This window comes from Calypte anna, chromosome 2, assembly GCF_003957555.1.
Source record: "Calypte anna isolate BGI_N300 chromosome 2, bCalAnn1_v1.p, whole genome shotgun sequence".
In the NCBI taxonomy this organism is placed as follows: Eukaryota; Metazoa; Chordata; class Aves; order Apodiformes; family Trochilidae; genus Calypte; species Calypte anna.
Window position 1 is genome coordinate 139,307,882 of NC_044245.1, and position 122,889 is coordinate 139,430,770.

The following is a 122,889-nucleotide window of genomic DNA, read 5'->3' on the forward strand; positions in this document are numbered from 1 at the left end:
TCCAAGCCTTTTTATTCAGGAATATGAACACATATCTTTCCTCTTTGAAAGGTGATTCTTCCTTTTACACTGCTTGTTTTTCTTTAAGACTCGATCATAAACAGAGCTGGCCTGCTGTTCTTAACATGTAACATGCTGGTCCCTTTCTAAACCTCCTGAAACAGCTGAGTGTTTCCTTGGATATGAACATTTCCCAACTTTGGGAATGCTCCACTGTCTAAAAATGAGTGTACTTCTGGGGTCTTTGATATCTGAAATCAGTGTCTGATTGTATTTCAAGAAGAAAAGTATTCCAGAACCTCTGTAGAAGTTTGTGTATAATTTCCAGCAGACTGCTCATGGTCTCTGCAGGATAAAATTAACTCAAGTCTGTGATAATTAAGATTTTAATTCTTCTCTGAATTTGTATAGGTTTCAACTTCATATGCTGGTACTTTTTTTTTTTTTTTTTCTTAGAAATGGGTGGGGAATTCAATCAGAGAATATATAATTTTGTTTGGCTTCTGCTTGCTGTATCAGTCTTTAATGCCTTTTCTCTCTGGTATGGTTCCCACAATCAGTCATGTTCCTGTTAATGCATAGTGGCATGAAAAGAGATTTTAGTTAATTGCCATGTGCTAGCAATCAACTTTTATTGGTTTGGGATTGTCTTCAATTAGATAATGACATCTGGGGAGCTAGGAAGAAAGGCCAGTCATCTTTTGTCTGCCAAAGTGCCTTAAAAAGGCATTGTTTTGCCTATGTTCAGACCTGGGAGAAAGGCCCTGCTTGTGCTCATGCTCCCATGCAGAATGCAACAGGAAAACAGCCTGGGCTGCCTTTTTTGGGACCCTTCACAACCTCTGACACCAAAGACACGGCAGAGTCAGCAGTGGAGATGTTGTCCTGGGGTTGAGTTTGTGATAGGAAGGACTTGAGCTCACAGGGCAGTCAGGAGAAGTCATCATGGAGGCAAAGCACTCCAAAAGCAAGACTGCAGAAACAATTTTCAGCCTTTCTTAACTTAGCTTCAGGCATGTGTCCTTGGAATGGGTCTGCTGGTTTCAGGGGGTGAAGAGTGTCAGCATGAACCCCAAAGGCCTGACCTACCTTAAGCTACAATAGGTATTGGGCTGGAAGTTCCTCTTTCAACTGAACTAATTCCACTGTCTCTTCTTTGCTACAGGTGGTGGATGTGGACTTTAGAATAGAGTGTGGCTCAGCATCTCATCCTCAACTGTCTCTTTTTAATCTGATTGCACTACAAAAGCAAAGCTGCTAATGGGATAAATGTTGAGACATTACAAGAACTGATTTATAGCACGGTGTTTGCAGTGCAGCAGATGTGGCCGGTGCAGTGGTGACTCCAGCACCAGTGCTTCAGCCTGGGGTGGCACAGGTTATAACAGCTGTTACAGCTCCACAGAACTCAAACCTGATTCCATAAGTCCTAATACCTGTCAACAGCATTCCAGCCTATAATACTGCTTTGGATAACAATCCTCTTCTGCTCAACACCTACAACAAATTCCCATATCCAACCATGTCAGAAATCACTGTTCTTTCCACTCAAGCTAAGTACACAGAGGAACAGATTAAAATCTGGTTTTCAGCCCAGCGTCTGAAACACAGTGAACAAGCCTCTCCTTAGACTTTAAGTTTTTGGATGTAGAAGCAAGAGTCTTAGAAAGATGTCAGTATGTTTTTTGGGGCCTGGATATTCCTAAATGTTTTCAGTTCAATGGACAAGTCAACTTGATTACTTTATAAGCAGGAAGGAATTTTCTCTTGACAGTCAACTGTAATTTTTTCCATGTAAGTCCAGTTGTCTCTCCAACTGACTCCCCTTCTTTCCAAGTGCTCAAGTGTCAATTTTTGCAGTTGATCGTACTTGCAACTAGAAATTTGCAGTTCTTGTTCCTGAGCTAAAATAAGAATCTGTCCACTTCTTAAACTGCTGAATTACTTCTCTGTTATGAAAAAGAACATAAATCTGTTAAGAGATACAATTGTTAGCTCCATATACTCGTCACTGAAGCTCAGTCAAGGTATATTGAAATAAGACTTCAACTTCTGTGCTTTCAGTAACTTTAAAATATACTAACAGTGAAAAGAAAAATCTTTCCATGTTTTGCTTCTTTCTACCATTGAATTGATTTTTGAAACAGCAGTGTATTGGCTTTCCTAGTTGATGACTGTATTTGGAAATGCAGAATACTCTTCCCAGCTTTAGAATTCTTCTTCCTTTTCCATTAGCAGTTGGTGGGAGACCAAATTAGAGTTTGGGAGACCAAAGCCAGTAATTTAAAAGCTTTTTAAGGGAGGATGAGATGCTTTGCTGTCAAATCTTGCTTTTTGTGAAAACAGAAATGACTGTGCAGTGAATCACTGAAGTCAGACCTGTTGATTCCTGTTAGCCCAGTCTCAGATTCTGCACTGAAGTTTGCTCTTGTCTGGCTCCTCAGTGCTGTGCTGTGTTCTAGGAATGGCAATAGGTACTTTTCCGTGATGTTTTTCTTATGTTCACCTTTTTTGGCTCTTTAATTGCAGAGGCTGTCTCTTCTATGGCCCACCAGGGACTGGCAAAACACTTGTTGCTTGTGCACTTGCTAATGAATGCAGCCAAGGCAATTGGAGAATTTATTTTTTTTTCTGATCTGGTAAGGTTAAAATGCACTGTGTTCTGTCCAAGTTGTAACTGTTATATTCTGTGTCAGTATTTCTTAGAACTCACTTTTTTGTTTTTTGTCAGACCCCTCCAATGAAATGGCATGTTGTGTTTCATATCATCTACCATAGGATGGTTTGGGTCATCTGCTTTGAAAACCCCTGCATGGGCAGGGACACCTTCTACTAGATCAGGTTGCTCCAGGCCACATCCAACCTGTTCTTAAACACTTCCAGGGAAGGGGCAGCCAGCACTTCCTTGGGCAACCTGTTCCAGTATCTCACCATCCCCCCAGGAAAGATTTTTTTCCTGATGTCCAGCATGAATCTCCCCTTTTCAAGTTTGAAACCATTTCCCCTTGTCCTCTGACTGCACACCTGTGTAAAAAGCCCTACCCCAGCTTTCTTGTAGGCCCCTTTCAGCTCTAAGGTCACTTCAGAGCCTCCTCTTCTCTAGGCTGAACAAGCCCAACTTCTTTAGCCTGTCTTCATAGGGGAGGTGCCCTCTGATCATTTTATATTTCCAGTGTAGTAAAAAATTACACAAAAATGTTTACAATTTTCAGTATAATTTTCTTCTTCCTGTGCTTGCCTTTGTTGCAGAACCAATACACCAGGAGTGGAGGAAGCTGGGCACACGGAGTTTTTATTTTACATCTTCAGATTCATGCTGGTAAGTATTAGGCTGTTCATAATTAAAATTAATCTGTGATTGAAACAGAGCAGTCAAAAAACCCCCAAAGGTGACTCATTTTTTATTAATACCCATCCCAACAGTACAGATAGAAGAAAAAAATCTTCATAGTACACAAATGGTTGGACAAACACACTAGAAAGGAAGCAAAAAAACCCAACTGAAAACATAGATAAGAAATCAAACACACACAGGGGATTGCACAGTTAAGCATTCAGAATCACAGGTGCTGTGTATGTGAGGTGACATAACACAACAGCAAGGTATTGTGCCATATTAGTTTATCACAACTGATATAAAATTTTATTCCCATCAAATTAAACTTTGCCTAACTTATTACCAATTTTTTTTAATAACACTCTCAAATTAACTGAGAGACATTTGCTCTGCTGGCTTGAAGAGGCGTAAGTCTTCAAAACGGGGTATTGCTTTGCTTTTATACTTAAATATATTTTTCACTGACAATATACTCAGTTTCATGTAGTAAACAGCTATAATTCTCTCCAGATAAATAGAAAACTATTTACAATTTAACTCAAACTACAAGCCATCTGATTTGCAACTAAAAATTTATATTAAAATGCAATTCTCCAGTACCCAGAAGACTGTCATTTTTTACAAGGAAGAATAAACTTTACCCTAGGAAATTACAGTAGTAAATCTGGCTTTGTTTCAAGTTAGGTTTTTCTGACAGGCAAGAAAGTGCCACAGCAAAAGTTCTTATGTTTGTGGAAAGGGTGTTTCTCCCATATACTTTATTGAGTTTGCTAATTCCATATGAAAGACACCTGAGGTGCTATCATGTAATTAAAAAAAATTACCTCTGAACTGCATTATAAGAGGTTCCTACAGGACTTACTTTTCATACAGCAAAATGAGGTTTCATTTAAAACCTTTATGATATATTATTCAGTGGACTGCAGAGCACCACAGACTACTTCAGAAAAATGTATTCTCACAAGCTGAAAAACAATGATAAAGGTTTATCAAGTTTTCAATTGTTTTCCTTTAGAGAGATGTACTGAAATTATCTGAGAGATGTTCCAATATGCAGCATTCCAAAGGTAATCACAGCAGTATGTATCATAAAACAATATAAAGGATGAAAATAGCAGTTTAAGAACTTTATTTGAGCTTTTAGAATAAATTTTAAGATATATCTGTTCTATATAAATATATATGGAGTTATGCATATAACAGCATGCAATGAAAAAAAAAACATTAGAGACTAGAGCCAAATGTGGTGAAATCAAGTATCACTGAACAGAACTGAAGGCTGCAATTTCTTTCTTCATTTCCTAACAAGAAAAAAGAACAGCACATTAGCATGAAGAAAAGCTTAAGAATGCTGTTAATTTCTTCATCGTAAGAACAAAGAATCTGTATGTAAATGCAAGTATTATTTGGCAACTACACGTGCTAGCACCATCATGACAGTTCTCTAGACCCACTGGCTTCAAACACATCCTTGTTCATCCAAAACAGAGAGTATGCTAGAGAAACAGTATGGACCTGTATCAAGAGTGCCTTCAGCAGTTAGAAAGAGAAGACAGTTCCTGAAAAGCTACAGCTAAAAGCTGGAAATACTCTCTCACCCTGAATGATTACTTGTTTACAGTCTCACCATATAGTAGAGCTTGCTCCTGGCCAACTTGAAATTACTCTGAAGTGGAGACACTATTTTGTTACAGGTAGAAGAAAGAAACAAATCGATTCTCCTTTAATATAAGCTTTAAAAGTCACATCACAGAAGCTCAGAGAATAGCAATAAATCCCTTCTCATGTAAAAAACATGTTGTTATACTGGATGAGAGAAGGGTGCCTTTTTCAGGAATGGCCTCTCTGAATCCAAATAATCCTCTCTGTTGCTCAGTCAGAACAGTCTGTTCTAACTTCTTATCAGATATGTTAGAAGTGATTGAGACGACCTGGGCCAAAGAGAAGATGCTTCCTTTTTATTAAGGCAGACCAAGAGGAATTCCAAGGAGGAATTGTATCTATTCTCAGGCACAGCATCTCAAAGACAACTGGACACAAGGATCTTAAATCCAAAGACTGAATTTCCAGCCTACCTAAATCAATTTGATACTGGGAATGCCTGACTGGGAACATGGGTACCTCTGTAAGAGTTCTGCTGAGTTCTGGAAACTCAGAAATCCTCTCTTGCAGGCACAGAAAATACAACTTGACTCATTAGCATTAAAGTAGCATGGGTAGAAATCTCCTCTTATATCAAATCAAAGATGCTCGAGCCATGCTTGCTACAAGAGAGATGATGGTTGAGACAAGAGGAAAGTCTCACACTTTTGCTACGTGTCATACTTGATTTCTTTTCAAGAATGGAATGTCTGCTCTACAATGTCTTATTCTTACAACATCTGACTGCCTGGAAGGTGAGAAAGAGGAAGCAACAGGGCAAAGCACCCTCCTTCCTTAGCCCCCATCCCTAATGACATTCTGCAGGAGGACAGTTGTGCACAGATGAGGGGAACTGCTTTGAGAGGGCAGAATTGGGGAATTTTCTTCAAATTGAAGCCTTTCCCTGCTGAAACTGCCAGCAATATACAACAACGGTTTTGGAAATGGTTAAATGTCTCTCTTGCAGACTAAAATAAAAAAGTCCCAGAACACAGGCAACTAAGCAGTAAAGAGTAACACTAAATAGTTGTGATGCTCAGGGTGCACACATACATGTGCATAGCACAGCCATGCCTAACAGTGACAGAAAGTGCTGGAAGACAAAAAAAATTACCTTCACTAATTCAGTTTTGTCGCTATCTTCCCGATGATGGTAAATGCATTGACTGAGAAGAGCATACAGTTTTTCCAGGTGAAATATACTCAAGTTCTCTGTTATCACAGTGACAAAATGCAGCAGTTGCTGAAAAAAACAACCAAACAAAAAGGAAATTATCAGTTTAGAATAGCACAAGATCCTTTGCATAGGCCTCTTATGTTTTCAGAAGCTAAACAATAAAAATAGAAGTGACAGCCTGCTTTCTGATCCTGCTAAATAAAATATGAGTGACACTTCAGAGAATACATTAAGTATCTCACATAATTTAACTGGAGAAAAGGATTTAATTTTTCAGTTCAGAGAAAAGGAAAACTTACATTTCAGACAATATTTTATTTACTAATCAGTCTATCTCATCAGCAACCATAATTACAAATCAACAGCTTCCAGAGCAGCAGGGAATGTCACAATGCACTTTGTCACATAGTAGCTGCCACAGCAAAGGCACTGTTGGATTTCATTAGAAAAACCAGCTGAGATGCAGGGCATTCTAAAATGGGTCCTTGGAAGCCAGGCTACACTGGCAACAGAAGCAACCTCAGGTGCTCACCTTTACTCATGAGCTGAACCATTTAGTTCACCAAAAGCTAGAAGAGCAGCCTACACCAGGTGTGGCAATACAAGAGTTATAGTCCATTCCTGGTTGAGTTCTTTCACAAGTTCCCCTTCCCATAAATTGTTTTAATTGCCTTCGGTTAACTTAATTTGCAACTGCACATGTAGCACAAAAATGTCCTACTTGGGTATTAACAAAATTGAAATCACTTACTTTGAGCTCATAGTAATCCACAGTCACTGGCTGCAGGGGAGTTTCTGTTGCCTTCCCAACCATCCGATGCTCTTCCAGCCGAGAGCGTTTTCCACGAGTCATACGTTGTACCCACAAATCTGGAATGACATAAATTCCTTAAGTCAAGACTTCTGTATCTGGTATCAGTGAATTATTCTGGGTAGGGGTAAAACCAGGGTTGGGGACAGACAAAACCAGGTTGTCAATGGTGAACAATGGGATGATGTGACAAAACCTGTGGAAATGAGGACTAATGGGATCCCTTGTTCTGCTTTTCAACGTGATGGCCACACTGTACCACACCTGAAGGATCAAGGGAAGCCAGTGGATATACTTCTGTACTTCAGGAAAGCTTTTGATACTGTCTCTCATGGTATCCTCATCGATAAAATGTCCAGTGTACAGCTGGGCAACTGTGCTATACAATGGGTGAGCAACTGGCTCACAGGTTGAGCACAGAGTGACAGTGAATGGGGTAACATCAGGCTGGCAACTGGTCAGTAGTGGGGTCCCACAGGGCTCCATCCCTGGCCCCGTCCTCTTCAGCATCTTTATCAATGACTTGGACCAAGACTGGAAAGAATTTTAAGCAGGTTTGCGGATGATACAAAATTGGGAGGAGTGTCTGACTCCCTCAAGGGCAGGCAGGCCCTGCAGAGAGACCTTGACAGGTTAGAGAGATGGACAATCACCAACCACATGAAGTTTAACAAGGGCAAGGGCTGAGTTCTGCACCTAGGATGGGTGGCACATACAGACTGGGGAATGAGTGGCTGGATCAGAGCAAGGCAGAGAGGGACCTGGGGGTCCTAGCTGATGGCAAACTGAACATGATCCAGCAGTGTGCCCTGGCAGCCAGGAGGACCAACTGTGTCCTGGAGTGCATTAAGAACAGTGTCAGCAGGCAGATAAGGGAGATGATTGTGCCACTTTACTCTGCACTGGTACAGCCTCACCTTGAGTACTGTGTGCAGTTTTGGGCACTGCAGTATAAAAAAAGATGACAAGCTACTGGAGAGTGTCCAAAGGATGAGCAACAAGGATGAGCAACAAGGATGAGTGAAGGGTCTGGAAAGAATGACTTATGAGGAGTGGCTGAGGTCACTTGGATTGTTCAGTCTGGAGAAAAGGAGGCTGAGGGGAGACCTCATTGCAGTATAAGTCTTCCTCTAGAGGGGAAGAGATGGGACTGTCACCAATTTCTTCACTCCTGTGACTAAAGACAGGACTCGGGGAAATGGTACAAGTTGAATCAGGGGAGGTTTAGGTTAGCTATTAGAAAAAGTTTTTTTACCCAGAGGGTGGTTGAGCAGTGGAATGGGCTCCCCAGGGCAGTGGTGACAGCACTAAGCCTCTGCCTGAGTTCAAGAAGCGTTTCTATGATGCTCTCAGGCACAGGGTGTCATCCTAGGGGTGCCTGACACAGGGACAGGAGTTGGACCTGATGATCCTGATGGGTCCCTTCCAACCCAGCAGATTCTATGACTCTATGATCCTGTCCCTGGAATACAGTCTCTCACTGCAGTGACACAGACTGAACTGTTACCATTTCTTCACTGAGAAATGTTTGACACTTATTTCCTTTCTAGCAAAAATAACTGCTCCATGACAATTAAGAATTCAGATATACAAAAAAGGCACTGGAGAAAAGCACAGGATAAAACCATGAAAAAACCACAGTCCTGTTGCCATTACAGCCTTGCACAGTAAAACTCCAAAATAATTTAGGCTTGGAAACATATCTTCCATTGCAAACACTAGGAATAATTCTTCTCTTCTACAGGTGACTCTGCATCCCCATTGTCTGATGGTACAGTCTTTTAAGTATGCAGCTCATAACTGGAAAGATACTCATACAATAAAAGAAAGCCCATTATTGTTTTTCAATTGGAACGAAAAAACCTGCAGCTGCAGAACTGGTGTTTGGCTGTCATAACTAAAGAGACAGTATCATTATGCAGGAAAACACTGTGTGCTGACTTTAAGGGATAAAACAGAAATAACAGAATGGAATTAAAGCAGGCTAAAACCTCATAAATAATGTAATCCTCATTGGAAGAAAAAGGAGTGATATGACCTGCATGACCTTTCACTTACCGTTTGAATCTCTGTCTTGAGAACTTTCTGCTTCTGGTATTTCCCTCTCCTTTCCGAGGTCTGAATGTTCAGGAAGCATGACACTTCTCCTTTCAGAAGCAGACCTAGCCACAGGGAGAACTCTCTCATTTTCTGTCCCAGATTTATTTTCATTCCCATTTTTCTGTCGTTCTTGAAGTATGTTTTCATTTTCTTCCATAGAGGAGTCCTGCGTGGACTCAGCTTCAGTGTGATCTGCGTTACAAACTTGTTTTTCTGTCAACTCTTCATCACTCTCTTCTTCATTTTGGTCTTCTGGAACTTTATTCTCTTTATTAAACTGAAACTTCATCTTCTTTTTTGTGAGACTTGAAGACCCTTTCTTCTTCCTACGTTTTCTTTTTGACATATCTGTAAAGAGAGATAAGAAAAAGGACCCCATTACCTAACAGTTCTCCGTTCAAAATTCAGCATCCTCATCTTACTTGAGTTACAAGGAGGATGATCAAAGGAGCTTAAGTACCATTGTCTGACTCCCCACACATGTCTAGAAAAAGGGTTGCAAGGTAACGAGGTAAATTTGCTACTAGATTTTTAAAAGCCAGCTACAGGATTTCATTCACAAACTCATCACCCTCAGGATTTTATGAGAAAATTCTTACTTTACATCAGAAGTATTACTGCAAAGCAAGGTCACTGGGTGAAGTCACTTGATGTCTTATGTTGACTAATACAGATGAACAACAGAAAAGCTCATTTGGAGATAAGCCTGCCTTCAAATCTTTCCTAAAGCTGTAAACTTCAGAAGTTAAGCACAGAGTGGGCAAAGCTGAAGAGACAATTTTAGGGGAATATGTGCTGGAGAAAAAAACTGTCCATAAATCCTGACACTTAATAGGCTACCTGATTCAGTTAACCTTGTAAAACAAACTTTGGATTTTTGCCTTTCAGAAAAACCCACCATGCTTTGTATTAATGGAGTACAGAACAAAGCACATGGGTGAAGTCAGTGGCAAAATTCCCAGCCATGCCAGTGAGACCAGGAAACTTGACACCACATCAAGCATTTGAACTGAGAGAGACCAAAGTTCCTTTGTCCTTTTATGTCCTTTTCACAGGAAAAGTGAGGAAATACTCATCTCTTCTTTAGATACCGATTATTACTGTTTTTTCCTTGGTTTTCCCTCTTTCTCCCTTTCAACTGGAAATCACAGGAAGAGGTGGCACAGATTTTAGCATATGAAGGCAGGGAAGGGAAAAATACTGTTTCATGTAACTAAAACCCAGTTGGATAATCAGAAGCTGCCATGCACAACATTTTTGACTTCGAGAGGTAGCAACTTAGGAGCTGTTAAATGTCAGATGTGCCACCAAAGTTGGTATCTTGCAATGTAAGCCAGCCACACTGCTTGAACTTCATAACCATAATGAACAAATGACCTACAGATTTATCTCGCATTTTGAAGAAAATTACAAGATGTAATTCCTCTACCATGGAGAACCAGGCATCACAGAAACCTGTTCTGTCACAGGAATGGAGAAAGTACCAATCACTTCAGCACCTTCTCCAAGAAAGTCCAAATAAAATGCGACTTGCCATGAGAGCGAGGTGTGCTGGAATCAACTGGTGCTGCTGGCATCTTTGTGACTTCTGTACACTTTGGGTCTGTTCTCTTACACTCAGGAGCAGAGTTCTCCTTTGGCATTACATGGTAGTAAGATGGAGCATACTTTGAAGAGGTACAACCTTGCAATAAAGAACAGAGAGCAAAGAATTGTGTCTTGTGTTACTGGTAACAACTACCAAGTCTTAAAATCCTTAGTGTCAAAACCCATACCTCTTTTCTTACGAGATTCCTGAATTTCTTCACAGCGTTGTTCAAAATCCTCATCCAGTTCTTCCCTCACTATGGCATATGCATTATCTCTCAGAGTACAAGCTCTGTGCCTAATGAGGCGATCTGAAATTTGACAGTCAGAACTGAGTATTTTCTACTGCCCAGTGAAATCCTCTTTTGATCACTTAGAAAGATGTTGCCCTTTTTATAGGCAGGTTCTGAAAGGTTATTTCAGTGAATATCTTCAGCATAACAACATAAAAGTTAATTACTAAAGCAATAGCACTGGTCCCTGATCAGCACTTTTACTACAACTTCCTGCCCAAGCAGTTTAATGCTACAACATGGAGAAACATGGGAAGAAAACCCCAACTCTCTGCGAGTGTCTAAAATGCTCTAATCCCACATCTACTGTCCACAGATGACATTTATCCATATATACATTTAAATTTTTTACAAATTAAGGATGAAAACACATCCTCACCTCCAGGATCTTTATCTGGGTTGTACTCTAAAGCATTGCTACAGATAAGATCAATGTCTTTTAGAAAATCTCTTGCAGTTAGGTACTGATGCAAGTCAATCTTAGAGAGAATTGTCGAAAGGTCCATGGGCTGTTTGATAACTGTGTCATAATCAGGCACCTACAAATGAAACACACAAACTTAGAGATTTAACAAAGTCTCTGCTAAAATTATTATTTTAATAAAGTCAAGAAAAGGACTTACTCAACCCCATGAATATTTATGACACAGCAAAAGTTGGAGAAATTAACCAGTTAGTATCTTGAAAACAGAAGGATTATTTCAACTGGCTTTGAAGATACAGACCCAAAGAGGGAAAAAGAGCAGTGAAATCAGAAGCATGTGTGGGGCAGAGAAGGGAGCAGATACCACAAAGCAATTCATTTTCTTTCACTTCAGAAAATCACAGCAAAGAAATCTTTCTCAGTAAAGTCACCCAAGATTCTCTTTGTTGTTAGCAGCATGAAAAAGGCTGCAGGAACTGCAGCTCTCAAGTGTCTGTCCTAAGCATCTACTTTGCAAGGAGATAACTGCACCCAGAGTGAGGATATCTTTACTAAGAGCATAGGAGTCTAATGACTAGTTTAGATGAGGACATCTCTGTCTGTGTAATTAGTCACCTCTCAGTAACTAGAAAGCAAGAGAAAGGCAAGTTAGTGGACGCTTAGGAGAACAGGAGTTTGCTGAAATGCAAAGCTGTATTAAAACTACAACTGACTTTGAAGTATTTGCCCCAGGCTTTGACTTATTCAATAAATGAAATGATAAAGAGAGACATAAAGAGTATGGGAGGAAGAAAAAACCACACAGCTCTCACGATTGATCATTACTGAGAAGCCCAAGATGAAACAGAGAATAGAATCTTAACTGCTGCTTCCACTCTACTTCTCACAGAAACTAGTGACAGTAAATTAAAAAGCTTTAAACCTTTTAAAAATTGTCATATATCTACTGTTTATAAAGAAAGAGATCTCTGTGCTTTCCAGTGCTCCGACAGGCCTATGGATCCAAGGCTTTTTATGGGAAAACTCTGTCTGCCTGGCAGTTGGTTAGATGACTGTTGTAGGTCCCTTCCAACTGAAATATTCTCAAGACCTTTTAGGATGTAAGCTGGGCTTTCATTGGATATTCAGACATTTGAGAGCCTCAAGGAGTCAGCAGTAAAAGCAAAACTGACTTTCTGCTTCATGAAAAGTCAGAATAATACAATCCTAACAACAAAGATAAATCTTCTTACGAAGAGCACAAAAACACCAAGAAATAAATACAGAGAGAAAATATGAACACACGCAGATAAAATCGCATTACAGTTCAACACCACTTTACCTCCTCTGGGTCAACAGGCTTTGTAAATACCCTGAAACGTCTGTCAACAGCAAGTCTGTGAGTCACATCCCTTAAGAAAATCCTCAGTTCACGCAATGTATCCTCCTCCTGCTCCTCCAGCTGTCTTTCTTCTTCCTCCGTCAGCTGTCGAGGCTTAGGTGGTGGTGCTACAGGCAGCACTTCCAGTGGCTGCCAAGCTTCAATTAATCAGAAACTTTTAGTCAATTCACACAAGCATATGAAAAATTACTGATTGAAAATAACCCCCCAAGCAGACACTGCACTGCACAGTTAATTTTTATATGCAGTATATCCTCTCACCTGTGTTGCTTTTTGATGCAGGAGGCTTAGCTGACTGATTTATGACTAAATCCTCAAAAAATTGTCTTCTTTCATCCTTAGTAGGCAACTGTACTCTGAAAACTTCGCCATAATCATTGTTGAACAATTTTTTAATCTGAAACATGAGGAGAAGATATTTCAGATATAAGACCACACAAATTCATATTCTATCCCCAAAAGATTTCTAAATTAAATTGAACAATCATCTGGGTAACATAAACTGTGATGTTCTTGGCCTCAGAAGGCTCTATTTACATATGTTAACTCAGCATATCAAACTTTCTTCTCTAAGGAACACCTCTAGGGTTAAAACTCAAAGGGACCAGGTGACACACTGATAAAATCATGACATTCACCACCTCTAAGACTGCTTGTTTTGTATTGACCTGCTATTGCCTATCAGTTCAAAACTTTATGGCAGCTACAGAGGTAACAGGCACCATTTAGGAGAAAAGTGCAGGCTTTTGATATAAGGTGTTTTGGTTTGGTTTTAAAGTAATTGAAATTATGAGTTTGAAATTGCATACTTCCAAGTTTTAGTCAACTTTTCAATCTCTATTACCAGAAAGTATAGAAGGAATTTCAATATTTAGTTTACAAAGAATTTATTAACTTAGTTTATTAAGCATAAACATTTCTGTTGAAAATTCAGCCCTTTCAAAGCTTTTGATGATGAACACATCTAAGTAACACCTCCTCAGCACACACTCCCTTCCCAGAGGCTGAGACAAAATGGTCAAGAGCAGCATATCCAGATTTTGATCACCTTTAACAGACTCTCAGAAAGCTAAGTCTGTACACTTACTGATTTTGCTTAGGGAACACAACTGAAAATTGATTGTGAATTACTTAAATAGAAGTTGGAACTTAGCTTTCTTATCTGTAAAGCTTTCACCTACATGAATAAAGACATTGAAATTTAAATGGAATTTAAACTTGAAATGACATTCCATCACTGACAGTGTGACCACTGTACTTTTTCAGTAGAAATGTCTTCTGCAAAAAGACCTTTTTCCCATTTACATTTCAAGGACTGTATATTTCTTACTAAATGCATACCTAACCATCTTGAAATCAGTGGAATTATTGTCAAAGTAAATTTATACATCTGTGTAATAGGCATGAATGTGTGAGAAACAGAAAAAAGTTGGATTGGAGACAATCTCTTGAGTCAGAAGACACTTCAGACATGTTTTCAGCATTGTTTTATCTCAACAAATTATAAGAGGCCTGGTTAGGTAGGGTGCCTGAACAATAACAATATGAATTTCCTGAAGAATACACAGTACTCCAGTGCTTAAAAGATTAAGGAATTCATAAGAAACAAAAAAAAAATCCTCAAACAAACAAACAAACCAAATAACATGAATACCTCTTCTGGGAGACCTGTGTAAGACACATCAGATGTTGCAAGGAGCAAAACTGGAGCAAATGTTGGCATGTTCTGTAGCAGCATTGTAAAAGTAGCTTTCAGGGGAATTCCAACAGTTTCCCACCACATATGGATGTGTGGAATATAAATTATACTCGGTGCTGTTCTTTGAGCTTCTCTCATCAACTGGAAAAATGACAGCTTAGATGAGAAAACTAAACCATAGAGAGTAACACTAATCAGTAAATATGCAGGTATCAGTCAAGCTATCTTATGACACAGGACTACCTGAAAAGAAAACATTCAAGCAAACCAACAAAAGAACAAGGCAAAATTTTCACTTTGACTCAATTATAGACATTGACAAGCAGACAAAAATTAACCTGAATCTCTGCCTGATTTGAAAACTACTTAGGTGTAAGACAGCTCCTGAAGACCCTCACAACTCAGCCAGTGTGGTGATGCACCTGAAAAAACAACACTAATGCAAGACATGTTAGTCTGGGTAAATCCCTACATGACTGCAACTCTACCACTTTCAGTTCAGAGGTGCCACATACCCAAGCTGGCCTGGAACACATTCTGAACAAAGAAAAGATGTGGGCTGACAATGTAAAAGAATCCTGTTTACAATTCATAACTTCAAGTACATTTTAGAAGAGGTGACCAGTCTTCTGCCTGTATGAATAGCCACATCACTCAGTCTCTTGTTACCAACAGATCTGTCAGACTAGATTATGTCAAGATCACAGAGCCTCCTGAAGGCTCTGCTAAGACATACAGATAACAAAGGGGTGACTGGTGACAGAAAACATGGCTTCACTAAGGGCAAGTCCTGTCTGACTCATTTGGTGGCCTTTTATGATGGGGTCACAGCCTCAGTGGACAGAGACAGAGCAACAGAGATCATCTACCTGGCCCTGTGCATAGCATTTGACACTGTCCCACATGACATTCTGACCTCTAAACTGGAGCAATATGGATTTGATGGATGGACCCCTCGTTGGATAAGGAACTGGCTGGCTGGTCACACACAAAGAGTTGTGATCAGTGACTCAGTGTCCAAATGGAGATGTGTGAGGAGTGGTGTTCCTCAGGAGTCAGTGCTCAGACCAGTGCTGTTTGACAGCTTTGTCTGCGACACGGACAGTGTGAAGTGAATGCAATCCCAGCAAGTTTGCTGATGACAACAAACTGTGTGGTGAAGTCAACATGCTAGAGGGAAGGGATCCCATCCAGAGGGACCTTGACAAGCTTGAGAAGTGGACTCATGCAAACTGCATGAAGCTCAACAAGGCCAAGTGCAAGGTTCTGCACCTGGTTTGAGGCAATCCCATGCACCAGTAGGAGAAAAGATTATGGACAGCCTGGAGGAGAAGGACTTGGGAGTGGGGGTGGACCAGAAGCTCCACATGAGCTGTCAATGTGTGCTTGCAGCTCAGAAAGACAAATGTGTCCTGGACTGCATCAAAAGAAGCACAGACAGCTTTGAAGGTGGTGATTCTCCCCCTCTACTCTGCTCTTGTGAGACCCCACCTGGAGTACTGTGTCCAGTTCTGGAGTCCCCAGCATAAGGAGGACACAGAGCTGCTGGGACATGTCCAGAGGAGAGCCACTAAAATGATCAGAGGTCTGGAGTACCTCCCCTATGAACACAGGCTGAGGAAGTTGGGGTTGTTCAGCCTGGAGGAGGCTCTGAGGTGACCTTATAGAAACGTTCCAATATTTGAAGGGTACCTACAAGAAAGCTGGGGTAGGGCTTTTTACATGGGTGTGTAGTGAGAGGACAAGGGGAAATGGTTTCAAACTTGAAGAAGGGAGATTTAGGCTAGACATTTGGGAAAAAATTCTCTCCTCTTAAGGTGGTGAGATGCTGGCACAGGTTGCCTAAGGAAGTTGTGGCTTCCCCCTCCCTGGAAGTGTTCAAGACCAGGTTGGATGGGGCCTTGAGCAACCTGGCCTAATGGAAGATGCCCCTGCCCATGCAGGGGGTTTGGAACACGATGATCTTTAAGGTCCCTTCCAACCCAAACCATTCTGTGATTCTATGTGCTTTGGAGGATGACAAACCATTGCCTACAGATGTACCTCAGCTGAAGAAGAGGCCATGCACCCTTTTCAGATTATCAGGATTCAGGGAGTTCAAGATGGGAAGTTTAAGTGATATCTCTGGGAAGTGACTAGATATCTCTGGGAAGTGACTAGACATGGTAGTTGTATGATTGCAGCTGCTACAATCACACAACAAAAAGGGATCTGCTCCTCATATGTGACAAAGGAATATCAGTCATGCCATATGTATGTCCTTACTTGTACAGCTCTCACATGTTGCTTCTAGAGGTCAAAGGATTTTACAAAGCCATTACAAACAACTAAACCCATTATCTGCCTAAAGATAAAAAGGAAAACTGCACTAAATCTGCTTTATTTAATTTTCTAGTTAAGAAAAACACACCAGTGTACAAACATGTTACATGAATTTTAGTGCTTTCACTACATATTTACTGCAGCATAAGCATTTGTAAAATTAAACACTTCTCTCTAAAACTTTAATTGTCTTACAAACAGAAAAAAAGAAGGCTACAAAGAGTGCATGAGACACAGCCAAGATAATGCAGAGCCATCTACTGGGAGCAATGAAAACAAGTTTCTTGACCATACTGAGACCAGCAGGACTTCTTGCCATACGAGTTTACTGGCAGCACCTCCCGTCTTCCTGAGCTGCTAGCACTATCCTCACTTTTTAATTTGGAATGGAAAATAAGGCCAGGTATAACACCCTTAGTCAATATCATGCCATCTAGAAGAAAAGTGAATTTTCAGACATAAGCCAACATAACAGCACATTCAAACCAGTCCCCCTCTATTAACAATGAATATTGCTTACTTTACTAATTGATACACAGTTCATGAATCCTGTGAGATGAAAGAGAAAAAAAAAGATACCTGTGCACATGTTTCCTCTGGTGATGTGATGCTAACAAACAAAACAGATAGGTCTAGACTATAGACTGGAAACTTTTCCAGGGCATGTATCACTGCTGGTCCCAAATGAGAAGTCTGACCACATCCTGGCTCTCCAACGAGTAAGAATCGTGGCCTGCAAGATGTTGGCTGGCAATAAGCATTTCTAGAACAAGAAGAAAAAAACAAGTTTAAAAATGAAGTAATGAGTAGGCACACAGACAAAAGTTTTTTCCTATACACTTCTTTTTTGGTAAATACTCTCCCCATGCCAGCAAACAAACCTGGTCTGCGATCAGGAAGTCTCAAAGCCCACTGTCTTCCAAACCTGTGCCATAGCTCCCTAAGAAATCCTGCCAGTCCCCAGGATATATACTGTGTGTTTGGCCAGAATAAGTGACAGCTCTGAAACCACCCAGGGGTTCTGTCCAGCTAAATACACACATGGCAACTGGTCAGTGACCTGATGCCAGGGAGAATAACAAGTCTCTGCACACACTAATTTGGATCTCTTCACTGCCTCTACAAACTGATCTTCAGTATGTCTTGAGTTTAACTTTGAGACCTCTAAACAAATGAGTCAAGTTTGCCTGAAATTTGGTCACTTAGTAGAGAGGGTAGGAAGGAATGAGCAGAACAACATTTTATGAAAAAAATTATTGTGGGCACGGAAACACATGGGTGCTGTATCTGAAGAGCACAATTGGATGGGTTAAAGTACTGCACTACTCTAAAAATGTATAGTTTCACTACTGGTGAAACAGTCTTGGAAGGCAGAAGGACAAAATATGGCTACAGGCACCCACAGAGGTTTTTTCATTTAAAGGACAGTACATTTCTTTGGTCTTGAGTCTTTTCAAGGAATACCATGGATTACATCCACATATGGATGGTCTGTGGACCACTTTGACTTTGGAAGAGGGTTGGCATGTTTAGTTGGATGGGCATTTTTAGAACATTAGTACTCAGATGGATCTTCATGCTTGTTTCTTGCAAATATTGATCAGCCCCCACATATACTTTACTCCTTCATCTACCACACCTCACACCAAAACTGTTTACAGACCCAGCCACCTTTAAAATGAGAATATAAAGGGGACAAACACCTGCCAAAGTTGAGGAACTTCTCCTTCTGTCTACCAGGCTTATCATCAAAGATTGATGGTGATTCATCATCACTGTAAACTGCACAGTCTCTTAAAATCCCATTTACACTGTCTGAAAGACAAGAGAGGTTTGTTAACTTTCCTGAATAGTCCATATCTTGCTCTTGCATTAATACAGCCTCGAAACCCCTTATCTTGTATTTCCATTTCCAGACTTCTATTTGTCTGGGACTAGAGAGTCAGAGTATACAGACTAACACGTCTTGTAAACAAGGCTCCTCAACATTCACTGAAGGAGGATGATAATGAAAGGCAGACACAAGAGAGGAGATGAAATTACCAAACCTCTATCCTTTCTGGTTTATTGTGCTGGGGGGCAAAATTTCTACCTCTCTTTTACCAATGCAAACCATCTACCAGCTCTCCTGGGAATGAATAATATTGATACAATGTTCTCCAGGGATTAACATCATAAGAAAGGTACTAATGGGTGTCCATTAATCAGAAGGAGAGTGACTTTATCCATTTATTTGCTCTCACAACAGACAGACTAAACCTGAGGCAGTCAGGAGTGGGAGCTCACGTATGCTATGCCAGCCAAGCCCCAGACTATACACCACTTAAGCATTCTGATCTCACCTGCAAGTGTATGGTGGGATCCACTAACATTTCAATTAAAGAGACTATGGTTAAAAATAATAATAGCTAAACTAGTCTACAGCTTAAACCCCTTATCCTTGTATTGTGCTCCTGACATTCTGCAGTCAGGAACTAAAAACATTCATGGAAAATGCCCCTCTCCCCTCACCAAAATCTTTATTTGCAAAGAGGTGCCTCATACATGAAGCCTTCAATCCACCTCCTCAGGTGATAAATGGGATACTAACTACTGCCAGAAAGAGTAGAGAATGCAGAGTTCTCTACTGTGTGTTGTAAGTCATCCATAGCTCCCATCCTGCACCTCCCTTTAGAATCCAGAATAAAAGATTATGCACAATATTCCTGAAATCAAGATGTGCACACCCACATTATAAAATTCTACAGTCACTACAGCTGAGAGGTTTGTCTGTGTTGGTTGCACAAACCAAATTCTGCTTTTGGCAGAATTTTAAAGAAGTTGATGCTGTTGTTATACCTTGCTGCTGGTCTGCCTTTAGTGCAAGCTCTGCGTGGGGAAATACTCTTTCCAAGGCCTGTAAAATTCTTTCTAGCATATTTTCAAACAGTGGTTTTGAAATAGCTGAGAGTGCACGCCCTGGTGAAGTCACAGCCCTCTGTGAAGCTGGAACAATCTTCTGTATGGCCACGACAAAATCCTCTGCTGTTATTTTAATAGAAGCAACATCTAATTGCAGTTTCTCACTGCTTTGGTATATCTGGGGATAGCGGCGGCGCAAGGCACAGAGGGCGGCTTCAGCGCACAGGGATTTAATATCAGCACCACAGTATCCTAAAAAACAAAACAAAAATCAAATGTCAGTCTCAGGCAACGCAGAAATCAAGGGTTTCTAAAGTGCAACACTGAACCACTTCATAGGCAGCCAAAAATTAAGAGGTGAAGAGATAATCTAAAGAGTTACTGCATTGCAGAAAAGGTTTGTTGGGTAGCTCGCAGCCTGACATTAAGAGTTTGTGATGCAGCCTCATTATCAAAATTCTGCTCTGGAACCAGATGCCAAACCCTGTTCAACGTTCTCAAAGAGAAAAAGAAAAGTAAAGAAGCATAAACCTTCGTCTGCTCACAAGGTGTGCCAGCTGCCTCACTGCCTTGCTCTGCAGCAAGGCACAAGAGCTCAAGTACTGCCTGCTACAAGCTCAGATCACTCAGAATTCAGCCTCTTATTGCTCAGAATTCAGCCTCTTGCAGGAACTCTGTTTTCAAACTTACCAACACATTTTTCAGCTAGCTCTTCAAGAAATGCATCCGATGGCTTAGGGGTCCAGTCTTGTGTGTGTATCTTGAAAATTTCTTTTCTGGCCTGGAAACAAAATGGTTGCAGTTTAAGTTTTCTCTTCTTAGGAAAAGTCCCCCAAAACCAAACTCCTTAGTACTAATACTTTTCTTATCTGCTAAATTTAAATAATTCCAATAACATTCTGGGGGCCTGCAGGGAAATCAAAGGCATTTCTAGCTTCTAAATAAAAAATTTTCCACCAGGTTGACACCTAGTGATTCTGAGGAAAAAACTGTAGTAAAAACATTTATATGCAAACAAGGTTTTTCAACAAAGAAAATTCTCTCAAATGTAGCAAAAATTCATGGTGACACAGGCATTAGCTAACCAAATTTGCTCTTCTACCAGTTAGTTCAAGGAAGAAAAAAGTCCTAGCGCTACATTTCCAATTGCTACAATTACAACAAAGAAGAAACATAATTAAGACTCAAATGATTGCCATTATTCCAGAAACTGTTAAAGATTGCCTGTCCCCATCTCTGATCTTAGCAAGACTTTAAGTATTTCCTGGTACACAAACTGATTATGGCAGTTTTCTAGAATCTTTCCACAGCAGAGATTCATACATTAGATTTGTTTCATGGAAACATCCTCTCCTATTCCTGGAAGCAGATAAAAACTGGAGACAATGTTTGTGTTAAATAGGTTGTTTAGTGACTTCCACTCACCTTCAAACCAATAAGCAAGCAATTAATCCTTTTTCCAAAAAGTGCTAATAAGCGAAAAAGAAGCATCTGAGACAGGCAGAGAAAAAAAACATAGAAAGGGGCTTCCAGTTCTACACAAGATCTTAACCCCTGCAGTATTTTTGGTTTGCTACAGACCTGTTTTTGCATAGCTTGGCAAATGCCATTGTAGCAGAAGCATCCCAAGCATCCCAATATGTTGCACCTGTGCAACATATTGCGCATCTTTGTCCAGGTCCATATTAATACCAGTAAGAACATGAGATTCCAAAATACTTTAGAGGTATCACCCAGGATATCCAGCCTAGGAACAATCCAACACAGAAATGCAAACTATCCAGTCATAAACCAAGAGCTGAGAGAAAGAGCATGTCAGGATGAAAGGGACTGAGCGGATTACACAAGTAAGCAAACATGAACCACTTTGGGAGTGGAAAAAAAAAAGGTTTTTTTGTGAGCAAAAAGAATTCTTGATATTTATGGCATTTTCAAGATGGCAGTAGGAATTTCGCACGTATTCATAGAACATGGAACATAGAACACAGAATCATAGAATGGCTAAGGCCGGAAGGAACCCTAAAGATCATCTTGTTCCAACCCCCCTGTATGGGCAGGGACACCTTCCACTAGACCAGGTTGCTCAAAGACTCATCCAACCTGGTCTTGAACACTTCCAGGGAGGGGGAAGCCACAACTTTCTTGGGCAACCTGTGCCAGCATCTCACCACCCTAAGAGGAGAGAATTTTTTTCCAAATGTCTAGCCTAAATCTCCCCTCTTCAAGTTTGAAACCATTTCCCCATGTCCTCTCACAAGACACACGTGCAAAAAGCCCTTCCCCAGCTTTCTTGTAGGCATCCTTCAGATATTGGAAAGTTGCTATGAGATCACCTCAAAGCCTCCTTTCTCCAGCCTGACCCCAACTTCCTCCACCTGTCTTCACAGGGGATGTGCCCAGCCCTATGATCAGTTTGATGGCCTTCCTCTGGACATGTTCCAGGAGCTCTATGTCCATAACATAAGGAGGACATAGAGGATTCATATATTCATTCTTCCTTAAACATTTCAGGGATTGGCATCATCCCCTTTTCTTGGCTGGGCACAGTGAAACCAAAACTAATTGTAGAACTACTTGAAATCATCTTAACCACCTCAATTCAGTACCAGATCTGCCCTCGTCTGTACAGCACAGTCTCTCCAGAGATCCCTCTTCTGCCCAAGTTGTACAACACTGATTTTAGCTTTAACTACTCTGTGATACTGCATTGTTATGTGGTTTTGCTATGAAGATGGACTGCCATGCTATCGTTAAGGCTGAATTTAAACTGACCTCTTTATTTGGCAAGCTGAAGAGGAACTCTCTATCAAAGCGTCCAGGTCGCCGTAAAGCCGGATCTATGGAATCCAGTCTGTTAGTTGCTCCAATTACCACAATCTCTCCTCTGCTGTCCAGGCCATCCATGAGTGCCAGAAGAGTTGATACAATAGAGCTAACAGGAAAAAAACCAAGTCATCCACTGCTTTAGCTGGCTTACGTGCTACACCACCGTCTCCAATGAACATTCCAAACGGTCAAGCTGTGCTGATGAGATCACAGAACCATGGAATGTCAGGTTGGAAGGAACCTCAAGAACCATAGAATCCCAGAACCATAGAATGTTAGGGGTTGGAAGGGACCTGAAGAACCATAGAATCACAGAACCACAGAATGTCAGGTTGGAAGGAACCTCAAGAACCATAGAACCACAGAACCATAGAATGTCAGGTTGGAAGGAACCTCAAGAACCACAGAATCACAGAACCATAGAATGTTAGGGGTTGGAAGGGACCTGCAGAGACGATTTCACCCACCCCACCCTCACCCCCCCCTGCCAAAGCAGGATAACCCAGGGCAGGCCATACAGGAACACATCCAGACAGGTTTTGAAAGTCTCCAGAGGAGACTCCACAACCTCTCTGGGAAGCCTTGTTCCGGTGCTGCCTCACCCTCACAGTAAACAAGTTTCTCCTAATGTTCTAGTTTAAACCCATTATTCCTTGTCCTATCACTGGGCACCGCTGAAAAGAGATTCTTTGCAGCCCCCCTTTAAGTATTAGAACACTGTAATATTGTTTCCCCTAAGCCTTCTCTACTCAAGGCTGCACAAACCCAGTTTTCTCAGCCTCTCCTCATACACCAGGTGCTCCAGTCCTCTGTTTAATTTCATGGCTCTTCTCTGGACCCTCTCCAGTCTGTGTGCAGGGATCAAAACTGGATGCAATACTCCAGGTGAGGTCTGACAAGCACTGAATAGAGCTGGATGATGACTTCTTTGTGTCTGCTGGTGATGCCCTTGTTGATGCAGCCCAGCGTCCTGTTGGCTTTCTTTGCAGCTGCTGCACACTGTTCACTCCTGCTGAGTCTATTGTCCTGACCCCCAGCTCCCTTTCCATTAGGCTTCCCTCTACCCAAGTGGATCTCAGTTTGAGCTGCACTCATGAGTTATGTGCTCCCAGGTGCAAGACTCTGCACTTCTCCACACTGAATTTCATAAAGTTCCTGCTAGCTCACTTCTCCAGTCTAACTCACCCCAGAGAGTGACTCTCCCCCTTCAGTGGTGTCAACCTCTCCAATGCTGACTAATGACTCATTTTAAACCAAAAAGAAATAGGAAAGGCAACACAGGCCTTGTGCTGTTATCAAGCTTAGTGATTTTTTTCAATTGTTAAAAAAAATCATAAGTTTAGCAGCACTGTATTACTAGTTTCCAGGAGAAATGAACATGTCATATAAAATTAAATAGGTTGTGGTCTTCTTTTCACAAAGATCAAACAGATAAAATAGATACAAAAAGAAGTACTACCTATGAGTTTGGTCTTGTTTACTGGACCGCACAGGAGCCAGCCCATCTATCTCATCAAAGAAAATTATTGAAGGTCGCATCTGGTAGGCCTAGAATGAAAACACAGGAATACTGACAGAATTAAACCAGCACAATTTTAAAGAGAAAAAGCATGAGAAAGGTTAGGGTTGAAAAGTCACTGAAAATATATCTTTCAGGCTAGTACTGCTAGTGGAGTCAGTGTCACAACTAGGATAGGATAGCAGCCTGTGTCAACAAACTGAGACAGGTAACAGGGAGCAAATCATACCAGTTCTTTGTACAGCTCTTTGGCAACCAACAAGAGCAGAGCTGGGACTTAATTTGATCACAGGTTTTGGAAGCAACAATTCTGTTATGAACTTCAATTACCATACTTTCAGTCTGCATCTGTTTCCCTCTGATCTAAAACCAACACCTCTTGACTCTTGCAACCACCCACCCTTTGTGCCTTTGTTGCGCCTGTTTTTTTCAGTTCTTTTGGTGGGCTGGTTAGTTTTGTTTTGTTTTGTTTGTTTTGTTTTTTGAGGTGGGGGAAGTTGCTTTGCAATGTCTTCTTGCTTGTTTTATTAATTTTCCCCAATATGCCCCAAGATTTCAAGCTCCTAGAAAGCCCACTGAGAAAGGAAAACACAGACAATTGCATGCTAGTGGAAAGAACTGACAAAACACAAGAGTGAGTTCTCCTTAAAAATAGTGATCAGAAAAAATGACAGTTACAATTCAGACAGAACACCCAGCACAGTTCAACCTTACCTGATCAAATAATAAACGAAGCTGTCGTTCAGATTCTCCCACCCATTTACTCAGGCAGTCAGCACCTTTTCTCATAAAAAAAGCTATTCTCCTATCACCTTGGCTGCATTCATTGGCAAGTGCACGAGCCACAAGTGTTTTGCCAGTCCCTGGTGGACCATAGAAGAGACAGCCTCTGAAATTAAAGAGACAAAAAAGGTGCACATAAGAAAAACACATCATGGAAAAGTACCTATTGCCATTCCTAGAACACAGCACAGCACTGAGGAGCCAGACAAGAGCAAACTTCAGTGCAGAATCTGAGACTGGGCTAACAGGAATCGCCAGGTCTGACTTTAGAGATACACTGCACAGTCATTTCTGTTTTCACAAAAAGCAAGATTTGACAGCACAGCATCTCATCCTCCCTTAGAAAGCTTTTAAATTACTGGCTTTGGTTTCCCAAACCACCAACTGCTAATGGAAAAGGAAGAATTCTAAAGCTGGGAAGCGTATTCTGCATTTCCAAGTAAACATAGCTATCAACTATGAAAGCTACTCTTTCAAAAATCATTTCAATGATAAAAAGAAGCAAAACATGAAAGATTTTCTTTTCACTATTAGTATACTTCTAAAGTTACTGAAAGCACAGAATTTGAAGTCCTATTTCAATATACCTTGACAGAGCTTTGGTGACCAGTATGTAGAGCTAACAATTATATCTCTAAGAGCATGAAAACCTATGGATACCTTGGTTGAATATTCTCCTGAAAAGGACTGAATTAGAATTTATCATTTTATACGATGTCTGTTACCTTGGAGGTTGAATTTTGAGTCTCTCAAAGACTTCTGGGTAAAGCAGTGGAAAAACAACCATCTCTTTTAAAGCTGAAATGTGGTCAGAAAGACCACCCACACCATCAAAACGTACCTAAAACCAAATAGAAAAGAACACATTTAAAGTTAAAGGAAAGCTGTAACCTGGATAAGGGTGCATCCAAAATTCCACATCAGCACAAAGGAAATGTTCTGAGCAATTTTCATACTGCTGGAGAGAAAAATGGAAACCAAGGGAGGTGGATTTCATATTACTGAAAGCTTTCATAAACACTGGAAATATTTCACTGACACAAAATACTTACTGAGCTATCTATTTGTAGGGGATCAACATCAGCCAGACTTGCTCCGATTTTCAAACGATCCTTGTGAATTCCCTTCAACTCATCTTTCCGAAAGTTTAGTGGAAGACACCTGAATTAAAGACAAAAAGAAAGGGGCTTTCTAACTTAAGATGCAGCTACAAGAGTTTTGCATTTATAGTGATGGCAAGTAAATTCACAAGATGTTAGAAACTTCCTGAATTGTTAAATATTCCTTCTGATGGTTTTACATTTCATGTCCACAAAAAATGGAAGGAAAATGGTCGAGACATTTGACTAATTATATTAGCAACTTATAATTATAAGAGCACTTAGGAATATTCATGCCTCAAAAACCATACTGACATCTTTCAAAGACTTTTTTGCTTCTACATCCAAAAACTTACAGTCCAAGGAGATGCTTATTTCAGTAGCATGATAAAGGCTGCCCACCACCACCAGTCATTCCCAAGGACCTTGGGATGCATGTACCAGAAGACACACATTTGAACAACATTGGGCTGAAAACTTTTTCATGAGATTGCTATTAAAATAAAGCATCTGTTTAGTAACAGAACCTCCTTAATTTCCTCTGTTGATAATATTTTCTGTTATGGTTTTGTTTCTGAAGAAACAGCTGTAGAGCACAGAAGCAGTAGGATTCTACACTAAAAAATTGCACTGACATGACTTATTAAAAAAATAAATGCTAAAAATACAGTTTTAGAGGGTCCAGTTAAAGTTGCTAGTACAGCAGACAGGACTAACTATTGTCAGAATTCAGAAGCTGTACAAGATTAGGAGGACAACACTTCAGTCAGGCAGATGCCAACTCCTCCCAGGTGGATTCCCCCCCTCCCCTATTCTCCATTACATTAACCTTAACTCTCTGTTATGGCTGTGCTTCCTATGCCTCTCAAAATGTTCTTCATCATCATCAGATGAGGATGATGAGGATGAGGATGAGGATGAGGATGTGGAATCACTGTTGTGGACTGCGTGTCTCCGTCTGCAAACATTTAAACAAACAAGTAAAAATTAAAAGTACAGAATAAGAAAGATAAAAATATCAAAATTTAAGAGGATTCTACCTCAGAATTTACTTGAAGATATATGAAGTTTCCAGATCACTGTACTCCTTATGAACCTGATTTCAAAATACATTACATGATTTTCCTGGTGTCAGTAGCATTTCATTTTTCTTAGGAAAGTAAAATGATTAAACTGCTTTGCAAAGGGATTACATAAACAAATTACTCATTGTTTCCACCACACACACAAATCCCATTTCACTTCACATTATGTATCCACTCTGTGAAACAAACTTACAAGCAAATTTGACTTGAAAATTCCTACTGCTTTCAAGGATGCTAAACAGAATGCTTATACCTAGGAACAGATGGAACTCTCCGGGCTCTTAACTACTTACAGGAGCCAAAAACCCCTATGTCATTACTACTGCAATTTATGATCAATAATTTCATTTAGCATTTGTCTTATTTAAGGATAGTTTCATACAGAAACATTAACTGGTTCCAAAGACAAAATCAAATCCATATTTGAGTGTTAAAAAAAAATTAAAATTTCACTACAGCTTCCATAGATGCTTTCCCTCTACCTCAGTTAACTACAGTTTTAAGAAAATCATCAGTATCCTACAAAGATTAAAGAATCTTAAGATTTTTCAGAGGGAGATTCTGCTTCCGTTCCAGAAGAAAAGAATTTCAGCTATACAGTCTCAGCCACAAGCTCCATGATCACCAATCAGTGACCACAAATACAGCATTTAAAAAGCCTCATGGCTAATAAAAGGCTCAGAGTACCACGGCAAGAATCATACTATTAATCTGTAACTACCACCAAAACACACAAAAAAACCCCAACCAACCTTGAAAGCATTGTTCAGTGATGTGAGTGACAGACCTAGTAATAAATAAGAACTATCACTAACCACACACCAACCTGTTAGTTCTTTTGCAGCAAGAGTCTTGTGGCTGAGCACTTCTGAACGGGTATCTCTGTCTGACAGGTGAAGACTGACTCGAAAAAAACATCTTACGTTGTCTTGGTTCTGTTGAAAGCAAAGAGATTCAAACAATGTCACACACAAATGTGTAAAAGAGAAAGCAAGAGAGTGGAAGAGGCAGAAAGTGGGCTGCATGTTACCCATCTCTAATTTCAGGGGAAGTTTCATGTGACTGGGGAGGTGGCAGGGAGGATTTTTTTTTTTAACAGCACACAGCAGCAGTGGAAAACACACACCTACATTTTAGGGAGAGCTGGAAATCACAAGAGCAAGATTATCGTATCTGTTTAATTACTATTCTTGCAAGGATACAGTTTTTTCTTTTTTTACTGAAAAACAACAAGTACGTCAAATGCCAAGGAAATAGCATGTGCAATGAATACATGCATTTAATAACATTTATTTGCAGAATGAAGGTAAGAAATTTAAATAGAAGTTGGGTGGGTATATCTGTTTTCATTCAAATAATAAGCTTACTGACAAGGAAGAAGTTAGCTCTTGAGAGAAACTGCGCATGAAACCTACTTTGCAGTGGAGCCTGATAACGCTGAACAGTTTTCCTCTGTCGGAAGTCATAGCGCTTCCGAGTGTCTTCACCATCATCGTCTTTCTCTTCACTTTCTTCTGATGAAACTACAGTACAGTGACATAACATTAAACTCTAAACATTAAATACTGTTGCAAAGTACATTAAATTCCAAATGCACTGCACAGATGCCTATAGGTTTTACAATTAGCTTCACATCAGTGACACGAGATCTGGAAACATGCAAAACCTTAAGACCAGTTTATGCAAGACACATCCCAGAAATTACCAAACACTGAGAAGCAGACATGATGATGCTGTTGTGTCCTTCCTGAAATCACTGCATGACTTCTCATCAGTCTGAGTAACAATTCTGTCATCTTGCTTACCTAAGATGCTGCTCCCTCTAGAAAATCACTATTTAGAAAGTAATTTGTCACTTTGAGAAGGTGTTTCAAGTTCCATGCTTTCTGAATGCAAGGTAAATTCCATGGATTATACAGACAGAACATGGAAAACTGAAATATGATTTTGGCATCATTACCACCCCCAGTCCATCTTGGTACTCCAGCACTCCTTGGCACAGATTTCTCTGCTTTTTTTCTCTTCTAGTCCTCCCTCTTGTCCCATTTGTCTTCAGTAGACCCACCCTGACACACTTTCTCCACTCTTTCCTGGCACACTTTTCAATATAAAAGTATATTTTAGTATTTTCCTAATTTAAAATCCCCGTTTTCCCTTTGATCACAAATTAATTGCCCCATATTCAAATTTCCCATACAACATACTAGTCACAATTACTTTCCATGCTTCTCTTCTGCCCAACACTCCGAGAGCCACATACTTGAAAAAAGCCAGAGTTCCTCCCACTTGACTGCCCATGCCTTGTATTAAAGCTGCTCTTATGAAAGCCTTGAGTTGATAATCTCCTGACTAGATCTTTAAACTACAAGTCAGGTGTGCCCCTCCTTTACCAGTCAAAGGCCCTTGACACAACTGATCATGTTTCATTTCTTAATGCCTTGCCCTGCCTTGTTTTCTTTAGGTTGGTCTCTTCCTGGCCTCCTCCTGTGGTTCCAAGTGCTTTCTCACTGGTCTACAGGGAGGTCTGATCATCAAGGTGTGCATCTGGGAGCCACAAGGTAGGTCTGAATCAATAATAGTCCTGACAACAGGCCACAGACTGTTCTCTGGCCTGGTCATGATTAGGAACAAGGTCACACCAGTGCTCATTAACACCTAAATATCTTGAACTTTTAGCTTTATAGCTAATAGCTTGAACTTTTCCTTTATGTAGGTCTCCATTGTCAGTGGACAAGTCTTACAGTCTGTGTAGCATGTACAAAATATTGCCCTCATTGGGCATTGCATAAATCATCTCCTGCTCAAGGTCAGGTGGTCAGACTGGGGATCAGATGCAGGGCATAGTCAAACATACTGACCAAAAAACCATTTACATTTACCATTTGACTGGGCCTGTAAACCCCTTGCCTCTCTCTATTCTCACTCTTGTTCCTCCCAAAATCACCTAAACCCTTTCCTTGTCCTGTGGGAACTGCTTTTCCCCTACACCCCACAGTACATCCCACCCCTAGGCAGTACACTCCTTGGTCAGGAAGGTGATTGATCTGGAGAGCTGCCTGGACACAGGTTGGTGGCTCTGCTGAGATAGTCCTGAGAGGGGACAGTCAAGGTGGTTGTTCCTCTGCTTAGGATGCCCACCTACCATTGGTCACACCTGTGCTTCTCTGGACTTACACAGATAGGACTTGGACGGACTGATGGGTCTGGGAGCAGCCCAACTGGGCATTATTTAGGCTTCCCTCCTGCCACTGCCTTTCTGACCTCTGTTATGGGAGGGCAGAGAAGGCCTCTCAACAAAAGTTCAGTTCAGATCAGTTCAACTACAGCCACGTCCTTGTCTGTCCTTAGGTACTGTCTCATCATGTTCTGCTTCCATCCAGAAAGCTCCTACAGGGATGCTTGGACTGACTGCCTTAGTCATGACTATCATTTTCCTAAAAAACCTTCAAGATCACTCTCATTCAGGATAATACCACACCCACCTGTTGCCTCTTCTCTTGTAAATGTTTTTATTTTCCTTGAATACCTGTTCTAAGCTCACTACAGTACAGCCCCAGCACCCATGATGATGGCTTGACATGTCAATACCAATACAGATTTTTTTTTAACAGATGAAAAAATCCCAGTAGTTCAGCTCGTTTCAGCTGTTTAAAATGAAGCTTTTGGTTTGAGTACAGTGAAGAAAATTTAAACCAGAACTAATCTACAATTCTACCTTGATTATCAGCTATTTCTTCATCAGCTCTTTGGATTTCTTTCTGTCCTCGGGAATACATATTGAGGTTTTCCTAATTAAAAGAAGAAAGATAAGTCAAAAACATGCAGAAAACCTGACATGGACATATTTGATGCCTTTCTAGTAACATTATAAGGGCACACCATATAAACAAAAGATTGAATTCAGGTACAGGAGGAGAGAAGAGAACCATCCTTCCAGCACTGGGAATTAAAGGGTTTGAGTTGGAAAAGACCTTTAAAGGTCATCTAGTCCAATCCCCCTGCAATGAGCAGGGACACCTTCAACTAGATGAGGTTGGTTAGAGCCCCAAACAAGAATTTCTGCTGTAAAATACGGTTTAGTACAGGCGAGAGCTAAATCCTTATACAAAACCAAATAATCCAAGAATGTGTCAGAACCCAGGAAAAAGAAATTTCTAGCAGACAAAAAAATTCATAAGGGTATTTGAGCGATGTCATGCAAAGCACTATGGACAATTCTGCCTTCATTCAGCTCTAAACAAAAAGTTATGGGATAAAGCTATGATCATGCTTAAAAAATGAAATGTCTGTCATTCAAAAGGACAGCAGAAGAATCATAGAAACAATGGTTTTAAGCTGCAAGAAGGTAGATTTAGATTAGGTATTTGGAAGAAATTCTTCACTGTGAGGGTGAAGAGATGCTGCAACAGGTTTCCCAGAGAAGTTATGGATGCCCCTTTCCTGGAAATGTAGTTCCTGTAGTTGTGAAGGGCCAAAGAAAATCATAGAATGTTAAGGGTTGAAAGAGACCTCTACAGATCTCCCAGTCCAACCCCCCTGCCAAAGCAGGATAACCTAGGGGCAAGACTGGCACAAGAACAAACATAAAAAAGGAGACACCAATTAATTCAGTATTTAGTAAGATGTGAAAACCCAGGCCCTGAAACAGGTCTTTGCAATCAGTCTCCATTCAAAAACCATCAGGCAACTCAGTAAGTGTGATTTCAGCATATCACTATTTCATGTCTCCTGAAGAAGGTACACTACTACCCTACTCTTTGGAAGAAGTTGCTTTAGCTAAATTAACATTATAATTATATAATTTCCCTCATGGGAAATACACTACTTGTTAAAAAAAGGTAAATTAGTCTGTACTTCTGCATCGTGGAACACCCCAAGATCTTCCATCATTCGCCGTCTACGCATCTTCTCCATGTCATCCATTTTCTGCAAGACTGCTTCTGCAGTACTGTGATAAAAAAGTTGACGTGTAAGAGCAAAGATAGCCAAGTATAAAAAAAAACACATTTAAATCAATATGTATCAGGGTGTAAAAAGTAAGAGTCATTGAAACTTAGCCATGTTTTTAAACACTACATAAAATTCGGTCAAATGTTACTTTTTTGAGAGAAATTTAGGAGCAAGTGTTTGAGGATCTGCACACATACACTGTTTTCAGGCATATAGTTTCCTCTCAACACAGTGAAAAAACCAATACCTCTTTCAGTAGGAAAAAATAATTCTGAAGATCCTTGTAAAAATACAGAAATAAACTATGGCAGCTTTTATGCCACTGAAGTTGCTCTCTATGATAGCATTAAAACATTTTTAGTTCAGAACCATCCTTAGACAACACATTGCTTATTCTTAATTGTAATCTCAGTTTGTGTTGGTTTCTGTGACTATATATGCTGGAAGAAAACATCCTTCTGCTGTTAAAGCACACCAGAAAACAATGTCAATTTATTTGGCTTCACAAAGAGAATTAAGCCATGGACAGATGCAGAAACAGTAGGACTAATTCACTTTGGCTGTACACAACTTCCCTCAGTATCTTAACCAAGTGTTAGAAGAAAACTTCATAAGCATGGAGGAAAAGTTCATTAAAAATGAAGACACTTCTAATGCTGAGAAAACTGATTCATTGGGCAATTTCAATCTACCAAATTCACAAGGTAAAGCAATTACTTTGGTTCACAAAACAACAAATAAACCCACCCAGTCCATATGTAAAAAATGCAGCCCAGCAGCTACAAGGACATATTGAATACAGAGGGGCATGTAGAGAACTCTCAGCCTGAACACTGAATCTTATCTAGTGCTTGCTGCCAGAAGTAACAATACCTTTTTCTGTTGTCAAAAGGAGGAGGAAGTCTGTAGCAAATATTATGGCACAGCACAAAGGCTTGCTAACAAGGCTCATTTTAGTAGCTTTGCAAGACGATGAAACACACTTACTTTGTTATAAGTTTGTCAAACAAAACAGATTGGTTTGTAGTTGTGTAACGACTCTGTCGAAGCCTGCAGCTTCGACGGACCTCCAAATCCCCATTTTCTTCATGGACTTGTTCTGTAGCTTTTGTGTCAGCTCTGGTCTTCAGTGTTCTGGTGACTAAAATGCATTAATGGATAAAATATTATGAGACAGAAAATGTTACTCCTCTTATTTCACCATTGTGCAAGTAAAATGTAAAAAAAAATTGCAGTAGATTTTTTTTTTAAATTTAAACAGAAGTCATTGGGATGACAACAGCATTAGACTTAAATTATTTCCGTTTAAACTACATACTTAAAAGCATGACTTGTACAGCAAGTTTGAAACAGACTGAAGACTCAACCTGATGAAGAACAAACACACTTTTTTTCCATGCAGGGGCAAGTTTAGCCTAGTTATTTGTTTTTGGGAAAGTGAAAACAAAAAAATACCTCTCTAAGGTGCTTTTACTCCATGCATGTAAAACTAGACCATCACCCAAAAGCTTTAGACGGTAAGAAGTGTCCCTAGATATATCCCAAATACCAAAGAACTCAAACACTTGCCTGCTTTGAAAATGGATTTACCCATTATTTACCACACAGCATCCTTTGCCACATTATTGGAACAGTTCAGAGGTCAGTGAGGAAGCAGTGCACAATCAGAACTTGAAGCACTACACACAAAGTGGGCTTCAGGCCCCTTCCCATGCTCAGCCCCTGCCTGAAAGGACGCTGCCTGGAAATAATGGATTTTCCTAGCCTCACTAGAGCAGGCCTGCCTTGTGTCTTCAGCACAGCAATCCAGTTCCAGGGTACATCTGAACTCTGACACCTTTCCCACGTCAGTGGGTTTCACGATTCAGTTGCCTTTTAATTCACAGATATTGTTAGATTGCAATATTCCCTCCTACTTGCAAGAACGATTTTCAATTAACTTGTGTCCCACAGGCTCCAGAAAATCCATGTCACAAAGAAACCATAGCTAAGGAACAGATTCTCTAGTGCCTAAGGGCAGGCTGTAATTCACGCAGTGTTCCCCCCAAGCCTGAAAACAGTTAATAGCATGTCCTCTGTTTGCACCTACTACTTTTCATAAAACTCCCAGGAAATTCACTAGTTTTGAGATACCTATTTTCTCGACTTCAGAGGATTTTGGTAGATGAATTCAGAAGGTTTTGAGGCCAAGTAAAGTAGACAGTAGCCAAATGCAATCCTTTTTAGAAACCAGGCTCAAAAGGAATCCTATGGAGTTACCACTACTTACCTTTATATTCTTGCTTTTTTTGGTCTGATTTTGGCTTTGCCAACTGCCTACATTAAGAAAGAAGACAGGGGAGAGAAGGGAGAAAAAGTTTTTGTATTAGAATTATTGTGCAGAAGTATTGTATCATATTGTTTCCCATCAAGACTAGAAAACCTGACCAAATTTATAACCCAGTACTACACATGATACAAAGAAAAGGCTCTGGACCACATGGAGGATTCAGATCCCAAGCCTGCCTGTGTACCATCTGCAGCCAATTCTACAAGGACACTGATTTCCTAACCTGCTAATCTTGAAGGCTCAGTTGTGCAAAAAACATTTCAGTCATTAAAGTGGAAGAGAGATCTCAAAGGAGTTTGGAAAAGACACACAGTTCTTATACATGAAAATGACTTTCACCAAAAAGAATGATTCTCGTTTCAAGATTCTGACATTTCCCTGCAGATTTTTACCTGTAGATTTATCATGACATGACTTATAGCGCATGATTCCATTTTTACCTTTTAATTATGTCAACTGAACAGAGATTGGACATCTAGAAATACAGTACCTTGTAAAATGCCTCCGATTGACATTTTCACTTAGTATTTCCATGCTTTTATCAAAGCTGGAGTCCGAACAGGGAGGCATGTTTTTTCTCATTGATCTTAAACAGTGTCCATTGAAGCATTCAATTTTGCCAGAGGAAAATTCCTAGGGAAAGAAGGAAGTAAGAACATATTTATCTGAGCAATTGATAATTGCATGTTGAATTAAGATGGAAATTCTCCCTCTTTTAGAGAAAGTTTCTTCTGTAAGTCCCCTGACTTGATAGTAGTGTAACTAATCACAGGTAAGCCTTGAACCACTTCTGCACCAAGAAGCAGCTCTCCAAAAAAAAACCTCACAGCTTTCAAAGCTAAAGTTTCTCTCCACCATGCCTTTCTTGTGGAAAACTTCAGCTTAATATCCTTTGAAAAAATTATTACATCAAAGGCTTTCATATAAAATGCGTATTAATGAAAAAAGCACTTTTATTTCAAAACTGATTCAGAGGAGTGCAGTCAAGCTTGACCTTGCACGCCCTGGAATTAAAATCATTAGGAGAGTTTTTCTCCTATCTCTGTTTTATTTATTGGAACAGTCACATTGAGGGACATGAAAAGATTTCCTTTAGAAGGACAGCATTTATCCATTGTAAGCCGAAGGGAACTCAAGATACACTTTTTACATGGATGATATTTTTTACATAGACATTTGTATAAGGCAGGTGAAATAAGACTTTTTCTACATGAAGAAAGCTGTGATAACCACAGAAGGTGGCCCGTTCAGTCTGCAAACCAAAGATGCATTAAGAGTACACCAAACTAAACCCCTCACCAAAAAAGGGCAGAAAACAGACCAGATTCTTCTATTTTGTGACTCTAACTTGACCAAAAAAGTACTTCTGTTAGTAGTTCATAGAGATGATAACAGAATTGTGAAGAAGGTCATTAGAAGAAGAGAAGGATGCTCATGGAAGACCCTTGCAGGGCCACGCAGTAAGAGCTGTGGCCACCCGTGAGATGTCTGCCCTGAGCCACAAAGCTGGGCAATCCCTGTTAACTTTCTGATGGTCTTCTTGCCAGTCAACTTTGACCAAGTCATCCCCTCCTGTTCTCCTGACAGCTTTCCATATCAACACAGACCTTTTGCACAAAGAGGAGTTCAATCCTCTTTCCTTCATCTTTTGTTTTAAAGGGCACCTCCATTCCTCAAGACCTCCACACTGGAGCAAGGTCTAACAAGATGCCTCCTGTAACAGGCTTTGGAATTCAGGCATATGAGATCATAGAATGGCAATGTCAGGTTGGAAGGTCCAACCCTTCTATTATTACTGTTTATGGGAGATTTCTCAGCACCCTGTCAAGCTGAGACTTAAAACTTTTCAAAGCTGGGGAATCTACCTCTTCCCCTGGGAGACCATTCCAATGTCTGACTGTGAAAAATTTGCCTCTTGTGTTCAACAGGAATCTCCCCAGGAGCAACTTGTGCCCATTGCCATGTGTCTTGTCCATGTGACTCCTTGTAAATTGGGAGTCTCCATCTTCTTTGTAGACCCCCTCCAAGTACTGGAACATTCAATAAGGTCTTTTCTAAGCCTTCTCTACTCAAGGCTAAACAAACTTCTCAGCCTCTCCTCATATGGCAGGTGTTCCAGTCCTCTGATCATCTTCATGGCTCCTCTCTAGACCCTCTTCAGACTGTCCACATCCTTTTTGTAGAGATGAAACCCTAAAGCTCTTGCATCCAGCACAGATGGATGTAACAAGACTTAAATCTTAATGAGGCAGTCTGATCTGTCAGTCACCCTTAAGACTTTTGCTCTCAAATGTTTAAGAGGAAATAATAACAGAAATCCAATCAATTAGTTTTAATTTTACAGAGCCCTGGGTTTATCTGAAGGCAGATTTTTTTTTCATGTTCATGCAGAAGAGTGTATAAAGACATAAACCAATATTTTCAGCATTCATCACCAAGATAAGTAGGAAAAAAACCCCAAAACCTAGACCAAGAAATAATCATGTCCTCTCTCCTGAAAAAATGTCCTCAAGAGCATTCCTACAGCTCATATGACCCCAGCTGATGCATCATCCCATAAACCTATGGGCATGCCTGGGAACTAGCTACAACATTAAGTTACCTGATTCTAGGCTCATCTGCAGGAGCAAAAAGCAGCAGAGAAGCACTGCAGGCAGAGGCACCTCAGTAATGCAGCTCTGGGGAAGCAGCCTGGCCCCATTCCTGTGGCTCCAGGATGAGGGATCCCTCATGGGTGTGGGCAGGGGGGGGCTTGGGGCTCACCTAACAGGTTGAGTGAGGGGCCCCTACCTAGAAGGGGACTCACTCTGGGACACCAAGCAACACAGACTGTCCTGGCTTTTTTTTTCAGAAGTGTTTCTATCTGTGTGCCCAAGGCACAGAGGTCTGAGTGCCAGAGACAGGAGAAGGGGCCACACCTCCTAACAGCCTGCACCACTGCTACCAGACGCCAAGCCAGAATAGGTGGGGAGCAGAGTTAATTTTGGGAGCCAAGTCTTAGAAAGCCTGCAAGTCTGAGCCTGATACAGAAGAGACCAGGGGGTCTGAGCCAAGTGCTGGGGGGCAGCTACTGGAGAAGCCCTAGGTCTGGGCAAGGGACATGTCTGTGCATGAGGCAACTGGGAGACCAGGCCACCCAGGGCCAGGTACTGTCTAAGGACAGGGACAGGGAGCACAGCACATGCCTGTGCATGGGCACACTTATGGGATCTAAATACCAGCAACTGGAACAGGGCTGTGTACTTCTGGGACTTGAACACCCAGCTCTCAGCCCCTGGGCAGACCCAGGCATCTGGAGGCAGCTACTGACCGTGTGCCCAAGACCAAATAATGCAGAGATGCATATTACATATATGCACCTCTGTGTGTATTTTCCTACTAATGAGTTTTCATCCTGACCAGCCAGAGATGGAAGAAGGATAAGGCCATCTGCACTGTTCATAGGGCTACCAGATTCATCTACTCCAAACATACAGCACTTTCAAACAAGGATAGATTTTAAGTTAGAGGTTTTATACACAATCACTTGAGAAATTAGGACTTCAAAGTTGGGAGCAACTCCAGTAGAGTTAAACTCCAAGATACACCTGTTATAACTGCTGCTTTGAATACTTTTACTTAATTGATCTAGAAAGTAAATATTCCTTGGGATAAATCTTAAAGAGGTTTGCCATATCACAGTTGACAAAGATGACTGCAACAATATGCTTCACAAATCTCTGGGCCAAATTCCAGTCTGAAAGAAGAAAATTTAGAGAATGTCAGCACTGGAAAAAAACAGTACAGTGACCTGGGAAATCCTTCTATGTTTCTTTTTTATGGTATTTCTCATGCAATGTTGACAATAAAATACTTTTGAAATATCTTACTTTCTGAAATGTCTTCTAAGCTAAATCTTGGCTCAAATTAGGACACAGGCAAAGCAGTAACTGTATATTGTTGATTCTGACTGTCCTCCATTCAGAGGAAGGCATCCCAGTTCAGTGAGATGACAGACACCAAGAACCATTAGATCAACTCCAGCAAGCTGACAGCAGAACAAGAATAACTAACTCTCGTCACCCCTGTCACACTGAGAAGGCACACTCAAAAAGTGAAGTTCAGTAGAAGCAAATGACTAAACTGGAAAAAACAAGGTAATGGGATGAAATAATTTTGTAAAGTATTTCAAATTTTGAAAGATATTTTATTACTTTTCTCATGTAACTGTTTCTAAAAAGTCTTTTTAGAAAAACTGTGCTCAGCTATCTGGTATCTCTGAGGAAGTAACTCTATGTTGCAGAACTATCAGAACAGATAAATGTGCTTAGGCCAGGAGGCTGTGAGCTCTGATGCTGAGGTCCCTGCACACACGAGTCACGAAGACTCAGCCTGGAAAAGTGCCCATATCCACTTTGCCCAGAGAAAGAGGGAACTCAGGAGCACACTGACAATCACAGGACACAGGTCACAGAACAATCTTGGGAATCTACATCAGTGTTACAGACCTGCAGATACACGGCTTCCAATGGGACAGCAGCACCTCTGGATCTGTGTCCAGTTCTGAAGCCTCTAACACAGGAAAGACATGGAGCTCTTGGTGAGCCCAGAGGAGAGCCAAAAAGATGATCAGAAGGCTGGATCCCCTCCCCTACAGACAGGCTGAGAGAGTTGGGGTTGTTCAGCGTGGAAAAAAGAAGGCTTTGGGGAGACCTTCAAGCAGCCTTCCAGTACCTGAAAGGGCTCCAGGAAAGTTGGGAAGGGACTTTCTAAAGGGCATGTAGTAAAGCTGGAAGAGGGTAGATTTAGGTTAGACAGCAGGAAGAAAAGCCTTAATGTGAGGGTGGTGAGACACTGGCAAAGGATGCCCCCTCCCTGTAAGTGTTCAAGGTGATGCTGGATCGGGCTTTCAGCAACCTGGTCTGCTGGGAGGCATCCCTGTCCATGTAGGGGGGTTAGAAACTGATGATCTTTGGAGGTCACTTCCTACTAAAACCACTCTATGATTCTATGATCTGCCATAGAACTCCTTGGGGCTGAAAACTTGGAAGAGGATAACCTCATAAGATGCTGGCTTACCCTAGACGTTCTGTTCTATGTTTCTTGTTTTCCGTGGATCAATTGAACTGTTTGCTGATACCAGAAAAATTGTAAAAGCTGCCACCAAGTCCCTGCACATCAACAAGTTAGGAAAGTGGCACTGGGGCTTGGACAAGAAATTATTACCAGGTTGATGCAGTTAACACACTCCAGCAAAGCCCAGTTATCCTACAAATAAGGTAGCAATGACTCCATGCCTCAAAACATGGAAAGTGTCTGCAAAAGGGAAAAATAAAAAGAAATGAAGAAACCAAAGCAAACAACCCTACAATCGGTTTCATAACAGTGATTCTGCTTTAGTTTTAGCTTCCTCATTCCTGTTCTCCACACTGAGAACACTTGCCAGGTGCTTTATCTGCCTGACTTTGCACAGCCTTCTCCCCAGCACAACAACAGGCAGCTGAACTCCCAGCAGCCACTGACAATCATTCCTACTGTGGACTGCAAAAGCAAAGCAGTGGATTTCATGAGTGTTTGCAAAGAAAAAAAACCCAAAACAACACAAATAAAAGACCCCAAGGATTTCTTCTCAGTTCAGCAGACTTGAAAATACTGAAAAATAAAAATAATTCATACAACTGAAAATCTCGAGAGTTCTGTTGGAAGGAAACAGAGTCCACTACAAACATTACTCCAAGGCAAGACTCCCCTGAAGAGCAGAACACTTCTGAGTGGGATGTCTGCCTTTATTTGCTATGGAACTACAGGACACCCTACAGAAAAAATATCCTGACTTGAAAAGAGCAGAGAAGCTTACGCTTTTGAAAGCTACAGTAAAAAAATGAACTTCACAAAGTGAAATGTTTTGGTTATTGAAGTAGCAACACTAACATGCAGATTGCACGGACTACTGAACGTTCTTTATAATCATGGAAGCTGCCTCTTTTCTACCGGGCTAGAGTAAAACTATAAAAAGCTTAGGTAAAATTTTCACTGGTTTGGGTTACACAGAGGATTAAGTACAAATCAGTCATGACTTCTAAACAGAGCTTTCTTTTTAAAGCATACAAAGAATATACACTTGACTAAGCAGTACTTCACAGGCACCTCAGGAGTTCTACGTCTATATTTTGGGTCGAGTGATCCATTTTGCCAACAAAACACCGAGCGCTCTCTCTACTGGCGTCACCACCACTGACGTGAGTCGGTCTCCGAGACCTTTTTAAGATCACTTTTTAAGCTAACAAAATTAGTCAAAAGTAACGGGGAAGGGGAAGGCAGAGGTGACACCCCAAGCTGCGGGGTGACTCACAGGTTTGCATTCCCAGGGCTGCCTCTGAGCCCGCCGCCCCCGGTCCCCGCTCCTGCGGGGTGACAGCAGCGGGTGGCGGGGCCGAAGGGCGACCCGGGCTGACTCCTCACCGGCAGCACCGTAACTGTCGGCAGCTGCAGGCTCTCACTCCGATTTCTTTCCCTATTTTTTCCTCCACGTGACACGGATCTCCGCTGCCTCTCACCGGGGACTCGGCTTTCACGGCTCCCCCCCGGCTCCGGGCCGTCCGCATCCACAGGCCCGCGCCTGCCCGCCGGGCCGTCCCCCCCCGCGGAACCGGAACAAAGCTGGAAGGACCCGGCGCTTCCCCGGTACTCACGGCCTCCTCAGTCCTCCTGGTCCCTCTGGATCCCGCGGCCCTGGTGGCGGCCGATGCGGCTCCGGAGCGCGTCCATATGCGGTGGCTGCTGAGTGAGGGCGACTCCAGAGAGATGAACTCGGAGCTGGAGTCCATGAGGTCGAAGGGGGGGCGGCGGCGGCGGCTGTCGCGGGAGGCCGGGCGGGGCGGGCAGGCTGCGCTGCTCCTCAGGACCACCATGGCGGGGCGGTGGAGGAGCCACAGATACAGATACGGATACGGACCCGGCTCCGGCACCGCCGCCCGCGCGCCGCTGGGTCCCGCCCCTCCCCCCCGCGGCGGATTCCTCCGCCCTCCCTCTCCCGAATCCCTCGGATCCCTCCGCCTTCCGCCTGCCCCGCAGCGGCTGCCCCGGCAGCGCGCGCCCCGCTGACGTTTCCCCTTCCCCCCCGCAGATAGTCCCGGCCTGGGGCGGGGCGGCGGAGGGATACACGAACCGCTCTACGACCTTTCGATTTTTGGCGCGTAAAAGTTGCGGCCGATGGCTCTGCCGGCACCGGATTGGCTCCGCGGCACGCGCTGCGCCCGCCCCTCCCCCCTCCAGCACTCCGCAGGAAGGGGGCGGAGCCTCCGCTTAAAGGAGCCGCTCCCCGGCACCGCTCTCCCGCGCTCCTCGCCCCTCCGCCCCCTTCCTGAGCGACTCCGGGCGAGAGGGACCGCGGCTCCCGCGCTCCTGGCTGCTGCTCCGGCCCTGCCCGGGGAAGGCCTGAGGCGAGTCGGGATGGCGGCGCTGCCGCGCGGCCGCGTTTCCCCGGGGCAGGCGTAGCCGGTGCCTCCCGCCGTGCCCCAGCACTTCCTGCGCCGCCCTCGCCCCCCCCACCCCGGCCGAGGCGGCCATGGCGCTGCCGGCGGCCGCCTACGATCCCGCCGTGCCGCCCCGCCCCGCCTGCGCCTACACCGGCTGCTACTGGTAAGGGAGGCCGGGGGCGGTGCGGGACAGGCGGGGGCTGCACATCCCCCGCTTCCCCCCCCGCCCGCACCGCCTTCCCGCTCCATCTCAGCCGTCGGGTCTCTCACCATGGAGCCGGAGGGGAAAGCTGATGGGTTCTTGTGTTTTACAGTGAAGAAAACGTTTGGAAACTTTGTGACTACATCAGGAGCCAGGGTCAGTACCCTTTGGAGGAGTTCTACGCCGTGTTCATATCCAATGACAGGAGGATGGTGAGTCGGGGGGATCGGGAGGCAGCAATGGGGAGGTTCGGGCTGAGCCCAGTGTGGGTGAGACGCGGTCCGGGGCCTTCAGAGCTCGGCCTGAGGTAGGTGAGATGGGCTCAGGCGTTTTAGTCACAATCCAGGGTAGGGGAGATCTGAGCCCCGGCCTTGAGGCTGCAGCCCAACTTGTGAGACCTGGTCCAGAACCTTCCTGAAGCGTTGGGGAGAGGCAAACCACACGGTGTGAGAGCTTTACCTGGTGCATTCAGCACCATGGGATGAGGCACAACATCCCTATGAGCTAATTATTCCCTGCAATTTGTCCATTTAGGATAGTGATTATATTGTGTAGTCCAGAACAGTGCTTCTAACTTCGTGCTCCTGAAAGACAATTTTCTGACTGCAGCACAGACATGAGTTGGATTAAATGGATAAGTTAGAAAAGAACTACCCAACTAACCTGTAATTAATCTGTGTTAATCTTGAATGTTTTAATCACTTCAGATTTATTGACTTAACTTTCAGATTCCACTCTGGAAGCAGAAATCAGGACATGGAGATCAGCCTGTTGTCTGGGTAAGGCATTCTCTTCTTTCAGAAATTTCAAAGGCATCTTTCTGTAGTTGATAGCTGTAGGATCAGACACTGGCAGTGTCAGACATCATCACTGTAATGACTTGCTGTGCTTATATATCATCCAAACAAAGAAAAACCTTTTTACTGTAAGGGAGAGCAGGTTGCTCAGAGGTGTTGTGGAATCTCCATTCTCAGAGATATTCAAAAGCTGCTGGGACACAGTCCCATTCACCTGGCTCTTGGTGTCCCTGCTTGAGCAGGATGGGTCAGATGACCTCCAGGGGTCCCTTGCAACCTTAACCATTCTACAGTTTGGTATTAAAATTAATTATTCTTCTATAACGGATTTAAAGGAGCCTAAATTTGGTGCTCCTTTTTACTGTTCATGGTAAATTAACAGTGTGCCAGTCAGTAAAATCTACAGGTGACAAATCTTAGAACACTGGTAAAGACTACATAGCAGATCTGTGAAAATTACTACCTGGATATTGTTGAGGCTGCCAGCTTTGTAGAATTTTAAGCACATGTCTGTTCTTACAAGAAGTAGGTGGATGAAAATATTCATTTAGGCCTGACAGGAAAAAAAAATCTAACCAATTCATGTATGCAGGTGTCAGCAATTAAACTGACCCATAAATTATGGCTTTGGAGTGTCATTTGATCAATTAATGTAATCCAGTTATTTCCACTACAGAATTCCTTTCAAACATCTATCATTATAGAATTTTTCTAGTTATTTGGCATGGGAAAACCTCTATTTATTGTGACAATTTCAGTTTCTGAAATTCTGCAAAATATTTAACAAAATTCTGAAGTTCTGTGGTTTCTGAATCATTCTTTCCAAAAATATTGTTATATTTGTAGTACAAAAAAGGTATTTAGAGAGACATGAAAGTGTTATGAAGATGATCTAAAAAGGAATAGGAGAATCAGGAAAGTCTACCACAGAATGTGGATTTCTCATAAAAAATCATGGATTGAAAGGTGTTCTAACTTTCTTTCAATGGATTGTAGGATAGGTAGAGCTTGTTATTTTTTTCTTGCACTCCGTAGCAGAATCTCCTAAATGCACTTCCATAAATCTATTGATCTGGCAACAAAGCTTTCCCAAGATCTTTTTATTACAATCCCTTTGTGGTTTTGCTTAATATTGAAAATGTTAAAAGACAGTGCTTTAAACTATTTCTTTTTAGTCTACTTAGTGTAAGCTTTAGTAAGCTGTTAAGAGCTACCTTGAAGTTAATTTTGCAAAATAGTAACACCTAACATAAGCAACTCCAGTTCTCCAAACCTGCATCGTGCCTGTGTTCTGTACAAGTTAAGGAATAAAACTGCACTTCAGAACCCAAGTGTCAAGACAAAATAGTTACCTTGAAGAAGTGTGATATAGTAACCACAGGTGTTTTTCCCCATCCTCAAGAGCTACTAGAGGAACTCATCCTACTCCTTGTCTTGTGTCTTCATGGTTTGAGCTGTTTGCTGCTTCCTCAGTTCCATGCTGTTCTGGCAGCTGCTTCTGTCAGCTCAAAACTGGGCACTCAAATTCACAGACCAGGTTACTGCAACAGGTACAACATCTCTCATTAGAAGAGATTTTTAGTGTTAAGCTATTACATGTTATTGTGAGCATTTATTTAGGACTGGGTCAAAGCTAAAAATGCTTACCCCACTCAGATTTTGGGTTTTGGTGTGGGACGTGAAAGAGATTTGCTCTTTTCTGAGGGGTAGCCTACACTTTAGCTTAGCTGTCTAGGTTTAAACCACAAAGGAATGAGGGCAAGTACAGAAGTTTCTTGGAAGGTACAGTGGGTAAGACAGGTATTAGGAAATGTCTCCTGGTGCCAAAAATTTAAGAGGCTTAATCCTTAAAAGGCAGAAAGCAGGATTTAAAGATTTTTTGTAGTTTTGCTTTTAGGAAGCCTACTCCTTTGCCAGTTTCTTGGGTACAACTGCTTAACTCATGGCAATTATTTTTCTTCTCAGGACTATCATGTTATTCTGCTTCACGTTTCCAGTGGGGAGCAGAACTTCATTTATGATCTTGACACAGTGCTGCCATTTCCATGTCCTTTTGATGTGTACAGTGTGGAGGCCTTTAGGTCTGATGACAGCCTTCACCCAGAGTTTCACAGGTGATGACATAAAGGATAATGATTGTGCATGCTACTTAATGAAATCAAAGTTGAAGTTGTCTTCGTGGATCCATAGTGACAGGAGTATTTTACTATGCTCTGGAAAACAAATGCACTTTGTTCGTGTTCTAAAGCTCTTAACCTTAGGTGTAAATATCCCTTTTCTTTCTCTAGTTAACTTCTTGGCCCAATATTGTTGATTTATGTATTGAATGAAACTTGTGCTCCTCGATGGGAGGCAGGGGTTCTTGTTCTTACTGAATGCACTATTGCATGCACACATCTTTTGATACTATTTCACATTATTATTTAGGAAAATCAGAATGGTTCGAGCAGATTTGTACTTGAAGACCTTTGCTTCAGACAGATCTCATATGAAAGATGCAAATGGAAAATGGCAGAAACCTCCTCCTTCATACCCTTGCATTGAAACTGCAGGTAAGCTGCCAGAGCTCCTTTTTCCTGCTTGCAGTGATAAATGCACACAAAAAATAAATATGCTTCTATAACCTGTGTCCAGAAGCTCATCCAGCTAGCTTATTATTTCAAATGACAAAAAAATAGGGATATGTAGCATTTGGCCTTTTTTTTTTTTTGGAACGTGAAGTCTAGCATGCAGCCTGGCACTTAGTACTTAGTACTATCAAACATTAATTACTGATTTGCAGAAACTGAGTGGTAAGTAATGCTCTTCTCTTGTTACAGCAGGGTACAGAAGTAAAGAGGCTGAATAATTTGCCTAGGGTCACAAAGTGAATTTCTACACTCTGGTTATACCACACTTTAGCTGGCAGGTCTCATCATGCCAGAAAAGATTATCTTGACAGGAGGAAGTTTTCAGGCTCTGCTCAGTGTGCTAGATTTGCCAGGATGAGATATTTGAGGGTTGTCTACAACCCTCAAATGAATGGACCTGAGAACACTTTAAGGCAAATTGACAAGTCAAGTTTTTCCCCAAGCCTTAAGTCTCTTTAAGTGATCATCTAGATAACAGCCTCTGGACCAAGCAGAGAAGAAAAGGCTTGCCATCTCTTCTATTCTGTGGAGCCTCTTAAACCATTCTTATCACACAGCATTTGAGCTTATTCTAATGCTGTTCTTGGCAAGCTGGCTGGCATTTGCCATACTGTTTGTTTCTTTTCTCCTTTTCTTCCCAGGTAAAAATGTGGCAAAGTTTTGCTTTGAAAGATTTTTCATGTTACTGCTCTGCATGTTTGTTACTTACTTAAGGCAGTACTACTACTTATGTTAGGGAAGGCAGTGTCAAAGAAACATGTTTTGTGTTTTCATCCAAGTTTATTGTGGTTCTAAGTTGCTGGGCAGTTAATTCTCAGTCTTTGCTTTGGCTTCTAAGGAAGCTTGAGGTTTCACACTACAGAAGAAATGAGTTATGAATGTGAGCAGGAGCACAGGTGTAGGCTTCAGGTGAAGCATCTGGTGTTTTCTAGGCAATCCAGGTTAAAAAGTACTTTAAATTCTATGTCTTGGTCCTTATCTTTGGTAAAGTTTTATATAAAGGTTGTGTGGAGAGTGGACAATGCCTGAACTGCAGTTCACAGCTGGAGCCTCCTCAGTGCTGAGGACTTTTCACCTGTAGAAACCTTAATGTTGTGATCATTGAAAGCTAATGAAAATATGAGAAATATAGATCAGGCTAGGCCAGGAAGGTGAAGAAAATTAACTCAAAAGAGTAGAAAGCATTATTTGTGGCTACTAACTTCCGGAATGACTCAAAGAGCTGCAGATGTGTAACATTTGCCTCCATCTATAGTGAATGACTCCATAGCTGCAAACACTGTAACCCTCACCTGTCTTGCTTGACTGAGCTTTACTTCACTGATCAGCAGCAGCCATGTGGTCTCAACCAACCTACAGACTAGGTCTGTGTTGTTGGTAGCTAGTGAAAGATACATAGATCTTCATTCCTCTTATGCTTTATTTCTTTGTTCTGTACCTTGCCATGCTGACAGGAGCATGTGTAGATCATCCTGTCCAACACCTGTTCAAAACAGGGGTTTCTCAGGTTTCTGTGCAGTCCATTCTTGAAACACCACCATCTGGAGGTTGCACCCCCTTTCTGGGCAATCTGTTTCAGTATTTGACCACTGTTATGACAACAGCAACAACAAACCTAGTATGTAATCAGAATTGCCCACATTCTATGAAGCTTTCTTTGCTTCTTGTCCTGTTGCCAAGCTCCTCCAAAAAGGCTCTGGCTCTGTGTTCTTTGTGTCCTCATATCAGGTAGATGTAGACAGCAATATGGTCTCCTGTTCTTCTTCTCTGTTTAAGACTGAACAGTTCTCTCAGCCTGTCCTTGAATGTCATGTTCTCCTGCCCCCCCAAAATTGATGTTTCTCTTCTGGGCTCAGTCCAGTATGTCAGTGTTTTGGGTTGATTTTATCTCTCCTATTCAGTTGTGGTTTCTCCATCTTAATTTTTCTGTCTTTTTGTCTTCCCTGTAGATACTTTAAGATATCTTAAAGATACCCTAAAGATATCTTTAAGATATTTTCCCTCAAGATATCTTAAAATTGACGTGTGCTTCATTGTGCACAGTGCTTGATGTCAGTGAGGAGCTTGGGTTTAGAGGTTGGGGAGCAAGCATGTGCTTTAGCTTTTAGCTGAATTTTAAGTCCTGTGCTTCAGTGATGTGGTTCAATAGATGAGCACATCCTGCAGGCCAATGCACAGGTTTAGACAGCATTGCTGTCAACAAGTAGAACTGGTGATTCTCTTTAGAGACTGGTATAGTACAGTAGTGTCTCAGCACAGTTTTATCAGGCATAGAAGTAGCTTATTTTAAACTTGAGGGAAAACAGGGTGGCAGCCCTTGTGTTATCATGTGAGAGCGTGGGGTATTAATGTTGACATCCATGCCAAATCCCACTGCAGATAACTGTTTTCTCTCTGCCGTTTCACTGTGATAGAGCATACTGCTTTCCATTTAATTTGTGTTTTCAGAAGATTAAATTGCCTACATAGTTCATGTTAGAGGTGACTGCAATTTAATAGCTGACAGAATTGTCCACTTACTGGTTTAGTATCCATTTATTTGTGAGGCACATTTATATAACTGTTATTGGTATTATTTTGCTGTCATTTAGAATAGCCAAATTCCCAAGCTTTTGAGTAGATGATTACAAAAGCATAAAAGGTTTTTATATTACTTCTTTTTGTTGTGTTTTCTTTGATGTTAACTATTTGAAGACTGAAAAATTACAATAAAAATGTCAGTCTCTTTAACATGTGAACACTGTGCTGTTTAAAAAAATGTGTTCATGAGCTCTTGGTATTTTAAGATGGTCAGCAGGCTGGTACTATTGTGTTGATACAATTTGCTATTTGTTAAATCATACTAGTTACATTTATATAACCACTCTTATCCCACTTAGTTTTTAAGCTTAATAAACTTAAAAAGACTAAAATACTTGCTTTTAGTACTAAAATACTGCTTCTTCCAGAGCAGAGCTACTGTTAAGCCTGAATATAGAACTTTGGAAAAAGAAATTCCGTACTATCTAAGTCAGATGTAAGGTAAGTAAGACCACTGGTAGGGTAATGTAATTACCCAATGTGGAATAGGACAGGATACTGGGACCTGTTTAATGACCATGGAATTCTTTTTGAATTGGAATCAAGTAATCTCTACCAGTGACCAATTAAGCATTTTTTTGCTACTACTTACTCAAAAAGAAAAATTCTTAAACTGTATTTTTGATGCTCATGAGGTTGCAAAGCAAAACAAATCTTCTAAAATAAGCTTATCTTGAGTCATAAATTCCATTCTATGCTTAAAAAAATGAAACTGGGACTAGGTCATTATTAGAAGTAAAAATAGAACCTTAGCATTATTGTTTTTTTAAAAAAACAACCCTAAACAAAGAATCCTCAAACTCAGAATGATAGAATGGTTTGTGTTGGAATGGACCTTAAAAATCACCTCGTTCCAACCCCCCCCTGCATAGGCACGGGCACCTCCCACTAGACCAGGTGTCTCAAAGACCCCCCCAACCTGGCCTTGAACACTTCCAGGGATGCTTCCCAGCTTCTCTGGGCACCCTCACACTAAAGAATTTCTTCCTAGTATCTAATGTAAATCTACCCTCCTTGAATTTAAAGCCACTGCCTCTTATCACTACATGCCCTTGTACAAGTCCCTCTCCAATTTTCCTGTTAGCCTCCTTCAGGCAGTAGAAGACCACTGTAAGGTCTCCCAGCTGAACAACCCCAGCTCCCTCAAGCCTGTCCCCATAGGAGAAGTTCTTCAGCCCTCTGACCATCTTCATGGCCCTGCTTTGGACTTGCTCCAACAGCTCCATGTCCTTCTTATGGTGGGGGCTCCAGAACTGGTGGGATTTCATGAGAGTGGAGTGACAGAATCACCTTCTTTGCCCTGCTGGTCATGTTTATTTTGATGCATCCCAGGGCATGGTTGGCTTTGTAGGGCTGCAGGCAGACACTGCTAGCTCATGAGCTTTTCATCATCTAACACCCCCAAGTCCTTCTCAGGACTGATCTCAATCCATTCTCTGCCCAGACTGTAATTGTGTTTGGGCTTGTTTTGAACCACATGCAGAACCTTAAACTTGGCTTTGTTGGGCTTCATGAGGCTGGCATGGACCCACATTTCAAGCCTGTCAAGGTCCCTTTGGATGGGCTTCCCTCCCTCCAGTGTGTCAGCTGCACCACACAGCTTGGTGTCATCAGCAAACTTGCTGAGGGTGCAGTCAGTATGAACTCCAGTATTTCATCAGAACTTGCAGGCAAGGCTTTAATTACCCTTTTGTAGCTGGCTCCACTTTAGCTGTTTTCCAGAGCTGGGCCTCTCTCTTTCTTACTGGCATTATTCTGGCCCCTGTTCTGCCAGGAGAATCTGGCTGACCTCTGGGTGCTTCTCACCCAGCCCTATCCTCAGAGCAGCTTTGTTGGAATACACACACCTGAGCTGCAGCAGATTCCCCTGGTCCCTCCTGCTTGCCAGTGGCCTCCTTGTGAAGGAAAACAGGGCTGAGTCTGGTATTTTGTTCAAATAATAAAAAATAAGAAGACATGACTTGGGCAGATTCATCACTCTAGGGCTGGTGAGCCCAGCCTGAGGTTTTCTTTGAAGTGTTCTCCCCACAAATTAATGAAATCTGATTCTGCTTAATTTATTAGTTCTGGTGAGATCAGTTATCCCTTAGTGCAAGCCTGTGTAAAGCAGTCTGCACAGTGTGCTTCAAAATTACTCTGAACAGATGTTCTTACAGCTTATATACAACTATTAACATCAGCTCTACCACTGAAAAACATTGGATTGAATTTCAGTCCTCCCTAGGTGTTTGATGACACTGGCAGGATTGATTTGTAAAGGCTTTTTGTTCTTTTTATTAATTTTAAAGTCCCTGGTAGTCATAAATAATGGGGGTTTACTTGTGTTTTGTTTTGGTTTTTATTTCTTTTGTTTTGAAGCCTGCAGGTTTTTTCTTTTAATAATTTCTTTTAGGTGGTGGTAGGATCCTGGTGAAAACAAAAAAGAAAGCACTGATACGGATATAAGTAGCTTGTATGCATTTTGTGGGAACCTTCTGCTCCTCTTATTTGAGAATAAAACTGAAGTCTGTCAAGTTAGACCTTTACTTCATGAGGTTTTGTGAAAGTAAAGAATCAAGTTAGGAAACAGTTGATAAAAATTCAGCAAAGGATAGAAGCAATTTAATTCTGCAGGTGGCTTATTGAAATCACACTGCTTTTGGCAAAAGACAATTTGAGGTGAACAACTTTCTTTTACACTGAAATAGACCAGGATGGTTTGCACAATCAGTTATAACTGGGGACAGCACCCTCCATAGAATCTCAGAATTGTTTTGATTGAAAAAGACCTGTAAGATCAGGTCCAGCCATTGACCTAGCAAACTGCCAAGTCCACCACTAAACCCTGTCTCTAAGCACCACAGTTACACATCTGTTAAATGTCTTCAGGGATGGTGACTCCACCACTTCCCTGGGCAGCTTGTTCCAGTGCCTGACAACCCTTTTAGTGAAGAAATTTTTCCTAATAGCCAACGTAATCTCCCCTACTGCAACTTGAGGCTGTTTCCCCCTGTCCTATCACTTGTTACCTGAGAGAAGAGACTGACTCCCACCTTGCTACAACCTCCTTTCTCAGGTAGTTGTAGAGAGCAGTAAGGTCTCCTCTGAGCCTCCTTTTCTCCAGAGTGAACAACTCCTGTTCCCTCAAACAATCCTTGTGAGACTTGTTCTTTAGACCCCTTCACCAGCTTAATTGCCCTTCTCTGAACTTGCTCCAGCACCTCAATGTCTTTCTTGTAGTGAGGGGCCCAAAATTGACCACGGTATTTGAGGTGCAGCCACGTCAGTGCCAAGTGCAAGTGGGACAATCACCTCCCTAGTCCTGGCTACCCTATTTCTGATGTAAGCCACAATACTGTTTGCCTTGGCTACCTGTACACATTGCTGGATCATATTCAGCCTCTGTTGACCAACACCCCTGAGTTTTTCTCCTCTGTGCAGCTTTCCAGCCACTCTTTCCCAAGCCTGTAGCATTGCTTTGTGGTGTTGTGACCCAGGTGCAGGACCTGGCACTTGGCCTTGTAAATCTCATATAATTTGCCTTGGCCCATCAGTCCAGCCTGTCCAGGTCCTTCTGTAGAGCATTCCTCCCTTTAGGCAGATCAGCATTCCCTCCCAACTTGATGTTATCTGCAAACTTGCTGAGAGTGGGTTCAGTCCCCTTTTCCAGATCACTGGTAAAGATTTTTAAGAGAACTGGCCCAAATACTGAGCCCTAGGGGACACCACTTGTGACTGGCCACCAAGTGGACTTAACTCCGTTCACCACAGCTCTTTGGGCCTGGCCATCGAGCCAGTTTCTACCCAGTGAAGAGCACACCTCTCTGCATGAGCAGCCAGTTGCTCTGGAGAATGGTGTGGAAGACTGTCAAAGGCTTTAGTGAACTCTAGACATACAACATCCCCAGCCTTTCCCTCATCCACTGAGCAGGTCACCTGGTCATAGGAGGTGGGGTTGGTGGAGCAGGACCTGCCTTGTGGAAGCCCATGCTGTCTGGATCTGATCACCTGAGTGTCCTGTATGTGCCACATGAAGATAGTCATATACTTCACACCTTTCCCAGGTATGGAGGTCAGGCTGGCAGGCCTGTAGTTCCCCAGATCCTCCTTCCAGCCCCTCTTCTAGATGGATGTCACATTTGTTAACTTCCAGTCAATGAGGACTTCTCAGGTTGGCCAGGAATGGTGAAAAAAAAAAAATGCAAAAAGTGGCTTTTTGAGCACTTCTGCCAGCGCCCCCAGTACTCACAGACTTGTGGAGCTAGTTTTACATCCTTCCTGACTGCCTGCAGAAACCCTTCTCTCCCTGCTCAGGCTGGGTACAGGGATCTGAAGAGAACTGCAGACTCTTGTGCAAGTCTGTGCTGAGCCCCACTTTCTAAGTATTTTAGGTGCCCCCAAGGCTAGACAGCGGCAGAACTGATCTTGAAGGCTTTTGTTTCAGGCTTGTTCACTTCCAGCATCTCCTTGGCAGCTGTCATTATACATTAGTCCAAAGTCTGTGAGCCAAGCTGAGACTTGACTGAAACATTGCTTTCTAACCACTCTTGGCAGAAGCCACAAGTATCAAATGTAATGATGCCATCTGATAGTGTGAGTTTTATCTTATTCCTGCATGGGATAAAAGTGTGATACTTGATTAAAAAAAGCAACAACAAAATTATGCAAAAATCCCAGAAAGAACCAGCTAAGTTGCATTGATTTAATGTGTTTAACAAAGAGGGTTTGGCCAAAAAGGAAACATTGGCTCTGAGCATGCACAAATGCAGGCTGGTCTGATGGCCACAGCATCTGAAGAAGTGTAAGTGTAATGTAAATCTTAAAAACAAATACAATTCTGCTGTTATTGACCTTGTGTAAGTGTTACAATGAAGTATGTTCCTCTCTGCTTTTGTGGATAAATTAACTTGCCTTGTCAACTGTAGCATCCAGGTGTCTCTCTTGTAGATTTTGCTGTTTGTCACTTTTCATCTGCTTTGGGAAGGTGACTTTGTGGTGGTCTCAGGCGTTTTTGTCAAGCTGTTTTCTAAAGCTGTAAGGTGTAACGTAAGAGGTACGGCATTTGGATACAGCACATGTGTAAGAAGGCTGTCTCTGGAGAGAGACTCTTACATCCTGAATTGAATGCAAGGGAGGTCCCACCGTGATTTTTCCTATGGGTAGCTCTCATGTTACTTTAGTGCCATCTACTGACCGGTTCTTAGACCATCGGCTCTTTCCTTCCTGTTTGCTTCAGTAAAACGATTTTTCTTTTCATTAAATTTCTCTGATGAACTTGTTATGTCCTGGTAAAATCCTTCTGAATTTAAGAGAATATCTCTCCTCCTACACACACCGTGACAGCAGCTTCCCACTTGCTAACAGCAGCCACTGTGTTTGTAACTCTACTGGAACAATCCCCTTTGGGCTTCTTTACAGTTCAGTTCACAGAACAGTTTTATGAAATTATTATGCTACTGTGCTCGGTGCATATATAGCAGGGGAATATTTATCTTTCAAATCTTTATATGAAGAATCACATTAATGTTAAAAGCTTCTGGGAGGAAAAGACAAGTTGGGAATGAGAAGAGTCTTAGCAGTCTGCCAGCAAGCAAGAGCTGTTACCCACTACTGATTGTTCTTAAACTACAACAGCAAATTGTTGGGCTTGTGCTGTTTTGAATTCCCACACAGTCAGGCAGAAATTGGCCCTATTTTGCCAGCAGTAGGACCATACTAGGCTGAACGTAAGGATTTTCCATATGTGCAGCCTAAACAGATTAAGAGGAAAAGAAGGGCCAGACCTAAGAAGTGGTGAGAGATGGGATTAAGAAAACCACCAAGCTGTGCGATAGTGTAGATATGGTGCAAATGGGGGGCTGGATAATAGCTGGGGCCCCATGGTCTGGGTTTCCTGAACATTGTCCTGCCTTCCTCACCTATGCTGTCCATAACACTAAGCCTAATTACACAAGCTTTTTGCAGCTGAAGCAAATTCCATCCTATGGATTTTCTAATACATTCATTAGGGCCTATTTTTGTATGATTCTTAATCCTTAAATGCACACATTAATCATCCATGTTAAAATAAATACAGTGGGAAAGCTATAACCATAAATTCACTGGATATTCCACTGCTCTTTAAACTCATTCTCTTCCAGTTTTCTCTTAATGAGCATTTAAAAAGATTATTTGTGCAGAGCATCAGTGAGAACATAAAACAACAAACCCTACAGATGTTTGTAGTCAGAGCTGAATAGGCTGAGGAATTGCAAACTTTTGATGAGCATGACTCTGAGTTGGCAAAGCCTGTAACAGGCCAGCTCCAGAAAAAAAAGGATGTATAAGGCACCTAAGCCCAAACCTGCACACTAGCACTTTCCACTGTGGTCTCTGAGGCCTGTTCATGGGACAGAATGGTTTTTACCTCTCCTGCAGGGGTCACAGATGAAACTCCTGGCAAAGAGCAGTCATGCTTACTTTTCTCTTGAAATTGTGGCAGTTAACCTTTCCCCCCTCTGATTTCTTTCAGTCAGTGATCAGAAAAAAACTCTTTTTCCCCAGCCCCATAGGTTCGTGCCCTTCTTTGCCTGAGCATCTCTCAAGGCTGTGGGTCTGGGTTACATCAGACATTTCCTCAGGTCTGCATCTTTTGGCCTTGCAGTGGGCTGTTGTACAGCAAGGACAAACTGCAAGGCTGGAGGGAACAGAAATACAGAGCAAATACTGTAGTCCTGAGGGTAAAACTTTAGGTTTGCCAAGGGGCTGATCAGTTCTGAGAGGCACTGAACAGCTTCCAATTCTGACTGCTGCTCTGATCCAGTTCCTCTGTAGGCAGTGCAAAAGCTGACACAGTTGATTTTGGTTCAGAACTTAGAAGGAATAATATCTCCCCTGCTTTTGAGTGAATGCAGAAGGACTACAAGCACTTGCTGCACTGCACTTTTCTGTGTTGCTTGTTATTTGTACTCCAATTCTCTTGACACTACTCAACCCCTCTAGGCTGCTGTTGAAGGGAAAATCTTAGTGTTTCCTAAGCACTCTGGTTTCTAATGACTGAGGACATTTACAGATCTGGTAATGTGATTACTGCCATGGGCAGGGAGAGGCATTGAGTAAACAGCAATATTGCAGAGGCTGGAAATAGATGTTTTGGTGGTAGCACTGTACAGTTTGCAGGTTCTTGTAGGACTGCTGCTCAGCAAGTGTGCTCTGAACTGTTCACTACTTTGAACTGAGCTGTCAAAGAGGGACCTGGGGGGTGTTTTTTGATAGATGTATACCTGTGCTGCAGATGCTGAATCAGGAACTTATTACTTCTCTTTTCTGTTTTAGACTCCAAGATGAATTTGGATGATTTCATCAGTATGAATCCTGAAGTAGGATGGGGCTCAGTTTTCTCCCTTCCTGACTTTGTGCATCGATTTGGCAGACAGACTGACTACAGCTCTTCCTTGGAAGGACAGTGAAGTGAACAACAAAGATCTCCCTGCTTCTGTTTTGAGTCAGTGTGCTTTGTTTTGCTGCTCTTATATTGTATTTATGGTTTACATTTCTTTACATGAAATAAGTATTTGGGAAAATAGAATACCCAATCAGAAATATAATGAACTGAATAAAAACTTTTATTTTGGTTATGTAATGAACGTATTTTTTAATATGTCAAATCTAAGGCAGACATTCCATCGTAAGCATATTACTTAAGCACTTGCAGTCCCCAAATTGAAAAGAGTATTTACTGTGGAAAAATGTGTACATAAAATACTGAACAATGTAGCACAAGTTGTTTACTGTCACTACATTTTAGAAGTGAGATATATTTTCTTCATATTATGATGTCTGTCATTATTATAAACAGAAAGTGGATCTCAGTTTGGTCACTTCCTTTATCAATTAGGCTTATTTAGCAGAAGCCCAGGGGCCAGACCCACAGAGCCAATCATATCCAGGGCTGCATCAAAAGAAGTGTGGCCAGCAGGTCAAGAGAGGTGATTCTGCCCCTCTACTCCACTCTGATAAGACCCCATCTGGAGTACTGTGCACAGGTCTGGAGCTCCCAACACAGGAAAGATCATGGAGCTGTTGGAGCAAGTCCAGAGGAGGGCCACAAAGATGGCCAGAGGGCTGGAGCACCTCTCCTATGAAGACAGGCTGTGGGAGTTGGGGTTGTTCAGCCTGTCTCTGGGGAGACCTTATAGTGGTCTTCCACTACCTGAAAGAGGCCCACAGGAAAGCTGAAGAGAGACATTTTACAAGGGCATGCAGTGACAAGCCAAGAGGTAACAGTTTGAAAATGAAAGAGAGTAAATTCAGCTTCCTCATAAGGAAGAAACTCTCTCTTGTGAGGATGGTGAGACACTGGAACAGATTGCCTGGGGAAGTTGTAGATGCCCCATCCCCAGCCAGGCTGGATGAGGCTTGAGTATTCTGGTGTAGTAGGAGGTGTCCCTGCCCATTCAGGAAGGTTGAAACTAAATGCTCTTGAATGTTCCTTCCCACCCAAGCCATTCTGTGTTTTCTATGATTCCACAAAAAGGGCACATTGATTCAGTAGTACAGTCTTGAACTCCCAAGCACTGTAAAACCAGGTAAGCATCCAGGTTCCTGTGCTGTATGAGAGCAGAACTGAATGTCTGCCATGTCACTTAAACTGTTTGAGTGCTGTTGGTTCTGAAAGATCAAATTCAAGCCTTTCTTTCTTGCACTGGCTGTGCCTTCTCACCTGCCCCCATCTGCTGGCACTTGGCACTTGCCTGGCTGCATGGTAATCTAGGGTAGGAAGCTAAACCAACAGAAAAAGGTTTTGTTTTGTTTAATTTTTTTTCTGCCTCTTAGCTCCTTGAGCTGGGTTGCCATGAGGTCAGACAGCTGCTCTTGGTATAAGGAAATCAGAAGGGACATATGGCTGGGGGGAGGAATGAGAAAGCCTCCTCCATACAAGGTTGCTTACTGCTGAATCTCCTTAGAGGTGGAAGTATCAAGCTGCATCCTTGCAGGGGAACCTAGGAAAGCCATCACGTTGGTGGGGCCTTTGAAGCAGTCTCCCATATCTTAGCAGAGTGCCCTAAGCATGGGATTACAAAAGTAAGCTAAGACTTGTTCTACTTCACTTACCAGCATATCATAGCATCACAGACTGATAGAATAATTCAAGTTAGAAGGGTAAAGTGCTCTCCAGTCAAATATCCTGTTCAAATCAGGTCAGACCAGGCTGCTCAGGGTTTCATCCAGTCAGGCTTTGGGAACCCACTGGGAATGAGACTGCAATAAATATTTGTGGTGAACTTCAGTCTTGGTGAGGAAAAGCACAGCACCAGTTTTAATTATTAAGGGATCGTTATATTTGTAACTACAGAAATATTAAAAAAACTTTAAAGATACTTCTCTTTATATCACTTACATATATTTATATTGCTATATTCTACTACTGTATCTCACATCAGTTTCAGAGAGTTTACTTAGCATGTTAACAGCAGAGACAGGCTGTGGAACAACTGTAGCATTGATTCACTTCATCCAGACATCCTTTTACTCTGTGTTACAAGGTCTGGCTGGCTGTAGAAACTTAAACTTTCTGTTGTTCCATGCAGCTCAGCTGGCTGGCTGTGCAGAAAGGCTGCTACCACATGGATTCTTTTGGCGTCAGCATGGACCTCAGATAGAAGGGCAGCTGTCAGGGCACTGTGGAGTAGGAAGGTTGAGCTGTAGTTGCTGTGAAACCGCTTCACCAGGAGAGATTGAGATGATGGAATTTAGGATTCCTGATAAACTGGTGCTCAAAGCTCTCCTGAGAAGGAGCATCTCTGGATTTAACCTGATTCATCTGTGCAAAAGGTCTGAATTAACATAATTTGGACAAAATGGCAGCTCTTTCTGTATGATGTTGATGTGGCAGGGAGTGAAGATGTTTCTACTATTTTTGAGTGATGTCAAGACTGGCTATGAATATGCCCAGCAGTAGAAATTTCTCTGCACTGATCAGGTCAAAAAGTATCAGAACTGTGATCCATGTTTGAGGTGGTTAGGTTATGTTAAGCACTTTTAATCCTTTAAATAAGTGATTGATCCTCGTGTACAGAGAGATCCTTTGCATTGCTTAACAGACCCTTCAAGTTGCTGCAGAACATTAGGTTCTCATGCCTCCCTACTTGAGTATATAATTTGATTTAAATGCTGAGCTGCCATCCTCAGCTGGTTTCTGCTGCCTGAAATCCCTGACACATTCTCTTTAGTGAGGCTCAGATACAAGAATTTGCCTGGTTTAATCTAGTTTCAGGATCAAGGAGGCTGTTGAGAAGAACAGCCACAACCATTATTCATAATCTAAAAGTTTTAAAAAATCAATGTGAAGAGACAGTCCTTTTTCTCATTATTCATTCTGAAGTGATGCTTAATTTTACATCTAGCAGGCTGGGGGTGTGTGATAGCTTTTCTGTAACCAGCAATCTGTAGCTTGTAAAAAGTTGTCATTCTAGAGGGATAAAGTCAGAGAATCATTTCATTCAGTGATGAGGATGTTGGGATTGTGGTACTGTCTCTAGCCCTTAAAGATTGGTGGAATTTCATCACCATTTCAGAGGGTGTGCTACCAGAAAGACAGAATTCAGGAGTACACCAAGTGCTCATTTAGGGCCCCAAATACAAGGAGAAGCTATGATTAGTTGATACCAGCACTTTTTCTAATACCGATTAGCCCTAGTGACCCCATCAGAGGAACTAAGTGAATTCCTTAACCTTTCTGCTGGCTCCACAGCCTGCTTTACTCACTGAGCACCACTCTAAGTTGCATACAAAAAAAATAAAGTTTGTTGAGCACCACTTTGCTGAATTCTGGCAGAAGAAATGCACGTCAGAAGTACAAGTGAAGAACTGCCACTGAAAAGCTGGTGACAAGGAGGCAACTTCACTGTCAGACATCACTAATTACCAGCCCTGTGATCACTGATGTATTTAAACATCTAAGATCCAAGTGACTTTAAAACACACCCTACAGCAGGGTGCAGCTGGGTGCTCCTCAGGTACAGCTCCAAGCTGGCCACCCAAACACTGTGGTGCTCTAGGGAGAACCTCACTTCTTAATGCAGGGTGGCTGGGCTCATGCTATGAGATATGAAATAATACAAAAGCTTGGATGTTAGTGCAGGGCTGGTTTGCTGGGTGTGCTGCCACAGCAGGATCAGTGTCTGCTCACCTACATACAGTGTGCATGTGCTGAGAGCCCCTAAATGGTGCTTTTTTTGGACGAGGTCACCCTTGAGACAGGCACTGAGCAAAGTGAGGAGAATCCCCTCCTGTCATCAGGTCAGGGCAGTCTTTACAATCCCATGAGGCCATCTGTATTCTGTTGGTCCCTGGACATTCTCCAGCACCTCCAGACATCACAGGGCAAGACCCTGACAGCCTTACAGGAGGGACATCTGATCCCATGGGTACTTCCTCTCACCTCCATCAGGATATTGATGCAGCAAGCTGCAGCGTCACACAGGATGCACACACCTTTCCTTCCTTTTTCTCTTTTTTTGTCCCTAATTTTTAATTAAGAATATAGTTTATTTGATAACTAACCTCTTCTATTTGCCTGCTTGGGACTTTGGAAAAAAAAACAAAAAACTGTTTTTTTCTGGCATTCATTTGCTTGGTCAGTGCATTCTTGCAAACTTCTACATAACCAGATCTGTTTTGAAGGAATACCATTTCTCAGTTGGCCAGCAGAGAGAGCAGTCAGCATTCAGTGGATGTGCAGGTTGGGACGCTTGGCCAGAGGTGTTCCCCTGCAGGCTCAGCCCTGCCACTGGCTGTTATAGTTAAAAAAAACCAAACAACGAATCGTGACAGCAGTGCAGAGGTTACCTGTATCTTGCAAGACTTCAGCTAATGAGTTACATCTTGCCCTCAGCTTTCTGAGCCTCTAATGCTGGTGCAAGTCCTTCCTGCATATCAGGGGCAGTAACCCAGCATTGTCAAACCACTACCAGTTTTTGGGGTTCTGTTCAGCATTTACATTCCCTACCAAAATCAGGTGTGTAACACCTCAGAATATCAGAATAATTGCTTTGCTATTGATTTATGGACTTCAGAGGTTAAACTTAGGTACCTGGGACTCTGCAATGTGAGCTGTGCTATTAAGGAGGCAGAGAGGCACTGGGGGGTGTGCTCTGAAGCACTGTTACCCTCCAAACATCTACTGCAACCAACTACCTCCAGGAAACACTTTTCTTATGTTAGAATGACTTTAGTCCATTTTTTTACGTTTGACAGTGCTGTAGTTTTTCCCCTCACCTTTTCAGCAAACATGGGTTGTGGACTGAATGACCTGCAAAAGCTGTAGCAGGAAATAAGCAGAAGCTGTGAACATTCCACTGTGTCCCTGCAGTATCACAGATACCTCCTACCCTGTGCCTTGCAGAACCATTACCAAGACACAGTTCATGCCCCAGGTGGGGACTGTTCCCTGCCACTGGTACGAGTCAGGCTGCTGGGGAAGAGGACCAGCAGAGCATCACTCCATGCATCACCTGGCTGAGCAGATGGCTACAGCTTTGCTAGGGTTGCCCTTCTACAACACTTTGGACTTGCAGTCTTGGTGAATCTCCTCTCAACATGAAAACCAAGAAGTCTGTCTCTCTCTTCAGGTAATTAACCCAGTCATAAGTTTGAGGGAGGGAATGCTGGTGATTTTCTTCTCCCTTCTGGCTTCCACCTTATGAAGGAGTTGGCCCAGTTGAAACCAAGGTTAATGAAACATACCTGGAGCATGAGTGTCTGGAGGCATCTGCTCAGGTTTGCTCAGCAGCTGCCTGCACCCTTTCCTGCCCAGCTTGGCTCTCAGTGAAGGTTTTTGCACGTGGTCATGGAGTCAGAAGTGAAGCTTCCCTACAAATGCAGCTTTTCAACAAGTTAAGTGCAGCTGCAGTAGTGGTTCTGGAAAGTCTCTCCAGTTTGACCTAAGATAAACAAATATGGTTGCTTAAGTATCCTCAATGTTTCCTTATACTTACAGTAGGAAATACCTTGGATACTGAGGGCAGCTAAAACAAACCTTAGTTAGTTATCTGAGGCCTCTGGCAAGTCCCTGAGTTTCTGAGTGAACTAAGTCACTTCCTAGGCATGAGGTGTACTGAGCTTTGTTTTAAAGTGATAAAAATAAGGACCTGACCCATGAACTGTCACTCAGAAAGCCTTAGTATAGCACCCTTACTCACCTGAAGCTCATATCCAGTGTCTGGTGCAGAGGGAGATGAGCAGGGTGTTTCCGACAAGCTGGATTCCTGACATTATATTATTTAAAAGCAGGAAATGCTCATTTGGCCTGGTTCAGTGTCACACCAGCCTTCCCATGCAAGGCTATATCTGGAACCCAAACACTGCAATAAAGCAGGAATCATTATATGTTATTTTTTTTTAAACAGCCTACACAGTAAGAAGATGGTAGTTATCTCAGCCTTCCCTTCTTTTCAGTATGCAATTGTGGCAGTGTGCTTCCCAGCCTCTGCTTGGCTGCTGCAATGGCACCACACCAGCTCCACACTTGGACCCAGCCCGAGAAAATGTTCTGCTGCAGCTTTTAACCATTTAGCTGTAAAGCTCCCTTCTCCTCCACTGTTTCTAGCTGCTGGTGAGGTGAAGCAAGGGTTTCCAGTTCTTGTTTATAGCCTGTGCAATCGGTTCAGCTATTTATAGTGTACTCATCACAAAGCACTTTGCTGTATGAAGTGGTCACAGTTATATTTATACCAGTGCAAAAACAAAGTCATCACAAATCGAGGAGGCGACATTCAAAGTATTTTTTCCTTGCTACGTGATGCTTTTTCTTCAGCAATTCAAACTTTTATCAAAGTCACACTCCTAGAAAGAATGTACAGCCCACAGTAAGTCAGGAATTCCACCAGCATTTATCTGGGCTTGTGTTTTTGTCTTGCGTGAAGTAAATGTGAGTATTTAGTAAAAAAGCTTCTACCAGTTGCTACCTTGGTCTGAATATGCAGTCCTGCCAGTAAAGTCTATAGAGTTGTCTTAGTACAGCTGAAAGCAGAGTTTGATCTGCTCTGCCTGAGGTACTAAAAATATCTTTTAATATGCTAAGGTATGTGTCTGGCCAGAAGTTGTTTTCAAATGCATCGTTCCATGGAGCTGCTACATAATTAAGTGGAGCCTGACCAGCTCAGGCCTGAGATGCCAAATAACAAGTTTTGGGAAGGGCTGTGAGGCTGCAGCCTCTCTCCTGGCTGGGGGGCACCAGCATAGCACCCATCCTGCCTTGTTCCCAGCTGCAGGTTGGGAAGAAGGGACTTGGAGGGAATTTACAGTGCCCTATCTGCTGGATTTGTTAGAGGCATTTTACTGGGAATGTTGTTGCCTTAATCCCCATTCTCATTTAACTTATTTCATAATTATGAAATAAATAAAAAAAGTACAGTAAAAAGCCAAGTGAGGGACTTGGTTCCCAGCAGAGCCAAGTGAGGGACTTGGTTCCCAGCAGAGAAGAGGCACACGCAGTCCCAGCTGTTGCTGCTCCCCAGTCTCCCCAGTTTCACACCGTTCATGGGGTTGGATCCATGCAAAGCCCCAACCTCTTCCCAGCTGCTGCCAGAGGCTGCAGGAGCAGGGGCAAAGTCCTTGCCCTCCCTGATAGCTGCAGATCCCAAGTGAAACCTTTTTACCCATGCTCTCCATGGCTCTGCTGCTTTGAAGCCCACAGCAGTGGGACCTGGCTGTGCAGGCACAGGTCCCCTGGCCTTGCAGGGCCACCATGTGTCTGTCTCTGGCCCCATTCAGGAGCAACATAAGGGGTGGGAACAGGCAAGACATTACCACCCCACTTGGTATGCTTGCTGGATTAACAGAAATCCTCAGAAATGGGGATTCTTTTGTGCTCATTCAATAAAAAAAATGCCTTGGTTTGTCAAGTGTAGCTCATGATAAAAAACCTACACATGGACCTTGTCAGCCTTGGGACCATCTGAGGCTCTGCACATGACAGAAACACACATATGGAGTCCAAAAGAGGTGTTACCATCTTCATCATCTTGTCTGAGAAGACATCGTATCACACAGTAATGTTCTCTGCCCTGCCCACAGGATCTGTGGAGCTCCAGTGGTACAGCCATCAGCACAGCTGGTTTAGCAAGTGGAAGCTTTGTTTTGAGCTTTCTGTAACCAAATGCTGCTGTGCTTTGGCACACAGGCTGGGCAGGGTTTCACTGCATACTTGAGAAAACGAGGGCAAAGGGTGATGAAATATTAAGTGGGATGCAAGATCCCAGCTGATGCAGTTCATCTGGTAACTTGAGGATGGGCTGGAGGTAAAAGTGGCTTCCTGAGATACCTGAGAGGGTATTACAGCAAAACACTGGCCAGCAAGAGGAGCTCTGGGGTTGCTTCATCAGTTTCCAAGACCAAAAGACTTCTGGGGTAACATACGTGCTCATGAAGAGGGACCTAAATGAGGACCCTTGGAATATCAGTATCCATTTCTGTTCAAATTTCCACCTCCTCTGTAAATCAAACACCATTTCTGACTGTCAACCAGGCTATACTTACATCAGTCAGAATATTCTCAGACACACAAAAACACAAGAGATTCATGATTAATGCAGAAACATTCCTTCCCCACCACAAGATAAGCCATGCCCTAAAGTCTCTCATTCAAGCAAAGCTCCTATTGATAAGAAAATTATTGACCTTCCTTATACTACAGCCAGGTTTCTGAAAGAGCTTTTATTACCTGTGTGTCTGTATGTCTGCACACACAGGCCCGTGTGCCTCTCAGTGCACGTGTGTGCAGACAGCTCCTTTCAAGGCCCTGTGTTGTGCAGTGGGTATCAGCTCCCATGCTTGCCAGCCTCACCTCAGCATTAGCAATGAGCAGCATTAAATTATATCCTCACCTCCCCCATTAGCACTTGGCTCTTCCTCAAGATGGCCCCACACCTTGGCTGGGTATAAGGGCTGCTCCTGCTCCACTCCCTCCCTCCCCATGCACAGGCATGGGCAAGTAAAGCCAGAAAAATTAAAGCCCTTTCCTTTCTGGGGCTCTTAGGCCAACATTTTACAGCACTCTTTGTGGTTTTAACTCTTATCCCCCCCATCCTGTATCCCCCTGAAAACACTTCAAGATGTTATCTTCTTCTGATATAACCTGTGACAAAAATTTCTTGTTTCCTTTAGGAAGACAAATTGGTAGCAGGAGCACTAACAACTATACAGACAAGAACTGTATTGCTTAAAAAAATAAATCTCACAAATTAGATTGCTCCATTACGAAGGGAGTAAGTTGTTTGCTTTTGTTTTGCTTTGTTTTTTCTTTTTGGATTGTGTTAAAGATGCCATTAAATTAGCTACAGTATTATTCCAGGGATCTGTACACTTCATATTCATGTGCCTTCAAAATTAAATGCAACCATGGTAAAAAGAAGCAAATAAACAGTGCCGAGGAGGACCTAATCCCTTTCCATGCTCCCAGAGCCACCAATGCCAGTGGGGGTCCCGGGGGGGCAGGGGCAGCAGAGCCCAAGCTGGGATGTGCAAAGGATCCTTGGGAAGGCTTTGTGGCTCTGACACAGGGACATCAATGTCCCTGGCCAGCTGGCAGCATGCAGGGAGAGCAAACACTTGGCTCCACCAAAGAGTTTCAGAGGAGGGAGGAGAGTTGTGCTTGGGATAAAAAGGGACCTTGCCATAGCACCCATCTGGGCCAGGGCTGCCCATGGGAGAGGGGTCAGGCACCAGGGCCCTCAGAGCAGAGGGAGATGTGGCCATGGGTGGGGGGATGGTGGTTTTAGAGCAGGGCAGGGCACTCACCCACTGAACCCTGCAGCCTCCTGCAGCTCCTGGCTGCTGGCTTGTCCCAGTGCCCTGGGAGGGGCTGAGAAAAGCTTGAAAATACAGGACTGGGGGGGACATCTGGGGTCTGAGGCAAGAGATCAGAAGCAGTATTGAAGGTGGTTGCAGTACTGCTTTTGATCGTGGTGTGTGCTTCAGAAAGCATTTCCTCATGGGGAGGGTAATCAGGCATCGGAAGGGAGTGCCCAGGGAAGTGGTGGAGTCACCATCCCTGAAGGTGTTTAAGGAAAGGATGGATATGGCACTTAGTGCCAAGGTCTAGCTGATGTGGTTAGCAGTGTTAGGTCATAGGCTGGACTTGATGATCTCAGAGGTCTTTTCCAGCCTCAGTAATTCTGTGATTCTGTGTTTTGCATCCAAACAGCAGCTATTCTGCAGGGTGTGGTAAAGTGGGCAAAGAGCAGCACCCAAGGCTTTGCTTTCCAGCTCTGTCCAAGCAGCAAAGCTGTCAGCACAAACTCAGGCTTCGTTCATGCTCTGTGTTCATTCACAGAATCACAGAATGGTTTGGGCTGGAAGGGACCTTAAAGATCATCCATTTCCAACCTCCCTACCATGTGTGAGGACACCTCCCACTACATGAGGCCCATCCAACCTGGCCTTGAACACTGCCATTGCAACAGTATTTGAAAACCTGAGTCTTACTTGGTATATTGGCAGAGAAAGAGGTCTTGTTGTGCTTTTGCCTTACTTTCTTGAAGGGCTAGGAGAAGGAATTTAGCATTTTTGCAATCTCTGCTTCAAATAAAAAAAATAACTATGTAAATATTAAAAAAAAAAGAAGACCTTGTGGCCTTAGGCAGCCTTAGGAAAAGGAGTATAAGGTGCTGTTACACCCATGGGTGTTACAAACCTGCTCTGCCTGGCTCCATGTGCTGGAGGATGGGTGGTGGGTGCTGGCTTCTCTCTTGCAGGTACTACATGTGCATGTGTGTGTGTGTCTGTGAAATTGCTTAACTTGGCTTTTTTTTTCTTCTGAATGTTCATCATAAGCAGGGAATAATAAAATGCAACATTTCTGCAGGGACCAGAGGAAAGGAATTACTGCTTGGGTGTAGCTGAGGGCTGGCACATTACTTTCTGCAAAATAATTCCCATGAGGCCTTGTGAAAACCCAGTGCTTTTTTTTTCCTTTTCCTTTTTTTTCTACTTCCTTAAACTTTCCAAAGTACTCTGTTGCAACGTATTTTCCTCTGGTCACATGTGTTGTGAGAGGACACAAAAGGTTAAATACTCCTTTCCTACTATAATGTAATTCATATCCTGTTTTTCACAACTGTCTAGACACAGATCTAACAAACATTAACCCTGAATCCCACCACTGAGTTAAAAATAGAGGCTTTATATATAAAAGTGTGTGGTAAGAGAAAGATTGCAGGTTTCTACCTACCACCAGGAGTCATCTCTTTTAAAGGAGAACCATTTAATTGTCTATAAGGAAGAAAACAAACACAATTACTTCAGTTTCAGAGGTTTAAAAACGAGCCTGGTTGCTTTATATACACCAGCAGCAACACAAGCACTGCTGAGCCATGGCACGAACAGGTTGATCCCCCTCAGGAGTTATATTTATCTGGATCTACACCTCCAGCTATATCAAAAAAAGAATAAATTCCACTTCACCAAGAGAGCTATAAAAAGACCAGAAGAAAGTAATTTAAGAGATAACCTATGTTGAAATCCATGGGCAGGTTCTGGTACAAAACCCATGGACAAAACGTCCTCCAGGTGCAACTGAGGATGATGCCCGAGACCCCAAGGAGAAAAGCAACTGCTGTGGTACCCAGAGGCACCTTGTCTTGGGAAGGCAAGAGTGAAAGGCACAGTGCATAAGGTCCCAAGCTAACAAAGCCTTTAAACACTTCTTCAGTCAGAACAGACCCAACAGGTGTTTCATCAGCTCAAGCTGGATCATGGCTGGATGTTGGCTCTAGGTTAACCCTGGCAATTGCCTCATGGACACGAAGCCTCTTCCAACACTCTTCCTGCAGGCTGGGCTGCTGCATCCGAGTGGGAGGAAGGAGAGGAGGAGATTTCTGGCCCATAATGTGAGAGAAACCCCTCACAAAAATGTTTTGCCTGTGGAGGAAAAGCAAGGAGAAAACAAAACTGTCACTGACCCCAGCCTGGTGCTGGGCATGGGCAGGGAGTGAGGCCACTTCCAGGCCCTTGCTGACAGCTTGTCAGACACACTCTTCCTATCAAAGATTACCCAGAGAGACATCATTTTTATGCACATGACAAATAAGCTCATTCTTACAGAGTGAATTCCTGAGGGGTGGTGAGATGCTGGAACAGGTTGCCCAAGGCATGAATTTTTTAACTCACTCCTGAAAAACCCTGTTAATGTAGGTCAAAATCCATGGTGTGCTGGGAAGAGGAGGAGCTTGCATTTCCTTCAACAACCTTCTCCCTCCATAAACACAAGCCTTGCAGGGTTGTTTGTTTATCAGTCCTGTGAAGCTGGAAGTGGGCATCCCTCACATCCCACCACCCACTTTCAGCCATTGCCTGAAAGCAGCAGCAACAGCACCCCAGGGGGAGCTGGGCTGGATCTGCCACCTCTGCTGCAAAACCTGTGAGAAATGCCTCCTTCATTCAAGGTCTGTTCTGACCAAGATCAAAACAACCCAAGGAAAACATATTAAAAGGCATTTGTTTGTTTTCTACTAAAAACACAGTGTACTATGCATCAAGAATGGTGACGGGTGGACTGGCATCTTTCCAGCTTTGGGAAGGCCTCTGAACCCACACAAGTTATTTATAGAGCCTACAGGGATCACTAATTTCTGTGATTTGTGATGGGAGCAGCTCAGTTTTAGCCAAAAATAAAGCAGCCCTTTACATGATTGACTGGGGTTCACCCCACGCTTCTTGTAAAGCAGAGAAGTGGAGCTGAGGATTTGAGAAAACTGGGACAAAGCTGAGATATAAACTAAGGATTAGTTGTGTAAGTAGTTTCAAAATGCTTGTTGACCAAACTCTACTTTACTAGACTCCAAGAATGGTGAGGTCACTGGAAGGAATTCTACAGCATGAGTTATCATGGATCAAGGTAGGACTTCAGGCTGCCTCACCACCTATGCCTGAGCACTCTTAAAAAAGGTGGAGGTGTTAGCAGCAGCAGCATTAAAATGGGAATTATAGACAGACTTCATTGACCCACCCAACACATTCCTTAAAAGACCAAGTTTTCCCCTTCAAGTATGTCTGTTGCAGTAAGTAGAACAGAGTATTTTAGAGAAAGTATCTTAACAGCTTTCTCAGCTTCCTGTTTACAAGGCTCTGGTCATCTTGTAGACTGTCCCATGTTTCCAGAGGTTTGTACCTGAGGGCGCAACCCTTTAACTACAGACCTCAAGCACAGCATAGCTACAAAAAGACTTGTGAAACCACTCAAGCCCATCTTATTTGACAGTGCAAATGAAATAAAAACAACAAAACATCTTTACTTTGTGCTTTCATGAGGCAAGCAATCCTGTTTTACCATCATAACTTCTTCTGCTCCAATCCATGACACATTTCATTTGCCTTTTCAACTGCTTTTCCTCAATATATCGGGAGTCCCTTCAGTGGGCTCTCTGAGCAAGAGCTTGGATTGGTCTGTTCCAGTCCTGAGACTAACCAGATGCAATTGTAACAACAAAAAAAAGATAGTCACTTGGATAACATCTCTAGCAAAACTCAACATTTCTGTAAGCCACAAGTTGGAGCTGAAGCTGTCAGACCAGTGTGAGCACTGGTGATCTCTCAAGGTAACAATCACTGCTGTGCTCCGAGAAAGTACAGATTCATGAGCATGAGTTCCATCCAAGCACTATTTTTGCTAGAAGTGAGGGCTCCATTCACCTCATTTTAATTCGAGGGACAACAAAGCAACACCTCTATCCAGAATATTCTTCTACCACCACAATAACCCAAGCTCTAGATGTTCCTACAGAAGAGGCTCTGCTTACAGTCACCTGAAGCTCAAGGCTGGTAAGGTCATTAACTTGGAAGCAATGAGACAACCAACTCTGTGGTTCACATTGTTTGAACATTTATTGCAATTCAGTGTCAAAAATGTTTTACAAAAATACATTACTGTATGCACAAAACAGCTGTAAAAATTGGAGTTGAACATGCAGGGGAAGAAAAGAAGTGTGCAAATGTATAATGGAAGGATTTTAACCACACAATATTTAACAGAAGTCTTATGCAAGGGATGCCTTTCACTTCTTATAATCTCTAGTTACAACTTTAAGGAAAAACAAAACAACACACACTCTCTTCCATATATAAGTAGGTATTTATAATTACTGTAGATTAGTTCCTAAAGATGAGCATATTTGCTATTTAAAACATTCTCTTGGTAGCTGACCTGTTATTAGCATTTGCTGCAGCACACAATGGCTAAAGAAAGGCAAATTCCACCCTCAGTTGCCTTCCCAGGTGGAAAAAGGGCAACAGTTGGTCAGTGGAGGGGAAATCTTTTGTGTGTTCAAGGTTTTGATATCCTAGAGACTGCATGTGCCAAGGACAAGATGGATTTGTTCTCCATAGGTGCAGATTGTGCAAAGCTGATTTTCTACCAATGAAATCACAGGAGGATGACATGGGATAGAAAGTGGGTGCCAGGAGAGACACTCACACAGCCCTGCAGCCACTGCTGCCAGCTGGGGGATGGATGCCCACATCTTCAGAGCCTTTCACCAAGCCTGGCTTTTAAGCAATAACCTGGGAAAAGCAGCACAAGCAGAACACATGAGCCACAAACTTTGGAACAGAGTTTTATGAACCTGACCCAGCCATCAGCTTCACAGGGTCTGTGTTTTTGCAAACAGGCCAGCTAGAAAGAGTGGCATTTTAATTTAAAGCTATTTCTTTTTGCCAAGGTGCTGATCTATGGGGAAGCTGTGCAACAGGTTTGTAACAACAACCCCAGAGGACAACACGGATTGGCCAAACCAAGTAGGAGATAAGCATGAAACAGCACATCTGATTTATTAGCTCCCTAACAACATCTGAAATATTCCTGCTTTAAATCAAATTTAGCTACTAAGGGCCAAGGAATTTCCTGGGCAGGACAAGCTGGTTTAATACCTGCATTTGTTCTAGAAGGTGATAGCTCTGCAAGAAGTCAAACAGAAATAGGAACACCAACATTTTAAAAGCTGAGGGCAAAGAAAAATAATTAAAAAAAAGATATTTCCATATACAGAAAGTGGCAGGGTGCAATTTAATGTTTACATACAAAGCAACGTATTCAGAGCAATACAAGTTTTCCTAATCACTTTACAAAATAAAAGGATCTAGAAACTCCCAGAATTAAAAAAGAAACCCAAACAATATAAGAGCAGGTGCACACATTTTATGACCAAGCTTTATCATACCGTAGTTACTATAAATAGCTTAAGGTATGTACAGCTGCAATTGTGCCTCTTGAAGTGGCTGTCACGTTGAAAAACTCTAAATACCTGCCTCTTGCAGAAAGCTGAAACAAGCATCTCTGGGATCTCTCCCTTCTTAAGCCTTCTCCCCTGCATGGATTTATTTTTCCTCTTCCAAGCACCATGTTCCACACTGTTGCACACATCCTCTGATGATAATGAGATTCTCTAGATATGCCAGCAGGAGAAAACCCAGAAGAGAAAAAAAATCCCCTCCTTCTCTAAGCTAAGAACTGATGCATGTCTAATGGGAATGCATTAGCTAACTGGAAGGTGAAATGCTGCTTGAACAGAATGTTCTATTACCAAATTACAAGTAAAAGCCTGCTTTCCCTTCACTAGAGATTTACCACAATAGCCCTAAAACAGAGGTTCTTTTTGCAATAAAGTAGCCTTGCACCATCCTGCCTGGAAGTCCCTGTTATCACAGTTGCTTTTGTTTGCCATCCTCAGCCAAACAGATGCCTTTGCACTGCTAAAATACTGAGTGGTTTGTTTATAAGTGATTAGACTAAGGCATTTGAACACAAAAGCATTTAATTTTAAATACAAGAGTACTGAATTCACCCCAATATCTCCCTGTACCAGCTACTTGAGAAACAATGAGTCTCCCAAAGAGATCAAGGTCTTATTTGACAGTTGCTGTAGCAGAAGGGGTAATGACTGAGGCAGGGACTGAATGAGGCTTATTCTGCTTCTTTTTCAGTCCTTTTTGTTCTCCAGCACAATAGTTGCTTGGTTTTCTGCTGCTTTGGACACTGACAGCAATATCCCAGGACCCTGCCCAAGCAACACCCAAGTATCTGTAATTATTAATACATCACCTTCAGCACTTTCACCCTTTATGATCTACACAGTGCTAAGCAAAAAAAGCACACTAATTGAAATCAGTTTTGTAAATAGGATCCTCAGCTGCACATCAGGTATGCTGTCAGCATGACCCATGCTCTCTGGGCAGAAGACACAGAATGAACTCTTTGCTCAAGACCAGTGAAAGGCTGGTAGAGGCAACGGCTGGAGCTGAGACATTCCTGAGCCACAGCTAAATGCTGGGATTTTCTGTCCTGCTCTACATGGAACACACCAGGCCAGATTAAAACCTGAGCTTAAAATACACCACCCAGAGTCACAGTCTCACAGTCAATAAATACAAGCTGCTAAGCATGGACTCAGACCAGGCAGAACTCCCCAGGCATTTCATACTGAAATACTGCTGCCTCCCTATCACAACAGGCTGGCAAGTGACAAAAACAAGACTATGAAACATATGAACCCCAAATCAGAGCTAGAAACAGAAGATGCCAATGAGCATGTGTCCTCTCACTGCTAGAAAAAGGAGCTACAGGAATCACCAAATACAGCAGCAATGCTTTGCTCACTTCAGTTGCATGCCCTTTATGTCCTCATTCGCCAAGCCAGATTTCAGCCTTCTCTACCCACTGCCATCACTGCAGGACTGAAAACAGAAACTGGCCTTCTTCACTCACAAACATACCCTCAAAACAGGCACAAGTTCATTTTCCCAAGGTAAAAGCTTTTAAATAATTTTTTCAGTTGCCATGAATAGCATGAGCAGGCTCATGCTTTCCACCAGCAGTCAAACTGATATCAACACCAAGATCAAGCTCCCTAACTTGTACATGTTTTCTCCTCATCTCTGGCCAAGTTCTAGGCCATGACTAAGTGTGGGATAGGCTCACGGAGTTCTCTAGAACAAAAGCTGTTAAAAGGCAGAAGGGCAGTTCTTGACAGCACTTTCTTGGTCTTCCTCTCCTGTTCCACACTGCTCCATCTAGAGGCAGTTTTCCCTTTGTGCCTCTCTTCAAAGAGTATTCAAAGTGATTTAGTTTGCAAAAAAGCAAATACTGTCAATTTTTATGTATAAGCAGCTGCAGAAAAGTGTTGAAAGTCAGTTATAAAAATGTACAAAAAAGAACAGAATATATAAGAGTTAACTCAAGTAGTTCTTCCTGAATTGTCCTGAGTACTCCTTTTCCTCACAATTCTTCATACGTAGTCACACAAAACTCACTAAATATTTACCCATCCAAGGTATCTTCCTTACATCATGCACAGAGAAAGTGCTATATAGGAAATCTACTGGCAAACGGCAAAAACTTTCCACTGCAGGTTTTCCAATTGTTTTATATACAAGCTGGATTCTTCAAGCTCTACTGCATGGAAAAGTGAAGCACTGTATGAAGCACTGGAAGCAGAAGGGACTAGGCTGGATCTTTGACACCAGCACAGAGAAATAACCAAAGATGTCAAGTGCCATGTTGGAAATCCCACATTTAGCCCAGTCCTGACTGCTTTAGGAAAATGCTGACCTACATCTCCTCATGCTGTCTCACTCACCACCCCAAACTCCAGCAGTCTGAATTAACCACAGTGCTGCCAGTCTCCCAGTGAATAAAAACCGCATCATTTGGCTAGGTTTGGCAGCCCACTTCTTCCTGTATTGTTATCAGCTCCAAGATGACCAAATTCACTTGACAGTGGTGGGAATACAGAGCAGTGTAGATATTGGAAAACTAGGAAAACATGGGCCTTGAAGAACCAGATTCTAATCACACTTGGTATTTCAACAAGCACAAATTCACCTAGTGGAGTTGATATGAATTTACATTGCGAGATTAAATCCAAACCTTCATTTCTCTATAATAGAACTTTCTCCCTTTTAGATAATCTTCTTTCCTGTGGCTTCTCTTCCCTTTTGCTCAGTCTTTCATTAAACCGACAAATTAAGAGGATGGAGTAAAGTCTTAGGTATTTATATAGTGCCTAGTATCTAGGCATTCAAGCACTGAGTATAGCAAGAAAACTCATATAAAGAGGTAAGCATTAATACAAGAAAAGATGCTTACTATCACAAACATTTCCCTTTAAATCATTGTACAAAATACAAAAGTTCACATTGTCCATTGGATTTTTGTTTGAAAGGTACTCAATCTATTAGAGGTAGAAAGTGGTATGGTGCGATTCTCTTTTACAAGTAGGCTAGAGTTCTATCCTATTTCAAAATGTGTCCATTTTAAAAACATATAAGAATTATTAAACTTGTCACAGGGATATTTTTCATAAATATTTTTAAAACGACATATTTATAAATACGTATGCTAAATAAAACCAGGTGGATCAACAGTTCAACAGTCCTAGCCTCATATTGCTTTCTCTCTATTAAAACCAAACTAAAAGAGTTCTCATGGTTGTGGGGCAAATTCATTTTTAACTTCTAAAAGTGAAAAGTGAAGTTTTTTTGCCCTGTATCTTGTACTCTGATCATAAAAAAGGGACTCTGTACAACATGCTGCATTTATACACCAGTCCTACAGAGGTCTGTATTCCTGAAGTGCTGCATGTCAGCACTTTCACCTTTCATCTCTGAGATCCTCTTGTTGCTTGACTCAGGAGCTTCAAATACACATGAATATTTACACTATTTACAAGTGGAGTGTCCAAGCTCAGTGGTGTAAAGTGTCCTGTAAGAATCACAGAAGCTGTGATGACCCAAGTTCAGAATCTGAACAAGTTGATAAAGTCTTGTGGTGAAAGAGAGGTGGAGCAAGTCTCCGGGTTGTTGGCTGTGCAAGGGTGATCAGTACCCTGGGAAAGGAGAAAACAGCTCCATTTAGAGACACAGCAGAAAGGGGCCAGAGCCAACTTAGTGCTGACCCTCTACCAGACATCCTGCTTGCAAACAGATAGAAGAAGAGCCCAGAACAACACTTAAACTCAAAGCAGATGGCTTCAGATTTTAGGGGCTACTATCAAGAAAGAGAAATAAAACCATCATAGACCCAATTCACTCTTTTCCCCCTCTTCTCTGATGGAAGAGAAGCTGGAACATCAGCTACAGTTTAACTCCAGAGGCATGCCTTGAATATCACCACAGTGGCCACCAGATTTTTGTTGAAAGATGTTTTGTAGCAATCAGCTCTTGTTGCAGCTAATCCTGCTACTAAAACCTCTACTACCATGTAATGGATGGAAAGAGTTCCTGTCCAAGTTAAGATTATCTACTGCAGGCATCCCTCCCCTCTTGCCTTCATGGCTACTACTCTTGTTGAATGTAGAGAAGATGAGATCTTTGAAGCAGAGAGGACAAAGGAGCATAATAGTTAAGGGAGAATTAGGAGATAATACTAGGTTAAGCAGGCAAAGGAATCCCCTGAAAAGAGGTTGTAGGGAGGTGGGTGCTGCCCTCTTCTCTCAAGTACATAGTTACATAGTTACAGAACTAGAGCAAATGGCCTGAAGTTACACCAGGGGATGCTTAGACCAGATATAAGGAATAATTTCTTTACTGAGAGATTAGTTAGGTGTTGGAATGGACTGTCCTGGGAGGTAGTGGAGTCACCATCCCTGGCACTATTTCAAAACCATGTAGATAAGGTACTTCATAACCTGCTCTAGTGTGCACAGTGACATAGATATTGATAAATGTATTTTATTTATTTTACTGGGGGGAATGTTGATGGTTGGACACAGTGGTCCTTTCCAACCACAAGAATTCTGTGATTCAGAGAAATGCAGCACCCTATGGCAGCTGCAATAAGAGGAAGCAACCACAGCCTGTGCCTCAGTTGTCTCTGTCCCACCAGCATCTCATACCTTCCAGGAGAGGATGTGGCAGTGCCTGCACAACTGCAGCGTGTCACCATACTGCTCCTTTCGTGGGTAACACCTTATGAGCTTGAAGTACATCTTTTTCCAATCCAGTTGTCCCTTGTCAGATAAAATGAGTCGCTTGCGGATCTGAAAGACAAAATATATCAAAAATGTAGCAGGGCAAGTGATGCTGTTTTTTTTTTTTTCTTTAACTCATGTTGTTCTCTCTCTTGCATGCATCATCCTTGCTAGTTCCCTTGTAACACCAAGAAAATTCCTGCACTGAATATTCAACTATGACAAGCTTCCTGACAGCAACAGCCTCACTCAATACCATTATCAAGGTCAATCCCCTTTCCATTAACATTACTGTATGAAAGCCTGAAATCCTGTGAGCTGTTTCACACTACTGCAGCCACTGTTTCTTGTTGGCAGGACAGCAAATATAACTGCATTTAGGAATTTCAGAAACTGAAGTATTTTGCTTTTCCTTTACTCTAAGACTCATTGATTAGTCACATTAGCTGAGGAGACATCTGCCTTTTTTTTTTAGGGCTCATTAGTTGCAGAGATTGGATTTCAATGTACTTGCTAATGAAAGTAACTTCCCCAGACTCACTTCTAAAGTCACATCCAAAGTGAGCAAAAAAAGCCAAGTCAGCAGACAAATCTGGCACATGGTCACTGAAGTGTACAAGTCTGGTATAAGCACCTGAGACAATCACCATAAGCAGAGAGAGGGTTTTATTTGTTTTTAAGTTTAGATTACCCAGATGATCTGAAAGAAGCCAAAGATGTTTCCACGGGCACAACGTGGGTGGCAGAACTGTTTTCCACACACTGTCCTGTCACTCACAAAACAACTCAGAGAGGATTTCTCGCTCTAAAGGGCAAAAGAATACAACTCATTGCTCATGGACCACATCCACAGATATTCTCTGTGAGGGTGTCAGTCTCTGGGACATGAAGGTGATTGCTGGAACCTGCTTGCACGTTTCCCCCACACACGTGGGGCGAGGAGCAACTGCATGGCCTGCAGTTGTTACCACCTGGATTAGGGGTGAAGAGGTTCACTGTATGACTAATTCCTCAGGCTCTTATTTCAGTAATCACTTCTGTGACATGCAAAACCTTCTACATAAATCATCTTTACAGCCATTCTCATGCCAGCTTGTATTATTAGCTTGCGGCACAGCCCTTAGATCCAGTCAGTTAAATAAGTGTCCTACCCACGCCTAATCACTTGCTAGTGGGTTACAAGCAACCAAGGGCAGTTTGCATCCCTCTGTGTACCTGTCTGTCTGTAAAGTGGTACTGGCAGAGCTTCTTCCACAGCAGTCTGTCTTCACTGAGCACTTGCAAGTCAGGAGCCACCTGCCCAAGGCTGACCAGGTCTCTGCCATCACTCAGTCGCTGCATGATGTTCAGTTGTAAACACAATGGCAGATCTGTGAAAGTGGTTCCTTTAAAGGCAGGCTGGAAGAGACAGACAAAATTGAGCTCTCAGGAAGCCAAAAGACAAAGTAATCCTAGCTTGCAGCACGGTTACTGCTTTTAAAGCCTTGCTCTTCACATAGAGGACACACAGTAGTTCCCTCTAGTGAACAAGGAGACATTATATATAGACATTTGACCTTCTGCCTCAGAACAGTTGGAAATCTCATCGAGGAAGGGGACATATATTACAGCAGATAGAAGCAGAGTTGCAGACCAAGCCTTCTTCTCCCCTTCTTGTCTATCCCACATCCATACTCATGAGACACTGCTCCCAGAAGCACCACCACCATCCTTCACTACAGCAGGACGTTGGCAATGTCATGGTATCTGCTGTTAACAATCCAGATCTCTCCACCATGAGGGACTTTGGCATTACTTCTCAAGTTAAGTCTCCTGTTACACACACGGCTGGGAGTCATATGCTCTTCTGACATGTGCTTTGGCTTATGTCATCCAGGATCCTGATGTAACCACAGCAGTGGCTGATGAGTACCCACAGTGGGATTTTCCATGCATGGCTTCCCAGGTCTCTGCTGGCAAGGCTAACTTTTCCTCTGTAAACACTTGTGGGACCCTTTCCCATCAGATGCAGCCACAGTTTTCCAGGCTGTTCAGCCACACACATTGTAGCTTAAACAGCCAAAAGCCACCTCCACCCCCCACCTACTTTAATCTGATCTACACAGGGTCCAGGGTTGTTTTTTTAAGTCTGCATGGTGGCACACCCTAAAGACAAACTGACCATGGTGGATCAGCAGGGATCACTCATGGGATACCCAAGGCACACATGGGAGAAGGCATCAGCAAGGATCACAGCCTGGGCTCTGGCTGTTCTAAAAGCAGCTCCAGCCTTATTAAGGCAAACAGCAGCTTTTAGGATTGGGCCTCAAACAAAGAAACAATGTGAGACAGATGTGCCAAGTTTATCATTTACCCTGCACAGGGATGCTGCTATTTTAAGTCACAGCACCCCTCCTGCAATTGGCAGAGCTATTAACTGTTTCAAACAAAAAGCTCGTGGACCACAGGGGAACAATGTGTGAGGCTGCTTTTTATCATAGGGCTGCTTCTCCAGCCACCCCATTGCACATGGACCTCCCCAGGGCATGTGAATGTCCATACACAAACAGCTTTCACCTCTACTTCAGTGCCCTAGGGACCAGCCTGCCTGGACCATGCAGCACTGCCTGGTACCTGCAAGGACCACAGATGACCAAGGCATCATTTTTTTGCCATCCTCACAAGAAAGATGGGACTGGGGGAGAAACAAAAAAAATCAAAACCAAACCAAAGAAACAAAAAACCAATAACCAACCAACCAAAATAAAAAAAAGATACCCCACAAAAGGAATGAACTGTGTCTGCCATCTCCAGAGGACATTTCTTCCCATGGCAGCTTTAAAGCTGCATGCTGAGAGTTAAACTGCAACCACACTGCCTGGTTACATGTAGATGACTCCTTGGTACGATCCACAAGTCCAGACTTGGCATCCCTTTGTGTATCAGTGCAAACTGAGGTCATATTTTGTGGTAGAAAGAATGCACTGGAGCCATGGATCACCTCCCATTGATCTCCCTTGCCAGCCTGTCTTTTGCATTTTCCTGCACAGTCTCTGTATCACAGCCTTGCTAGGGTACAAGAGACAAGCTCGGAGGCTCCTGGGTCAAAAAACCCACCACAAGCACTGCAAAGCCTATGCTTATGCCTTATTTCTGAAAAAAAAAAGTGACTCAAGCAATTCCTTACAGGTTTTCTGAGTCAGGGCCAAAGACTTATCTGCTACTTCTTTTCCCTCAGTACTCCTTTCCAGGACTTTTTGAACATTACTTTCTTTGGAGAAAGAGCACAGATTAGATCAGTACAGATCAGTGTGCTGTCACTTTCTGGGCAGACTTTTTTTTTAAAGCAGCTCTAGCACACAATACTTTGCAAGTTTGTTTTTTATTTTGTTTTTCTTTTTTAAATGTCTTAGGTCTTGGCTGTTGCAAGACATTTCTCCCTACCCCCTGCTCCAGGAACACCAGAAGCACTCAGTATACTGTAAGCAGCTGTCTGCAGAGCTGAGCTTGTTCTTTCTGCTTCCAAACTCAGCTGGTTTTGTTCTAGCATGACCTGAAGTAATCCTCAGTGGTGTAAATTTTTTTTTGTAAGCTCAACATCTCTGATTTTAGAAAAGGGTCTGTAAACCTGCACATCAGTAACTATGTATAAATGGCAGTTCTGTGCAGAAGCAACATTTTGATGCATTTTTGCCAGAATAGGCAGTTATTTGAAATACCTGTTTGTGTTTTATGAGCCCCTGAAGCAGAGGAAAAGACCCATGCTGCTCTACTGCATTGAGCAGGAGGTAGGACCTGACCTGGGGTGCACTCAGGGCAGGGCTGATCCTGGCAGTGCCTGGGCACAAGGCAGCTCCCCAGTCCACAGAGCTCTCAGGAGCCACCCCACAGCTGGGCCAGTGCTTCCCCTCTGAGGCACAGGGAGCTGCAGCTTATCCCAAGGGCTGGACACTAGAAGGGACAATACAGGTAGGGCAGAGACCACCACCACCACATAAGGCACTGCTGCTTTTGCAGCTCTTCAAACTTCATGGGACCTCCCAGAGTTTCTCTCCTGCATCCTTGTTGCCTGCAGTTAGAGTAATTAAGGACTGGAAATTGTTTTCTGGAGTTTCCAGAGAACACAGTCATGTAAGACAATGAAAACAAAGGCCTTTTGCAAATGCCTCTCTGGTTGACCCACCAGGGAAAAGGTGCTTTGACTCCCATGCAAAGACAGGTTAGCAATTCATCAACTAATAAATCTTTCCCATCCCCACAGATGTTGTTGAAAATGCAGATATTTTGAAAGCAGGACTCATCTGGTTGGAACAAGGAGCTCCAGACTACTGGAAGAATCATTGATATTTTCAGCCAGGAAGCATGAAGTTATGCAGCTATTTGGAAATTTGCATTTAAGTTACAGATTAAGCAAATTTAAAACTTCAACTACCTCATAAATATGTTTTGAAGGCAATTTCTCAGTTTGAAAAAGATTGAGTTGACTTTTCCTACCGAGATCAAACATCTGAAGACTCAGGAGAGTTAGATGGTTTCCTACCCAGCTCTTTTTGCACAGCACTTTGTGGCCATTAAGGAGTCAAGCAACAGTCTGTGACCAGTAACAGTGAGCACAATCCTGGGTCGTCTACACTGAGTTTGAAATAAGGGACACATGCAATGCTAGGAATGCATCCAGTTATTTTGACAAATCCAGGTCCAACCCCAGCACTCTGTGCTTGCACTGGGAGTACAGTGGGATGCTGACATCTAAGGAGGTTTCATGAAGGAGCCACACTCTTATAGCTTTCAGGATTTGTGCTTACCCTGGTAATCTGAATGTTGTTCAGTTGCTGCTGCCAGTGGAGAATACTCTCCATCCTGTGGACCCACATGTTGATGTTTCCAACCAGGACAGACTTGCCAACCCGTTGAACCAATGTGCAAAGGGATGTATAGAGGGTCTGCAGCAATTCCCGTATTAGCCTGATGTTCTGCTGATCTTCAAGGACTTTTGAGAAACAGGAAAGGTTAGAAATAGGAACTGACCAAATCCTTTTCTGAACCTAAATGTTTGTTGGCAAGCTAAATTACTCACTATAGCCTCACAGGCCAAGAGAACCAACTTGTGCTTTTCCTCTTAGAGGAAAGCACTTAAACATTACCCAGTCACAGCAGATTAGGCAGCAGAGGGAAAGAGATCATCCCAGGATAAGGAGATGAGGTGTCTGCTCTTCCTACAACACTGCCATGTCCAGCCACTGTCAACCACCCAGCTTTGCCCTCTGAGATGTGCAGGAGGTTATCTGTGAGCACCTCCTCCCTTCTCACAGCCAGTGCACAGGGACACAGCACAGGATCTTTTTTCTCATTACATACACACACTAACAGGGCACTCTCAATGCTCTGGGGCTTCAGCTAGAGCTAAAGCAACAGGGAGGGAAGTAGCACATCTCAACCACAATTCAGCCCCTCTACCAAGTGAGGACAGCCCTCGAGCTTTGCCTTCCTCCAGAGCAGCCAGAGAGCACTTGGTGATACAGCAAACTGGTGACAAGGTGGCAGCAGAGACTGCAGATGTGCCAGGCTGGAGGCAGATCTCTTTTGCAGCAAGAAATAGGACTTGGTATGATGCAGAAGAGAAGGGTGGTAGTGAGGGAAGTGGGAGAAGGAGGAATTGCCTCCCAGATACCTACCAAAATACAGCCAACTCCTACCCACACCCAGGAGGGAGAGGAAAGTGAAACCACTCTACAGCAATAAGCAGCAGTGCCCCTCTCCACCCATCTTGCATTGCCTGACTGCTCTGGGGGATGTGGTTCACACAGAATACACCAGATTAAATCAGGCAACTCCTCCTCCTCCCCCTCACTGTTTCCGTTTCTTACCTTTCTGCACCACTTTTTCCAAAATGTTCATGTAGTTTTTCTGGGCAATGCCACTCAGTGACGTCAGCTGAGACTTTGCTATCAGCTCTAACAGCTGTGGATAAAAATAGAAGTTTCAAGCCTTAGAGCACAGAGATACCTTTCTAATCTTGACTCCTAGTCACATGACACAGCAAAACAGTCCAGAAACTTGTTTGCTGCTTGAAAATAAAAGGGAGACAGAACCACAGAACAAACTAATGCAACGAGAGGAGAGCAGAGGCTGAACAATTAAACCCACATTGAAAGAGGTGGTGGTGGGGAAAGCATTCTAATGATCTTCAGAGGGGAAAAAAAACCAACAAAAAAACAAACAGCAAACTTGATTTCATGGTTCAGAGATGCAGAGAAACCACAGAGCAGAGCTCCAACTGACAGCCTCTATTCACACCGCGGGAACAAGGAGCGGCCAGCGTCACCGTCCTTCACTGGGACATAAACAACAGTGTCATAAGGGAACACGAGCAAATGCCTGTTTGGATGGGGACATTATTGATGGGGCATTAATGAGAATCAGACTTCACAATTTACGTCAAACTCCTGGGCTTGTACTGGTTTTGTCAGAACGCTGTTGCCACAGCAAAAAGGTTAAGCACTATATTAAAAACAAACCCTCCTCCAACAAACCTCTTTTACCCCAAGGTTTCCCCCCCTGTTCAGCTCTTACGGCTGCAAAAACCACAAAACACCTTTCCCCATTTGTCCTGTTAACCTCCCCAAATGAAAATCTCACTTTCAATTTCAATGCAGGATTTTACCCCAGATATCTCCTGAATTGTGTAGAAGCCAAATGCTGAATTTGGGCTGCAGTTCCTCAAGGAAGCATTTCCCACAGGGAAGATGCCCTCTCCCTCCCCAGCTCTCTACCACCACAAGAACAGCTGTGGAAGTTTTCCGTGGATCATGCTCTGCAAAACATGTGGCCTATGATCTTCCAAAGCCTCCCTCCCTCCCCCCAGCATTATATAAATACAGACTGTCCACGTGTCAGCCCATTTGTTTTGGATGTACATAGCCTTCAGTTTTAATTTAGAAAGGAAAGGAAAAACCTTTTATGCTACAAATCAATCAACACATTACCACATGACCAGCTTATTAATCCTTTATCATCTGCAGCTTCGGTGTCTCATTGCTGGCACCACGGGGAGTCCAGAGAAGGTGCAGCTACTTGAGTCAAGTAACTAAGATGGCTTTTGACAAGACTTGATAAGTCATGAGCTGAACTGTTTGCCCTGCTCTAAGAATGACAGGAACATATCCAAAAAGTCACTGGCAGCTTGCCATGAGGCAGGGAGCTCAGGGAGAGGCATTACTGCAGTCATTTGCCTGCTCTGCTCATCCCAGGCACTGGTGCGTGACTGCCAGTTAGGAGCAGGGCAGTTGCCCAGAGTGACCAAGCCCTTCTCCTGTTTAATTTGTAGGCCAACACCATCATCAAATGGCTTTGAGTTTACATTCTATTAAATGTAATAGTCTGCTATTGATGTTGAGAGTCTGCTCGCACGACCAGAAGAAAGAGATGAAAAAAAGTCCTGTGCTAACTCCTGTGAAGGGCAGGCTGCTTTTCTGGCTTATTTGAGGGGAACAGGAGATGCAGGAGAGCTGGGTAATATTTGTTGCACAGGCATTAATGGCTCTTCTTGCTGTCTCAGCTAAACTGAGACTACAAGGATTACATACTCTCAGAAACAAGGCAGCCTGCAAGATATCTGTAAAGTTTTTAAAAAGGCCTTTTCTTAATTTAATGTAATACATGAGGAAGGAAAAGTGTCCTGAAGCAGTAACACTCTGATTACACTCAACTATTTAGCCTTCAGACCTTTGATGATAGTGATAAACTTGCCAGACTCCATCTGTACATTAGCCACACATGCACCCAGATCAGCTCTTTTGTGCATAAACTGCTGCTGTCTCCAGATTGCACCATTCTGGAACTGGCACAGTGACAGCTTCCTCCAGGCTGGGTGCTCACAGTGTTGTGCCCATTACTCAAAATGCCAAAATGTACCCAGTGATAAGCATCATGTAATGCAATATTGTAAAAGCTAGGTGCCAAGGCCATTCTTTAAGATGAAGATAAAAATCTCAGTTCCTTGAAGAATGCTAAATTGATACAAAATTAATTTTGCCAAAGGAAGAGATTCAAATTTGTCTTGTCTGTGTTTATCAAGGTTGAATTTATGTTCAGTGAACTGGCTCAGATATCATGTGTCACCTCCCTCCCCCTGAAGCAATAAACACAGGATGAAATTACATATGAAAACTGTGTTGTGAATGCATCTAGGACAACTTCATTCCCTGGGGACTGCTGGCTGAAGAGACTGCCTAGCCCTCCAAATCAGAAGTAATTTTTATTAATTCTTCTGTTCTCATATAATACACAAGAAACAGGTAACAAGAAACAGGGTTCATCTGTGCCCCACGTGCTCCAGTGCAATTCAGTGTTGGCACAGACCCAGCAGACTTCATGGACTGCCAAAATTAGGTTTACAACTTTATTAAAAATAAATAAAAAAATCAATGTTGCCATGTGCCTAGAGACTAATGCAGATTGATTAATTCAGATTAATGCTGAGTAGTGTAAAAAGGCTGGAGAGCTGCAAGTGTGTGTTATGATGCTGCTGCATTAAGTCCAGCCCACGCTCAGCTGAGGAGGACAGATGGCAGGAGAGAGTGCACAGGGAAAGGTTAAGAGCAATTTTAAAAGGCCTGCTTTTCAAAAACGCTGTGATTGAATTCCAGCTGATTCTAATTGGAGCTGGAAATGCCTCCTGAAATCAGACATTAGATCCCAATTAATTCTTAACTCCCAGAAAGTTTAAAAAGGTTACTTGGTAGCTTCCTCTAGGAAAATCTCTCCTATTTTGTTTGCTCTCAGGAGTCTGGCAAGACCTAAGGAGAAAATGCAAAGATGCAGTAATTACTCCAGAGCCTTTTCAAAGCTGGTAAGAGGCAGCATCTTCCACAGCAGGTCAATAACTACTCGCTTCCTCACAAGTGTGATGGGCTCCTGCTCAAACCCCACGAGCAGTCAGTCTGCAGCAGCTGGTATAAGGAGTCACTTAGCCCTGAGAGCAGAGCAGGTCCTCCTCCCATAAACACAAGGAAAAGGAGGAGGGAAAAAAAAGAAAAAAAAAAAAGCAAACAAGAGTGCCATGCAGCAGGGAATAAGACCCCTAAGACTCTGTTTCAGGGCTATGACAACATCCTGCTCTGCACCCATGACTACTGTGGGCAGCAGTGCTTAGACCTGCTAGAGCCAGATGGCCCTGCTGCCACTGTCCTGGGGTATGCGGGCAATCTATACCTCAAGAAACCCAACAGCTGACAGCACACAGAGCCAAAGCATCCTTGGCAGGCCTGCTGCACTGAGCAGAAGGGTGTAGCCTTGCCTCAAAGAGGAAAATGCTTTGTAATGATTAAAATCACAAGCCTCAAACTACTGAAGTGTAAATCCCCTCTTGAATACCCCAAACCAGCTATAGGGAAGCTGGACTGCCCCTTGTGGGGATCCATAAGCTCCTCCTGGTTGTGCATGTGACTCCTCCTCACCTCAAGGCTGCACAGAGAAATATACTGCCATGAAAAATTCCTGCTCCAGCCTCTCCTTACCTCTCTCAACCTTTCACTTTCTGTGGCTGAAATGTCATATTGACTTTCACCTAGGAGGCACAGCAAAGCAAGTTATAATGATTTACAGTGCAGGTGCTGACAGACCTCCATGAGCCAGCATGGAGCTGATATTCAGAACAGCATAAATTCAGGGCTCCTGGACCTATCTGCTATAAGAACTCAACAGATTTAAGAGACTACTTTAGCAGGTTGCATGCTCTCTAGATGATGTTCTTCCAGACAAGCTGTACCCATGCAGCTTAACCTGACCCAAGCTTTGATGATCAGAAACAGCACCTTTCCTTAAGACATTACCACAACCATCATATGACAAAACTTCATGAAGCAGTCCTTCAGCAGCAAAACCTATCTGGCACCTGAGCAGAGTGTTCCCAAAGAAGAACCAACTTCTGAGCTGCAGGCAGTTTTGGCTCTGCTTATATTACTTATGCTTACAGAATGCTTCCAGTCTTTTCATTAAATTTGAGAGACCAGAGAAACCAGAACTGCTTCAAGACCAGGCACAGTTTGGGTCCTCTGAGTCAATCACGCTTCCCTATCTCTAAAAAGGGAACATTGTCAGGTAACATGTAGGCAGATGCTGGTTTAAAAGATCAGCAAAGCCCAAGTCATGGCACCAATACCTACACTAAACCCTTCCAATGCTTTATCAGCAGACTGTCCAGCCAAGATTAATGTTGGAGTAAAATTTCTTCTGCTTCAGCTGTGTAAACTCACTGGCTACAGCTGATGGTATTTGCCCATGGAAAATATCTGCCAAGCTTCTTGCAGCTTACACCTCCACTTCATTTGAAGGACGTGCCTGTTTTATCAGTACATCCCTAGGTCCTCCAAGAACTTAGTCTGGGTATATCTTAGGCAGCAAACATTTCTGTGCAACAAAAAATGAGCACTTTAACACTCAAGTTCAGAGTAATTTCGAAAGGAATGCTTTGAGGAAGGCAAGTTAAGCTCAGAATGAAAGCCCATTCTGCTCTCAGAAGTGCTGTAGCTTATTTCTCTCCAGGTCAAGTTCAGGTGTAGCAGAAAATCTCAACCCTACATCTGTGTCTCCTTTCTTCCCCTTCAGACATCCTCATATTGACCCCCAACCTCCATCTCAACTTCCCTCCTTGGAAAGCATTTGCTTGGTGAACTATGTAGTGTGACATTAATCAGATGCCCTGAGCAATGGGTGGAACTAGAGAGAACAAGGAGAGGGAGGGAAGGGAAAAATGTTTTGCCTGCCAATATTCAAGGCATTTTCCATGTGACAGATTGCTCATCTGTGTGCTCTAAGAGGCCTGCAATTTGCAAAGGACCATAAATGAGATCTGCATCTAGGCAGAGCTTTTCATGAATAAATCTGGCCCATGAGGCATTTTATGAGCTACTATCCACCAGAGACTTGGCTGATACAAGCCCTTCATTTTAAGAAGTCAGTTTTTTATTTGATCCATGGTACCAGGTTTAATACCATCTTTAATCTGCCAAACCACAAGTCAGCCTCAATTACAAAGCTTCATACTTCTCAGTAGTGCTGTATCCTTAAAGCTGCTGGGGGGAAAACTATTCTTAAAAGCTCAGAAGAGGTAATTTGTCAAAACAAGGATGCATGCTCACTTCCATACAGAACACTGCTATTTCAGGCACACAGCAGATTTGGCATGCTTTTATTAAGCCCTCATGGGGAAAAAAGAGGAAGAAGGTCAACCTGAGCCTCCACACCAGACCACATTGACTTCACTGAAATTTAAGTTTGCTCCTCAAAAAGTTTTATGGGACTTCTGCTCAATCATTGCAGACACTCATGCATGACACTCATCACATTAGGATGAGCAGAAGCCCCATCACAGTGTAGCATGACCTGAGGCCATGCTTAGCAGAAGTCTGGAGTTCATTATCATAAGGCAAAGTCTGCCAAAGAGATCTTTGGAGCACCAAATACAAGTTTTAGTTTATTTTCCTCTTTTATACTTGACTAATGGTTATAGCCTTGGCATCAACTGCTCCTTCCCCAATAGCCCCCCTGAAGATGACACAGCTGTGTGTATATAGATCCAGTATCAGAAAACACTACCTCAGCACTGATGATCACCTTTTCTGCACAAGCAAGAGAACAAGCTGAGCCAGGCCCAGCAGAGACAGGAAGGACAGTCTGAGTTTCCAGGGACTTGTATCCTGCTTGGCCTGGCCCAGGACCCTCATATCCTGCCACCACCCCTGCAGTGGGGCATCCAAGCCATTGCCAGCACACTCCCTGCACAGAGGGTGGAGTTGGAGAACCCCAACTCAATCCTTGCACCCCTGCTAGGGTGACAAGTTTTCACAGGTTCCTTGTCATCTAAACATCCCAGTGAACAAACCAAGGTGAACTTGCTCAGATCATTTCTTAGACACTGTTCATGACATTTGACTCTGCAAAGGGAAAGCAATACCAATACTGCTTGTTCCAGAACCTAAAACCTGAACAGCTGGTGCCTCAAGCAGTGATCAACTGCTGATGAGATGTGAAAAGGAGCTGCTTATAAACAGCTTCAAGTTAATAACAGGGTTTTTTTTAAGCTTACTGAATTCCAAATCTTGATAAGCATTTTGAAATTCAAGATCAATTGGCAGATCAAACACACAAACATACAACCCTTGGGACAGTAGTTCCTCCCACCACTACCATCCTCTGTGGACACCCAGTGCCAAAAGAGAAGCCCATATCTGTTATGCAAAGACAGAGCATGGAGAACCTGGGGCTGACTCCTTTCCACCAACTAATAATGTCAAGACCAACCCAATGCTTCACCCACTGAAACCACTGCCAATCACACATTATTAAGAGCAATCATGATCCATAATGAAGTTCAGTCTCTGTAAGAGACCAGGCCATACTCTCATTCCCAAAACACTTAGATCCCCAGTCTCTCCTGGATCACTTCAAAGGTGACAAAGCTCCATAGCCCTTGTAGAGCTGGAGCCTCCTGTGCAAAGGGGTCCCAAAAGCTCTATGGCCTCTGAAGAGAAGCCATGCTCCTTTCAGGGCTACAGGAATCATATTTAGAAACCAAACCAAGAGCTCAGGATAGAAGCTATGTTTTCTGGGTTTCAGAAGTTATTTTCACAACTGAGAAGTAGAAATGCCAGGCTAGGGAAAGTCCATCTTCCACATTACTACCACCTCCTTCCCTCTCCATTTTAACAGATCAAATGGGAGGTTTGGGGCATCTATCCACACAACTTCAATTACTTCATGCTGCAAAGCCACCAGTGTGCTTGGACCTCTCTTCTTTGCCAGTGCTTCCCATCACCCAGCTCTGTGCAGTTCAGAGCCTCTGCCACCATCACAGCAAAATAAACCCTGGCAAAAACTCACCCTCACAACATAGTTGAATCTCCTGGAGTCCAGGATAGCACTGGAGAAGTCCAGTCGGTTGAAGGCTTCTCCCAAGGTGCAGTAACCATGGCGCTGAGAAGAAATAACAGTCTGGGTCATGTTTTAGCAGACTTAAGTCCAGACAGCACCAGAAGGATGTGACCCTGGGTGACTCAATTTAGCAAGCTAATGGGTACAAACCATGGAACTTGCTCACAACCATAGGAGGCAGGCTTGTGTCCCACAGAGCCACAGTTCTTGATGTCAAGGGTCAGAACGGCCCAATCTATGGTAGTTTCCCAAGAGTGTCCCAACCTCAGCCCGTGACCCATAAATTTATGGGTGAGAAGCAGCTACACATTCTTGGGGTTCAACATATAGCAAGAGTTCAGAGCAGCCTTGTACAGCTGCTTCCCTCCAAGAGCACAAGCAAACTGTTGTGATGAATTCCAATGATTTTCCATGTTAGGACTGTACTGGGTGAAAGCCAAGAACAGTATTATGGCTTGGTCTGCAAATGATTGGTATTTTTTTTTGTTAACTGAGGGAAGCAAACAAGACATTTTAAATGCATGTACAGAGCCTTGTACTGCAAGCCCTGACTCCTTGATTGGGGGTTAAAATCATTACTGAAATTCCAACCACAAGCCAGATCTTCCACTTATCTCTTAAAGAGCTTCTGCTGATTTATATCAGCAAAGGATCTTCCACTGCTTGTGAAAAAAACTGTAGAACAGGGACCAAAGAACCTGTGGAAGCACTCACCTCTTTTGTGCTCCCTTTGTGAACATAGATCCACTTCTCCTGATGGAAATCTGTTCAGACAAAGAGACATTTTGCTCAGTTAGTCTTCCACCTTACAGAAATCTCTGTTCTGCTTGCAATGTGTTTACTGCTCTTTTAGAGGAAATGAAGTTGTGTTTACACTACCACACTTAAAACCAAAACCAGCAACTTGGTGAGCAGTTTTGTTTCCATACTGTTTCATTTGATACTGTAGCCCTGAGCTACAGTAAGGGCTTCTGTTTCAGTGACATAGCTCAAGACTGTAAATGTTTAATCTGCCAGTCACAGATATACCATAGCACATCCTCTTCTTTGGTCCCAGACAGCTAAGTGTGGCTGACAGCCAGGTTTTGTTGTTATTGATTTTATTAATTATTCATTATCTTGGTTTCAGGCTTGGGATTGAATGTCAAATTTGAAGTTGAACAAAAATGTCATGAGACACCAGGCATGCAGGAAAAAAAGCTTTTAGCAGTGAGGTCAGGCTCAGAGAAGCATACTTGTGCTTGCAGCTAACTTGCTAAAAAAGAAAAACCTATTAGGAACCAAAATTTTCTTATTTCTAATTGCCCCTCCCTTCCTTCAGAAATGGGAGTTGTCCCATCCACTCCCCAAAATAGCTCCTCTGTACCCACCACATGCTGCTAACTTGGTCTGCAGAAGAAGCCTTACTGTAACAGCAGCTATACTGCTCAATCCATCTTACATGAGCTTTTGACCACCCCAAACAGCTAGTGAAAGTAAAAATTCTTCCCCTCATCCTGCCAGATTATTTTCTGTAAAGGATCTATTGTGCTCATAGTCTTTTTTTCTGCCTGAGGATGCAGTGAGGTACTCCAGCCTGGTACACTGAGCCCAAAGACCTACCCAGTCTCAGTTATAGGCATGCAGACCCTGCATTAGCCCTAATTTTAAACAGTAGGTCGCAGCATAATTCAGCTAAAAAACTGTCATGGCAACATTTGTTTGTTCAGAGAACCGAATGCACAGAGGGGCCAGATTTTGGCATCGGTTTCTGAAATCCTGGGGGATGCACAATGAGCTAATGGTAGTGTGGGAATTGTAACTCATTTCCTCTGTGCATGTTTACATTTGTAGCCTTCACAGCTAACTCCAGTACCTATCTTGCAGACTAACACAGATCTTGCTGTCCCTGCAGGCTCCCCCAGGTCCTCCCACAGTGAAACCATCTGAGACCCTGGCTGCCCACTGTGAATACAGAAAGATTTCAAACCTTCCATTGTTTTGAGCAAGCTGAAATCTTATTTCATTTTTCATGCACTCCGCACACAGAGATAGGATCAAAGCTCACATTCAAGCTTGTAGCCTCCAGTAATGTAGATTAGTACTCAACATGCATATGGAAGGAAGAATAAATTTAGCCTGTTGTGCACAAGGAAGTCTACAGGGGGAAAAAACTGGAATTGGTTCATTTGAATGTACCATAGGAAAAAATTACCCTCCTTCTGACAAATACAAATGACAAAAATTTGAACACAACAAGTACAACTACTCAAGAACAAGGATTACTAATGGGCATAAATCTTCAAATTAAACTGTATCCAAGTTCTCTACTTAGTTCAAACATGGGCACAAAGCCCTTTGAGACACTCTGGAAGACTCCTCGTGCACTGTGAAAATAAACCATAGATAGGAAGCATTTTCCATTCCCCTGCAGCAACTTTTATTAAGAAAAAAATCAAAATAAATAGTCAACTTACATTGAACCTTGGTTTTGTTATTCAGCAGGTCTTTTTTTCTCTTCTTGGCAGCAACATCGTAGTTCAGGCTGTTGAAGAGATTCTCTTTGTTGTGATCATCCTTTTTGCAAAAGCTGTGAATGACACAAAAAAAGGATTCTGTTTAGTTCTGCAGTCTGGTGAACACTGTTTCCTGCAAGGAGAGACATTACACAGGTTTTCATTATGAGCTCCAAAGGTGCTTCCTTGCACACTGCTCTAGAAGTCTGCATGCAGTTTTTGTAATGGTATTTTAAAATGAGTCTCTGGTGCCTCATTTCTGTGCTAGCTAAGATAACAGGAGCAGGTAATACAGATTGAATTGTTAGTGCTGAGACACTGTTGGGTAGTGATTCTTTTCCTTTCTTTAACCTGCTTCTATCTTCAAGTAACACCATGTCCTACTACTGTAGGTGGAATATTCCTCTGGACCAGGACTTCTACAGAAGGACCTAATTAAACATCATGAGGATATATATATATATACACACATACCCAAAATATTTATTGACAAAAGAGTCCCTACAAAACATTATCTCAAACTTACAGGAAAAGCTCAGCTGAGGTTCAGACTTGGCTGGTGGTTTTCCAAACCCCATGTAGTAGTGACTGTACAAATTAACAGCTAGGATCTCTTGTCCAAGAGTACCCATCTTTTGCAATTGCTGGAGCTCAGACATAACTATATTATTAGTGAAGGGAGGTACAATCCCTTATTTTCTTGGAGAGCAATGAAAGACTATCTATAAAGAGCCTGTGCATCAACACCTCCACATTCTGCAGACCTGCAAATCAGCAGGTGCAAGCAGCAATGTCAGTGGTGGTCAGGGCTGCCTTGCAGGTGCTGGGGAGGAGACAAGCAATGGATCCAGAACTAAAGCAAGCTGCCCTCACTGCTCTAGCTGCTGGCAAGAGATGGCAGGTGGCTGTCTGTGGGTCTACACTCAAAGAAGGGTCCCATGCATCTCGCTGCTGCTGTGGCAGTGCTGGTCTGGGATACCCCCAGAGCTCTGGCAGGAACTGAAATGTGCTGTTGCCCACAGCACTGGGGAAGTTTCTTCTGCTACAGGCACAAGGACCCTTACACAGCCAGGCTACTTCCTCTACAGACCTCGTGTTTACACCATTTAGCCTCAAAACACTAATACAAACACCATAGCAACTCACACCTCCAGCAGCTATTCCACAAGGAATGAAACCTGTGGGACAAGGCTCCTTGTTTCCTCCTGCTGATAAACTGGATTCCCAGCCCACGGGAGAGAGAGGTTTGCCGTCTGTCAGCACGGCCACGCCACAGCCTGTGCAGAACTCAAGTGACCAACTCAGCGTTTCAGCCCCATGAGGGGCCCGGGCCTCCTCCAGCACTGTCCTGGTTTGGCATCTGTACATTGCTCCACAGGTGAAAGAAACCTCCCCCAGCTTCCTCGTCAACTCCTCTTTCCTGCTTTAAGTTCCCCCCCTCGCAGGGCATCACAGCTGCGGGAAAGGCTCCTGCAGGCTCCACCTCAACACAGCTGAGCCGGAACGGCAGCAGCGCGGCAGGCGGACAGGACCCACACCGCAACACCTCGGGGAACCTGGCACTTGTACCAGCTGGAGCTGGATCTGAAAAATCTAAACATGAGAGAAAGACATCTCAGCTGCACATTTCCCCCATCCATGCAGATTTCTGATGGGGGACCAAAACCTAAGAGTAAAGATTGGCAATAAGGAAGAGGTGTTTTGGGGATGTTCAAGCTCATATTTTACCAAAAATCAAGTATGGGCCTGGTTAGCACACCCCATGCAGCAGCAGAATCCAAGCCCAAGAGCACAAGACTGATCTGCTTTAAATCTCTCATGTCAGCAGCACACCCTTGCCTGTTGACTTCCTACTGAATGACTCTGTAATCCGAAACCCTCATAACAACAGAGATGGATGAGTTCCAATATGGGAGGCAGATTAGTCCCCTGTTTATGTACTGCCAGGTTTCCACCCACTTCTTCAACGCATCTTGACAGGTTGAACAGTTGGGCACCATGACCTGACACTGCAAGGACCTTAACCCTGGGTCACCTTAACACGTATGTCACCTCAGCATGTATGTCACCTCTTTGCTTTTTAATGGGAAAAGGGACATATAAACCCGGGCCACACTCAGTATTCCCAATGCAATCATACTACCACCGGCCAGACATTTTTCTACCTATTTACAAGTCAGAAACTTCGGATTCTAAACGTGACTTTTAGTTACATTTTACTTAAAAGAAGATCAAGAGGTAGAGACCTGATACATAAACCTTGCACAGTAACATCTCAGCAGTGGCTCACAGCAAAACTCCGTTTGTTTCAAGTCCCTTTGTCACAGACATTCCTGACCCATCCCTCACCCCGGTCGCAGCAATCCCAAACCTGACTGAAAACAACCTGCAGCTCTGCGGGAAAAGTTTGGTTTTGACAGGAGCGATCTGTCCAGAGACCACAACACCCACCTCCCCGCAAACGCTTCCTGCCCACGCGAAGCAGCTCCGCGGAGCTGCACCAGATTGGGGGGGTTGGATGTTTTGCAGCCGGATTAGTCAAGCAGCAGGTACGGTACATTACTCATGGTCTGGGGACGATTTAGGGTTTCGGACACATCAGACTACCCAGCCCGAGAGCCAGGGAGCCCCAGAAGGGTTGCTTTGGGAGGCAGAGGAGGGTGACGGGCACCCTCCATGGCCCTCCCTGAAACGCTGAGCGATGCTCTCAGCAGACACACCGCCCAGGCCGGGGGACAGCGGCTGCTTTCACCTTTTCCTCGCTTTTCTACCCCATTCCGCAGCCGTAAGGACGGCCCGGTCGCCTAAGGAGGAACAGCCGCCTCCCTGGCCCGGCACCCCGCGGGAGACGCGTTCTGGTTTTACAGGAGCTCCGGGGGAACGCCGCCGAGCCCCTCGATGGGCAGGCCCGGCCGCCTCAGCGACGCCAAGGCCGGGGGTTACCGGCAGGCCCGAATAGAGAGGGACCTCGGCTCACGGAGCTCGGCGGCCCCTCCGCCGGCCGCTCGGGGGCCCCGGCCGAGGGTCGGGCAGAGCCGCCGCCGTCGTCCATCCCACCCCTGCTCGCCCCCACCCCGGCCCCCGGCGCTGAGCGACCGCACCGCGGCGCCCCCTGGCGTCGCCACGGGGAGAGGGAACCGGGAGCGGGGACGAGACCGGGCCGCCGCCTCCGCTACCTGCTGATGTCGCCGACATAGCCGCCGCTCTTCTCGTCGAGGAAGCGCGTCCAGCCGTCGGCCGTCTTCACCCAGCTCTGCCCGGGGGAGCGCCAGTCCTGCCCCAGGAACGGCATAGCGGCGGGACAGAACGGGACCAAAACCGAAACGGGGAGAAGGGGCTATGGAACCGGTGCGCGGAGAGGGCCGAAGCGGAACACAGCGATCCGGTGGGTGCCGGGGCTGCGGGCGCCGCGCGGCTCCGCGCTATTTATGCGGCGTCGGGGCGGCTGTTGCCGGAAGCGCGGAGCTGGCCCCGCCCCCCTGCCGCACGTGGCAGTGTTTATCGGCGCCGCTCCGCCCCCCGCGGCGGCACGGGCGGGGTGGGGGCGGGGCCTGCGGGAAGGGGCGTGGCCAGAGCGCGGGCTCAGAGAACCTCCAGCACAGCTGCGCATGTGCAACGGGAGGGGCTGTCCGCTTGTGCGCAGTGTGTACATACATTCATATATATATATATACACATATATACATACATACAGATGTGTGGTGTATTTATATACTGTGCATGAAAAATTTGTTATATCCTTGTGTTTTATAACTAAACATTCCATGTAGAATGCAAATATATATAAAGTTCTATGTATATTTCAATTCCATTTTTATTTATTGGTACAAATAATAAAAAGACATTTACACAGGGAGGTTTGTTTATGCTTATAAATGTGTTTTAGGTATTTACGCATCACAATACTACATCCTGTTTATAGAAACATACAGAATCTAAACGGGTTTTCACAGTGTTCTGAATTTACAGAGCATACACTGTTCTGTATGTTCCCATGTAGAAAACATTACATATATAGTATTATATAGAGAATGTTTCCTAAATGTATTTTTCATATGTATCCATTTTATAGCTGTATAATACTTTATGTATGTGTATATTTTATGTCTTCTATATATGCATGTGCTTTTATATCTATTATGTTCTTATTTATAATACTGTTCTAAAACATTTTATAGATATATATGCATTACAAGAAGACATACGGAAAGCAATATTATATATGAAAATGTATGGAATACATAAATGAAGCTCATTAGTTGCATGCACTGGTGTTACAGAAGGTTTTATGCATTGAACATTAAAAACATGAGGATTTTTTGCATTCAAGCCAAGGCCGAGGAGCTACATGAGCATCCAGGAGTGCACCACGGCTCCTTTGCTAAACACAGGACGTTCTGTAGTACCTTTACAAAATTCTTGCGCTGTGCTGTGGTGTGTGCATCCCCACACTCCCGTTTCTGTGTGGCCGAGCCCGCGTTACCGGCGGGCACCGTGTGAGGGTCACCCCGGGGCGGTCAGGAGCAACCCCAGCCCCGGGGGTTGGGATCAGTCCCAGGGCCCCGGGGGGTGGGATCAGCCCCAGGAGGGCTGGGATCAGCCCCGGGGGGAGGTGGAGGGTGTGAGGCTGTGGGGAGGGGGAAGCCATGGGGCTGCCGTGTCGGGCACTGGAGGCTGAGGAGAGGAGCAGGCAGCGGGCAGCTGGTGTGGGGTGGGGGATGAGCTGCCCTAATCCCGGTGACGCTGCCAGCGCTCCCCCGGCTGCACTGCCTGCTGCCACGGGGCTTTCTGCAACATCTGCTGCTTGCAAGCAGCGCTGTTCATCCTCAAAAAAGAAATCCCCAAATAACCACTCAAATAAAACTAGGCGCTTGAGGTGCGAGGAAAGCTGCCTGGGCAGCTGCAGCAGCAGAGGTCTGCCGGCACAGAAGGCTCTGCCGGACCGGGGGGCTCTGCCGGACTGGGGGGCTGCAGGATGGGGGGGCTGTAGGCTGTGGGGACTGCAGGCCATGGGGGGCTGTGGGCTCTGCAGGCTGTGGGGACAGCAGGGTATGGGGGCTGCAGGCTGTGGGTCTGCAGGCTGTGGGGACAGCAGGGTATGGGGGCTGCAGGCTGAGGGGGCTGTAGGCTGTGGGGCTGCAGGCTGTGGAGCTGCAGGCCAGAGGGCTCCACAGGCTTGCGGGCTGCAGGCTGGGGGATTCTGCAAGGCAGGGGGGCTCTGCAGGCTGGGGGGCTGCTGAAGCTGGAAGCTCCATGCTCGTAGTGTTGGCTGTCCCAGCCAGCCTGTCTGTTTCTCCTCCTGTGGCTTGCCTGGAAGGGTGGTCACAGAGGTTGGTGGGAGGAAGAGTGAAAGCCCTCTGCATGTTTGCAGCCCCTGGGATCAGAAAGTGCTTGAGGACACCAGGGCTGAGGTCTCCTCCTGCCCATCTGATCCACCCATTAGGGGCAGTGGTCCTGCTTTCTCTCACAGGCAGTGTCATCTATGTTCCGAGTGGCAGGATATAGTGTTTAAATTGCAAGAATGTTTTAGCTGCAAATCAGCATCACTACAGGTGACACCACCCTCCATATGCCAGGAGACCCCAGAGGGATCCACATCTTCAGCAGTGGAGCTGCTTGGGGTGAGGCCACCTCCTAACAGCATCATTGAGCTCAGTGTGTCCCTGAAAAGCTGCAGCTGCCTGTCACCACACCCTGCCATGCAGGGTGGGTTAAGCCAGGCAGATCTCTATCACTGAAAATACCTTAATTCTTTAATGAGGATGGCTCAGCAGCTCTGAACTGCAGGTTGTGTTTGGGCTGCAGAAGAGGGTGGAGAGAGAAGTGAGGGCTGGAGAAGGCAGACACAGGGAATGATTTGTTCTATCTCTTTTAAAAGCCTTTGTGACCTGTAGCAATAACCCACAAGCACCTATAAACTGTTGGGAGCAGCCCTCCAGAGCCGTGGATTCAACCAAGCAGGGGTGTGTGTGAAACACTTTGGAGATTTTAATGTGGTGTGGCAGGAGAGCTGCTGCCATCGGCAGTGCAGGACAGCCTAAACCCCAGCTAAAAAATGTTTATGACTGAAAAAACAACAAAGACCCCAGAGCTAAGCTTGTAGCAAGGACAGATGGGTGCAGAGCCAGGGTTAGCCAGGCTGTGCCCACTGCCAGCAGTGACATTTTAGAAGCAACAACACAGACAGAAATCGGAGCTGCTGCTCCGGAGCACGGACCCTCTCCCTAGAGATGAAAATAGATCTGCTGGTGGCCAAGCTGCCCTTCTCCCTCCAGCCAGGTGCAGTGGCAATGCCCTGCATGGGGTCAGTCATGGAGGGGTAGCTTTTTTGAGGGCTTCTCTGGTAAGTGTGTTTCCACACCAGGGTGTTTCAGGGCAGCAGCCTTGCCTACAAGAAAGCTGGGGTAGGGCTTTTTAGACAGGTGTGTAGTGAGAGGACAAGGAGAAAGGGTTTAAAACTTGAAGAGGGGAGATTTAGGTTAGACATTAGGAAGAAATTCTTTGATTTCAGGATGATGAGACACTGCAACAGGTTGCCCAAGGAAGTTCCCCATCCCTGGAAGTGTTCAAGGCAAGGTTGGATGGGGCTTTGAGCAACCTGGTCTAGTGGGACGTGTCCCTGCCCATACAGGGAGGTTGGAACTGGATGATCTTTAAGGTCTCTTCCAACCCAACCCATTCTATGATTCTATTTACTTAAGCCTTTACTTAGCAGGTGCCACTAACACAAACTCTGCCTGTGATTCTCTGCAGGACACTGTCATGCAGAGGATCATGAAGCAGGGACAAACCCATGCACATGCTGGAGAAGGTGCAGAGATTTGCAAGTGAGCCCCAGGAGAGGCATTGGTTTTATCCAAAGCTGGTACTTCTGTAACTGATTGTGGCTCTGTGCTTATGGCTCTGGGAATCAGCAGCAGTGGGATTAAGAGTGGTGTGTTTAGTTGTGAAAGGAGAATGTTCCCTTCCCTACACCAGCATTAGCAGCGCTTCTTGAAAGGGCTTCACGACTGCGTGTCCATCCCAGGCAGCCTCACCAGCTCTGCAGAAACTGATTGCACACACTCAGCCAAGGTGCATGTGCATATTGCACAGACACCAAAGCAGCCTCCTATGCCTCCTTCTGCACCTCATACACACAGCCCCTCTCCCCAGTCCTTGAACCTCTCCAATGTTGTGCTCACTACACTGAGTCCTACCTTGGGGCACACACAAACTGGGAAGGGTGGCTCTACCATTGCCCACAGCAGGCTGGAGCCAGGGGGAATCAGTCATAGCATAGTTTTAAAGTGAAAAACTGGAATTTTGGGACAGACTAGTATAGGGGGACATTGCTCAGTGGCCAGGGACTGCAGCTGGGGGTGGGCACAGTGCTGGGGCAGCAGTGCAGCCACTCTGCATGCGGGGGGTTGGGGACTTTATTCCAGTGAGGTCTCAACTTCAGCATGTGTAGACTCAAGGTCAGATACTGTGGGGCAAAACTAACAGTGAAAAGGGGCACTGAGGCTGTAGGTGACAGGTGCTGCACTGAGCAGTGAGTAACAAAACCCACCAGTGTCCATTTACAGAAAGGCAATGAGTGCCTGACTGATGGCTGTGACTCATGGGGGTTCCCACAGATAAGTGGTCTTAGGGAGGATTATTGATGTGGTCATTGTATCATCAATGCCTGCATTACAAGATATATTTCCTGCATGGGGATAAGGCCAGGAACCCTCTTTTGGAGCAAACTCTGAGCAACAAACCCTTGTTTTGGATCTTAAAGGATCCTGCCCATGACACAGGCTCAGGGCATCACAGGTGTGCTCCTGTCATTGGATGGGGAGAAGTGAGGAGCCTGTGTTTGGCTTCAGCAGCCTATGTTCTGAAACCTCGGAAGCAAATGTGCCCCTTTTACCCCCCAGAAATGATGCAACTGGATCCAAGTGAATATTTTCTTAGGGGGACAAGCCTGGTAGCCTCTGTGCCCCTGTTAACCCTGGCTGGGCATGCCAGTGGCAGAGTGTGTGCTGTGGCATGCAGTGATGATGAAGGGAACCTAACTTTGGGAACATGGTGTGGCCCAAGCTTTATTTTTCTACATCTCTGTTCCATGAAAGCAGCAACTCACTGAGAAAGAACAAATTCTGTGAATGAGCTTGGCTCACTGGTGTGTGTTACGGGGATGCTTTATGGAAACTGTTTTTTCCCTGTGACTGTTTCTCTTGTTTGTATGCTCATAGGTGTCCTGTGGATCCTTATCTTTCCCAATATTCAATAGTTTTGCCTTGGATCAGGCCTCCCTTTGGCCCTGGGCATGGCAGAGGACCCAATGGATCCCTCAAGGCACCCAAGAGTGAATCCCTTTGGCATCCTCCTGGGAGAGGGATGGCACACAAACATGATGATATAAATGCTTCTCACCACAGACTCCTGCCTGTGCATTGCCAGAGCCCTGTGGCAGGTGGGCAGACTACAGTCAGACAGCAATAACTGTGGCACTGTGATGTACACTCTTTTCTGCTTGAAAGCATTAGCTGCTAGGAATTAATCCTCATTCCAGGAAGGAGAGTCTTATGAGCCTCGCTCTACAAAGAGGTGGAGTAAATGACGTAATGAAGGGTGAATCAGGTCACGGCTGCAATGAAATCACAGCAGTTCCTGCCTGCCCATCCCGTGACCATTACACCTGATGTACTCATCAAGGAGGTAGCTGGCATTCAAGGAGGTGCAGGAGCCAGCCTCTCCTTTGGCAGCAAGTCATGCAGCCTGCAGGGAGGTGCTGGGCTGTGACTCACCTTTGGAAGCAGGTTCCAGTGCTGGATGTGACCAGGGAGTCATAGAATCATAGAATGGTTAGGGGTTGAAGGGACCTTAAAGATCATCCAGTTCCAACGCCCCTGCATGGGCAAGGACACCTCCCACTAGACCAGGTTGCTCAAGGCCCCATCCAACCTGGCTTTGAACACTTCCAGGGAGAGGGCAGCCACAGTTTCCTTGGGCATCCTGTTCCAGTGTCTAACCACCCTCAAATCAAATAATTTCTCCCTCACATCTAACCTAAATCTCCCCTTTTCAAGTTTTAAACCATTTTCCTTTTTCCTTTCACTACACACCCTTGTAAAAAGCCCTACCACAGCTTTCTTGTAGGCCCCCTTCAGATATTGGAAAGTTGGTCTAAGGTCACCTCAGACCTTCATTTTCTCCAGGTTGGATGGCCTCAACTTCTTTAGCCTGTCTTCATAGGGGAGGTGCTCCAGCCCTCTGATCATTTTAGTGGCTCAGTGAGTCAGTGCTCAGGTGCATCCTCCAACAACTTACTCTGGGGCTCTGGCAGTATGAAAGTGTCCAGTTAAGGATGCTGAGAGCCGAAGGGAAGCAGCTCCTGGCAGGATCAGGGTGCTAAACTTTTTCTTTGTTGCCTTTTAAAATCCCAGACTGAGATCTTAACCCTCTGCATGAAATCTTGCCTTCTGATGTTGTAGTGAGAAGACTGTTTGTGTAAATCAGTAGTGGGGTCTCAAGTCAAGAGACAGGTCCTAGGAGTGGGTTTGGTCTCACAAGCTGCTCCTTGACCTTGGGTGAGTTACTTGACCTCCCCGGGATAAAGCCCACTCTGCACTGAAACAGGAGCAGGGCAGAGCAGCAGCTCCTTTAGATCAGAAGGGAGAGAAGCAATAGAGTTTCCTGGGAAATACCTGCAAGTGGGTCTGGTGTGAAAATAGAAAGTACAAGGAAAGTAAAATGATGCCCTGACTTTACTTTGGTTAACAGAAATGTACCCCAAAAAGTGAGGTGATGTGTTTGATAATAGAGAGGAGAAAGGTGTAATAGTACTGGCAGTTCCCTGTGCTCAAAGGACAAAGAGTGGGGTTTTGTCTGTGATCCAGCTTCCACATGCATCACACCTGATAGACCAGCACATCCTCCCTCCTCAGAGATAGCTCTAGAGGAGGAAAGAGACAGGCAGCAAATTCATGTTAGCAAACTGATTAAGAAGAGGAACAGAGTCTTGTAAAATTTGAAATAATGCCCAGGAAATATTTCCTGCTTACAGTAAATTGCACACGGTGTAGCTGACAGCAGACTTAAGGATTTGATTTTATAGAAAACATATATTTTGCATGTCAAGAAGTGTCCTTGCTTCCTGCCTGCTGGGTTAAGCCCAGGATTTTGCATCCAGGAGTTGTCAGTACTTGACATTCAGTTCCACAATGGAGAAGAGCTGGAGTTCAGAGCTACACTGGGCAAAGAGCCAGTGGTGCCTGAACTGGCTGTGGCAACAGTCCTGCAGGATGAAGGTTTCTCTGTGAGACAGCAATGCACCAAGCCAAGAGCTGGATCAGCCTCAGGACCTCCCTGAGGCTCATGACAGTGCATGTGCTGCATTGCCAGTGCTGGGGAAAGCAAAAGACACTAAGTTCCAAGGGTATGGCACCTGCAAAACTCAACTTGGGATTGGTTTGGCCTGGCTTTGTAGGGGAGATCATGGCTGAGCTCCTGGAATAACCAGTGAGCTCCTCTAATTACCCCAGGGACATCATGCAGTGGCCTTGCCTTTCATTTCTTCCGTCCTCCTTGTAGCATACCATGGCTGTGGCCTTTATAATGGGTCTGAAGTTTATTACTGGTGCTGCAGTGTTGTCTGTGGCTTTTGTGGCCCCCTGTGCAACAAGCATCACCCTCTGATTGCCCTCAGCCTCAGGGTACCCAATTTGATGACCCAGATTCCCTCTCAGTTTGCCCACTGTTCTTATTCTGTGGATGTCTGTTACAGGGAGTTGGTTAACACTGGGTACTCCTTTTTGTAGCCACCTTGCATCTTAATTTTCCTGTCTCCTAAAGAGATTTGGACCTTCAGAGGTACAAAGATGGGGCAATACAAGGGCAGAGCCTGCTGCAAAGGAGAGATGTCCCTGGAAGGGAAGGTAGGAGCACAGATGGAGGGAATGGAGTGTGAAATTTCCACCCTTCTGTCCCCTCAGCAGCCTGCAGAAAGCAGCTGTTCCCATCCTGTGAAGAGGTATCCTTGTCAGAGAGGTTTCTGTAGGTGAGAGATGGCCTCAGGTGAGGTCTGGGAAGGTGCCAGGGTGTTACAGCCCCACACAGTGGGCATGCTGCCCACTCCAGGCCTCTGTTCAACAGGATGGGGTAGAAAATCTGAGGGCAACCCCTTGCTGTTGGACGACACAGCATGTCTACCCTCTCCCATGGGCTCTGAAAGGAGTTGTTTTTCCTCAGTGGCCATTAAGCAAATGCAGATTTCTGTGGTCATGCTATAGAAACCACAGCAGGGGAAGCAGCACAGGAAGTTGTTCCGGACTGGATCTGAAGGTGCCTCTTAGCTGACTGGCCCATCCCTTATGTGTTTCTAACCAAAAAGTACCTGCTTTACAGGACAGCTCATTTTTTCCATATGTGAGAAAGCCTTCTCCAGCACCAGCAGCTTCTTTCCATGAAAGCTAGAGCTTCAGTCTCATGGTCTCAATGAAGAGCTCATGGGGGTTTCTCAGGATTCTCTTCTCTGTTTCTGCAGCAGGCTCCAGCCTGGATTCCTCTTCTTTTTCCTTACCTCAATACTACCCTAGCAGCATCAGTGGGATGCAGCAAGCATCTCTGTCTGATGAAGAAGGCCACACTAAGCTGCTCAGGGGTGGCTGGGTCTCATAGGTGTCCAGCACCAGGTGCAGCCATGGGAGCAGGCTTCAAAGGGCACTGGGGCAATTTGCCATTTAAAACCCCCTGCAGAAGGAGGAGCATGGTTATTAAAGAGTTCTGATCCTTCTCACTGCTGGTAGAATATACAACTTTTCCTAAGCACAGCCTGTCCAGCTGCATTCCTGAACCACACATTCCTTGCTGAAGTAGCTCACCCAGAGGGTGGTCAGGAATAGCTCTGTGGCTTCATCTGGGACCTCTCCCAAATACATCTTTAATTGAATGGGGCTGCTTGGCCCTTGTGCTTGAACTTGAACCAGAAGTATTGTAATTACTGGTCTTTTTGCCATTTTCTACTCAATGCCATCTATTCTTCATCCCTCACATCTATGACTTTTAAGCACCACCACTCTTTCAGCTTTGTTTTCTGTTTTTTGTGCATCTGATGGATGCCCATGTACCACTGCTCTCTCTTGGGATGTGCATTGGGCCAACACAGGTGCCAGTGAGCAGGGGCATCCATGGAGCTGCCTTCTTCAGTCAGTATAGTTAAAGCTTGGTGTCATGCAGCTGGAGGTACTAATTTCTGACTGTAAAACCACATAGCTGAGATTCAGCTGGCTACTTGTAGCCACAAAGAATGCTTTGCTGGAAGAACAGTTGCCAACTTTCTGATTTTTATCATAAGTCTTGTGATATTTGGCTTTCTTTTTGACAGCCTCAGTTTCAGGAGCATAGTTTTGGGGTGAGAAGCTCAGCTTTTTGTTTAAACTGATAACACACATTTGTAGCCCGGACAAAGGGAAACTGCAGTGTGCCTTCTGAGTGTGTTCTCTTGGCTTGAAAAAATGCAAAATACCCCATGTTTTGGTTAAGAAGACAATCAAAACAGAATATGATGTTTTACAGCTAAGTTGTGGTCTCTGAGTGCTCAGCATTGACATCCAGGGAAAGATGCCAATGTACCAGGCCTTTCTGTTCTGAAGAAGCTCCCCATAATTTTGAGATCCAGGACTGCAGGACACATCCAGGAATCAGTGACAAATTCCTTCCTTCACTCCTAGGAAGTGGTGAGGAGGGCACAGATGAAATAGTGAGGTTATTGGGCCACGTCTCATGCTCAGGACCTTTTAGAGGTATAGGTAAGAGGCATGAGACCAGGTTAGCTCCTTTCCCTTGCTCTGCCTATCACTGCCCACAGGCAACATTAATGGCAGCTCTCTTAATCTAAATACAGACAAGTAAGATAATTTTATATCCCTTTTCTTTTTTCAGGGAACTGTTGCATGAAAGAGGAACATCTTCTGATCAGCCCTCCTGCTGAAGACTGCTGCATATCTGTGCTTTTCCATTCCAGTAGGTCATAGAAAGACACATCCTAGAGGCTTTGGCTTCATCTCTCTCAGGCTTGGTATTGCTCCAGTAGAGTCAGAGGCTTTGTGGCTCAGCAACCACAGTTTTTAATCCTCTTTTTTGTGACTCTCTGTGCTATGTGCAGACATAATCACAGTGGTCAGTCCTTGATTTCAACTTCCCCCTTGTTGCCTTCCAATGCTTAAGTGTTCTGCAAGCTTCAGATAAACAGAAATAAAAATTAGTGTTGGTTTGCTTTATAAGAGTAACCCCTGGAGTCAACAGCCCGTCACTGGCTGTAACCTTCAGCTCTTGCACCAAGAAGTGACTTTACAGAAGAAATAAATAAGAGTATTGACTTAGGGTTCCCATTTGTCACAGTTTTCACATGAAAGCATTAACAGACTAAATGAAGCATGGGAATGAAGCAATAAAGCATCTGGACTTTCTTGGCCAAGCACAGAGTAGAGTGTGCCTGATTTTTCCAGGAAGCAAGTGTATTTGCAGAGAAAGTGCCAAAGAGTCACAGCAGCATCACTGTTATTAGAAGGGGGAATTTTCAGCGCACATTGTGCTGAAATGATGATGGGTGGTTACTACCTCTTTAGGAGTTTTCAGTCTTTCTGCAAGCAAAGGGAGCCTGACTCCTAGAAGATTCCAGAAAAAGGGAGGCAGCCCAGAGATAATGCAGGTGTGTTACTCTCCGAGGTGTTTTCCATTGGTCCAGATCTGGTAGCTGCAAGGAAAGGTCACAACATTGGTAACACAACAGAAGAGATGAATTCAGAGTTGAAGTCCATATTTCTTTGGCTGTAGTTACCTCTTTTCCAAATTTTATCTGGGAAAGAGGCAGTCTTCTCCTTGTAAAATACAAGGAAGATCTAAGTAATACCAGATCTATCTCTGGAAGTATATCTCAAATGGCTTGATTTTCAAATTTAAAAATACAATTGAAACTGCAGGAAATAAAGCAATTTACTGTTTTGAATCCTTCCCATTCAAAATACAAGTCCTGTCTCATCATCAGGGCTAAAACTGCAATTACACAGTCTTACTCTGAGTTACTGTTCTCAACTCTTGGCAGATGGTCAGAAGGATTTTTTGGAGAGTATCACAGGTCCCTTTCCCAAAGGTTGAGGTAGAAGTTGTGACAATCCTACCAAGTCACAAAAATCCTACCAAGTCACTATTAATTGGCAGGGGTTCAGGGGTATGAGGTTGATGGAAAAAAAAGTTGATTGCTGACATGGTGAAACTGGGATACAGGGCTGGAAAACTCTGAATAATTCAGCAAGAGCAGAGGGCTTGTAATTCAGAAGAAGCACAAGCAGGCCACCTGCATGGCTGGAACATCGATTTTGGGTTTTTTGTTGGCAAGAGCTGGTGCACATTAAGAGCCTCTGAGCTCTGCAGAAGCACTTAGGTGCTCGACCCAGCCACTGCAGATCTATCCTAAAGGATTAAAAACGTTGCCTCTCATCCTTCCTTGGCTCATGGTAAGATACATGAACTTCCACTTTACAATTACAGGCCAGTTCAGGAGAAAATTTTGTCCCTCTGATCCAAAATGCATTACCTGTCCTGGGACAGGACCTTTTTTCTGGTTTTTGGCACCCGAGATGCAAAGTTGTCTGGGTTTAACAAGTCCCCCATGTGCAAGGAGAGGCTCTGTGCTCTTCACTTTCACCAGCTGCACAGTGATGCACTCTGCCTCCCCACTTGTTCAGTGAGGTCAGATTACCTTGCATTTTGCTGGAGCAAGAATTGGGCCCAGGGGCAGTTATGGTGGCTCAGCCCGTAAGCAGGAAATTGTTAAATTTCAGTATTTAATTGCAAGAACAAGTCTGTCAGTTTAGTCTGTCCCAGCCTGTTCTTTATGTTCCAGGTCCCCTGGCACAGGATTTTCAGGTCTATTCCCTACTGTGTTTTCCCATCCATATTTCATAATAATAATTAAAAAAAAGAAAAGAAAAGAAAGAAAAAAAGTGAGTCCTCCTAAGTCTGCATTTAATTTTAAGGTTTTTCTACTCTAACTCACAAGGGGTTTGCCCAGACTAGGTGGGACACAGTAGCTGTTCCAATCTGAGACTGTAAAGCATTCTCCTCTTCTGCTGCCAGAACAGCTAATTTGGTGTCTGCAGCTGCTGTTGGCTACTTTCCCACTGATATTCATGGAACAGGTTTTGTTCTTAAGTTTGCAGTCTGTGCCCCTAGGGATTACTCCAGCCTGAAACTCTGTGGTGGTTCAAATGAAGGTTTCTGCTGATGGCTGCAGTGAACCAGTAGTCCTCTTCCTCCAGCCCTGCTGTCTGGAGGTAGAACTGGTGGCCAAAAAAGTACATTTCCCAGCAGACACCATGCCATTTATTGGAAGGTGTTGAACACTGTGCTGAGTATGCTGACTTTTAAAGTGTGACCACCATAAGTACACCAGCTGGAACACAAGAAAGGAAAATGCTGCTTGGTCCAAGTTCAGTGATCAGCTATTCCACTGAGCATGAAACTTGTGTAAAAGCTTCTAGCATTCATCTTTCTGTTGAACATTCAAGAAGCACTGCAGCAAAATTAATTCCAGATAATACAACTGAGGTTAACATAGTGGAGAAAAAGCTTAGAAAGTTTTTTTGGAAGGGGATGTGCTGTGTGGATCTATTTATCTATATCCATTATGGGACGGATGTTAGCTCTGGTGTGGGAGGGTAATGACACAGGGGGCCTAGCAGAGGGCTCATCATGTGTCTGTGGAAAATACATATTGTCTGAGGCAGTGTGTGTAGTGGAGGAGAATTAGGAAACATTGAACAGGTGACAGCTGATTAAACAGCTGAATTTTAGATCTCTGAGCTATTTGAAATGCAGAGATACATCATAAGACAGTTGCCTACCTTAAACTGCCTAAATCCAGGCTTTTAGTCCTGTTCCCAGGCACTGTAACTTACCTTGTACAAAGCTGGTATTGTTCAGCCTGTGCAGAAACAGCCTTTGTCATTGTGTTGGAGTCTAACTCCTACAGCTGGATCACTGCAGATGTGTAGACAGTATACAGCCCTGCAAGCCAGAATATAAATTTATTACTTTTCCCATAAAACTAATTTCACAATGTTTCTTGAACAAGCCTTCCTACTGTCTTTTTAACAGAGTGTTTAAGTTGAAGGAAGAAAGAAAATGTATATTCAACTTAAAAGCTTCAGACTCAACATTAGCCCCAAAGCACTGATGTCCTTGTGTCATCTTCTGGTGTGGTTTCAGTGTAACTGAGAGCTTACAAGAATGACTGATACTATGAGAACAGTTGATCCCCTTTTCACCCATCCCTGGTGCTGGGATTTGTGCAAGATTACATTCAAATGTATTTATTAGGAAAAGTCAACTGGGGATATGACTCAACTCCCTTATCTTTATGGCTCTTCAAAGCCATTCTCCATCCCAATACCCAGCCTTATCTGGATATAAACAGAGATGCTCAGGGCATCTCTGGGCCATCTTCCCCACATGGTCCAACAGAAAGCTCATCAGCTGTTTCAGCAGCAAAAACTGGTGTGAAAACAAAATGGCTTCAAGGTTTTTAGACTGTAGAGGAATGACAAAATGCAAAGCACAGATGGATTCTATTCCCGGAGAAGAGTGGAGTGGGAGAGGGGTCAGTTGTGATCACTGTTGATCCTCCTTCACTGGGGTGTACAAGATCTGGATGGATCTTCCTGAGGGACTCTTGGTCAAAGATTTGAGGATTTATATGCCATAAGTTCCCACACTATAGCACACAGTCAGAAAAAACACAGTTCCCCCTAGAAAGAGGAAGCCATTTTCTCTCCCACCAGGCTCTGAAGCACAGAGAGCAGAGTTTTACTGCACTGATCTGACTAAGCTGACATAATAGGCTTCAAAGAAATAAGGCCAAGGCAGACGGTGATTGCAGTGACATGGGGCTTAGTGGTGAAAATGTGGATCACCACAGGTATGCCCAATCTGCAAAGGAAGGAGGGCATTGTCTCTTCCTTTGCTTCTTGCCACATAGGACTCCATTTTATAATTTAGAATTATAGCTTGATTGGCACCACAGACCAGAGCCAACAGATGAAATGAAACCTGATAGCCTCTCCCTGCTCTTTAAAATAATATTCCAAAAATATCCCCCCTGTTCCCCAGGCATGGATAGCACAAAGGGCAGAAGAGGACAAAGTCTACCAAATTCTGACTCCATCTCTTTCCCCCAGCTGTAGCCTGATCACGTCCTGAAAGTCCATACAACATACCTAAATATTTCTATCATTAACAAAGGAAGGAAAAAGATCAAGGGGCATCCTCTATCAGCAGGCAAAATGTCCAACTACAATGTTTCCACACAAAAAAGGCTACATTCAACTTCATGAAGTTTTCCACCAAGTGTCTGCTTTCCAGGGAAGCTCTGGATCTGGAAACATTAGAGGTGCTGCCCTGGTGGTATTACCTCAGTGTGCTCCAGGGAGTGGGATTTTTGTTTCTCTGCTTTTCTATCCTTTTCTATGGGCTGCCTTTCTCAGACACAGGTGGTCTTCTGAGATCTACCAGCACCAGTAATTCTCATAACACACTGTTTTCCTTCTCCAGGAGGACAGACTTCAGTGCTTCCTGGGGATTTTGGTCTTTACCATTGAAATGGTTTAGACAGTTGGCAGCATGAAGTGCGTTTGCTGCAAGTTCTGTAATGTTTAATAGGGATACAAAAAAGTGAGCACTTGAGTTTTGCCTTTCCACATGTAAACCTAATTTTCTGACCAACCGCATACATGGTTTTAATTTACTTTATGCTGTACAGGCTATTAGCAACACTTGGTCTGGTAGCAAGCTGTTGTTTTTTTCCCATAGAAAAAGCAGCACAGAGATTATATACAGGGTCATGGCTGGGACAAACAAACCTGATGTAAAGGACATTCAAAACAAATAAAAAATGAGCATGCACACGGAAGTTTTAAGTGGTGCAACATGACTCCTGCAATTAAATTGACACAGTTATCAGTCAGACCATTGATCTGGTTTGCTGGACTAATAGAGAAGCTTAAAAACTCAAGTTGGCAAATACCAGAGTTTGGCCCAGAATTTAGTTCTTGGGCTAAATTCCAAGACCTGAAGGCAGGTTCTCATCCAGTAATTGGCTTATTCCCTCAGCTGGGAAGCAATAAAAGCCATCACTTTTACTGGTGAAGCAGATGGATGTCTCTTCTCAGAAAACACCATAGTGAACTTCGGAAGCATTGTGTTTTCTACAAAGTTCATCTCCCCAGTATATTGGGTGAAAGTACTTTATCAGTAATAATAAGGTAATTTAGCATATTTAGCAATTTAGCCTCCAAAGTTATTGGACATGACACGGGAGGATTTAGCCCCTAGTACAAGCGATCACAGCATGTGTTTTAGGTGTGAGTAGTACTAGAACTGCCTCCTCTTGAATAACCAAGACCAGTATTTGGAGTGCAGAAAAATCCTGCTTGTCTTCCATCACCTGTTCCAACCTTCTTCTTCCTCTTCCAGATAAAAGGCCCTGCAGATCTAGTGGTAGAATTTGGCTCTCAAAGCTAGAAAACTCCAACTGTATCCAAAGTACTATCCTAAAATAGAAAGAAAAATGAGAAACTAGAAATGTTGTTTGCCTCTTTCAAAAGTTTCATCAGGAAACTGAGAAACCACTGAAATGGCTCTCTCCCAGTTCCTTCTCCTGATCTGCCCGTTGCCTGAAACATTTAAAAGATTCTTCATCCTAAGGTGCAAAGGAACTTGGACTTCATGCCTGTAGCTCTGGTATCACTGGAAACCACCTTAAGGTAATTGAGCCCAGTGTTTGGTCTTTCTGTATGAATCAGTTTTAAGGAAGCTGACAGCTACAAATCCCCATGTTTTTGTTCTGATGAGAACAGCCCGAAGATCTAAATTTAACAGTTGATTTCACAATGCTCATTTTTGACTCCAAGTAAAATCACCCTTGAAAAATAGCTTATAATAGGGTGGGATATATTCTCTGGATGCTGGAAAAGCAAACCAAAAAAAGCAAACAGGAAAAATTTATCCTCATTCACAATTTAGATCACTTCTGATGGAAGCTTTCTTCTCTCTGCTTGGGATCTTTGTATGAATGTTGTGAATAAAAATAATGTTTGTTACAGATGAGATACATAATGCTGACCTCATTTGAGAGGAAGATGCAGCACATATCAGTGGTGTTCAGATCAAGGGAAATGATGCCTGCAGATTGAATCTGTGATGAAAATATATTTTTTTTTAACATGAGGAAACCAGGCAGATTTTTCCTAGGTGAAAAAGACTCTTCTTTATTCACACAGTTATTCTGATTAGTTTCTCTTTGTAGGCAAATTATCGCTATCACTTACCCCACAGCCACATTACTCCACTGTAACAATGTAAAGAAATCATAGAGTGGATTTAAATGTAATTTATAGCTGAACAATGTCATAATCACCTGTACATTATGAGGCAATTTATTGCAAATGAGAGTGGGGCCTCTACAGTGAAAATATGCTCCCAAGAGAGACAAATAGCATGTTCTAATCAGCACTTCCTATTTGAAACAAGGTCTGCTTTCAAATAAGCCAGGATGGATACCAGAGGGTGGCCTGTATCCTGCTCCTCCCTGAGCCTTGTCAGCAGTTAACTGGGTTCCAGCCTTGCAGATCCATGGAAGAGAGGAAGATATGCATGTGTCCTTGGAAACGTAACTTTTATTTGGGAACATCCTGAACCTCAGATGCCAGTGGCATTCATCAGTCCAACACTTTGGAAAAAAATCATTGCACTTACAAACTGAACACATCAGAGAGAAGCTACTGCAAGAAATTTTACACAAGTTTTCATAATAAAGTGTACTGTGTCAGACCCCCACTCTGTGCAGGAGGCATGTTCCCACTGTGGCTCAGGGGATGCCTTTGGCCTTGTCCTGCTGATCCAAGGGATGGCAGAGCTGAACACCTCTGGCTGCACAGATACCTCTGAGGAAGGGGCAGGGAAATGGGTGCCACGGGCACCGGTGTGGCACCCTAAATCCCAGGCATCCTCTCTCCTGAAGAGCTCCTTGAAGTGTCTGATAGGATACTTGAGCCTGCAGGGAGACCTGAGGCATCCTCGTCTTGCACTTCCTTGGAGGTGGTTCTACTCAGAGCCATCTACCTGTTCCAGACAGGGGTGACACCTGTGCTCTATCACTGCTGTGAGCACTGTGTCTACTGGAAAAGCTCTTTCTACATCCTCCAGGAGAGGTGCTGGCAGGAGGGTGGATGGAGGAGCCACACTCATGGCAGAGGAATGTGAGGAGTGTGAGGAGCGGCCCTGTGCTGGGAGGCAGCCTGGGGCTGCTGCCCCATCCTGAGAGGCTCTGGGCTGGTGCCAAGCATGTTGTGTGCTCAGATGTTCAGCTGGATGGACCATTAGGATCTACCTGGACTTCCAGCCCTGCTCCCTGACTGTATCCAGCTCCCTGGGAGAGGGAGGCCTTGACAAGCTCCATTAGGAGCAGCTGCTCCAGGGCTGATGCTCGCCCTGTGGCCAGGCCCATGTAGCAGTCCCACCCCTGTGGCTGTGCTCCCTCCTGCCCACTTACATCCCAGTTTTGATTCAGGCTACAGTCTGCTCCTCAAGACATAAACAGCCATAAAAATAACTCTTTCTATATTGCTTCTTGACCTCAACCTTACTGGTGCCTTGGACCTCTCGTTCACAGCAGACTGCAGCTTCTTCAGTCTGCCTTGACTTGGGTGCTAACCTCCTTATCCTGCCTGGGCTCAAGCCTGGCCCCACTCTTTGGGCTTGAATCTGCCTTGCCATATCCATGCTTACGAAAGAGTAGAAGGTTTTTCTCTGTTGGGCCCTCACTTTTTCCATGCGGGACAAATTCTTCCCACACTGATGGGCTTGGTGTCTGTGGAGATGGGCTTGGGCTGTGGAGAACCCGTGGGCTCAGGTTTGAGCTCCATCCCCTATCACCCATGGGCTGATTCTTTAACTCCTGAGAGTCTGCAGCACCAGACAGCAGAGCTGTATTTCTCAGCCCATGTGCCTACTCCGTGTGCTAAAGCCACAGATTCATACCCCTGAACAGTCTGAGCTAAGGCTGTTGAAGGAAAGTTAAAACCAATACACCATGAGAGATCCCTCACGGTACAAGAACTGGTTTTGCTGACAAAGGGCAGCTCATCAGCTGGAGTTAATCAGTTCAGCAGCAGTTTAACATCAGTGAGGCTCTGTGATCTGTGATTTGGCATCAGTGTCCGGTCCATATTATTTTAGAGCAGACAATGAATGCAGGATGTCATGCTTGCTTTTCCTACCCTCTCTGAAGCTATAGTGTTACTGACCTGAAAACACTTTCCCACTATTAAACTTTCAGTCAGGACCTAAGTCCTTTTTAAGATTCTGAACGTCACACAATGCCTTCTCCTTGTGTGGGAACAGCTCTGCTGTACCAAGAGGAGGTGTGATCTTGACTTCATGGGACAGAGATTCCTTGTGGCACTGACTCATACGCTGTACATTTATGCTCATTTTCACATCTTCCTCCTGATCCTGTTTTAGGCTGCATTTCCATTACTCCTCCACCCTGGGGGAGGAATCCACAGCCAACACGGCTCTAACCCGGAAACCACAGAGGATGAAAAGACCTTTCATAGCAGTAATGATGCCATGTTCCTCTCCTTTGCAGCTGCATTTTGAAAACAAAAGATCAGGAGGCAAAGTCACCACTCACGAGCAGAACTTGCAGTTCTGCAGCCGTCGGGGGCTGGTGCAAATGGGCCTCATGCAAATGCCAGAGAACATACTTCCTATTGACACTAGGGAACAAGGAGAACTGAAACAATAACATAATCTAGGGTGAGAACAATGTCTATTTTTGCTTACTTAGCAAGGATGGGCTCAGGCCATGAGCTAAGAATTAACTTTGTCCACACCCTAAAATCTTCACATGTTTGTAATAAGCTGTTGGGTCAATCTGTTGTAAAGACTATGGAATGTCTGCAAAATAAAGTGATGGATGCATTTCCACTTGATTGCACCTCAGTAGATACCCATACCTGTGCACATATTCCAGCTCCAGTGTCCACAAAAGATTCCTCAAAAAAAAAAGAGTGACACATGGAAGCCAGTTGTTTGGTAAATCTGTTTAATACAAAATGTAGAAGAACAGGTTGAAGGCCATGAACTCATGACCTCCCTTTATTACAGTGTATTTCCAGGACAGGTTTAGCTGTGCACTTCTGGGCTGAAGTGCTCCTTGGGTCTTGCTTTTTCAGCATGGATAGCACTTTTGACCTGGCAAAGGATAGGTGATTGACATCTAGCAGAAGGCCTGATTTCATCAAGGCTTTGGCATGCCACTTGCTGGAAAATCTGTTCCTAAAAGTACCATCCAGTATTCTTAACTGTGGTACTACAAGGTAAACTAAGTCCCTGCCAAGGAACTGCCACTCTGGACTTGTTTGCTCTCGGCTGGGACAAGCAGCTCTGATGTTAGTCATGGATGGGAAAAGGTCAGTGGAGCTAGGAAGGCCCTGGCTGCATTTGTCTTTAACTTCTGAAAGCCCTAACCACATAACACCCATGTAATCCTGTAAGCAGACTATGTAAAAATTCAGATCTTCCTTCTTTTGGACAGGCACTGGACATGCATGCACTGGACACAAACTCAGACTTTGCCCCCCACATAAGGGCAAGAATGCTGAAGCAGGGTGGAGCTCAGTGTCTGTGGGAGACACTGAAACAGCTATTGGAAGTTTAGAAAAAGCTTTCTAAGCTTCCCCAGAGACCGTGTATCAAATCCTGTGCTTTTCCTCTTGACCTGCTATGAGTTCACTCCCATAGCTGACCAGGCCTTGATAACCTTTGGATTGCAGGGCTCTGCTTGGATTTTTGTCACTGACTCTGTGTGACCTGTCCTCTGTTGGGTGGAAACCTGCAGAATGATACGTGGTACTTGCCCAGAGCTGGAATCAGAGGAACGGGTTATTTCTTCTGAGTTGAAAGGACCTCATTTCAAAAAGCATTTGACACAGCAGAACACTTTTATCTTCTCCAAAGTGCGAGGCAGGATAGAACTATTTTCTCCCCAGCACGGGAAGGAAACAGGAGAATTGAGACACCAACCCTCACTTCTGTGAAAGTATTCAAGCACTTGCTGGGATCTGCACATTGTGGCCAAGTGATTTGTTTATAGTCATGTGACATCTGGGACAGCAGGTGCCTAAACCCCATGTTTCCAAAGTCCTAAGGTAGGGCCCTTAACACAGTGTCAGGTTTCTTCAAAGCTCCTTGAGGGACCAATCCTAGGAAAGGGCTGACGATGCCTAAGCCAGTTCCTCTGTTTATTTCCATGGCTCCCCATCCCTCCAGACACTTTTCCACTCTGTGCCGTGCAGATGCCTTGGCAGAGGGTGTTCTCTGTGCCCAGCTCTGCTTGCACCTTATGAGAGCCACAGAGGAACCACCTGTTGCTCTAAATCTGGCTGCTTTCCCTCTTCTCCCCTGCATCTCCATTTCAACTTCTGTAACTACATCTGTTCCCTCCTCCTATGTAGAAACTTGGGCAGTCACATGAGGACATGTGAGGTCACTTATACTCCCCTGATCCTGTAAATGTAGAAGGGTTGATTTATTTCCAGAAAGTACGGTTTGCATATGATTTTCCTTTCATTATTTTAGACATCATCTAGAAGGCTTCTGCTTGTTTCCTTCAGCAACAGCAAGCAAATACCTGACCTGTTTAGAAAAACTTAACACTAGAGACCTGGAGAAATCTTTGGATGCAAGATGCATGCTGAACTGTGTGTGACCCCCTGAAGACAAACATTATCTTAAAATACTAGTAAATGTTTTTTAGTGAGGATAAAAGAATATTAGAGAAAATATACAAGTCTTGAGGTCAAAGGTCCCAGTGTGGTCCATTTTCCATTGAAATCAAATGTCCCAAATGAAGAGGTCAGCAGAAGTTTGCTTGAATTTGGACTGAGGAAAATAAAGAAAGCTCTTTGCTTGCTCCAGGCAGTGCTGTTATTAAGAGGTTCTCATCATAGCACACTGAAGCCAGGATTTTCAAAAGCAGTTAATTGGTCTGCTTGTCTTGCTTGAAGCACAATGAGTGGAGGAGTTTTTGGGAAGGTGTGAGAAATAGTGGAGTACCAAGGACACCCACGCTAGTCCCAGGAGCCTTAACCTATGCCCCAAGGCTGCTTTGAAGCACTTGACCCACCTATTTTCAGATCCAACTCCAGAGGATAAATTAGGAATTTTGTCTTGGACAAGTGCAGATAAAGCATATACTGACTCTCCTGGGCTGCCAGCTTGGACATCTTCATGCAGTGTCCCTCTTTATGCTGAGACAGACACCCAGCAGCCAAAGACTGGAGATCCCTCATCTTAGTTTTAAGATTTCAGGATGAGCTGAGCTTACCAAGACAGGTGTTGAGTGCAGGAACCTAAGGAGTCATGCTTGGAAGACAAGGCTGAAGGACTCCTGCAGTTCACAAGTGCTACTTGGGAACTGGTTAGTCAAGTATTGCCAGTTCCTAGGATGAGTTTAAAGTTAACAGAGTGCCCAAACACCCTTGCAATCATACATTTGCAGGCAGTTTTCATCACAGAACAGACAAAATGGTTTTTGAAAACACACCCTGCAGGTCTCTGCCCTTGCCACCAGGTATATGAAATTCAAACTGAAAAAAACCTAACCAACCAACCAACCAAAACCCCCCAAAAAGGGAATGGATTCCTATAAATAACATAAATGGAGAACCTTGAAAGTAGCAAGAATGTGCAAGACTGGTGAATTTTTATCCTACAAAAATTAAACCAATGCCGGGTGGGAGGTTATAAGAAGGTATAGCAGAATGGGTGGTACAAAAACATTGAAAGTATTGAAAAAAAATTATTTTCCCAAGAGAACAAACCAGGACCTGGTCCTACAGACCTTGAATGAAGAAATGCATGCTGTGGAAATGCCATTTTTGGCATGATCTGAAATTGCAGACTTGGGAATGAAATAAGTGAATGGAGTACATCATCACTCTGAATTAAAAAAAGAAAAAAAATTTGGTTTACATCAGATTTCCATACCTTTGAGGTTACATGGGAGATTGCTCCCAAGCAGAAGGGAGCTGCTAAAGGGAAGGCATTACTATTCCATGGGAACAATCCACCTGCAAATGCTGCAAGTGTTTGTCTCCTTTTCATAACTCCTCTTCTCCAAGTGTGTCTGTAATTTCACATCCAATCCACACTTGAATTTTATGAAAAGCAGAGTACAAAAGCACAAAAAGAAAAGGAGGTGGGGGCTGACTTCAACTCTATTATTTATGAAAAGTTTTTCTTTACAGTGGTACTCTTTAGAGGAGCCTTTAAGTTTGCTTGGTTGGTTGGTTGTTTTTTTTTCTTTTTGAGGGTAGCCTCTGTCAAAATTACCCACATTCATTTTTAAAGTTTTTGTGTAAGCTGATTTCCAGTTCATTCAAGTTCATCATTACATAAATTTAAAAGCACTGTTTCTACAGGTGTGGTTCCTTCCCAAGTAGCAAGCAGCTGCCATGAGACTGTACAACAGCAGTCTTTGGCAATTCACAACAGACAGCATTTTCAGATTTTGGTGGACTCATTTGCAATTACCTTGTGGGGTTTGTCTCATCCTAATTTTAATTATGTGGTGATGGAGACATAAAAGAAATAACATTTTACCCTCTGTCACTCAGTAAGTCCCATCCTTTCTTGCTTGGCTACGATGTGACATAATTCCTCAGCTGATCACACTGGCAAACTAACTCTCATGTTGACCATTAATGACAACCTAGAGTGCAGTAACACGACAAATGATGAACAGAAAGTCCCCTGCAGAGAAGGGACTTGTTTCCCTATGGATGCACACCAGTTTGTCCCTCTCAGTTTCTCCCATCAAATGCACACACATGGGTGTCAGGGGACTCCCACCCATGCACCAGGCAGGAAGATTAAGGTCTGGCTCCACAGGGATGCTTATGCTGTCCTGAAAGCATAACTTTATCCTGCAAGTGGATAAAAAGCAAAGCAGTGAGGATAATGCACTCGAGTTTCTGGCTCCTATGACTCCATCCCTGCCTCGACAAACTGCCTCTCATCTTCAAGGAGGTAAATGAGTACATATCTCAGTATTCTCCTCCCTAGAGTTTATTATGAATTTATTAAATAAAAAATCCAATCCCTCCAGCTATGAAAATTACCCTCATTTGTCTATAAATAGGCTTAACCTCTTAAACTGTGCAGATTCACTGATCTGATCTGGATCTTCAGATGTTCTCTGCTCCTACAGCTCCAGGGCAAATGACTCACACTGTTTGCAAGTGCCACATCCCACTGAGCCTGGCAGTACCACCATTCTGCTAACTGTGTGCATGCAGATTTCTACTAAAAACTGGGCAGAGATTTTCTCTTGATCAAGCCGAGCTCAACAACATCTTCCAGCCACAAAACAGTATGTTGTATCTGAATGAAGATCCATGTTTTTGCATTAGTCCAGCCACAAATCAGCAGAGGAGAATGTATTTTACATTCAAACAAATATAGTAAAGGCAAAACCCTACTGATCCATGGAATTATATCCCCAGCTGCATTTCCTTTCCCTTGTGTGAGTCCTTGGAAGGCCTGTCTGCACTACCTATCTATCACCTTGTCTTTGGAATTGCTTTTGAAATATGAGAAGGAAGTGGCAAAGTATTATTAGTAAATCTAAATGGCTTTTATAGTTTGTTCCTGGAAATCAGAGGGCCCTGAGCTTTCTCAACGTTCTCATTTATTTTTAAAAGCAGAAGGGATCCACTTTCCCAGTTGTCTGCCCATTCCTAGAGTTGCTCCAAACCTTCTGCTGCCTTTCCTGAGGAAGGGGAAAATCTAAACATTGAAAATCAGGGAAAAAAACCTCTTCTAGGTATGTTTTAGGGTAATGATGCCTTTCTGGCTTTGGGGCACCTGGGTACAGAAGACATTGATGTTAGACAGCTAATGCCCGTCTGCTACATGTTGTCTGAGTTTCCAGGAAGCCCAAGACCTTGGCACTAGTGTGATTGCATTTGTGTGCTGATCTGTGGGATGGGCTGTGGGCCTGGGAAGCACAGGGAAGAGCTGATTGATTTATTTCATTATTTTTGTTTGTTTGTTTGTTTTTAGGTGTACAGTTGTCCAGGCTGTGGCATAATGTGTTGCCACTGCCTAATAAATGAGCTGGACAGCTTGAAAAACCAGCTGATGATGATGAGAACCCTGCAGCTGAGGGCCATCTGTGTCCTGTGCTCTAGTACCCAGGTATTTGAAATTGCCTTCACAAATAATGGACTCTGGGCTTGAAATCTGTGATTGACTGTCACATTTCATGTGTAAGCTCAAGCTTTGAAGGGTGAATAAGCTTTTGGTTTCTGTGCCATTTTATCTCAGTCTGCAGGCACTGCTTCTTTCACCACGTGTTGTTATTTTTCTTTTGAGAAAACTTCCAGAGTCCTCTCTGCCTGGAGAAGAAGCAGACTCTATTTACTGGTATTTGTTCCAAGTTATAATGAGCTGAAAGACAGCTCTTGTAGTCTCTAAACAGGATCTCTCATCTAGAAGTCTTCAGGAGGTTCAGCCAGCACCTCCCAAGCCCATAGACTGCCTTCTTTTAGAAAGGTCTGAATTATCCATTAAATATCACAGCATCTTGAAAAATGTCCATAGGACCTCTGCTTTCATCCTTGGTCAAGGCTTGGGCTGGTGCCCAGTTAAGCTGCCAGGAGTCTTCCCCTTAGGATGCCACAGATATGTGTGCACAAGCATGGGTTCATGCAGCGGTTAGGGGGAATTTGTGGATCCCACAAAGGGCTAATTCAGGTGCAAGATTCACTGCAAAGAAGTCCCTGAACAGAAATGAAACATGTGGAGGGATGATTGACACAGCCTGGGTGATGAGGAGCCTTTCCATGCTTTTGCATGGGATGAACCCCAGGTCAGTACTGAGGTCTGCCCATCACTCTGTCAGCACTCTACCATCATTTTCCTGTCTTGCAACCTCAGTGAATGGCAGGGGAATCTCCTCCAGTGGTTCATCCCTTTGTGTGTCTTCAAGGGGTGCTGTTCTGCCAGGAGGCAGAGGGCAACTACCACGCATACCCTTACCCCCAGGGCTGGCTTCCCATGTTGTTCTTGCTAATGGTCCTCATGCCAGAGACACAGTTTTCTTGACAGGAGCCATATTCTGCAGTGCTCAGGCTGTCTCTAAGAGTAAGAGCCCTACCCAGGGAAGAGATAAACAAAACAATGTTTGAATCTCTGGTACTCTTTAATGTCATTTTCAGGGAAATATATGTGTCATAACAACATAACACAGGCATAGTTCCCTTGCTTTCAATCTGCTCGGTGCCAGGGGCCACGTCATTTCAGCATCAAAACATCCAGCAAGTTTATGGCAACTTTGCTCTCCCAAGAGCTGCCTCTTTTGTGCCCTTGGTTTGTACTTTTCCCCTGTCTTTCAGCAGCCTTCCTCACCACTGTCAGGGGATGTCACGTACTGTTATGGTCAACATTTAATTTTCATTGGAAGCCCTTGGGAATCGGACCCTTATCTTCACATACCATGCACATCAAAACAGTTTAATCAACCCTATTAATTCCAGGGCTTGCTGCTGATCTGGATAAAACATGGCACTTTCCCAGCACTGAAGCTTTGTAGCCAAGTTTCACATTGCAGCACCCTCCAGGCAATTTGGTCTTGGCTCCTCAGGGATAGACACATTTTCCTGCAGCCCCTGAGCTCTCACAGAGGTATCAGGGCTCTGCTCTAATGCTCAGATTGGTTTTGGTTGATTTGCCAAACCAGGACCGTCCCATCAGCTTGAAAATTTGGACTTCAGGGTCCTTGGTGTTGCTTCCTGGTGCTGTGGGCAGTCATTGCCACCTCCAAATGTGGCAATGCACATAGCAAATGTGACAGAGCACATCTGTCCAGATGTTTGGCCTGACAAGGTTTCTGAGAGCAGGGAGAAACCTCAGCGACGTGCCAAGACCAGGGCAAAACTCCAGGGAAGTCATTACAGCTGTGGCACTGGGGGACATGAAGAAGGGGATGTGGCTTTTCCCTTTTCCAAGCATGGCTGCTTTAGGGAGGAGGGGTGGTGAGACACAGCTTATTCATCATAGGACTTTGCCTGATCAAGAGAAAAACTCCAGAGGACCAGAGATGAGTGGATTAGCTATGGGAAGATGGCTTACAGACATCTGACTGCCCAGATGAAGTGGACCAGGTTCTGCCACCTTTTCCTACCTCCAGGGGTATTTTACACCATGGCTCACCCCCAACCTAAAGCCAAATATCTCCAACAGCTGTGAGGAGGCCTCGTGTTTAAAGCAGCCACAAGGCATCCACCTAACACCCCAGGACTGTTTGAGAAGTGCTGCTCCTGGCTTTACTTGGAAGAGGTTCTTGTGACATGAAAGGAGTGGAGGCAAACAAAGAGCCCCAGGGGCAGAAGTGACAAGTGGCAGCTGGAGTGACTTGCTGAATGACAGAGCAGTTGGGCTCCTCACTACTCTGCTACTATTTTGGAAACTTCAATAAACAGAAGAGGCCAGATCAATCTCCCAGTGCTCCAGCACAAACCCTGAGGAGCTCCATTGACTCTGGTGGCAATGGCAGCCTGAGACACCACTTTCTCCATATGCACCAGTCTTAGTTTGGACCCTGGGCAAATGCATCAGAAATAGCCACTGAAAACATTATGAGCCGTCGACTAATTAGCAGGTCTCAGCTCCTCTGCTGGTGCAAGCTTGCACCAAGGAATTCAAACTCATTTGTGCCATGGAGAATATGACTGTTTAATTTTTGTGTGGGAGCTTTCAAGCAGCTGGAAAAAAAGTATGGATGTTTATATTTTAAAAAAGGGATTGGTTTAGGTGCTGTCAATTATTAATGGCTCTCAGGTCAGGCTAAGGAACAATGCCAGGGAACAAATGCCAGCATGCCCTGTATGCTATTCATATATGCTCTCCCCAATTGTTTCCTTCTCAACTGGAGGATTCACCTCACAGTGAACTCCTTGGTGTTTGGAAAAAAATGACTGACTGAACTCAGAGTGCCCATTTATTTATGCATTGACATCTCTCCTACTTTGTCAGGTGTATTCAATCAAAAAGAGGCAGGAAATGCATTGTAATTATAAACATATTGCTGCAGAAGAAAAAGGCTGCCTTTGGGAAGAACTGTATTGTTTGATAAACTGTTACAGTGAAAAAACACAGGCTTAACCTATGAAGCTCTTTGCTAAGATCAAAGCAAAGCTGCCTGCCACCACAGGCTGCCTGTGCAGCAGGATTCAGCTCTGGTTTTCCAGCAAGGGAATTGGAAGAAAGTTAAAAGGAAAACACAATCTCCTCCCTTCCGTTTTTGGTTTTTTTGGGTTTTTTTCCTGAAACTTTTCCCCTAGTATAAGAATGACATTAAATGTTTGCTCATAAAATTAATAGAATTAGTGATGAACCCAGCTGAGAACACAATAATTTAGGGCCCAATCCAAAGCCCCTTGCTGAAGCCCATGCAGAGACATATTGTTTTCAGGGAGATCTGGCTCAGGATCCTGGAGAGCCAAAGCAATGATGGAGTAACAGCATAACCCTGGGAGATCCTGCATCTCCTGCAGCCTTTCCATGTGACCTTGTGCAAACTTGCAAGCATTACTTAATACGAAGCACATCCAAACCCAAGTCAATAATCTGCTGCTGCTGTGGAAAGCAGAAGTGCTTCTGAGCCACAAGACCAGGAGTGCAGTAGGTAAGATGCAGAAGGGGTTTATTGACCTTCTCAGCACTGTGAGGCTGAGCTGTGGCCTTGCACTTAACTTAAAAAAACAACAACAAAAACACAACAGAGAAACTGGAAAGTGTCCAGAAGAAAGCAGCAAAAATTATCAGAGGTCTAGAAAACATGACTTATGAGGAAAGATTGAAAAAGCTTGGTTTGTTTAATCTACAGAATTTGAAACATCCTAATAAACTTTGAAGATGTAAAAAATATATGGTATCAAAAAAGGTAATCAATTGCTCTTTATCTCTGTGGGGATGGCAGAAGGTACAGCAAAGAAGATTTAGGATAAATAGTATTAAAAGCTGTGAGGTTAATCATGTGCTCAAGTAGGTTGCTTAGGGAGGGAGCAGAGTGTCTCTTGTGAGATTTTCAATGTGATGGACAAGTACCTGCCATGAGGGACTGGACAGTCCACAGTCCCATGGAGCCAGCTGCTGTCAGCCATGTGTTCCTGTGGTTTCCATGATCTAGTGACTTTTTTGGGACATCTAGGAATGAGACCTTGGAGATGATGAGACTTCACAGCACTCCCTGATTTGAAAAAAAGTGTGCAGTGCTCAGCTCTTCTAAAAGCTGACCATCAAATTAATGTTCCTTTCCTAAAACCCTCTTTTCCTTGGCTTCCATGGTTATTAAACAAAGAGCAATAAATTCCCATCTCTTCATAGGGCTATCACGAATTTGTGAAGTACTTTATTGCTATCCCGTGGGGCGTTCTCATCTAAATAAGTGCTCAACATAAGGATGCTGAGACCTTTAGAAAGCATGTGGTGACTCAGAAAGTGTTCCAGCTGACACTGGAGAAGGGATACCTTGGTCAACCTTTGCTACAAATGCTTTCACCCATAGCAGCACTGGGTGCAACAAGAGCAAAGTACTCAGGACTGGACTAGGTGGGCAAGTGGTGGCCAGCACCTGATTAGAATGGCAGCATCCCCTCTTCCCATAGCATCTGCCTTGGGTTTGTGTATCCTTTACCCTGCAGCTGAATGTGCTGCTGCTTCCCTGTGACTGAGCAGCTCTGCTGGCCCCTGCCTGACTCTGTAAGGCTCAACACTGTCCTCTGGTTTCAACCCTTTTTGCAAAGGGCCACAAAATTTTTGGTCAGGGTTCGCATCAAACCCAGCTGACCACAAGACAGAAGTCTATTAGGAACCAAGCTTTGTGCTTACTGTCCAGAAAACCCAAATTCCTTGACGTATGGGCATGACGAGCTGTGAAGGGAAGGAGTGCAGGGCTGCAGCCAGAGAAGGGATGGCCAGAGCCCTTGGCATCTCCAAAGATCTCGGGGTGATGTGAAGGCTCCCAAAAGGCCAGGGTAAGAATACTGTGATCAATGCCACTGCAACTGTGCCTCTTCTTTGCACAGCCCTGTGCTACAGCTGTACAAGGTATTGTTTGGTCCCTGCACAGATGCTGAGAAAATGTCTAGTTATATGATATGCAAATTAAAAAAATCTGTTTGCTTCCAAGCACAAACCAATGACTGTGGCAATGGTTTGCAAACATGGGCTTATGGCTCCAAGTCAGCTTTTTCCTTCTTTTTTTTTTTCTTGGTTCTGGGTACAGTCACAAGTCTGGCAGAATTCCGTGTCACATAAAATGCATGGCAGCAACTGGCATCTCCTGGAGTTTTGAAGCTGAGGGGGTCACAACAGGAAGGAGTTTGGGAAGGCAGCACTGCAGGGTTAGCTATAAACATCTCCCCGGGGCAGACTGACCATAATTGGCCATGACAAGTTTTCTTTCTCCGGAGAGCTGGAGCTGGCCTGTGAGGAACCAGAATGAATCACTGCTCTGGTCCAATTTGGCAAGTGCT

General features: G+C 43.8%; 3 protein-coding genes across 9 annotated transcripts; 1 reads left to right on the plus strand and 2 right to left on the minus strand.

The window, feature by feature from the left end:
- Nucleotides 1-3,384: 3,384 nt before the first annotated feature.
- Nucleotides 3,385-41,250, minus strand: ATAD2 (ATPase family AAA domain containing 2). 3 transcript variants are annotated; one of them, XM_030446534.1, is made up of 28 exons: nt 40,937-41,250; nt 34,756-34,898; nt 34,206-34,252; nt 32,924-33,077; nt 31,841-31,934; nt 30,702-30,774; nt 28,402-28,509; nt 27,813-27,921; nt 26,731-26,859; nt 25,854-25,962; nt 25,527-25,642; nt 24,733-24,907; nt 23,959-24,047; nt 22,446-22,605; nt 20,364-20,454; nt 19,611-19,925; nt 18,476-18,587; nt 17,352-17,535; nt 14,406-14,591; nt 13,013-13,148; nt 12,692-12,888; nt 11,326-11,485; nt 10,842-10,964; nt 10,601-10,750; nt 9,025-9,414; nt 6,907-7,025; nt 6,093-6,221; nt 3,385-4,638 (listed from the first exon to the last, which is right to left on the minus strand). In XM_030446534.1, the coding sequence occupies exons 1-28, from the start codon at nt 41,153-41,155 to the stop codon at nt 4,597-4,599; spliced, it is 4,059 nt and encodes a 1,352-aa protein (XP_030302394.1). In that variant the 5' UTR covers nt 41,156-41,250; the 3' UTR covers nt 3,385-4,596. The 3 variants fall into 3 exon arrangements, with proteins under 3 accessions (XP_030302394.1, XP_030302395.1, XP_030302396.1); XM_030446535.1 differs by having other exon boundaries at nt 26,737-26,859; nt 30,702-30,776; nt 31,840-31,934; XM_030446536.1 differs by lacking the exon at nt 40,937-41,250 and adding an exon at nt 40,597-40,750 and having other exon boundaries at nt 30,702-30,776; nt 31,840-31,934.
- Nucleotides 41,251-41,666: 416 nt separating this feature from the next.
- Nucleotides 41,667-55,526, plus strand: WDYHV1 (WDYHV motif containing 1). Of its 2 annotated transcripts, none has more exons than XM_030445434.1 (6): nt 41,667-41,885; nt 42,037-42,136; nt 42,653-42,703; nt 44,687-44,835; nt 45,149-45,273; nt 55,225-55,526. In XM_030445434.1, the coding sequence occupies exons 1-6, from the start codon at nt 41,812-41,814 to the stop codon at nt 55,356-55,358; spliced, it is 633 nt and encodes a 210-aa protein (XP_030301294.1). In that variant the 5' UTR covers nt 41,667-41,811; the 3' UTR covers nt 55,359-55,526. The 2 variants fall into 2 exon arrangements, with proteins under 2 accessions (XP_030301294.1, XP_030301295.1); XM_030445435.1 differs by lacking the exon at nt 55,225-55,526 and adding an exon at nt 48,300-48,372.
- Nucleotides 55,527-68,748: 13,222 nt separating this feature from the next.
- Nucleotides 68,749-93,717, minus strand: FBXO32 (F-box protein 32). 4 transcript variants are annotated; one of them, XM_030446064.1, is made up of 9 exons: nt 93,433-93,717; nt 90,218-90,330; nt 88,476-88,525; nt 87,711-87,803; nt 80,696-80,789; nt 79,634-79,818; nt 76,065-76,247; nt 74,775-74,918; nt 68,749-73,766 (listed from the first exon to the last, which is right to left on the minus strand). In XM_030446064.1, the coding sequence occupies exons 1-9, from the start codon at nt 93,546-93,548 to the stop codon at nt 73,677-73,679; spliced, it is 1,068 nt and encodes a 355-aa protein (XP_030301924.1). In that variant the 5' UTR covers nt 93,549-93,717; the 3' UTR covers nt 68,749-73,676. The 4 variants fall into 4 exon arrangements, with proteins under 4 accessions (XP_030301924.1, XP_030301927.1, XP_030301926.1 ...); XM_030446067.1 differs by lacking the exons at nt 87,711-87,803; nt 88,476-88,525; nt 90,218-90,330; nt 93,433-93,717 and adding an exon at nt 81,815-82,153; XM_030446066.1 differs by lacking the exons at nt 87,711-87,803; nt 88,476-88,525; nt 90,218-90,330; nt 93,433-93,717 and adding an exon at nt 81,468-81,808.
- Nucleotides 93,718-122,889: the final 29,172 nt, after the last annotated feature.

Excerpts from the sequence above, each read along its gene's own strand:
- ATAD2 (XM_030446534.1), bottom strand. The coding sequence starts at position 41,155 with ATGGTGGTCCTGAGGAGCAGCGCAGCCTGCCCGCCCCGCCCGGCCTCC. Across the intron at positions 34,899-40,936 it reads CCAGGAGGACTGAGGAGGCC|GAATTTTCCTCTGGCAAAAT; the intron begins GTGAGTACCGGG and ends TTCTTTCCCTAG. Across the intron at positions 9,415-10,600 it reads CAGCACACCTCGCTCTCATG|ATATGTCAAAAAGAAAACGT; the intron begins GCAAGTCGCATT and ends CTCTCTTTACAG.
- WDYHV1 (XM_030445434.1), top strand. The coding sequence starts at position 41,812 with ATGGCGCTGCCGGCGGCCGCCTACGATCCCGCCGTGCCGCCCCGCCCC. Across the intron at positions 41,886-42,036 it reads GCCTACACCGGCTGCTACTG|TGAAGAAAACGTTTGGAAAC; the intron begins GTAAGGGAGGCC and ends TGTGTTTTACAG. Across the intron at positions 45,274-55,224 it reads CCCTTGCATTGAAACTGCAG|ACTCCAAGATGAATTTGGAT; the intron begins GTAAGCTGCCAG and ends TTTCTGTTTTAG.
- FBXO32 (XM_030446064.1), bottom strand. The coding sequence starts at position 93,548 with ATGCCGTTCCTGGGGCAGGACTGGCGCTCCCCCGGGCAGAGCTGGGTG. Across the intron at positions 76,248-79,633 it reads ACAACATTCAGATTACCAGG|CCTGCCTTTAAAGGAACCAC; the intron begins GTAAGCACAAAT and ends TGTCTCTTCCAG. Across the intron at positions 74,919-76,064 it reads ACCACTTTACAGACAGACAG|ATCCGCAAGCGACTCATTTT; the intron begins GTACACAGAGGG and ends TTTGTCTTTCAG.